This window comes from Ursus americanus, chromosome 11 (assembly GCF_024610735.1).
Source record: "Ursus americanus isolate L20-20 chromosome 11, mUrsAme1.1.p, whole genome shotgun sequence".
NCBI lineage: Eukaryota > Metazoa > Chordata > Mammalia > Carnivora > Ursidae > Ursus > Ursus americanus.
This window is the reverse complement of record NC_142137.1, coordinates 10,075,592-10,219,770: the sequence shown is the minus strand read 5'-3', so window position 1 is coordinate 10,219,770 and position 144,179 is coordinate 10,075,592. Positions and strand designations below refer to the sequence as shown.

Here is a 144,179-nt window from a genome sequence, read left to right as displayed (position 1 = left end):
GGGGTCCTCTCTGCCTCTTGGACACAAATGTTTGTTTCCCTCGCTAGATTAGGGAAGTTTTCAGCTACAATTTGTTCAAATATCTCTTCTAGACCTCTGTTTTTCTCCACCCCCTCGGGGATGCCGATGATTCTGACATTGGAATGTTTCATTGAGTCAGTAATCTCCCGTACCCTACATTCTTGAGTGTGGATATTTTTAAGTCCAGATTCTATTTTAGCTTTCTCTTCTACTAACCCATCCTCCAATTCGCTGATACGTTCTTCTGCCTCATTCACCCTGGCCATCAGAGCCTCTAGTTTTGACTGCATTTGGCTCATAGAATTTTTAATTTCTGCCAGATTCGCTCTCATTTCCGCCCTTAGAGAGTCTATATTCTCATTAACATTTTCGTTAATACTTTTTTCAAGTCTACACATATCTTGACCATTGTTACTCTGAATTCCATTTCTGATAATTTGGTTATATCCATATCCACTAGTTCTGTGGCAGAGGCCACAGACTCATTGTCTTTTCTTTGCTGGGGGGGATTTCTCCTTCTCGACTTTCTGATGAGGAGAGGGTGCGGGGTTGTCCAGAGCCCAAATTATTGACCGGGACCCAGGCCATGCGCCCTTGTTTTATAGGGATCTTAGGGATGTGGGCTTCTTGATTTTTCAGCCTGCCTTCTGGGTGAGGGGCCTGCCATGCCGATACTCAGGCAACCCTGTTTGTGTAGAGTCTCTGTGTCCCCTGTGAGGGGGGATGGGGTGGGCACACTGTGAGCCGGTATTTCCAGGCTTTTGTTCTCTGGTGGCTTTCCCTGGCGGTTTGCTGTGCCTCTTCTGAGAGTCAGAGCAGCAGTGGCCAAATCTCAGCCTCTCAGAACAGAAGGATCGCGGACCATTCTCCACCGATGTTCTGGCCACTTTAACTCTCCTTCTGTTGGTGCTGCTCAGCCCTGCAGCGTCCCGGGATGTGAGCCCCACACCCAGCGTCCCAGACCTTACTTCCAGGGCTGGCGCATCTCTGTCCTTTGTGTTTCTAACACCGCTATCTGCCAGCTGCCAGCCGCCCCCCCTCCACCCGCCCCCCCACGCTCCCGGAGCTCCCGGTCTCAGTCTGGTTCCCTTAAGTGCACCGGAGCCCCGTTTCAGTCTGGTGGCATGTGTTCCCTGGCGCACGGTCTCAGTCTGTTCTCTCGCGGGTGCCGTTCTGGAGTCCGCCCGCTCCCCCATGCAGGTGGCTACCGCTTCCCCGTGCAGGAGGCTACCGCTTCCCAGCACTCTAACATGGCGGCTCCCTCCCCCTTCTTTTTATCTTCTGATATCTGTGGGCAGTTTCACGGCTCCCCGCTTCATACCTCAATACTCATCGCTGGAGATGTTCATTTGTAGAGATCCAGATGTATCTTCCCGCGTCTCAGGCTGATTCCATGGATGTTCAGGCTGGTCTGGTACCTATCCAACTCGACTCAGGGGACCAGCTGAAAAAGGGGTCCCCTACTCCTCCGCCATCTTAACTCAACTCCCAGAGAATTTTTTTAAATCAAAATTTTAAAAACAGAATTTTGATTCTTTGATAAAACTTAACAAATTAGACAAACCACTGCTTAATTTAAAAGGGAAAAGGCACAGGGGTACCTGGGTGGCCCAGTGAGTCAAGCAGCCAACTCTTGGTTTCCTCTCTAATCATGATCTCAGAGTTGTAAGATCAAGCCTCACACTGGGGTCCAAACTCAGCATGCAGTCTGCTTGAGAATCTCTCTCCCTCTCACTCTTCCCCTCCTGTACGTGCTTGCTCACTCTCTCTCTAAAAGAAATAATTAAATCTTTAAAAAATGGAAAAAAGCACAAGCACACAAACTAAGAAATGAAAAGGAAGAAATAACTAATGATAAAAGAATGGCTTTGCATATCCCTATGTAAATAAATGTGCAAACCGGGAACTTTCTTAGAAAAATACAGTTTATCAAATTGATTCCAATCAAGATAAAGAGTTTAATAGACTTATTTCTATAGAAGAAATAGTTATCTGGGAATTCCACACCAAAAAAAAATTTTAAATAAACAGGCACGATGGTTTTACTGGCAATTCTACCAAACTTTTTGAGACCAGATAGTCTCAAGGCTATATAAATTATTTCCAAGAATAAAAACTTTAAAAAACTTTAAATTCCATTTTTAACAAAATCACTTAAGAAGAATATTAAGGACCAACATCATCTAAAATATGCAAAATCCTAAGCAAAATATTGGTTTTGCTTTATTTATTTAGAAAATAATATAGCATGACTAAATGGGATTTATACAAGGAATATAATGATTTCTGCATTAGAAAATCTATTAACATAATTCACCATATTAATTGTTCTAAGAAGAAAAATAATATATTTCTCCCTATAGATGCTAAACACAACTTAGAAAATTTAACATGATTCCTAATAGAAACTCTTACAAAAATAAGAACAGAGGGATATTTCTTCAACATGGTAAAATATATTAAACTTATTTTAAAGTCTGCATCTTAATGAGTGAAGACTAGAGGCATTAACATTAAGGTTAAGAAGGTAAAGATGCCCACTCTCTCTACTGCTATTTAATATCATGCTGGAGTGTTAGCTAACACTATTTGACATGAGAAAAACAATTAGAGGCATAAGAATTAGAAAGGACAAAGAAGAGAAAGAGGAGGAGAGAAGGACAATAACAATGTCTCCTTATAGGTGACATTTCTTATATTTCAGCTTTATTGAGGTATAATTACATAAAATTGTAAAATATTTAAAATTTACATCATAGTGGCTTGATATATGTATGCACTGAGAGACGAGTCCCCCATCAGGTTATTAATGCATCCATCATCTCACATATTTATCTTTTGGGGGGTTGCAAACATTTAAGTTGTACTCTCTTAGCAAATTTCAATCATGTATGACAGCATTATTGACTATAATTACAATGTTTTACATTAGATCCTCAGAACTTACTCATCTTATAGCTGGAAGTTTGTACTCCTTTGCCAACCTCTCCCTATTTCACTGATCCTTCAGCACCTGGCAAACACTTTTCTACTTTCTGTGTCTATGAGTATGATTTTCATTTTTTTTTTTTTTAGATTTCACATATAAATGATACTATGCAATATTTGTCATTTTCTATCTGGCTTATTTCACTTACTATAATGCCCTCGAGGTCCATCCATACTGTTGCAAATGAAAGAATTTCCATCATTCTCATGGCTAAGTCCACTGTGTGTGTGTGTGTGTGTGTGTGTGTGTGTGTGTGTGTGTATTATAACTTCTTTATCCATAAATGTGTTGATGGACACTTAGGTTATTTCCATATCTTGGCCAGTGTGAATAATACTTCAATGAACATGACAGTGCAACTATCTTTTCAAGATCCTGTTTTCATTTCCTTTGAATAGATACCCAGAAATGGAATTGCAGTATCATATGATAGTTCTATTTTAAATTTTCTTTAAATCTTCATACTATTTTCCACAGTGGCTGCACCAATTTATATTCCCACCAACAGTGCACAGTGGTTCCCTTTTCTCCACATCTTCACCAACACTTGTTATGTCTTGTCTTTTTGATGACATCCATTCTAACAAGTATGAGGTATTACCTTATTATGGTTTTGATTTGCATTTCCCTAATGATTAGTGATGTTGATCACCTTTTCACATACCTGTTGGCCATTTGTATGTCTTCTTTGGAAAAAAATGTGTATTCAGTTTCTCTGCTGATTTTTTTTTTTTTTTTGGTGGGGGGAGGTGGGCAGAAGGAGAGGAAGAGAGAGAGAATCTCAAGCAGGCTCCATGCCCAGCACAGAGGCTGGGCTTAATCTCACAACCCTGACATAGGGCTCAATCTCACAACCCTGAGATGATGACCTCAGCCAAAATCAAAAGTCAGCTGCTTAACTGACTAAGCTACCCAAGCATCCCTCTCTGCTGATTTTTTAATCAGTTTGTTTAGGTTTTTTGCTATTGAGTCTGATATTAATTCCTTATTGGATATAAGATTTGTAAATATTTTCTCCCATTCCAGAGAAGACCTTGTCATTTTGTTATGGTTTCCTTTGCTGTGCAGAAGTTTTTTAGTTTGATGTAGTCCCACTTATTTATTTTTGTTTTTACTACTTTTACTTTTGGGGTATAATCCAAAAATTCAATACCAAGAAAGATGTCAAGAGGCTTACCCTCTATGCTTCATTATAGGAGTTTTATGGTTTCAAGTCTAATGTTCAAGTCTTTAACCAATTTAGTTGATTTTTGTGTGTGGTATAAGATGGGGTCCAGTTTCATTCTTTAGCATGTGGCTGTCCAGTCTCCCAGCACCATTTATTGAGGAGACTTTCTTTTTGCCATTGTATGTACTTGGAACTCTTGTCAAAAATTAGTTGACCATGTATGTGCAGGTTTATGTCTGGGCTCTCTATTCTGTTCCATTGATCTATGTGTATGTTTTTATGCTAAAATATTCCTGTTTTGATTACTATGGCTTTGAAATATAGTTTGAATCCCTCTATTGAATTATTCCATATAGTTATATTCTTCAGCTCTGTGATTTCTGTTTGGTACTCTCTTATATTTCTATCTCTGTTGAAATTCTCACTTTGTTTATGCATTGTTCTCTTGACCTCAGTGAGCAGCTTTATGATCATTATTTTCAACTCTTTATCAAGGACATCACTTTTCTTCATTTCATTAAGGTCTGGAGTTTTATCTTATTCCTTTATTTGGAACATATTTCTCTATTTCTTCATTTTCCTTGACTCTTTGTGTTGGATTTGGTGCATTAGATAAAACTTCCAACTTTCTGTCTTGATGGAGTGCTCTGTATAGTAGAGGAAACTTATCTTGCAGCCCAACCCTAGTTCTTGGTTTTCTCTCAAACCTTTGTGATTGTCCAAGTTGCCTTCTTTGTTCTTAACGGCTCCCAATAGTTGAGGCTACACCCAAACTTGTCTATGCACCAAAGGGGAGGATATCAGTCAGCACCTAGATGCAGGCTGATGGGAAGCCAGACACCCAGGCAGCAGCTTTTAAAGTATGCAGGTAGACCTCTTCCATGAAAAAGAAAGACTGGAAGCTGGGTGTTTCTGTTTGTTCCCTGTGTACTGAGTCCTAGGAAGATAGCCAGTTAAGAACTGTTTCTTTGGGGCGCCTGGGTGGCACAGCGGTTAAGCGCCTGCCTTCGGCTCAGGGCGTTATCCTGGCGTTACGGGATCGAGCCCCACATCAGGCTCTTCCACTATGAGCCTGCTTCTTCCTCTCCCACTCCCCCTGCTTGTGTTCCCTCTCTCGCTGGCTGTCTCTATCTCTGTCGAATAAATAAATAAAACCTTAAAAAAAAAAAAAGAACTGTTTCTTTGTTTGCTACAGTCTTATGGAGCCTGAGAACATAAGCCCCACTGGCTATCACAGCCAGATGATCAAGGGGTACATGCTCTGGTGGCAGCCACAAAAGCCAGGGTATCAGACATGTGTATAATAAACTCCTTCCAGGGAGACACCAGCAACCTGGAGCAGACTAGAGGGAAGACATAGAGAGGAAAACTACCAGCCTCCCAGGTCTCAGGGGAAGATCACAATCAGCCCCTATAAGTGTGCCAAATTAGAATCCTGACCCTAAGACAGCAGCTTTTAAAATAAATAAACAGGCCTCTTTCAGAGGGAGGTTGGGAAATGGTGTTTCTGTTTGTTCCCTCTGTGCTGAGCCCTGAGGGGAATAGCCACACTGAGTCCTCTTGAGTCTATTAAGAACTGTTTTTTAGCTCACTGTAGTCTTGTAGGTCTCATGGATGAAAGCCTTTGGCTTTCAGAACTAGATGTTTTATGGGCCCATCCCCCAGGTGGAAGTCTTAAAAATTGGGGTGTTAGATGTTGAGTCCAAACCCTTTGCACCTCAGGGAGAACCTGGGAGTTGAGTTCCTTCCTGACTATATTTCACTTTGCTGGAAGAGGGGTTTATGGTAAGAGTTTGTCTCAGCTTTCCTATCTATTTTAATGTGTATATTTCCTCATTTGCCAATATGTAGTATTCACTCCACTAATTTCTGGATTTCTTTCAGAGGGAATTTCTCCATTTATAGCTATAGATTCAGTGTGTCTGTGGGAAGAGGTGATTTCAGGAGTCTCCTAAATTGTCACCTTGAACTGGATCTCACAGAGGACATTTTAATACATCTAGAAACTCCTAGAGAATCAATGATAAAACTGTATCAAGAAATTAAAGAATTAATCAAGATAGGAATATACAGAACTAACATGTAAAAATCAGCAACATTCATATACACAAATAATAAATAGAAGATATGATGGAAGAGAAAAACCCATTTACAACAACAACAAAAAAGATAAAATACTTAGGAAAAAACTTAAAAAGAAATGTTCAAAATGAATATGTGAGTAAAACCATAAAACTATATGAATAAACTATAAAACATTTCTAAGTGTAAAGATACTCTTTGTTCTTGGTTAAGACATTTCAACATCATCACAATGTCAGTTCTTCCCCAAAGTTAATTTACAAATTTAATACCATCCCAATAAAAATACCTACAAGTTTCTTTCTAGAGCTAAATAAGATAATACTAGAGTTCATATGGAAAAATAAACATGAGGCAACATATAGAACGGGAGAAGATATTTGCAAGTGACATATCTGATAAAAGGTTAGCACCCAAAATATATGAAGAACTTATAAAATTCACCACCCAAAAATGAATAATCCAATTAAAAAATGGGCAGAAGACATGAGTGGCTATTTCTCCAAAGAAGACATACAGATGGCTAACAGACACATGAAAAGATGCTCAACATCACTCATCATCAGGGAAATGTAAATAAAACTACTGAGATATCACTTAACACCTGTCAGAATGGTTAAAATCACGACACATGAAACAACAGGTGTTAGCAAAGATGTGGAGAAAAAGGAACCCTCTTGCATTGTTGGTGGAAATCCAAACTGATGCAGCCACTCTGGAAAACAGTATGGAGGTTCCTCAAAAGGTTAAAAATAGAACTACCCTACGATCCAGCAATCGCACTATTAGTTATTTACCGAAAGAATACAAAAATACTAATTCAAAGGGATACATGCACCCTAATGTTTATAGCAGCAATACCTACAATAGCTAAATTATGGAAATAGCTCAAGTGTCCACTGACTGATGAATGGATGAAGAAGATGTGGTTTATATAAACAATGAAATATTACTCAGCCATAAAAAGGAATGAAATCTTTCCATTTGCAAATGACATGGATGGGGCTAGAGAGTATAATGCTAAGTGAAATAAGTCAGTCAGAGAAAGACAAATATCATATGATTTCACTTATATGTGGAATCTAAGAAACAAATGAGCAAAGGGGGAAGAAAAGAGAAATAGGCAAAGCTATCTTAAGAAACAGACTCTTAATTGTAGAGAACAAACTGATGATTACCAAAAGGGGGGTGAGTGGGGAATTGGTTAAATAGTGATGAGGATTAAGGAATGCACTTATCATGATGAAAACTGGGTAATGAATGGAAGTGTTGAATCACTCTATTGTACACCTGAAACTAATGTTGTACATTAACTAATGGGAATTTAAATAAAAATTTTTCAGATTTACTTATTTATTTATTAGAGAGAGAGTGCTAGTAGGGGGAGGGTTGGAGGGAGAGCGAGAGAGAGAAATCTCCAGCAGACTCTCTGCTGAGTGTGGAGCCCCAAGCGGGGCTTGATTCCAGGACCCTGAGATCATGACCTGGGCCAAAATCAAGAGTTGGATGCTTAACTGATTGAGCCACCCAGATGCCCCTAAATAAAAACTTTTTTAAAAAGAAAAAGAAACATGAAAGAATACTAGGAAAACACAGAAAACGAAAAGCTAGGAGAGGGTACTATCCCTAACAGATATTAAAACATACCATAGACTAGTGTACAACAGATGCATGAATAGACAGGCCCTTTGACTAGAATAAAAAGTTCAGTTCCTATACATGGAGATTTAGTATATGATAAAGGCAGTATCTCAAATTACTGAGATGATGATGAATGTTTTAATAAACAGTATTGGGACAACTAATAGCCATTGGAAAAAGACAAAATTAAATAATTTGTAATACATTAAAACAAAATGAAACAACACAAGCACTAAAAGAAAACACAGGTAGATTCCTTTACAATCTGGCTATGGGGAAAGATTTACTAATAATGACTCAAAATCCAGATACAATAAAAGAAAATTTGAAAAATTTTACTACATAAAAATAAAAAACCACTTGCTTGATGTAATATTATCACAAGACAAACACAAAAGACAAATGACAGAATGGAGCAAAATCTGTAACCAATATCACAGATAAAGGGCTGATATCCCTGACATAAAAAGAAATGAGGAAAAAATGACAAAAATCCTCTAGAAAAGTAGACAAATGACATGAGCAGTCAATTGACCAAAAAAATTTTAATGACCCTAAACATGAAAAGATGTTCAACTTCACTCATAATAGATAAATTAAAATTACACTGAAGTACCACTTTTCACCCATCAAACTGGCAAAATTCAAAAGCTTAACAAGATACTCTGTTCATGAAGTTATGGAGAAAAGCACTCTCATACAAAACTCTGGGATGCAAAATGATATAACACTTATGGAAGGAAATTTAACAATATATAACAAAACTGAAAACACATATATCTTTCAATCCAATGATCCCATTTCTAAATTTTTTTTAAGATTTTATTTATTTATTTGACAGAGATAGAGACAGCCAGCGAGAGAGGGAACACAAGCAGGGGGAGTGGGAGAGGAAGAAGCAGGCTCATAACGGAGGAGCCTGATGTGGGACTCGATCCCAGAATGCCGGGATCACGCCCTGAGCTGAAAGCAGACGCTTAACCGCTGTGCCACCCAGGCGCCCCCCATTTCTAAAATTTTTATCATAAGTTATACTTCTGACAATATGAGATTATTTGTTTCCACATTCTTTGCAATTGAAAAATCCAAAAGCCCAAACAAGAGATTGAATGAATTAACCATGGTACAAACACACAATGAAGTATCATGTAACAGTAAAAAAATAACGAAGAGAGTATCTATGAACCGATATGCAGTGATTTTCATATCAATGCAAAAATGCATATATAGTACACTATCTTTGGGTAAGAAAGAAGGAAAACTAGGAAATATACAGGAACATGCTTGTTTTTGGAAAAGCCATAGAAAAGATAAACTAGAAAATCATGAAGCTGGGTACTTATAAAGAGGTGGAGGGAATGGAATGAAAGGGATAGAGGAGGGATTGAGGATACCTAGGTATATCTTTTTGGATACTTTTGAAAGTTAGTGTTCCATATATTCAAAAAATAAAATTAAATCAGCAATTATGACGGAAACTATAAAATTAAATGAAAACAGAAATAAGTGATCCAAACTGTATTTTAAATAAATAATATAAGCATACCATGTGAGAAATAGAGAACTAACCAAAATTACTTTTGAACACCGGCTAGCAAATAAAAGAATTGCAAACGAATCTGGATCTCATCTTAGTAGGTTTGTTTTTGTGATGGTAAAGGTATATGAATTCTTAAACAAGTTGATGCGCATTGAAGGGTTAAGCATGTTCATGTGGCCAGAGCCAGAGTTCTCCTTCAGAAGAGACATGCAAATATGGAAGACAGAAAGGTCAGTAAAGAACTTTGTGAATTTGGATTGAAATTACAGTTATCTGTATGAGCTCATGATTTCTAATATACAAACACACATGCACAAGTCATGCCCATCAAATGGACCTCAGAGCAAAGAGCACATTTAATATCTCATCTTGGTTTCAAAATGCCATTCCATACTAATAGGACAAGAGCTCCTTGCAGAAATGCTGATTCCAAGTCTGTGGCAGGAAAAGTTTAAGATCAGCCTTAAACATCTTTTTATGCCAGAAAGTAAAAAAGCACCCCCCCCCAAAAAAATGATGGAAGCATGTCAGAAAAACACAAAGCCAGCTTATAGGGCCTCCTCTGGGGCAATTTGAGCATGAAAATAAAACAAGAAGAATTATAATCCAATGAATAAAATAGGAATCCATGAGCTCACACTGATACTAGATGACAATAATGATGATAGATCATAGGTAGATACATACATACATAAACTTTTCTCATATATCTTTAATATTTTTCGATATTAATTTTGTTGATTACTACTAATAATAAATTTTAGTTCCTTCTATTTCTTCTTTGAAATGTCTGCCCATGTAGTTTCTTTTCATTTTGATCGGAGTTTCAGTATATTTTGTAAGACTATAAGCTCTCTCTCTCTTTCATATATCCATATATGATGGAAAAACTTTACCATGGTTATTGCAACTATTTTTCCTAATTCGTCATTTTTAATAAACAAACTTTTTAGTCTAAAAACTCCTTCTGACATTATATGCACATTAAGAGAAATACTTATTGTGCTATATTCCTTCCAACATATTCCTTAACTTTTTCTCACAAAAATAAAATAAAACGTCACCCAAAATCCTTAGAAGGCACCACTAATGCCAAAATGGAAGAGGAAAGGAAAGAGACAGAAAAGAGGAAGCCAAACTGTGAGGGTTAATGAGAAAGGAGTCATATTCCCTCCGTTGTGCCTTAAACCATTCAATTGCAATTGGGAAGGACATCAGAAGACAAAAACGTGCTCTTCTTCCAGAGAGAAATTAATTACTTTCTTAGATTTGAAACCTTTCCAATGAAAAATTTCCTGTTGCCCAGAAGCACCTTTCTAATTAATGATCTTTAGTTTCTCAGGTAAGCTCATGCTGCACAAATCCCTTCTCAGCTTATAAGGGAAGAGGCATTTAAGGAGTGAACTGCAAGCTGAAAGAATAGGAGAGTTACACAGAGGAAATGAACTGACAGCTGGAGTCCATGCGTCCCACTCTTATGCTTGGAGCTGATGAGGGGCTACAAGGATCTTTGTCCCCTGGCTCAGTGGAGAAGAGTGTGTGCCGACTCAAAGCTCTGGCACAATCTTGAAAAATAACTGCACAGTTAACTTCTAAATTACTGAGGACAATTGTAGAGATCAATAGAAAACACCAACCTCTAAAGACATTTCCTACAGCATAATTTGAAGAAGTAGAATACATGAAGCAGTGAGCCACAGAAAATCAGGTCTTAGCACTAATTAGAAATTTTTCTAAGCTTTCTCTCTCACAAAAATCAGTTCATCAGATAAAGGACCAATTTGAAACATGGTTGGTTTACAAACTATCATTTGTGCTGAAAAAAATTACAGCCAGATATTTGAACCAACATTCTAAATAAAATTGTGAGACTGATTAGTTACTTACTGTTAATAAAATTGTAATGGGAATTGATTATTCACTAGTAGTTAAAAGCTGTTTTCCACATATCAGAATGAAGACGGCCTATGAAGCAGAAAAAATAAAACACCCACTAGAGTAACTCGTTTAATCACAAAGGGGAGAAAGAAGCCTAATACTATGTCCCCAGAAACATAACTTCTTCCCTTAAACTTTGATTTTATAACATTTACTTGCAACAACCTAATAAATGCTTACCTCATGATTAGCTATTAATCTCAACTAGGAAAGCAATCTTTTTCTTTTACAGCTTGATCCTGCTTGACCTAGAGTCACAGAGATGCCACAAAGCACTATACCATGTATACCTATGTGTGTGAGTGTGTGTATATGTCTGGGTGGGTTTTTTTCCAAATAAATCATTTAGAGGTCATTTCTCCTCTTCCTAAAATAGAAATTCCTGCTTAACTTCTACTTAAATCCACCCATCTTGTGTGATTTTTGTATGTGTGGTTCAACTGTTTACACTGACATGTTGTCTGAATTATAGTATCCTGAGAATACACCTGCCAAAAGCTACTTTTTTAAATAGAAGAAAATAAACTCTCCTTGAGCAGATCAATTGAATCATGTTTTCTCCTCAAAGAGATACAATCTTATAGAAAGGAGGCCAGGGTGTTAGCCAACACATCATCTTTTTTTAAAGGAAAGTCACAATTTCTCTCCTGACTGGTTTGATCAATCATTACCAATAGTTCTATTATCCTCTTCCCCATATGCAGATTCAAAATGTAGTATAATTTGGATCTATTGTCTTTCACTTCATTCTTTCTATATGCTCAGGTCACATCCTATACATAATTCCTTCATATTATCTTAAATATCTCCTTCACCTATATTGCAAAGCTTAAATTCAGGTTCATTGTTTGATTGTCCTTTTTTTCTAGTTATGAATTCACTATCTTCTTATTCATATGAGACTAATTAGGTATTATCAATGATAAATTTTGCTAAATTTTTAATGCTTATTACAGTAAAATGTATAAATACAAAAACAGAGGACAAATGAACAAATAGGAATTGTAAATATATGTTAGGACCAACTAAATATCAGCAAGAGTACATAGTTTTATTCTAAAGTCATATGAAGATTTTCCTGCTAAACATTAGGCAGACCAGAATATTAACAGATGATATTAATATAGCATAATTTATCACATAGTTAAATATATTTGCTGTAGGAAAAATTAGGCAAATACAGATATGTCTAATGAAAATTAAAATCTCCCACAATTCCACTGCCTGGGATAACCACTTTTAACATTGGTATATGTCCTTTCTCGTTTTCCCCACTCTTACATATGTTGTTTTTTCGAACAGTAGTGGGCCTCATACTACATAGTCTGTTTTGTAACGTGATTTCTATGTCAATAAATGCACACCTGAAATATCATTCTTTATGGCTGCATTTTACGAATACCCTAATTTGGCTACCCAAATCTTAAAAGACTTTTAGATTCTATATCTAGATCCATTTTTGGCAAATAATTTTTACTTACTAATTGCTTTATAATAGTTAATGCATACTGACCAGACTCCACTTAAAGCCTACTATTATATCAAAACATCAGCAAAAATATTTAGCTCTCAGAGGAAACCACACATCATAATGTGAAATTCAGCTAAATAAATTTTTTATTAAACTACAGCATTTAGTTCCTTGGGCTCATCTGCTATCAATTAGGGTGATAAGCGGGCACTCAAAAGCTAGCTTTTCAATTATGTTTTCTACCTTTCAACTGAAATGTTCCTGTCATTGCATATCATGTAGTAATTCTGGAAAGGCTTCATCTTAGCAACCGAGTGATAACTTTAAAATCAAGAATCTGAACCAATTAATTCCTAACATTAATTACTTCTTTTAAAACAAAAGGCACTTTAAAGTAAGTGACTGCAAATATACTTTTTAATCCTACTAACAGTCCTTATCTCTTTTTCCCCCAGCTCACAATTCTGTTGACAACTCATGCTCAGACTCAAATCATCATTCAAATCATAATTAAAGCATAATTCTGAGCTTTCTTTGTACATGCTAATTCCACAACCACCAGATGTAAAAGCCACACAGAAATTCCTATAGAGTATTATTAGCTTGCAAGGAGCAGAATTAAGATGCATAAAAGTATCTTCTATAGCAAGTAAATATTTTGGTTTTAATTACATTATTACCTTGTTTTATGCAACTAATTACTATGATTTATTGTATAATTGACTCTCAGAAAAAAATATTACCAGAGCAGTTCTGCAGCCTTAAACTGAAGAGAGTATATACTAATGATTTTGCCTATACCTTCGGTTCCCTTAAAAATATAATGTGAAATATTCTTTGTAATAGATTGGATAAATCTCTTTTCTATTTTCCCACTCATATATAAAGTTATCATATACTACGACTATTTGCTGATTTATTTCTCTGTAAATCACAGGGCAATTTTTTTTAAAAAAGTGTATTTCTAAGCCAGGGACAATGTATTAATCTCTTTATTCCCTAGCACCTAGCCCAGAACTTGAGATTTAGCAGGTGCTCCATTAGTTTTATTAAATAAATTAATGAATTAACCATTTAAAGTATTCCTTTAACTTAACATCATAAAAGCATTATTATTAAATACTAGCTGGTATCTATTTCAGCTTTACAGATTAAAACCTGCAGCCGTTAGAGCAAAAGACTGAACATTAGAAATAATAACAGTTTGCTGTAGATTGAAAACAAATGAACTCATTCTGAGACTCTGCAGTCATTCATAAGCCTCTTGAGCTGCCAGCCCTCTTGCAGTTTATGACCTCAGCCAAGCCTTTCCAGTGAAATAAAGCCTTTTGTTCACTCTGGGGCCATCCATTGTTCTCTCTGTAATTTGTACCAAATTTTAAAGGTTATAAATACTTGCAGAGAAGCATAGTTGCTAAGCTGCATTCATTCACATATAGGTGCTTTTTTTTTTTTTTTTTTTAACTACAAAACCAGGGACTGGCATTTACTTACTTCATAATAACTTAATCGTATGTAACTTTGAACTCAGGATATGCTTCAAATGCCATGATTTATTATGTCCTCCTTGGTCACATAATAGTCAACCTTGCCAAATTCAACTAGGCCAACCTCGTTCTCCTAGGAGTAGTAGCTAGCAATAAAAAGTGAAGAGTTATTTCTTGCATGAAACTATATATACTTGAATTCTTTTCAGAATAAAAAAAAAAACCTGGTAAATTATGTTGCAAATGACAATGAGTGAACATAAGCATAGTTAAATACATAAATTTTCTCTCCCTACTACTTCTAAGTCTATTTCCTTCTTTTTGCTATGCTTTTTGTTTAATATTTCTTGGACTAACATGCCCTCTAATGGTTAAAATAAAAATACAATCAGAACTATAAAAGAAGTGCCAACATATTAAATGCAAGGAATAATTCTATTTAAAAGGTAGTTCTTTGACTCAAACCTATGTCTTCAAAATTAAAGTGCATATGCCTTTATTAAAAAACAAGATGACTATGCATTTTATCTGCTCTGTACAATAGACAATGCATATGAGGTACAGCAAACAGAACTTTGTCAAATAGATTTAAATTTTAGTTCCCATAAAAAGGCATCGAGTATTTTTTAATAAGTCTTGCATGCACTGAAGTTGAAATATGGACTGGGATTATGCCTATTCTAATATTATAATTTAAGCATTTAAGAACGGTATTATTCCAAAACAGATTATTTGGGTCCTTCCTTCATTTTTATTTCTCTAACATAAAATGAAAGCCTTCCCCAACCTCTAACAAAAATATAAACATATGTACACAAAAAGAATTAAATAGCTGTGCTATTTGTTCACAATTTACCCTCACTGTTTGTGCTCTCTTATTTGTGGTTCAGCTGTAATGTCAGAAAGTAATGGAGATTCAGTAATTACCCAGTTAATGCGACCAACGGCAATAGTCCATTGAGCTAAGGAAGGAATTCAGGGAGAAACTGCTTGAATGATTTAGCTTGGCTTACTAAGTTCAGGAAAGTTATTGTTGTTTTGCAACACAATTTATTTCTAAAAAGATTTTGGTCAAAACAGAAAAACATATATACAAAAAATATATTTAATTTTAGCTAAAAGAGTAGAATTGAAATCAAAGGCATAAACAAAGACTATCATGCTTAAAGATTTTCTGCCTCGCTTAACTATATATTGTTAGTACTTCAAACAATCTGCTTCTTATCAAAACATGATAATATGTCCGTAAAATGGAATTTTCAAGCTCCCTTCCAACTGCTGATGCATTAAAAAAAAATAGCCTTTTCTCTACTTCAGAAAATAAAGACATTATTTCTCCTATTGTATACATGGGGTAACTGTCATTGAGGTGAACTGACCTACCAAATACTGTACAAAGACAGTGACAAAAGCAAGATTAGAATTTAGAATTATTTATGCAGTTTGCTGATTTTGACTGGTGCTTTGCATGTATCAGAGGAATGTGTTATTTTGTTAGAGAAAAAAAAATTACATTTTCCTGAATTAGATTTCTGCCTTTATCTTTCAACATTAGTTTGATAGAGTACATTCTGTATTCTATTCACATGACATTAATTTTTTTTTATTTTAAGTGAATACAAAACTACTGAAAGGGCTGCAGACTAAGGGACCCTGTTTCTGTTTGTGCTCCCAAGTGAACTTGAGCAAGACCTGAAAAATTCTGATCCTCAGTTGCTCACCCTATGAAGGAGATACCTATGGTATCTCTTCTAACTTAAAACTAGAGGGCTTTTTTAAATAGTGCACATGAAAAAAATATATACAGGCATTTTATAAATATAATCTAAAATTCAGGATTTTATTTAGTTTTTTTAAGATATTACGATTTTTTCTTTCAGATTTTTATCATTGTACTTGACCATTTTGCAAAAATACTCAATAGTATTCAAACAGATTAGGATAGGAGAAATATCTGGTGAATGCCCTTTTAAACTATAACCACTGAGACTTAATATAAGTGATTCTATTATCATCTGCCTTTATTTATGTTGCTTTTGATTACATTGCTTATTGTTTGTTTTGCTTTGCTTTTGGTTCTTACGTTTTGAAGACAGGAATTTTTTTCTCCTCGTGGTATTATTATACAAAAAAGGATCCTCAATAAGATTAACCAATACAATCAAGATTAAGTTCGGCAGTTTAATGAATAAAACAACTGAGACCAGGTGAGTAAATTGTCAATGAAGGAGGTAAATGAATGTATTTTTATATTCTTAAAGGAAAACAGAAACAATATGTCAAAGGCTTTAAAAGTATATGTAATAAATACATATTTGCACCAAAATCAATATAATGATAAATGATTAGAACCAGAGATATGTTGGTTGATAAGGATGAAAATAAATAACTGTCTAAAACTTCAATACGACCTGGAGCACCTGAGTGGCTCAGTCTGTTAAGCGTCCAACTCTTGATTTTGGTTCAGGTCATGATCTCGGTATTGTGGGATCAAGTTCCACATCGAGCCCTAAGATGGGTTCCACATTCAACACAGTGTCTCCTTGTCCCTCTCCCTCTGCTCCTCCCCATGCTCATGCTCTCCCTCTTTCTCTAATAAATAAAATCTTTAACAAAATTTTTTTAAATTAAAAAAAAGATCAACACAATCCACATTAGAACAGGCAGTATATTGCCCCCAATGCTTGAATCTCATAATTTCCTACTACAAAGAAAGCTAGAAAGAGCTCTGTATAATGGATCCAGTGGTTTCTCTGTGATTTCTCACACAAATTCAGCATTTGTGGGACCTTTGTGTGGATTCCAGCAGTTTAGTGGTAGCCAGGATGGGAGGCTGTGCCAAGGAGTCTCAGTGCATTGACTGAAAACTTCCCTTTGCCCCTGTTTTCACCAGCTTTCTTTCATTCTTTTATTCTCTGAGAGCAACACCAAGTCCTTCCCTTCTACCAACAAAAACTGAAGCCAAGGTTGTGTATATAGCTCATGTGTAGACCAAAGAACAGTCAAGAGTCTCCATGACCTGTCTTTATTCCTCATCTAAGTCAGACGCTCCTTTTGCCTCTGCTTGCCCTGGGCCCACCATGCAGTTATCACTCCTGCTTTCTTGAGGCATGTGTTAAGATCCACACCTTAGGAAGCACACCAAGGGTCATCCATAACTGCAGTCTCATTCTATAATTTCTGATTTATAATACCAGGTATTTTTATGGGTCTCTAAGTATCCACTTCACAACCTCTTACCCTGAATTTCCAATTTTTTATTGCCCCTAGGATTGCAAACCTCTGAGATCTGTTCAGCCCTTCAAAAACTACTGCTGTTCAAGACATGGCTCCACAGCCATCAATGCTGGATGCATGAGAGGCAAAATAAAGTGATGGTTAAGACATAAACTTTGGAGCCAAAATACCTGGCTTTGCATCACACCTCTTTTAGTAGTAGCTTTGTGGCTTTGGACAAGTAATTTAACCTCTCTAGACCTCAGTTTCCTCATCTATGAAACAGAGTAGCAACCTCATAGAGTTATGATGAGGCTTAATTATGTTTTTGCAAATAAAATGCTCCTAATATTGCTTGGTACATAATAAGTGATAAAAAAAAATGTTAGCTATAATTAGAATAGCCAATTTAGCTTTTTTCTCAGTCATAATAGCAGAACAATAAAAAAAATAATTTTAATGATTCAATCTTAGCTCAGCTATCTTAGCTTCTATTTTTTATAATAAAGGTGCTCATAAATCCTAGTTCCCCAGTTTATATCTGTTGTCCTGAGGTAATTGTTAATAGCAACCTCTTTTATTTTCAGTGTCCAGATTTGGACAATAAGTATGTAACCACCGTAACTATAATATAGAATACTCAGTGGTTCTCCAGTACAATTAGGAGAATGAATTAGATGGCCTCTGATGTGAAGTAAAATATAAGGGTTTTCATTAAAATATATAGCTTATAAATGAAAAGAAATATTTGAATGTTTTATAAATAAAGTCTAAAATATTACAAAGTGCTATTAGCTTCGTTAAAATGACATACTTTGATGGCTTTTTTCTTTTCTAATAGAAAGCGTTTGCACTTACATGTGGAGAGCTACTTTCATTTCACTTGTTCAAAATGCATGAGAATCTCTCTGGAACTATGCCCTCCCTTCCCTTTAATTTTTCCTCTCCTCTTCCCAACTTAGTTTTACTCCCTCTTCTCCCACTAGACATGAAGTGGAATGGGGAGTGGGCAAGAAGAAAGAGAGCTTTACTTCTCTCCTTAAACTCAATCGTTAAATCAGGGTTTTCAAAGAAGCTGGCCAGTCTCCAATGCAAGCCTGGTGAGCAATCATTCCTAAACAAATATTAACTGAAATACCTTAAATATAGGGAAGAAAAAAATAGATTTGTAAGAATCATCTGTCACTGCATGATATCTACAGAATGACAATATCGAACCTAAGAAGTAATAACATCTTCGTTTAGTTCATTACTAACATTTTAAAATACTGAAAGCCAGAAATATCTTCTGGAGGATGACAGAACTTTTTTAAAGATTAGATTAAAATATAACATATGGTACTTGCTTTTATTTCTTACCTTTTTTTCATCATACAGAGTAGCTTTTCCAATTTGAATATTATACTATTTATGTCCATCTTTAATCACATTGTTTTGTTATAAGCCATTGATTGATAAAAAAAAAATTAGGCCAAATAGATACTACTTATAAAGGATATATTGCAATCAATACTACTTACTTAAAAAGTTGATTGATTATATAAACATAGCTCACAATTATGAAAAATAGAGATTTTTATATACCTCAGTAGACATGCAAAATTTAATCTTAAATATGAATCACACTATAATTGCTTGATTGTTGCAATAAACTGAAAGAGAAAAAAAAAAAAACCACAAGGATCCTGCAGAGAAAAAGAAATTGTGAAAGCAATCATAGAGGGAAATAATTGTTACATTTATGATTCTTTCAATTATGGATTATGGAGACAACTGCACGGCAACCTCTTCAGTTTCAAGACAGCATGGTGTTTTATATAATAAGGCTCTGAATAAAGCAACTATTATCAATAGTGTTTGCAACTTAATTGGCTACCGTCGAAGCTAAAGAGGTCTTTTTGCTTTCTAACTTTGATTCCCAGTTATATTTTAAAACATTGGCATTCTGTCCAGCTGTTTAACTTCCATTTATGTTCTTAGATTCTCTAGAGGATAGTCCATATACATTTTACTAGAGCTGAGAAACATTTTCACTAGGGAGGAATAAGCACAGAATCTGTTAAACATCCATAAATCTATGTGTTTATCCAACAACATGCCTACACTGCACCTCTACCCTATTATAATTACATATAATTTTAAAAGGAACATCACCTTAAACCACAAGTAGAATTTATTAAGTTCTCAAATAAAGCTAGCTTCTAACGCCTAGAGCATTTACCAGAATAGTATTAAGAAGGATGCATTCCCTGTTTAAAGGATTGTCTAGAAGAGGCCTTGCCTGAAATAGGCTTTGGCCTGATACAGGCTGATGTTCTCAAAGGTATCTGTACCAAGAGAAATGCCAGTTAATGAGGATGGCAGTTTGAGAAATGACAGTTTCACTGCCCTGGTTTAATCAACCAAAAAAGAAGTAGAAGAAGAAGGAGGAGGAGGAGAAGCGGGGGGAGGGAGGAGGGGGAAGGAGGGGGAGGAGGGGGTGGAGGAGGGGGAGGAGGGGGTGGAGGAGGAGGAGGAGGAGGAGGAGGACAAGATGATGAAGGAGAGGAGGAAGAAGGAGAAAGAAGAAGGGGGGGGAGGAGAGTCATCATCTTGGTGTAGCCAAAAAAAGGGAAGGCTTATTAATGTAATACTGTAAATCAGGAAGAAAAAGACGGTAAAAATGTACACCTCACTATTAAAAGTAGAGATCAAGAATTATATGACCTAAAAATCTTCAAGGTTAAATTTGGGAGAGAGAAACATTCATCTCAGACTAATTTCAATAATCTGTCCCATTTGATTTTCCTATAGTGAAGTCTCAGCTATTACATGACAACATCCTCTTTAACTTATACCGTAGAAAATAATTGTTTATTTGATGTCTGTTAAGTGTCTTTTGATCAGATACCAATGCAGAAAGTGTAAGAGAGTGTATTATTAGAGATAACAATATTTAAAGAGCAATAAACTGATGCACAAAGTGAACTTTCCACATCATGATATTACTTCAAATAATTCAGTCTTTTGAATCATTCCTCTAAGACTATTTTCTGTTTTTCCTGGATGATCTGTGCTTATAAAAAAACATTTGGAAGGAAGTAAATGCAGTTCTGGGCCATAAGGTCCCAGTCCTGGTTCCCACTTTATCAGTCCCTGCAGGATAGGAGTCCTTCTGTCCCTCACACAGTTCCTCCTGCTCTTGGCCCTACATCCCGCTGGCCCTGAACAAAGGTATGTTATAATTTCAGAAATCGAAAGACTCCCAAAATACCTCCCCAAGAAATCCAGTACTGATAAATTCCCACTTCTGTGGCTTTTCCTGTACCTCAAAGGATTGATTCCAGAAAGCCCTTCTTAAAATACAAATATGTTACCAGAAAACCTAACAGTTTATCATCCACTATGATAGCAACACGAACTTTGTAATTTCATAAGCTCTTTGTTAGAAAAGGCATTGAAAAAATGAGGTTAGTATTCATTCTTTCAAACATATATTGTCAATCTACTACAGCTAGATTAATGGCTGGGATCTCAGGATAAATAAAACAGTATCCCTACCATCAAGAAGTTTACTGTCTGGTGGAGAAGATGAATATATATACAATCATTTTATCACATATATTAGATGAGTCCCAATAGAGAATCATTTTTAATAAAAAACAGAAACTCAATTGGACAGGTTAAAAAAAAATATATTAACATCACTAGCTAAGGGTTTCTAAAAGGCAACTACAATCTCAAGAAGGACTCCAGTAAGAACTAATAAACCAATGAGAAACCAAGACAGCTCCCCACTTGTTCTCTTTCTTAGCATATCTTTCATATATGCTTTTTCCTGCAATTGCTCCCATTTTTCCTACCTTTTCCCATAGATCAACTTTCTTGGCTTGCACGTATGACCGCATCAATCCTGGAGACCACAAGACTTTACTCATCCAACATCCATAGCCAACTAATTCACTCTCTCTCTCTCTATCCCCATATCAATTCTTGGAAAGAGAATCTGACTTAATCCAACCGCAGTCCAAGGACAGATTCTCCTAACAGGAAGTGTGGGAATGAGGAGGAAATTATTGTCACCTTTAATTCAATAAGGTAATTTCAAGGTGAACCTTGAAGGAAAGGCAGGCATCTTTTAGAGAAAACAAAGGGGAAAATGCAATGCAAGCAGACAGACTGTCATGTTCAAAGGTATGGATGGAGCAAAGCAGCCCTTTTAAAGACACATGTACGAAGATCCATGGTCAGGAAGCAATTGATGATGCTGGGAAGATAGCCAGGGACCAGATGACAAAGTACTTTTTATGTTATGCTGAGGAATATGATTTCTATCTGAGAGCTGATGCAAGTGGGGTGTCAAAATTTTTAACCAGAGGAGAGACAAAAGCAGACCTGTGTTTTAAGAAAAAAATAAATAAAACAAAACAAAAACTCTAACAGCAGGAGAAGGATGGGCTATAAGAAGACCAGACTAAACGTACCAGTCAAGAAGCTATTGTAGTAATTCAGACAAGAGATGGTGCAGTCTCAAAATAAGACCGTGGCAAAGAGGCTACAGAAGAGAGGAAGGATTAAAAAATATCATGAAAGCCAAATCTAAAATGAAATGGAGTCAGTTCAGAAAAGCAAAGAATAACAAGCTTTGACCCACAGAAGAGAATGAAAGTGTAAACCAAACCCAAGGCAGGTGCTAAACAGTGTAACAAACATAGGAAAAAGAACACACTGGAAGAAAGGATGGGCACAGAAGACACACTTGGCATTCTTTCCGATCTTTCCTTGGGGGTAGCCTTTCCTATGGTCTCTGAATATTTTAACCTAAATAAATAAATGCAAACTCCAAATCTTCAAGATGTAAGCACAGGGAGCAGCAAAATAATTGGTAATCAAACCTTAATCAAAAGCATACTCTTGTTATCCTGTCATTTTATTATAATGTCTGTCAATTCAGCCTATCACATAAAAGGACAAGAATTCATTCCTAGTGAAGCCTTAACTCACAGGTCCTGGGCCTTGTTTCATTATGTATTTAATTAGAAGTTTTCACAGTGTTGTTTTCCTTTCAGTTCCAAGAATAAAAAGTAAAAAATGAGAAACGCGAACTTCTCAGATGATCCTATGACTTTGAAGCCACATATCTGAATATATGATCTCTTGCTTTTGCATTTAGAAGCCCTGGGGAGCAACATTATCAAACTGATTATGAATGTGTATATTTTCATAAGAATATGCAATCTTAGCCAGCTCAGCACAGGACACTGAAGTGACTAAGTATCAAATTAAAGATTATTCTTTTTTGTGTGGAATTCACTCCAGCAAGAAACTGAACAAGGGGATTTAAAATCCAAAAACAGTAGGACCACCTCCTGAGACATTATTAATTATTAGTGGGCCCCAGTCTTCCAGTTTCTTATCTCCCTATACACCCAATGCTCCCATTGCTTTAAATTATTATCATTATTTGTTAAATGCCTTCAATGTGCTTGGTACCCTGGCAGGCACAGAAAAAAGGTACCATATCTGCCCAGGGGCTTTCTACCTAAATTGCACAGATATAATTTAAGTTTGAAAATGGGTTGTAGTTGTCAGTTACAGTCTTTTCCAAAAGCTTAGAAGCAATAGAACAAAACTAAAAGTATGTAAGTTCCTACGCATCCCTCTTTCCCCCTTGGGCCTTCTTTATATTCCACAGCCTGGTCTACTAACCCAGAAAACAATATTGTGGAAATGTGCCACAGGTCAGTAATGAGAAGCCATCAAGAGCTCAGAGAAAATTATCAACACTTAGAAACAATCTTGTGTGTCTGACTTCTCACCCTGCTCCCTGCTGTCCTGGACCGAGGGTGGGGGGTGGGGTGAGGGAACCTGCAGGGGAGCCTGTATTCAGAAGCAGTGGCAAGTGAAGAGAAGTGAGTGGAGAGTAGAGGCCCAGAACTGACTTTTTCTTCCCTATCCTTGACTTTCCCCACCCAGTCCAAGCTGCGACATTGCCAGCAGTGCCCACACTGCTCCAAATCTTCACCACCCTCTCAGAAGCCTTGTCCTTCCCTGACGTCTACTCCAACTCTTGTGACAAATAACTAAAGTGAAGTTTGAAACTTAGCCTCTGATTTAGATCCTTCTATACATATATTTGATTCCATAAAAATTAGTTGTATAAAAGAAAGGAAAAATGGGGATACCCTCACACCTCTATCTGCCCCTTCCTTTCCTATCATTACTAATAAAAACAATCTTTTTTAAAAATAAAAAATGCTGTGTTTGCCTCAAGGTCAGATGGGTGATAGGGCAAAAGCAGTGAATCAGAGCTCTATTCTACCATAGGATGAAGAAAAACCCACACAAAAACCATAGGAAACAGATGTGGAAAAGGAAAGCAGGTAGAACAACCCTTGGGCCAGTGAAGAAAACAACAGGAGGATTGGTGGATGGGAGGGGGTATTAGGAAATGGTCTAAGGCTCTGGACAGTGACTGGGGGTTTACTAAAAAGTTTCCCACCATATAACCCCACTGCCACTGCAGTCACCACCAAACCAATAACATCCCCCAAGCCCCACCCCAGCTTCCACTAGTGACCTTGGGATCTACCACCAATGGTTTGGCATTAGGGAATTCCCTGCTTCCACCATCCAGCAGAGAAGAAAGGGAGGAGCTCTGACTGATTGCACAGAACCATGAGGTACACACAGAAGTTCAATGAATGAAAGTCATTTCCTGGTACATCATTACACATAGTGAATTTTCTAAATTCGAAAACATATGTTTTTCCTTTAAAATATGTATTCCTTGAAGGCAAAGCTCTCATCTGAGCATGAATAAAGTGACCAGTGCATATGTATACATTTTCAAAAGATAAGTATTCCTATATCCACTGCATTATTGCCTACCAGCTTTACCCTCTGCTTTAATTCTCAGAGCCAGTTCTTCAGTCATTGCAACCCAGTAAAGTACCACCAATTAGGACTACTTCTACAACCAACAATGTCCAATTCTGCCACCTCTTCTGGCCTTCTTTTTTCTGTTTCCTGTCTCTATTCATCCTGTCCTACATTCCCTCCTGCATGCATGTGTTACACAAACATTCATTATTGATGTAAAAATTATTTACTGAATGCCTACTATGTACAAGACATTATGCTGAGTATAAAGCATTGGAGTACCTGGAGTTTTAGCATTCTATTCATGTCTGCTCTAACCCACCAATTTCTAAAATGTCAACCAGGTCTTAGTCCACTGATGCAATATGAACCTAAGTTCTTATTCCTTATACTCCTGGCATTTGTCTAGAGATTGTTGAATGCATGCATAGTTCTTTTCTTACTGATCCTTGGTAGTTTTATCATGTAGACCACAAAAACCTTAGCTCATTTTTTGAGAATGAACTTCAGTTGTTCAATCATTTAAATAAACGAAATTGCCTTCAATAGATAGTTCCATGTTTTATGGAGATTATATAAAAGTAACTTTTTAAATGGTTATGTTCAGAGGTAATTCTGAGGAGATAAAGGGAGCAAAAGGAGATGAAAACTATAATAAAAGTAAAATAAAAGTAAAATAACAAAAATCCTGAAAGTAAGAGGTACAACTGTGCCATGTTTACTTGAAAATACAGATTCTCGAGGGGGTGGGGAATTAAAGCAGAGGTGAGTTTTCACTTGACAAAAAGATTTATAGTATTACTTTCCAATATGAATAACATATGATTCTACTAGTAAAAATAGAATATTCATGCTCATTCTCTGGTATATATAGATACAGCAAATCTGCAGTATTTATACACTTTACTCAACACAAGTTTGTTAAATAATGGATGCCCACCTTCTCAATCTTTAGCTCCTACTTCATCTTTAAAATCTTTGCCAAATATCTACAAAAATAAGAATAACCAGGTAAGAGGCATATTCTCAGAACAGGTTAAATGATTTAAGATTGGATCATCCTCTGCTTCTTCTCAGCCTCCCAGACAAAGGCTAGTATGTGATTGTCAGATCTGGAATCCATAAATGCCATAAGCACAAAGCTGGATAATCCATATCAGTGTGCAGGGATTGAGGGAAGGTGTGGAAAACAGAGGATAGAGAGGCAGAGAGATTACATTTAAAGAAAAAATTTTATAATCATGGTTTCTAAATGTTGGTTAAAGGAATATTTTAATCTTACTATAATGTATTTTTTCTACTTTCTACACTGCCTAAATTCTTTCTATTCAAATTACTGCTTAAATGTTATTCCTCCTTGCTAGTAAATTCCCTTTTTTTGTAAATTCCCTTTTTTCTCCTTCTTTTCTGTAGATCTTTTATGTTTCTCCAGATTTTCTTATACTTGCTTCTTTTCCCCTTTTCATTAGTCTATGTGATCTACTCTTCTCTCAACCATTTTATTTCTCTCTTTTTTTTCTCATCTTAAATCTGGTTCGTATACAATCAGATCTATAGATAACAGTGGTAGCAAATACAGGATGCTACAAATAAGCATAAGAACAAAAGTATCATTCTAGTTTTAAATTTTTGTAAATCAGCTTTTTGTTTTTCTCAATAATATAATATTTTATTTTTATTGTTATAAACATCCTTACTCAAATGTATAAATGTGAATCAGTGTTTCCAACGAGCATCCAAACCCCAAGCTAGAAACCCAGAGAATTCAGGATCTATAAAAATTTGCCAGTACCTCCACTTTTTGATGAGAACAGATTTGGGTCTGGATGAAGTCACCGATGTGTCTCTGAAGAAACAAATGTCAGCGCGACCTATTAAAGTCAACCCTGAGCTAGGTAGCAACAATGAGCTGGGGATTAGCATTGACAGCTCCCTTAATGTGATTCTTTTGGACAGGGATTAATTTAATGTGTTGCTGTCAAATGAAACAAAAAACGAGATGGATTTACTAATGACTCTATTCTATACCACACACTTTTCCACCCCTGATCTATGTCAGAATGAATCTGACAGCAAAAGAAAATAATTTTTAAGATGAAAAGGAAGAAGACATTGCCTTCTTGACAAACTTCCAAGAAGGGAGTTTTTACTGGGCTCCCAAGAGGGAATATGAGCATAGGGTGGGGGGCCAAGTGAAGGGAGACAGTGGGAACAGTTGGCCACCACTCCAACAAAGAAGCAGAGCACAAGGGTTGGGACCTGGTGTTGGTCCCATGCTTTGGCACAAACTTGTAAGATGCCCTTAACTTCTCCAGGCCTCTTTTGCCTCTGTGTGAAAGTGAAAGGTTGTATGTGCTAGGAGGCTTCTAAATCTCCTCTTACTTCTCAACTGTTAAACTTTGAAAGAGAGGGGCCTAAAACCAACTGGGAGCATTAGCCTTGCAAAAACAACCCTGCACTGAGGCTGTGACAGAGAGGGGGCGAATCAAAGAGGGAAGGTTGATCTTTCAGCAAAACGGTTTGCCAAGTCAAATGCCTCCTTAAAATAATTTGGATTCTTCTTTGTTCTCCCTAACAAAGAAACTTTAATTCGCAGTTCTCTGAGAAGAAAGACAATGCAGACAAGCCATTTTCAGGTGAAAGGTGTCTCGTCAATTAATAATCATTGAATAATCATTAAGAATTGGCAGGAGCTATTCATCGAATGGGATGCTCATAACATGAAACTGCATTGACTTACAATACAAACTGGGCATTATTTTTCCTTGTGATGTTTTTTTTGTTTTTGTTTTTTTTTACCTCCTATGAGGTGCACAAGTCTCTACTCACGTGTTTGTGTATACTCGTGTAAGTTACCGCGAGGCTAGTAAATACCCCTGGCTTCCCTGTGCCTGAGTCCGCTCCCATTGACAGGTACGCTCCGCCACAGAGTGTGAGCCCAGGCGCTGGAAAACGCTGTCCTCCGAGCCCTGCCTGAGGCGTGTGGTTAACTCGGCACCCACCGCGAGCAGCGCGGGTCCGCAGCCCGCCTGTCGGTGGGTCCAGGTGGGGGTGGAGGTGCAGGCCACGGGAGGGAACGCGGGGGCACCCCGCGATGGCTTGACTGGGGGATCCAAGTTCGGAGCGGGAAGAACCTGGATGCTACGGGGAGCGGAGGGATGGGACGCCTCTCCCCCTGCTGGAGTGCCCAGTGCCGCTCGCCCTCGCTCCTTTGCCCAGACTCCGGCTGGGGAGAGATTGGCTAGAGATGCCTCCGGGCTGCACCCCTGAAAAGCGCCCTTGCTTGGGGAGGTAACAACTGCTCGCCGCCTGGCCGCCTCCGCTGCTCGCTCCTGGAGCGGCGATTCCAACCCGGCGGGTCCTGCGCTTTGCCCGCCCTGTGCGCCTTTTTCCCTGGGCCCCCGGGCAGGATCTGGCCAGACCCTGGATCCGGGTCGAAGAGTAGTGAGAATCCTGCCTCTGGTCCTTAGCTTGGTGACCTTGAACAGTTATCTAACCTCTTAAGGTCGATATTTCCCACCCGTGAAACGAGACGGAAAATGCCGTCTCCGCGGGCTCCGCGTGGGGTGAAATGAGAGGACCGACGCCCAACCTCTAACTCCTAGTGCCCTGCCCCTTTTCCATTCAATTCCGCTTCTTCCTTTTACGTGTTTTCCTTCTCTCTTCCCTGGCTTTTGCTGTCATTTTTGATCCCTTGTTTTCCCTTGATTTTGTCTCCCCAGTCTCTCCCAGAATCCTTTTACTTCTCTTTCTTCATTTCTCCTTTTCCTTCCATATTCATTATTGTAGCCAACAAATTCATCAAAGACTTGTTTCCACCTCCTAGACCCTAGGATTCCCAAGGCAAATCCCTATCATCTCCATTGGCCCGCTCCCCAGGCCACCCCAAATAACCAGTCAGTCAAGGAAGAGCTCTGCTTACTATGTAAACGCGGTCTCAAGATACACGTGCCCTCGCCCCACTTCCAACCAGTAATTTTCTGCTATGCCGGACCACTGAGACCACCGCTGCCCTAAATGCAAGGACCACCGTGTTATCTTGTCAGTGTGTCCCCTCTGCCAGGCCCAGAAATCTATGCAAGGGCTCAACAACGACAGAAGCTACTAGCGGGGCAGGACCCGGAAACTGAAACTGGAACCCAGTCCTGTACTGACTTGCCTATCAAGAGAAAAATAAACTTATATATGATGTTCCATATTCATATATGAACATATTTTTCAAATCTTCAAATAAGCGGAAAGATAAAGTGTAGAAAAAGCACAAAATCTACTCAAGTGTTTTGTTGTCTTTTTCTATGCCATGTTCTGTAATTTTTACCTATAGAACTGAGGTTTAAGATCAGGTTCTTTATTGAGATTGGTTAGAAGAGGAGAAAATTGAATTGCTTAAAAATGAGTTACATTTATGCTCATTTATTGAAACATTTTAAAGATGTCTGGTAATGCTATTTTTTGTAACAATAAAAACTGCTACTACATACACTATCATAGTATATATAGTATAAAAAGTACAAATAAAATACCAAAAACTATAACCAAAGTTTGTACATGAACTTTTTTAAAAGAAGCAAAAAGCTAAGGGGAAAAACTCTTCTAAAAAAGGCTAAATAGATAATTTTTAGTTGCTTGCCATCTATCTCAAACCTAAAAGTATCAAGTTTCCCTTAAAATTATTTCTCATTTTTATTAGAATCTAATTGTAGATCACCTGTAAAATGTTGGGGGAAGGAAGACAAGTGGAGAAATACCAATTCTGTGCTTAGATTTTTGAAAGAGTAAAAGAACCACAGTACCACCTTGTGGGGAACTGAGATTTTTTTCATCTATATTATGGCTGTTTTATTTCCCTTCACTATATAGTCACTTACACACATACACACAAATTTCAAATAAAAATAAAACCATTTAAAGCACAGAACAAAAAATTTGTGTCTATGTGAATAAATTATGATAATATGCCTTCTCTATTATTTTAAACACACTAGCATGTTTATGTCAAAATATCTTTCAAGTTTTAGTAACAAACGTAGCATAACAATGAATGGCATTAAGAAATTTTGCTTCTAATACTAATGCCAGAAATCAAATGTTAGGCATGAAACACTAAATATAAAATTATGTACACATCCCAAAAGAAGAATAATTCTTTCAAAATTAGTTTAAATTTTGGTATTAAATAGTTTTTATGACTTTTAAATTTAATTTCTTTGTTCAGATGCTTCGACTTGAAAGAGGGATATTCTTAGACAAATATAAAATAATGTTTTACTTTTTAAAGCTGTTTGTTTCATTACATTTAAGACTGGCAGAGAAGCCAGACATGTATAGAACCTATATCTGTTAGTTTAACAACTCTTTCAGTCATTTAGTGTATATAAAAAGGGCATGGATCATAAAGCTTGCATTTTAAGATTATAAGACTCCAAAGCCAAGAAATGCAAAATAAAAACTGCGTCTCTTCTGTTGCACATCTGGAACTATCTTACATGACATGAATGTCTCCTGCTTCTAAACGTGTTTTCTGCAAGGCAAGAGAGAATTCTGGGGTTACCTGTAGGCATTCTTTATTCTCTGTGCTTTAGAATCACAGAGCTAGTATATCCCTCTGACCTTCAGGAAGGACTAAATCAAAAGCATCCTGGGAAGAGAACAGTGTATTTCAAACTGTGTTCGGCAAGCCCTAGGGTCTGTCAAAAGATTATAAGGGGAGGGGAACACCAACAGAGGCCCCTCACTCTTAGGTTCCACCAACTGACTCTGATTTCATCATTTTCACTCTGATTTTCATCATCTAAACAATAGGCTACATGGCTTTAAAAATATTAGAAAAACACTAATCTAACCTTGCCTATTTTGTAAAAGATTAGTAAAGAATTGCTACAAGAAATGTCCTGAGGCTTCCTGAACATTAATTAACAAACACATTTTAGGAGCAGCCCACCATGTTTCAATATAAAATATTCGTTTTCTTTAAAAAATAGTTCATTACAAAAATGAACTAAAATTTAAAATGGTTTGGCTGTTTTAAAAAAACTCAATTAAAACATAAGTATATTAAATTTAAAAATCTCTGTATCACTACCTCAACCCATTCACTTCCAACAACACAATTAACAATTTGGTTTGTACCCTTCCAGACATTTTATCTCTGTGAGCACAGATACAAATGTGTGTGCTACACACACACACACACACACACACACACACACACACACAGTGTTTCAAAAAAACAGGATCTTATTATCTGTGTTTTCGCCCTCAATAATAAAGAATATCTATGTGTCAGTACCTACAGAACCACCTCATTTCTTATGATTGATTCCATCTTATAATTGACTCCACATATACTTAATTTCATCTCAAATGTTAAATATTTGGATTTTTTTGTATATCATGTATTTGCATTTGCTCTTCCCTGTATCCAAAATGCATTTCCTACAGTCCACCTGCCCAACACCTACACATACAGGTTTCAGTTTTTTATGTTACCTCAGAGTAACGACACTACCAACCTCTAAGAAGCAACAATTTCGAAATCTTAAAACAAGTTTCTCAATACAACATACTTCTCTTCTCTACCTGAACATTTTAAACACAATAATACAGGATTTTTAAAAAGCATATTAATTTCTTCACATGAAAATAATAAACCTACATCCTTTTTAGATTTTCCTACTACCTCAACACTGGGATTTATGCTTTTTGGAGAGCAATCTGGCTGTACCTATCAATATTTAAAATGTGGATGTCAGTTCTGATGAAAGAGTGGGAAGAAGAAAAGGAAGGAGGAGGAGGGAGAGGGGACGGGCGAGAAGGAGGAAGAGACAACAACGCAGGGAGATCATAGGATATTGGGATAAATCTGCACTGGATAAATAATCATATAGTATGTTTGTCATCATTAATTTTGACAAATAGTAATAGGAAAATTACATTATGATAAACTATTTTAACCTTGGATTTTCTTCTCAAAGAGCTGCAAAATGTTACAAAACCTCTCATTCCTCTTTACCTTTTAAAGCCAATCTTTGGTGGTATATTTCTAAAGCATCCCATATATGTTCTTTTTTTTTTTTAAATATATCTCAACATACAGACAAGCCACTTTTAAGTTTAATGAATCTTTGATTGAAATTGATAAGTCATTGCTTTTATCTCATTTAATGATTATAGTCTTTGTCCTAAATTTATTATTAAGATACTTAGGCCTTTGTTTCTTACCAGCCCATTCATTTTTCTATTGTTAATTCATTTTTCAAATAAAGATAAAATATAATTGAATTTTCAAACAAAGATAATATAGAATTGATACTCAACTATTAAATAAATACTGTTACTTGGATAAAGCCAAGAAGATAGGTGAAGCTAAATTTTTGGTTGATTTCTAAATCAGTGCTGATAAGATGGTTTATAAGAGCCCAAATTCAATGGGCAGAAGGTAGTTCAAGTGTGTCAATGTTTAAATGTCTTAAGTCTTCACTTTAATACATGAAAAGGAATGTATGAAAGCTAAAGGCCAACATAAATCATAAAGCATTTTCCATGGTATTAGAGGAATAACAACTAAAAAAAAAGGTGTGTCCTTATCAGCGGTTTAGTTTTCAAGGATATCATTTGTAATAGTAGCAGCAGACACTAAGATAAAACTAAGCTATGAACCCACAGATAATTCAGACATGTCTGAGTATATATATCTAGAAGACAAGTGGGATTTGGTTACCAAAGGTCTATTTCTAAAAGAGACCAAGGATGTTCCTGGGAAATACATCTTTAGGTTAGCAGAGACTTTTGGAGTACAAGTTGAACCCAAGTGAGGGTAATAAGCTATGTTAACACAAAGGGATGATTTTGGTCATGTTAGCAAGATTACATATGACGTGCATGGAGACTTCTTAAAAGCACTGGTAAGAATTTAAGAGGCCAGAATGACCTTGGAGTGGTCTGGGGCAGGGGGTGTGGGGAGGTGATAACCATAGATATACTGTTTTCTTTCTGTTAAAGTGAACTTGTAACGCTTTATCCTATCTTTATTCTGTATCTGGTGCACCCTGAGAAAATGTGAGTTAGATAACAAAACACTAGACCCCAAATGGTGAAATTCATTATGAAGCAGACACTGTGCCAAATTCTTTCTTTCAAGTTTTGATTGATTTTTAATTTTGGAAGCAGAATTTTTATTTGAATAGAAAGAGAAGAACAAATGAAAAACAACTACTAAAGAAAGATTATTTAAGGGCTCGTTAATGAGCCCAACTTGCATAAACTGATGTCTCCAAACTATTATAGGGAAAAAATAAAAACAAATAAACACAACCCGAAAAACAGAACAGCCCTGGTCTTTAAGGGTTGAGGCAGAAATCAACTGGTAAAGGGTATAAGGGAATTTATGCCCATGATGGCAATGTTTTATACCTTAACAGGGTTTGGATTATACAGAGGTATTCACTTGTCAAAACCCAGCAAATGGATACTAAAGATTTGTACATTTATTATATGTAAAACTTATCTCAAAAGAAAAAAATGTAAAAAATACAGAACTCTTGTTAATGATATGAACGTTGAAGCACTTAAAGGAAAATGTACCAACGTCTACAACCACTTCCACCAGTGAACACATCAAAAGTTAAGATATATTAATAGGTGGATAGAGGGCTAAATAGATGGAGATGTAATAAAACAAGGAAAGCAAAATGTTAATGTTAGACCCTCGGTGGTAAATATTTGGGTTTCATAGGAAAATATTTTCAAGTTTGCTGTACATTTGAAAACTTGCATAATGAAACATCAGGAAGAAAAATTCATACCTTAGCTCTAAGAAGGTTTAAAGTCTAAAAGGGATCAGAGTAGGCTGATCGGAACAGTTTGTACTCCATCTAAAACAAACAACTGGCATGGGATGGGAATAAGAAAGAGCAGTATGTCAGCTCATCTCATTTCTACTGCCTCCAATTCCCCCAGCAACCCCGAGCACCTCAGATTATTTTGATTCTCCCACCTTTGCCTGGTTATCCAGCCATTCTGTGTGTCAGGCAATCAGTATGTAAATAGTTAAAGCTGTCCTCCGTACCATCTCCAACTCACACAAACATCACACTCTAAAGAAACAAGTTTAGAAGCGGACACACTTGCCCAGTCTCATCACTGGCTTCCATGGTGTTGCCTGAAGCTCTTTAGAACCCAGTCAGGCTTGAGATTCGGTGCTCCCATAACGACCAATGGGTTTCTGGGATTACCCTGCCCCTTTCAATTCCAGCTCTGAAAAACTCTAGTTGAAGGGACGGAGTGTCTGTTTTGGTTCCAGTTATCTCATCAGGTTTCTGTGGTCACTCTCCCAGTTTGGTGTCTGCAGCCCAGCCTATCACATGAATAGATGATGACTGCTGTACCAGAATGACCTCTAGGATAAGCAGCTTAAAGAAGAGGGATAGAAAGGGTCTTTGACTTGGAAAGCATGAAGCTCGAAGAAGAGTTAAGACGTAAAAGCTACATCTAAAGAGGCTGAGGTCACACCACATAGTCATGCAACAAATATATTTAAGTCCCTACAATGTGTTGGGCACTATGCCAGACACTGAGTAATTCAGTGGTGAACAAAACAAATATAGTCTCTGACCTCATAGAGAGGGAGAGGTAGTAAACAAACACTAAAAAACAATACATATAAATATATATATTAAATTTATTATAAGTACTATGAAAAAAAGAGATCAAATATTAAGGAGACCCAATTTAGGCTGTGTGTGGAGGGAATGTCTCTCTGAAGAATTGTCATTTAAGCTGTGACCATGAGAAGTGTCAGGGGAAGAGACAGACAAGATGGAGAGAAGATGTGAATGTTTGTGAGACAGACAAATATTCAAGGAAGGAGAGAAAGCTTATTTGCCTGGAGCAGCATGAGTAAGGAAGTGTAAGTTCTTGGATAATGTTTTAGACAAGTGAACATGGCCAGATCCATGCAGTACTGGTACGCATGTTAAGGTCTCTGGATTTTCTTTAAATACAGAGGGAAACCATTGGGTTTTAGGCAGAGGAATTAAGTCTTCCTGAGTGCTACCTGCCCCCAAAATGGCTCCCATTTAGGGTACCATGTCTTCTGAAATAACACAAGAATGTCAGCTCCAAGAGTTCAGAGATTTTTATCTGTCTTGCTCACTGCTCTATTCCCATGCCTAAAATAGCAGAACTTGGTATACATTTGTTGCATGAACAGTGTATCTCTAAGGATAATAGGTCTTTATGATTGCAGATTTGGTTCATACTCAGTTTCAATGGCTCTGCTCTCCTTTAAGCATCTAACTGTGGTTTCAACATCATCGACTCTTCTTATTGTTTCACAGAAAAAAAAAAAAGCTTAACTCTCTAGCATATATCGCAAAAGCCAAAAGATTTTTAAAATATAAGTCCATTTATTTGTTTTGATCACAAAAGTCTTCTTGGGGGAAGGACAACAATAGCGTCATATAGTGTTCATAGTATAACAAAACCTACAGTTGCAAGTGAGAAAAAATGCAAATTGTGAAGGTGTAGTGGGGGACTATTTGGTGGAACAGCTGGAACTTAATGGTTCATGAAAGTAACACTTCAGGAGTGGATCTCCAGGCACCACTGAACCCAGATGCTCAGGCATTGTCATTAGGATCCTGTCTCTTTCCACCCATGCTCCAGTTCCCTTACAGGCTTTGTTCTCAAGCAAGGCCTCCCCATATGGTCATAGGAACAGTTAGTAGTAGCTCTGGATATACAAACTACCAGTCTAGCAACCCTAGCAGAAAGAGAATGCCTCTTTCCCACAGTTCTAGCCAAAGTCTGTTGGTTCTGATTAGCTCGACTTGGTTTACATATCTACTCCTGAACCAATCACTGTGACCTAAGGGAGGTACTATTCTTCAAGGCCACACCTAGATGGTTTTCCCACCACTGAAAGGGGGGGGAACAGTCAACCTCACTTGAAACCCAAGCACTGAGAGGGGTCATTCTCCAAAGGAGAACCAAGATGTTAATGCCAGAAGAAAGGGAAGTGAGTATTAGGTAGACAAATAAAAAGCCAACTACAGAGTGTTAAGAATCATTTCTGTGTGCAAAAAATATTAAAGGCAGAGAATGACTAATAATTGTTTTTTTCAAAGGAACACACATATTATATGAATACAAACCTTTAAATAACAGATTCTATATGTATAAACTTCCTGCTACTTCCTCAAGGTTAGGCTGAGTGCAAATTTCCGGTGAACACTCCAATCAACACATACACTTGAAAAAAAACCACAGCTTTTAATTTATCAATGTTTACCCTGACATGTGACAGGAAAGCAATAACCATTTACAAAAATTTTATGCATTTCTAAGGAAGTTTTAACTTGATATTTTTTAAATTACGCTGAAATGTGAAAAGCTAAATGTGACACTTATTTCAAACTGCTATATGCTATTCTGCATAGTATTAAGAATTACTTGTGCTTTGGACCATTATTTACTTAATAAAAATGTATTCAGTTGTAAGCATTTTTATACTTAATCAAAAACTTAAAAAAAATCTTAAGTGTAAATATGGCTGAAACAAATATGATAACATTGAAAAATGCTAATTGCAGTGAGACATTATTGGAATAATAAAAACCTCGGAACAGAGTCTACAGTAATGAAGTCATTCTTGAAAGAGAATTCTTGAAAGAGAAGAATGTCTGAAACTGAAGAGAAAAAAAAAGAACTGATTAAGTAGACCTTCCAGATATGCAAAATCTGTAAGCTGTAATTAATATGGAAAAGCATAACCGGGGAAAGGTATTACAACTTTGAGTCTTGCAATGCAAGTACTAGGGAAAAGTATTAAACACATTGAGTAAAACCAATAATTTATCAACAACTATTAAGATTTGTAAGAACTGCTGTATCTCTAAAGCCTAGAATAGTACCTGACACATAGTGGATGTTCAATACATTTTGTTCAACTATAAAATGGCATATGTAATCATTCCACTCAGTTACTTCCATTAATTAAAGTGAACAATTTGGTGGATCATTTGGTGAATCCAGTATAGCATTTACTTGAATGTGAATTTACAATCAAACATACCCAGTAAGATTCTGCCAGTCTTATGTTGAGGTATATAAGTTTTCAGTCCTAAAAAGTAAAAAAAAAAAAAAAAAAGTATCTACTATTTGAATTTTATAGACTTGCATGGCTACAACCAAGATTCTATCTTTGTTTAGAGAATACCAAGTTCTTAGATGGGTTTCCCCTAAAGGCAAATCCTGAGACAAGGATTGAGTGCACGTGGTTTATTTGAAATAGTGACCTTGACAGGGAAATGAGAAGATAATACAGAAAAGGAAAGGCAGCTAATAGGTGATGCACAAGCCAACTACCACAGTGGACACCATAAGGGAAGCTCTAGAATTATTCCAGTAAAGGGGTGAAGACCCTGGTATTTATACCTCTATACCATGGTCACTGGGTTAAGGGCCATCACCTAAGGAATATTACTTTTCATGCATTTTCAGACCACCCAAGCATGTCAACAAAGTGAGTTTTGGTAACCCAAAGTAAGCCCCCCAAAAAAGATGTAATAGCTGGCCCTTAAAAAGAATCAAGTTGGCATGCTTGGAAATACTAAAAGAATCTGAGAGGGTATGACTATGGCACTCATAGTGTCTGCTACAACAGGCAAGAAATGGCAATTGGTATGTGTAACTGAAGAGGTTCTAGAGTAAAAAGAGAGGATATGAAAATAAAACTCTTACTTCATAGCAGCATGCTAACTAGCCTTTAAGGGCACTATAGTATAGTAGCTACTACTGCCTATACTCAGTAAATCACTGCTGCTTGATGGAGGAGTGGGTAAATGATTTAGGACTGAGCTATCCAAGAACAGATACACCCATAGCAGCCCACTTGCACTGAGCTCTCAACTTTATTTTTTAATGTTTACTTTTGATGACCTAGCTAAGAGGGGATGTCTTTGACGTAGGACTTTTTCTTCTAAGAGATAGATATATATACTGTTTTAGCCATACAATACCAAAAATAAAAATAATAGATTAAACCCCAACAATTTCTCCTAATATAAACACAATTATATAGTCAATTAAAAATCTAAAGTAAAAAAGCATCTTGAAAGAAGTGTAGTGATTTAACTTCTTATTCTCTACATATCCTAAATCTCCCACATTCTTTCTCAAAAGCTAATGGCATTTCAAAACTAAATTTTTAACCCAGATTTCACATCTTATTACAGTCCTACGGCTAAATTTTGCTGCTTTCAGAAATCTTTTGTATGTCAGTTCAATATGTTTCAATTGGAGGTGAATTATCAATTCTGATGATATGCATTTTTTTTGGTAAATTAAGCTAGAGACACAGGAAATAATGTATTCTCTGTTTTCCAAAGGGGATCAATCTGAGGTTTATTAAAGTTGATAATGAGTCCTTTAGAAAAAGGAGAAATCAATTCTGAGCAAGAAAGTTAAGGTAAGCAATAATGAAATTGAAACCAAAGATGACTCCGTTTTTGTTAGTTTAATAAACACCATATGTCAATTCAAATATGCTATTGTTTCTCTTTTAATGAAGACAGTTTATATTGATTAATAAACTTTTGAATTGTCTGGATATATGAGGAGGTATAAAACCTTACTCTCATTTAGATTGATCAAGAGTTGCTTCATTTGATCTCAGAATGAAATTTCCCTTTAGACTGTGAATCCAGTTTGATCAGGATAATGACATACTAACCTTAAGCAAGTGCCATTTATCAAGGAAACACAAGTATTTACCAGGAAAGTTTAAAAAAATTAGATTTAAAACCCTAACATAAACTGAATGATAATATTTTTCATCGTCCCCAAATTACCAATTTCTACTTAATGGCCATGCAGTGAAACAACATTATATTTGATATACTCATTACCGTATGACCATATTCCTAAACATCCCTGAAGATTCATTCTTAATGATTAATTGAACTTGCACTCTTTAAAATGTTTTACTCTGCTTAAATTTCAACTTTAATTTCTCCTCCCTGAAACCAAAGAATCTCACCACACCACCACCAAGTTTTAAGCATAGTTGGCTTTACATCCATAAATGATCAGATAAGAAAAGAAAGGAAATACTATTATAAAAATCATAGTGATGTAATCCTAAAGTATAATTATCTCATCAAACAAATAAATAGAAAAAGTTCCATATCTTTCCAGGGAAGGCCCATATTCAAAAAACACCCTGCAAAACAAATACAATTAATCTATTTTTCTTAAGGGACCCCAATATACCAAAAAGCAATTTGATCATCCGATAGTTCAAAACGCAAAAGCCTAGAACTGGATTGTTAGCAGCTAGAAATAGTAGTAGAATCTAATTCAATAGTTCAATAGAAGCTAGGACTATTAATCTGGCTCTAAGCTTTCACGTAAATAGGTTTTGGTGATTTTACAAAGAACCTCAAGGGTCCATTAAAACGAGACATCTTCCTAGGGTTACAATACTAGTTACCGTCTTTACAAAAGTGTTCAGAGAATGTTGGTAAAATTATTTCATAGGACACTGGTGAGTTCATCACAACTGCACCATAACTTTTAAATACACCACCCTTTCAAGCCTCTTTTGTTAATCTACTCTATTAGAGTCCCCTGCTTTAACTAGGCTCCCTTTCTCCAGCCCCTCACTCAGAAGCACCATATTATATAGTATTGGCTTTTTAGTTCTTATGGTCACTAATGGTTTTGACAAGCAGGAATCTAAAGCCTAACGATCCTTTGAGTGAACCAATAAAATTGAGTTATTGAGTTTATAAAACCAAAGATTACAGCCAAGATCAATGTGTCCTCATCAAGGTGAATTGTTTCATAGATGCTACTGGAAACAGTCTTCAACTATGTCCAAAAGAAATGTATTACAAATCAGAACAAAATCACTAACACCAGCTTTTTTCTTTTAAACAATAGAAAAGTAGGCCCAAAATTAAAGTATAATTTTTAGTTCTTCAAAATGAATTATTAAAATATATTCTTCTACCTATATGTGATCTTAACAATTATCAACTCCGACCAGGCTGTGAAAGAGAAACTAAGGCTGACTCAGTCACATTTTAGACCTACCTGATCAGATTCTCCAGGATTAATACTCACTGACAGAACTATAGTCTGTGGCTAACTTTTGTTGTCACATCACGTCATCTACTTCTGTTCCTCCATTTAGTATTTCATTCATACTAACATTTCTGAAGACCATATATTTTCTAGGCACTGTACTACATACTTTCACATACTGTTTCACATACTGTTTCATATACTTAAGATTTAGAGATGGATTGACATTTTAATATTTAACAACTTTTATATGATTCATATTCCTAACAACATAAAAAACTGTAATAGTAATAGGAATATAGCATAACTTACAGGGTAACTCATTTAGCTCAATACTGACAGTGCGGTCAGTCAGGCTTCAAATAATAAAAAATTATTGGATTATTTCTTTAACAATTCAAGCTAAAAGCTACCGGCATGAATTTGAGAATCCATGCTAAAATTGCACAAGTAGGAGATTCCATTTAAAGAATAATCATCATTCTTCTAATACTTTCAGTATTTCTTCAGCTAGCTGAGCTTTAAATATTGATTTCGACAGAACAAGTGAATATTGAAGATCAAGCCAAAACACCACTGGGGGATGATTTTCGTTTAGACTTATTTCCCTTAACTTTATGAATACCTCTGGGCATAATTGAAAGACCTTGTTTCTTTTCCTGTACCATGTGTAAAAGTTTAAGTGTGTTACATAATTGAATTGATTAACAATTTTTAGAAGATTAATTAGCATCCCAACAGAAATTTAACAGAACTTTTCATTAATACCTTAATCTTGATAGTACCAATTTCCCTCTCAGAACACTTTGAATTCCCAGAGATGGCTTCTAAATACAGAGCTTCTATTTACTTAATGGAGCTTTGCACCACTGAGAGTAGCTCTGTGGGGTGCTGGGGAACTCAGAGGAAGACGTGAAATGGGAATAAGAATGCAAAGTAGGCCCTCTCAGCCTTGCAGGTTTCAAGCACTATACATCCCTTACCCTGATAGCAACTTCAGCAGAGTGGTTTGTTTGTTGAAATAATGAATAGTAGATGGCATCCATTTTAGTTGAAAGTTTTAATTTGTGATTCCCTGAGGCTGTGTGAAATAAAACACCCTTATTTATTTCCGTAAATGAAGCCAAATTGCTTCTGGAATTTCTTCTCAGATAAACCATCTAAGAACACTGATTTGACATATTAGTCTGTGAAACAAAACATTAAATGAATGCACTTTGGTAGTGAAAAGTACTATTCCTATGAAGATTATTTTTATTTCTGTATTATGTTCTTATCTGATTAAGTTTTTGCTTTTAAAAACTAATTCTAAAATATATCATGATGTTTAAGCTTCCCTCAGAAGCTCAAAAAATAAAAATCTACCTATTCTGTTTGATTCTACAGCTGTTTTATTTATTTTTTTAAGTAAGCTCTAAGTCCAACAAAGGGCTTGAACTCAGGACCCTGAGATCAAAAGTCTTATGCTCTACTGACTGAGTCAGCCAGGCACCCCGATTTTACATCTATTTTAGTTAAAATATCAGTTATTTCTGAAAGCAATCATTAGCATCACAGTAACATTTCAATTTCAATAAGCCATTTAAATGCATTAAATAGTAATGAGTATTTGGAAAGTAGAGGAACTAAAGTTTATCCTTGCAAAATCTAGAAAGAGAAGTATCTTAAAAATCAATAATTTTAAGATTGGAGATTTAAATTGACCAGGAGAACAAAGCATTTTCATATACTTAAGAAATCTCCATGATAAACAATTGATATACTACTTGAATATCAACTTAGCCGTTTATTAAATCTTTCCTCAATGATACTACAGAAAATGTGATTAACTCATTCTTTACACCTGGAATAAATTAAACAGTATTTACTTAGAAATAAAGATACTCATTTACATTTCAGAAAATTATTAAATGTCTACTACATTTCAGGTGCTATTCTAAATCCTGAGACAGTGGTGAGCACAATGCTTATAATCCCTGTCCCAGTGGAACTAACATCCAATGAGCAGGAGTCGTGAGGGGTGGGAGGACAGAAAATAAACAGGAGGCAAATAATTAAATAAGATAATGTCAGATAGGTAAAGGGCTAGAAATAAAACTGAGTAATGGATAGAAAGTGAAGAGATATATTGCTTAAGGGAGGCTGACATCACTACTTCTGGGATGGTGACTGAGCTGAGACATCTGTGGGAAATTTGGGAAACTGCAAATCCGAGTTGAGAACAGCTTACCTGTAGACTACTCGTATGTAGGAATAGAAACCTAACACACAAAAAAAAGAACTTGTAATATTTGTGGGTTCAGGGCAAGAATACAAATAAAGGCTCACATACTACATGCCTAAATATTTATAAGTTCTAACTCAAGATAACAAGCTGATAAAGGAAATATATTCCATCCTCCTACTTTGACGATATTACCTTCACCAGAATGTGGTGGTATAAGAAAAGCCGACCTCAGCTCCTGACCTGTATCTCTTTTCTCCTATTTTGGACTCAAGTCTATACTGCAAGGAACCTACACACCCACATGTGGACACCTCATGTTTAACTTCCTGGAAGTACTGAACACTGAAACACCCCTTTTATCTTTGTTTCCACAACTTCATAATTTTTAGTTTTCCACAAATTTCTTTAGCAATTCCTCTGCATCCAGCCATGCCTTCAGTATTTTTTTTTATTCCTTAAGGTTCTGTTTTAAGTCCTATTCTTTCTCACTTGACACATCTTCCTTGGGTGACCTCATTCATTTGCATGACTTAAAATTGTCAGCAGGCCAGTATCTGTTTCCCTAGTGCCATGTTTTTCCCTAAGACTGTCTGTTTGATAATTACACTTGGAAGTCTCTCAGGTACCTCTAGCTCATTGTGTCTAAAACTGATTTCTTTATTCTTTTCTCCCCCAAACTTGTTCCAGTCTTCTCTGCTTCTGTAAATAGCATCCTTCCTATCCAAGTTGTACAAGTGAAAAATTTGGGAATCATTCTTTACATTGCTCTTCTCTTCCCCTCCTTCCTCCACAACCAGCCATTCACTAATTCCACCAATTCCATTTCCTCATCCATCCATTTATCTATAACTCTGATGGCCACTATCTATACAGTTCAACTACTTATTTCTGGCTTTAACTACTGCAACAGCCTCTTAACTTAGTGCTTCTTCAACTTTTTCATGTAGAGAATAACACTGTAAAATACTCTGAGATGAACTGTGAAGGAATTGGAGATATCTATTTGGGGCTTAATAAAAGAATATAATTGCTTTTCTCATACTATGTAATTTTATTTTTTATTTAAGATTTTATTTTATTTATTTGACAGCGAGAGAGAGACCCCGAGAGAGGGAACACAAGCAGAGGGAGTGGGAGAGGGAAAAGCAGGCTTCCTGCTGAGCGAGGAGCCTGATGCAGGGCTCCATCCCAGGACCCCGGGATCATGACCTGACCCCAACGCAGACACTTAACGACTGAGCCACCCAGGCGCCCCATCATATTATGTAATTTTAGAAAACAAACACAAAATATTAGAGACGATGTTAAGCATTGAGTTTATATAAATATCAAATATATTTTTCAAAATTTAATAGCTAACTAATGTTTTAGTTTTTACTCCCTCAGCTAAGCTGGCTGCAAGGGAACTGCCTTGATGGTGCCTTTATGTCCTGCAGATAAAATCTGTTCAACAGGTTTCAAAATCCATTCATATTATCGCAAGAAATTTGAACATTACATTTGCATTTAAAGAAGAGGAAGAGCTGTTAGCATCTTAAGTATGATTTCAACTGTTGCAAATTTTAAAATGGTTCTAAAAATATTTAAACAGTTTTTTCATTTCTTTGAACAAAGTTTCTCTTTGATGATGACTCTTGATAGTCAACACTTAGCTACAAACAGAAATGGCCGTTATACGTAATGTCGAGAATGCTTTGGAACTGCACCTGCCTCTACTCTCCCACCCCCACCCCAGGCCTACTTTACCATCCACATTATGGGCATCTGAAACACAAACCCTTTCAGCAACAACGTGGGCTGCCAAAGACCTAGGAAAAAGATGTAGGGAGTAGCAAATACGGAATAAACTCAAATATTTGAGAAATGTGTGAATTTGGGGAGCTGCTCTCCAGCTGTGTCACTGAATTGGTAAGGAGTTGGCTATCCTTTGTGTACTGCAGTTTTGAATATTTGAACAGAAAACCATTTCTGAACTTCCTGTAGGGAATAATATTTGATCATCAGGATGGGCTAGTTTGGTTCCAGGACAGGCAGTAAAGATAATACTTTCTAGATAAAGAGCTCAATCAAAATAGACATATGAATAATGAACATTTGTTGGTTGCAAAAAAAACCAAACATTCCCTGCTTTGCTCGTCCTAGGAGTCTTCAGATTTTTCTTCTTTTTGGGAGCTCCTCAAAGCCCATGATTCCTTGAGTCAGTTCTCAGTCTAAGTTACACAAGATATTTTCAACCTCAAACCTCCTGTCCCCTATTGCTCACGCAAGGGTACAGTTGCCAAGAGCTTTTTGAAAATGGAAGTTCCCTGTCCTGCTGAAATAGCTACCAAAAGAGATGCTCTCTTTCATTGTACTGGACAGTGTGTACGTCACATGAAAGCAAAACTGCTAAAGACTACATTCTTGATGGGGGTGAAAATTGGGGAGAGAAAAAAAATCTTACTCTTTTTATGTATAAAGCATAAAACAAGCATACAGTCCATAAACAGATATGCATCATATTAAACCTTGGGGGGGAGCACTGAGAAAAAAATCTTAAAAGGCTCCTTACGAGAGCAGTAAAGAAAAAAGGTTGAGAAACACCGTTCTAGAGCAATGGCAAATACCACAAAAGGCAGAAGACAATAATGGAAACTAAATTATCGATATTATCATTAAGTTTATGAATCAAAGTTTACAACACCTAAAACCTGTTCTAGCTCTTGATTTTCCACTTAACTAAGCACATAAATTCCTTTTATTGTTTAACCATTATGTGTTGAGTTTCCTGTTATTCACAACAAATGTCATATAAACTGACAAAATATGGAACTCTTTATTTGATGTATTATACATGTTGATGCAACAGAACATTAAAGTGAAACTATTTTAGTCTGTTTCTGCTAAGTCTCCATGAAAATAGGTGCCAAATATCCTTATATCCAAAATGAGTCAAGTAAAAATCCCACTTACAATATGCAAAGAGATAGTGGGAAATGGATTTCAAACTCTTGGTCCTCATCTCATGGATAGTGCAGAAGAGTCAAAACTGAAGACACGTTGAAGGTTAAAGAGTAGTTATTAAGACACTGACATGAGGGTGGTTGGTGGAGAGTGCTCAAATTGGGAGGGACTTCAAGAAGACCCTTTAAAAACCTTGTTTGTATCTCTGGAAATTTGTGTAGACACAATAGACTGGTAAATAAAGTTTAAATTGTGAGGTCCAAACTTGCATTCTTAATTCATGAAAGTTAAAGAAGTTAAAGGGAATATAAAGTAAAAATTGAGTGAATTAAGGTAAGTTCAGCCCCCCCCCCCCAATTCTTTGGATTTAAACTGAATTACTTAGGAATCTTTGATTGCAAGTGACAAAAATACAAGTTGACTCAGCTTAAATGAAAAATGGGAACTTACCACCCACATAATCAAATCACAGGAGGTGAACTGGACTTTGGGGATGACTGGAGGCAGACATGAAGTGCTGGGACTTTACAGAAGCTAGTGAAAACGTTCCAGGCAGACCTCCCTGCCTGCGCTCCCCCCACAAAAAAAAGCAGTCTGCAAGGACATAGAACTGACTTTATACTAGTATCAGTATCATAAGTCCAAATCAATGGATAAAATATAGAAGCAGAAATACTGGAGATTTCAAAATCACGTAGTAAGTGCACTTTGAAATGCATCCAACAAAAAAATGATAGAAGTATGTGTGCTTGAGTAAGCAGATGGACAAATAGCGAATAAGGCAAGTATGGTAAAATGTTAATGTTAGAATCTTGATGACAAGTATATAGTTCCCTATAAAATTCTTTCAACTTTTCTGTATGTTTGATTTTTTTCCTAACAATATGTTGGGGGCAGAGAGAGGAAATCAAGCAGAATAGCACCATGGCTGTAATGATTAGTCCCTAGTCAGCAGCATACGAGTTCTAAACTGAAGGTACAGAAAACAGACCTTACACTCCAAAGAGAGAACTAGCAAAAGCTATTCATTCAAACAGAACACAGAGCAAACATTTCTTGAGCTTCCACTTGGTAGACCCACTGAATTAAGATCAAGGTCTTAAAGAGAAATCAGTAATGACCTGCAGAGTGATAGCATGAGCTAAGAGGGGACCATACTAATTTGGGAAATCCAGAAATGACGGGTGTAAATGGCTATCCCATTGACTTAGTCTGCTTCTATTTAGTTATTAGTGCACTAAGCATCACTTTAAATGTAGAAATAAAGCCCTGATTTCTCACTTGGAAAGATGAGTAGATGGATGGTATCCTTCACAGAGATAGAAAATGCACATGGAAAAACCTATTTGTAGTGGGTAACTTCTGCATTTGCTTTTGGAATCTTGAAGTTTAGGTGTTTATGTTACACCTAAATAGAGATGTTCAATAGGCTGGGAATTCAGGTAATATTTGAGTACTGGGAGAGATTGGGAGTCATCATAAAAGTGGTCTAGGTTTTTAAGACACTGTGTATCGTACAGGGTGTATATGGAGAAGAAATTCTTTCATTCTTTTTATAGCCATTCGCCAAACTATCATTATTACCAGAACTACAAATAATGACAGATGTTTTTCAGTTCAAAACTTAATTTCCAAATCCAATGACCCATTTGCTATCCCATCATTTATTGGGTTGGCTACTCTTTAATTGGGAAGCTCTCCTTTAGTGCTATTCCCATCACCACTCCCCTTACTTCCCCCTTTCTGACGGTTCCTTTTCTGTCTCTTACCCTACTGAGTCTTAGAATTTGACATTTATAGGGTTTCATCCTTGGTCCTTAAGTCTTCATTTCTAACTCCAACTTTTCCAGTTAGGTTTTAGGTCAAATCGACTAATAAAGTTTAAAAGCTAGTTTAAAACTAAAAATTGTGTTGATAGCACAACACAGGCAACACTATCCACCTTAGAGCTACATTGACCTAGCTTCTACTAGCCTGTGAGGTTCATTATCTTTTTCATCTCTCGGAGCTTATTTTCTCACGTCCTTAAAATGGCAGCCAAAATATTTAATTTGCAAGGATATTAATGATTAAATTATAAACGTAAAGCACCTGAGTGCTCCGCACTCGATAAGTACTATTAATACAAACCCTAACTTCAGATGAATACAAGTTATGCCAAGTTATATATATCTACCTTACCTAATATTAACTTCTGTTCGTGTGCACTCAGCCTACACAGTGTTATTCAGGTTACATGCGTTGGCTCGCTCTGTATTATTTTCTTTAGAATCTCTCATAGCATCAGGGACTGGCTCAAAGTAACAGTAGCAACCGCTTCCTTCCATGCACCGCATTGAGGGAAACACATTTCCCAAGGCTTCTTAAAGAAATAGTTCAGTTTAGCTTAGAGGTGAAACTGAAAAGCTTCGTCACAAAAACTTAGTCCAACATTAGCCCAACCGTCCGCAGGTCTCTGACAAAAAAAGGGCGCGAAGCCATTAAACAGTTTACTAAGCGGAGTTGAAACCTTAGTTTTTATCTTTCCCGCTAGTCTCTGACCGACCAACCGTATTAATATTCCGCCGTACTCCGCGCCACTTCCGTTCGCGCATTTTAATTACGTCAGCGCATCAGCTCTCGCGGTATCACCCGATGCTGAGGCCCTTTAATAAAGATCTCGCGAAATTTGTTCTACAGCTCCTAGCTCGCCACTCACTCTCCCTCACCCCACCCCCAATCTGTCCTTCCTTTCTCAGTCTCAGTCACAAAATTCTCCCCTCCCCTTTCTTGAACTCGCAGCCCTCCTCCTATTTCCGATTTCAGGCCGGAACCGGAAGTTCAGTGGGCGGGGCCCGGCGGCGGAAAGCGCTGCGGAGCCGGGACTCGGCTCTTGCCGCTGTCCCTGTCCCCGCAACAGATAGCCGTGGCTTCAGTCTGAAGGTCGGTCCGGAGGCGGGTGGGCGTGGGTCTCCCCCGGAGTGTCCGGGTGGCAGGCTCCCCGGGCCCCCCGGGCTCCGCGAGGGATCATGTCTACAGCCTCCGCCGCTTCCTCCTCTTCCTCGTCTTCGGCCGGTGAGATGATCGAAGCCCCCTCCCAAGTCCTCAACTTTGAAGAGATCGACTACAAGGAGATCGAGGTAGAAGAGGTGAGTGAGGCCCGGCACCGGGGCACCGGAACCGGCCTTTGCGTGGTTCCGACACTTAAGGTGCCTCCCCCGACCCCTCTGATTCTCTGGGCCCTGTCGGGTCCACCCGAGAGTCCTCACACAGGCTAGGTATAGAGGGAAGTTTGCCTTCAAATGCTCGGGGGAAGCTTGCTTTTTCCTCCCTTCGGCACTCTTGGGTTTGGTCTGGTGCCTGGAGTTCGGTCACCTCATCCTGCTGTTTGAGATGACCGAATACGTATATATGCATCTATGTGTGTATGTATGTATGTAGTGAATTCATCAAAGACCATGGCCGTTTTGGATTTTCAGTTCACTGAGACTTGGTGTTCTTAAGGGCCAACGATTGTATTATGTTCGACTTACAGCTCTGTGCCTGGTACGTAATGTGTGTTCAATAAATGCTTGATAAGTAAATATATCATCATGTCTAAATAAAGTGTTTCCCCGGCTACCGAATGGTTCTCAGTTTTGCCGGTTCGATAGAGTAGTCATAATATTAAATGTCTGCCTTCAGTTGGACTAATTGGATAAATTTTACCATTAGTAATGTAGACTACGATGAAAAAATGTTTCAAGGTAGCATATTCCGAAGAGATAATTAATGATTTCGGTGACAACCACAATATAACACCAAACCAGAAATCGCTGTTAGCCCAAATCCATTCTTTGTTCTGTAATAAGTTATTTTAGAGAAAGGTAGTAATGTGCTTTTAATATACTGTTTTCAAATATACAGAGTAGATTTGTTCTAAGGACCACAAAATTTAGAAAAGTAAAAACTATATATTTTAAAGATACACTTTAAAAAGTGTTAAAGCTTTGGCTGAAAATAGTATCTATCAATTACCATTCTTCATTTTTAAAATTTACTAAATACTAAATGCAGTATATATGCCATAAAGAACACTGTGTGTCCTGTGTTAGATTTTCAGCAGGTTATCTCTACTTTAAAAATCCAAAATTATTTGTAGGCAGTGGCAGGCTAAAGTAGTGAGATAATTATCATTCAACAAATAATTTTTCTCTGCATGTTTTGGAAGAAAAATGGATTCCTTAATCATATTTTATGGCATAAAGTAATCATTGAGAACAGCCTCATTTTACAAGGTAGCATAAACAAGGCCTTTGGAGTTAGAGGGTTCAATATATCAGGTGTACTACTTATTAGCTCTGTGATTTGAAGCAAGTTTCCTAACTAATTCCTTTGAGCATTATAGCTTTAACCCCCAGTGATAAAACAGGGATAATAATTTCTATTTAATTTTATCTGTATACTTCCTATTAGGCAATAAAATAAAAACGCCCAACATGGTACTTGATACTATTAGGAAACAGAGAGGAATAGTGACCCTCTTTAAGGTCACGTGGCTAAAAGAAGGACCCATATTTTGAAAAGAGGAGGGAATTTATTTGTGTTTATGGGGGAGGGGTGTTTTCTATTGAGGCTATGATAAATTCCTTTTTCAGAAGTGGATAGTTGATCCGCTTTCATGGCTAACTTTCTTTTTTAAGAATAAAAATTCAATGAGTCAGTATAAAAGAATTGAAGTTTTTAAATAAGCATTTATGTCTACTCTGTGGCAAACTGCTGTACTTGTAGACTACAAATTGTTATATAATAATAACTTGTACTTCATGGTCTACCAAATGCTTTCACAGACTTATATCATTTGATTCTTACAACCGTCATTTTCATTTTCTCACACTACTTTCTAAAGCATTTTACATTATTGCTTCTTGGAAGGATGGAAGTTACTGAGAAGACGTTCATCATTTTACTGCTCTTCCCAGAAAGCCATTTAACTTCTGATGAAGTTTTACATTTCTGAAGATTTTTCTTTCAGTTTAGATAGTGTTTCAGCCTTTCGTTAGTATACTTAGGACATTTCTGAGGATTAAATTTTTGTTTCCTGATGAAAATTTCTTACATTAGCTGGTTCTCTAGTTTAGGTTTCATTTTCTAGCACCCAGTTTATTTTCACTTTAAAGATTGAATTTGGACCTTTCTGATGTTGAAACCATTACATAATTCCCAATTCTTTCATTTCCACACATTAAAACAGTGTTATATAATCCAGAGTGTACTATAGGCATTCAGTTAATAACTATTTCTCAACTTAGATTTTGCTTCTAGATTAAAATCAAAAATAAGAGAACAAAGAAAGATGACCAGAAACAAAAAGTATTTTACATTGCTTTTAGGTTTTCATATAGTACAAATACGTTGTCTATAAATAAAATTATATTTTGTATTTTTTAAATAACAATGTAATTGAAGCAGCATGTATTGACTCAGTTAGAAATTGTGTAAGAAAAATACTCTAACCACAGGCCAAGTATGCAGTCATTTAGTAGATGCATATTTTTAAGGCATCAGCTGATTGTAATCCTCACATTCCTAATCTTTTGACTCCGTAATAGCAGGGCGGCACTTCCTAAATTCAGTTCTGATATCAAATTATGTGAGGTCTCTGCCTCAGAAATCTATGTAGGTACTTTTTTTTTTTTTTAAGCCACCTAGTTTTTACCGTTCTGGATCTGAATGAAGAGAATGTTAGAGTAAATTGTGAGGTATGTACATTGAAGACTAGGTTGCAAAAAGTGATAAAGGCAGTGTGGTGTGATAAAAAGTGTACTGGGCTGGGTATTTTAAAAAAATTGAATGCCATACTGATTCTACCATATTTTAATAGCCTTGAGCAGGTAATCTAATTTTTATTGGTCTCTGACTTATCATGTGAAATGAAGGATTAAACATGATCATATAAGATGTCTTCCAGTTCTAAAATGAAAACACATTTATTATTTCCAGTATTTTTGCTTTGTTTCCACAGTAGGCTTTACATGATCTCTTATGGAATGTAGTTGGTGACTAACCAACCCTGGTGAGACAGGACACATACCCCCATTTTAAGGATATTGACAAATGGTCATAGAGTTTGATTTACTAGAAGCCTCGTTTCTAAGTAAATGGTAGAGCTGGGAATTGAATTTGAGATTTCTCACTCATGAGTCACTTGCTCTTTTACTAGATTTACAGTGTTGCTTTAGTTCTTTGTGAAGCACTCTGACCAAATCTTATTCTGAAGAGAGAAGAGAGAAACAAAATACTGATTTTCTTTACAGTGGTTGGTCATAAACATTTAATGAACATTCTCTTCTGTGTACAGTACAGCTAAGGTACTGTGGAAGATGAACAGAAGAATGCTAGGATTCTCTCCTTGAAATTTTTGACTTATTGTGAGACTAGAATAAATACAGAACAGTTAATAATTAACATTTTCAGAACCGTGAATTTAAAATTGTGGCTATAGTGTAAACTGAGCACTGGAGCCGTAATTTGAAAGTGGGGTTAGGGGCACCTGGGTGGCTAAGTGGTTAAGTGTCTGCCTTCAGCTCAGGGCATGATTCCAGCGTTCCGGGATCGAGCCCCACATCAGGCTCCTCTGCTATGAGCCTGCTTCTTCCTCTCCCACTCCCCCTGCTTGTGTTCCCTCTCTCACTGGCTGTCTCTCTCTGTCAGATAAATAAATAAAATCTTAAAAAAAAAAAAAAAGGTACTGGTGTCCAGGTCCACTCCATGAAGACTTTGAATTCACTCGTTCTAGAAAGCATTCAGGCAGCAGTACCTTTAAAAAAAAGAAAAGAAAAGAAAGTAGGGTTAATCACAGAAGACTTCATTGAATGGAAAATAGTTTAGAACCAGATTTTGAATAGAGTAAGCACATAGATTGGGAAAGGCACAGAGGTGAATTGTCTTTGCAGTTCCTCTGCCTAGAATTCTCTTCCCCCAAGAACTTCACGGGCTGGCTCCTCTCACCAAGTCCTACCTCAAATGTTTATTCATTAGGTAAACTTTCCCTGAGTAACCTAGATCTTCATCAGTTCTATCATCCTTTGTGGCACTTAACCAGTAAGCAAAATTGTGTATCCCCCAGCAAAATATAAGGTGCCTTACACCAATGTGTAACACCTAGTTTTTCTATAAATATTTGTTGAATGAGTAGTTGAAGTTATCACAACATAATCGTGAGGATTTAGTGCTCATCCAGTTCTTTTATATTGCATGTGATAAAACCAGAGGTTGCAGTAAGTTTGTGATTTGGCTAAGGCAGCATTTACACTAGAAATGAAAACTGATTCTCTATCCAAATGTCGATTCCGTTATACTCCATTATACCTAGCAAATATGTTTGTTTAGCAGGGTTTTTAAAAATTCTGTAAAGGGTCAAATGCTATAAGTAAGCCATGTATTGGTGGGCTTTTACTAAAATCCTAAAAAGACCCTATTTGGCATGTCTGCATTTTAAAAGGGAGACCTACAGTGTTGACCTCAAGTATAATATGAGCAAGGCACATATAATCACTACAGTATTTATATGTTCTTAAGCTTCATTATAGGGACTCAAAGGTTTTGTTTTAAAGGGAAATATAGAAAAAACTTTGGCAGTGATGTATATTTTGTAGTTCTAGAGGTATATGGGCAATGGAGAAAAACCTTGTTTATAGTGGCCTGAAAAAACCTACAGATTTGTTAGTCAGTATTTAATTGTGGATATCCAGAATTATTAATAAACTCTTCCATATGAAACTTAATGATCATTGGTGTCATTAGAAATCTGAAATTGTTATCACAGTGAAGAGATAGGCACACGATAACTTTTATAATGTGTGTGTGTGGCTTAAAAGATGACATGGGCATATTATTTGAAAGAAAGGCCTACTAACTGGGTTATATGTCTATGGCAGGTTTTAAAAGACTGAGTGAAAATTCAAAAGTAAGTTTGAATAATCAAAGCTTTACTTTTATGTTATCAAGCCTGTCTTGTCAGCAGATGGCAGTTCTACTCTGCCACAGTTTATTAATAGATATTGAAGCTCTAAGTTCTGAAATAGTTGGAGGCTCTAAGTTCTAACGAATAAATGTAAGATCTATGCTTGTTCTGTCATGTTCCATATTTCTAGCCAGAGAAGTGGCAGCATAGCCAGGGTCCATTCACATAGTCCACAGAGCAGGGCCAAATCAAAGTGACAACTATAGTCACTGAACTAAAAATAACGTGAATTAGGGACAATTAAGAAGAATTATTTCATAGTAAATTAAGAGTATACAGGCATCCTTTTCCGTTTAGTATAGTTTAGGTGGGTTTTTTGTTCATTTGTTTTTATTTATTTATTTTTTAAAGATTTTATTTTATTTATTTGAGAGAGAGACAGCCAGCGAGAGAGGGAACACAAGCAGGGGGAGTGGGAGAGGAAGAAGCAGGCTCCCAGCTGAGGAGCCTGATGCGGGGCTTGATCCTGGAACGCCAGGATCACACCCTGAGCCAAAGGCAGATGCTTAACGACTGAGCCACCCAGGCGCCCCTGTTCATTTGTTTTTAATAACATGACTCGGATGGAGGAATAGTCTTCCATCCTAAAGAAATGAGTTTTTCAAGGAGTTGCTTTCTTTAAACACACACATGGAATTAATTCTGATTTTGATATTTGTGTTTTTTAATATTAATTGCATGGAAATAGTCACACCGTCTCATATTTTTCTGTTCTATTTTTTATATAAAAATTACATTTAGATTTGCTTTACTATATGAAACTAAAGTTGTGTACCCAAAACCAAGAGGACTACACCACAGGGGGAAAGATGCATATCATAAGAGAATTAATTTAATGACATTTTAATTTAGAAAACATTCATAAATTTAGTAGGAAATATTTCTAAATTAACTTCCCTTTTAAAACCAAAGTCCTCTTTGCATTCCTCTGTTCTTCTATTTTTACAGATGAGGGATTGTGAAAAATATCTAATATTTATTTATGGGTTTGCCATTTTGTATGGGTGTGTGTGATGGGGGAGATACTTATAATTTGGATGTGTTTTCTCTTTTTTACACCCTTGCTAAAAATTGATCTTTGGGGAAAGCAATCATTCAAAATAATTGTTAATGATGTGTCAAATAAACTTATTGTATTCTGATACGAATGCAATCCAAAGAGCATATTTGATTTGTCAACTTGAATTAGAAATTTGGTAGTAAGTAAAAAGTGACTTCCTTTCCTTGTGTTTTAGTTTGAATATCAGGTTTTTCATTGTTTACCTCAGTTGCCCATGTGTCTCAATTTGCCATCTATGCCATTCATTTCTACTGACCTACTATGTGTGAAGAAAAACATTGTGTTGCTCACAAGAATTCCCCTTTTCCTTTCTTCTTCCTGCCCAAGATGGCCTCTTAGTGCTCTGGAAAACTTTCATAAATAATATCAACTGCAGAAGAGGACTCCCTCGTCTATGGGGTGGCTTCCACCAGAGTATCTTATTTCATTGTTAATTATGTTTTTAATATAGCCTAATGTTGTCATTCCCAAACCAGAATCACCTGAAGAGCTTATTAAAACACAGATTGCTAGAGCCAACCCTCAGACTCTGTACTTCTGGGTTGGAACCTGAGAATTTATATTTCTCGCAAATATCCAGGTGATGCTGATGCTTTTGATCCAGAGACCACACTTTGAGAGCCATTGAATTAATGCTTTTGCTGTTCTTGAATTTGCTTTCTTTTTGGAAGTCTTCCCTTGGCTTCTCTTGACACTCTTCTGGTTTGCCTGCTGCATTGTTGACTGTTCCTTCCCAGTTTTTGCTGGTTCTTTCTCCTCTGTGTTCTAGATGTTGAGGTTCTCCAGAACTCAGTTCCCGGGCCCCAGTATTTAGATACTATTTTTTGGTAATCTCACCCAGTTGATTGACTAGAAATAACCAACTAAATGCTGTTATTTAGTTGCTAAATGTGTTACTTAAAAAAAAAAAATCTGCTTGCTCCATTCTTTGTTTTCCTTCATTAAACTGTTGTCTAATCTAGACATTATCCTTGATTCATCTCTTCCTCTCCACCCATCCTGTCTGCATACAGACCATCAGCAAGCCCCCTTTTTTTTCTTTTTAATTTGAGACAGAGAAAAAGAATCTCAAGCAGGGAAGGAGGAGTGGAGGGAGAGGAAGAAGCAAACTCCCCACTGAGCAAGGAGCCTGATGCAGGGTTGATCCCAGGACCCTGAGATCATGACCTGAGCCGAAGGCAGACAGTTAACCAACTGAGCCACCCAGGTGCTCTACAAGCTCATTTAACCCTCCCTATAAAATGTATCCCAGATCTGCCCATTTTTCTGCACTACCATCAACTTTGTCCTGACAGCTATTCTCTCTTGCTTGAGCTGCTGTAATAGGCTCCTATCTGGTCTCTCTCTGTTTTCTAGCTTCCCTACAATCCATTTTCCATGTAAGAGCTAGAGTGATTTTTTTAATATAAAATCGTATCACATCTTTCCTTCTTATATTCCTCCTGTTGCTTCCCATTTCACTTACACTGAAATCCAAACTCCTTTTTGTGATGCAGAGAGCCATTCAGGATGCAGACTCTGCCTGTCTCTCCAGACTTATCTTGTATCACTGTTCCCTTCTCCCACTGTGCACCGCCCACACCAAACCCTCCAGGTATTTCTCTAGGTCATCACTAAAATGTCACCTTTCTCAGTGCAGCTTTACAGGACTACCCCGTTTTTAAAATTGGTGGTGGTGAGAGGTAGTGCATACATGTGTGTACACACAAGATTTTTCTTCTTAGCACACTTGTTATTTACTAAAATATATGTATTTTCTTGTATATCTTGCTTCCTCTCTGTCTCTCTCCACAAGAATATAAGCAGTAGGAAAAAGGATTATGGTTTATTTTGTTCGCTTTCTATATTTTGTGTGTCTACGATACCACCTAGTCTACAGATAGAGTTCAGATATTGTTGAATAGGGTGTGAGGTGTTATTCCTCCCCCCACTTAGGGCCTTCACATTATTTGTTTTTTCTTTTTCACATTATTTGTTTTTTCATTCAGATATCAAGTTAGTAACCCCCTCAAATGGCCTTGCCATTTCTGTCCATCCCAAAGTTTCCACTAGTCTCTGTCCTATCATCCTCGTTTTTTGTTTTCTGCATGGCATTTTTTTGCAGTCTGATGTTTTTCTCATTCATCTTTTTGTCTGTTGACTGTCTCCCCCCCCCCTTAATTAAAAGCACATTCCATGTAGATCAGGGCCTTCATCTTATTTATTGCTGTATCTCTGGTATCCTAAATGGTAGCTTAATATAGTAGACATTCAGAAACTACTGGTGTAAGGAGTAAACAAATGAAGTTCATTATTCTCTTGGCATGAACCTCACCTTTACCCCTTTTGAGAGGCGAACTTACTTATTTCTCTCTTGTTTACTGACTAGGCCTTTCCCCTTTGGCTTTCATTGTTCTCCAAAACTCAGCTAAACTCTGTATTTGAGTTATCCCTGTATTTGAGTTATCTACCATCCCACAGCCTGTGATATAGGTTCCAGCAATTTGCTCTACAACAGCCTCCTTTCAGCAGTTCAGAAAACTCTTAATTTTCAGTTGCCTCACTTTTCTCTTGGCAAGAGTTTTTTATATCATTTCCTTGTTCTCTTGGGCTGAGAGAACCTGAGTAGGGGCTCCCTTTGTCTATCTCCCTTGCATTCTCAATCATCTGTAGCTTCCCTTGTTAGCTAAGCTGCATGAGGCTGCCCTCTTTTAGGAATCTCTTTGAGAAGTGGGAGGGAAAAGTCCTTTTTGCCCTCAAATCCCTAAACCTATCCTGAATCCTTAAGCCTATATCTGAAGGGAATGGGGTGTTTCTTTAGCCACCATCATAGACTCACCTTTGGCTCACTTCAGCTGTGAAGTATTTTTAAAAAAATATTTTAACACTGTTGTTTTTTGTCTTGAATTATTTCTCTACCTCACAAAGTCAGTTTTTTATTTTTTTTCTTGTTACTTTTAATGTCCCCTACATTTATGCCTTTTGGAAAAAATGGGAGGTTTTTTGATATTGCATTCTGAATAGCCAAATGTATATTTCTTATATATATTTGGCTTTTTTCACAGTTCTGGCTCACAGCTCCCAAAACTCTCAGATGTTCCTAAGTGAAGAGAGATATAAAAATGTCCATTTACTTCTCTCTCTCTCTCTCATGTTGTTATGTTAATGAGGCTACTTTTGAACCCTACCAAAGGATTGGGGCTGGTGCTGGGAGAACCTACTTTGTGATTAGAAGGTTGGAACTTTCAGTCCCATCCCCCAACCTCCGAGGAGGGGAGAGGGGCTGGAAGTCAGATCACTTGCCAGTAACCAAAGATTTAGTCAGTCATACCTGTCTAATGAAGCCTCTATAAAAACCCAAAAGAACAGTGTTTGGAAAACTTCCAGGTTGGTGAACACATAGAGGTGCTAGGAGAGTGGCTTGCCAGGAGAGCTCATGGAAGCTCTGCACCCTTTCCGCATACCTTACACTATGGTTCTCTTCCATCTGGCGGTTCCTGAGTTATATCCTTTTATAATAAGCTGGTAATCTAGTAAGTAAAATGTTTGAATTTTGTGAGCCACTCTAGCGAATTCAGTGAACCCAAGGAGGGAGTCATTGGAACCTCCAATGGGTAGCCATTAGTCAGAAGCACAAGTGATACCTGGGCTTGTGACTGGCATCTGTAGTTGTGGGAGGAAGGGGCATTCTTATAGAACTGAGTCCTTAACCTGCAGGATCTGATGCTATGTCCAAGTAGATAGTGTCAGAATTGAATTGAATTATAAGATAACTCAGCTGGTATCTGAGCATTACTTGGTGGTGTGGAGAAAGTCTCCTTCATTGGAATTGGTGATCAGAATCATTCGATACACAGAAATTTAGTTCTTTAAGCATTGATTCTGTGCTTCTAACGTCACTCCTTTGAATTCATAGCAATTATCTTTTTTTTATTGTGCATTTCAGTTTATGTATACCTTAGGTATCTTATACTTTCTTTACTATCATTTTGTATCTTGTTTCACTGTATATGTGAGGTATCTTACATACCTAACACAAGTGGAGGCTTCTTAAAGCCATGGGCTCTCATCTTACATGAATATGCCTGTTTTATATTTCAAAGTGTTCCAAAAAATTGTTTTCTTAAGCAACTGGAGGAAAGTTTATCACGTCCTCATTTGTCCACATTTTGTTACCATGATTTTAAGTTGAAAACTCAGACTCAGGGGCGCCTGGGTGGCACAGCGGTTAAGCATCTGCCTTTGGCTCAGGGCGTGATCCTGGCGTTATGGGATCGAGCCCCACATCAGGCTCCTCCGCAATGAGCCTGCTTCTTCCTCTCCCACTCCCCCTGCTTGTGTTCCCTCTCTCTCTGGCTGTCTCTATCTCTGTCAAATAAATAAATAAAATCTTTAAAAAAAAAAAAAAAGAAAACTCAGACTCAGCCATTATCTCAGCACTAGATGGCACTTGTGCATCACAGCTAGTCATATAACACCCAACAGTTTTGTGACACGTGAATGATCCACAAATGTAATGTTTGGAATTCCTGCATGGACATTCCTGAGAATAGGAAAATGAAACAGGAGGAGACCTACTAAGTACCTGTTGCTTTGAGGTATTTTTAAATACATGGTTGAAGAATATTTTAAATTCATGATCATAATTTCATAGTAATATCAATAGTCTGGTTTCCTTCCATACTTTCTTAGACTAATGTTTCCATAAAGTTGAAATTTGTTTCAGGACCTGTTTGCTATTCATCATGGCTAATTGTGAGAGAAATGAGTAATATAACTCCTTACACTGATTCGAACCCAACTCTAAGCACTTACTCTTTTGTAGGATTTAAGAAAATGCATGGCTTTGGCTTTCTTATGAACCCTATAGATATCACTGAGGACACTGTAAGCATCTCCCTTTTTACTCTTGAGAAAACAGAATCGCAGAGATGTTAATCTCTCCAGCATTAATAGCTGATAGGTGGACAGAACCTGTATTCAAACTCAAGTCTGTTGGGTTTTAGAGCCTGGATGTGCTCTTTTCCTTACTCTGATGGTGCAAGGTTTAGCTAATACCCATTCATGTTAAAGTAATTGGATGACTAGTGCAAATGACTGATGTTGGTTTCTTCCCTTACAAGAGATATAACTCAACACCCAAAAACAACCCAATTAAAAAATGGGCCAAAGACACGAACAGACATTTCTCCAAAGAAGACATACAGCTGGCCAAACAGACACATGAAAATCTGATCGACATCACTCATTATCAGAGAAATTCTATGCAAAACTCAAATAAGATATCACCTCACATTTGTCAGAGTGGCTAATATCAAAAACAACAAGAAACAGCAAGTGTTGGTGAGGATGTGGAGAAAAACGAACCCTCCTGTGCTGTTGGTTGGAATGCAGACCGGTATGGCCACTGTGGAAGACAGTTCTTTAAAAAGTTAAAAATAACCTGTGATCCAGTAATTGCACTACTGGGTATTTACTCAAAAACTATGAAAACACTAATTCAAAGGGATACACACACCCTCTACGTTTATTGCAGCATTATTTACAATAGCCAAGATATGGAAGTAGCCCAAGTGTCCATCGACGGACAAATGGATAAAGATGATGTAGTGTGTGTACATACACACACACACACACACACACACACACAAAACACACACACAGGAATATTATTCAGCCATAAAAAAGAATGAAATCTTGCCATTTGCAACAATGTGTATATAGCTGGATATAGTCAGAGAGTATTATGCCAAGCAAAATAAGTCAGTCAAAGACAAATACTATATGGTTTCACTTATATGTGGATTTTAAGAAACAATACAAAGGAACCAAGGAAAACTAAAAAGACAAACCAAGAAACAGAATCTTGACTATAGAGAACAAACAGATGATTACCAGCGGGGAGGTGGAAGGAGGGGATGGATGAAATAGGTGATGGGGATTAAAGAGTACACTTATCATAATGAGCACTGAATAACATATAGAATTGTTGAATTACTATATTGTATACCTGAAACTAATACAACACTGTATGTTAACTATTCTGGAATTAAAATTAAAAACTTAAACACTTAGAGATGACAAAAAATAAAATAGAGGAGAATGTCTTGAGGCATGAAAAATGCATAGAATAGTACCTGGCACATGGTAAACATTCAGTAAATGGCACATGGTTAACCATTTGGGTAGTTTTATACATTATTTAACATGAGAAATGTCCATACTGCTTTGTGTAATGTATGAAATAGAATTTGAGCTGTGGCCAGAGTGGCCATACATCCCAGTTTACGGCTACTGTCCTGGTAGTTGACCACCCTAGCTATAGCCAGCTTTGTTACAGAAGAGCTTTGTGCCCAGGGATTTCTTCTTGTAAATCTGTCTAAAATGAAAACTCCTCCTCCAAGGAAAAATAACTGGTACTTTTCTGACATAGAATAGAGATATTATTAATATATATAGATATATATATTAGGATCCTTAACATTCTGATGTTAAACTCTCTGGCGTCAAACTGTGCTTGCTCTTTACTAATACAGTCTTGGGCAAGTTATTTTATTTCCTTAAAACTAGGTGCCTTATCCATAAAATAAGAATAGCATTAGTACCAGTCTCCTGTGGTTGTATAAATGAGATAATGTATGTAAAGCACTACATAGAAAGTACATCATAAATGAGGGATGTATAGAGAGGTAGGTTTTTCACTTAAGGAAAAAGCATAGACACAAGGTACATTGGAAGCTGAAAAAATGGAGTAGATGACACTTAACTAAGATCCTTTACAGTGATAAAAAATCTAATGATTTTGTTTTACAAGGATCAAAAGCTATTCTTTTGTTGATTTTATATTATGGCAAATTTCAAACATTTGTGAAAGTAGAAGGCATAGCGTGAGAGAGCAGTGAACCCATGAGGTACCCATCACTTAGCTGTCAACAGTAATACAATACATGGCCAATCTTTATTTTATAACTTTCAGCAATAACTTTAATGAGATATTTTACATATCATAAAATTCACCCATTTGAACTGTTTAATCATTCGTACAAATTTGCCAAGTTATGCAACTGTCATCATGAATCAGTTTTCAGACATTTTCATCCCCTTGGTAATAATCATTCTGCCCTGCCCATTTACGGTTAATCCCAGTTTTCACTGTTGGTTCCAAGCAACCACTGATCTATTTTCTGTCTCTATGGATTTGCCTTTTCTGGACGTTTCATATCAATGGAATCATTGATAGGTGATACGTGGTATGTGGTTTCTTGTGTCTAGCTTCTTTCACTTAGCATAGTGCATTTGAGCTTCATCCATGTTGTAGCATGTATCAATTAGTCGTTCATTTCTTTCTCTTGATGAACGTATTCTGTTGTATAGGTGATACCATGTTTTGTTTGGCTTCACAGTGGCCAGTTTTTATCATCTGTATTTTTATCCTTTCACCTCCGTTTCATACCACTACTGAATTATTCAAAAGCTATTTTTAATTTCATGAATATGATAGCTTAAAACGTTGATTGTATGTTCTTGCTTTTTATACCTATTTTCCCAGTTACCATCTTTCTATCCTCTCATTCATCTTGCTTGTTTTAATTTGTTTTCTTGCTCCAGGAGTCTTTGTTGTTTGTTGTTTTGGTTTTACCTGACAATGAAGAGATGTCTAGATCATAAATGTTCAAAGATAGAAATAAGTTCATTTCATTATTTTCTCACGTTAATGAAACTTTATACTTGCTCAGTGGCAAATCCAGAGAGTGATGATTTTTTAAAATCTTTTAATAAGCCTTTCAAGTCGGCTTCAGTGTTATATGTTGGGCTGGATCTATTTATTTCTGCTTCTCATGGGTGTTTGTTTTTTGTTTTGTTTTAACTCAGGTTGTTGGAAGAGGAGCCTTTGGAGTGGTTTGCAAAGCTAAGTGGAGAGCAAAAGATGTTGCTATTAAACAAATAGAAAGTGAATCTGAGAGGAAAGCTTTTATTGTAGAGGTAAGTCGAGATGTTTTTTAATGTGTAATTCTTTACCTAAGATACTCTGTGAATTTAATATTATGAAAAAGTTGTTTCCCAATTGTCATTTCTCTGTATACTTGAACCTCAACAATTTGGTTGAACCAAAGCTAATGCTGTAGAAACATTTTTCATTCACACTCTTAATTCTGATTAAAAATTGGGGGGAAAAGACTCAGCTACATAAATGAATTCATCCCTGAATTAAAATACAGTCTCAGCCGTGTAATTCATATTAATTTCAAGGCATAGGATTTAAATTTTAAAATAGAGAAGAAATGGTATTCTCTCCCATTATCTAAAATTAAGAAGGGAAATTTTATGCATTCATTTGTGACTATTTTTAGAAATTCAAATGAGATCATTTTACAGGGAAATAATTTCAAATTTGATTTTTTTTTCTCATTTACCATGAAAATCTACAACTCTGTTCTCATAGATTCGATGATGGAGAATTCAGTAATCAATAGTACTTATATTGTCAGATTTATTCTTTATTAATTTTGTACTATTTTGTGTATTAGATCACAGTAGTTCCTTAAATTAGTGGGGTTTTTTTTCTCATTGGCCAATGGATAAGTGGTCTTTACCATACAAACCTTTCTGAATTTATATCTGATTGTATTTAATTATAATTTGCAAGTATACTTTATGATATTTTTAATATATAATATGGAGAATGAAAACTTAGTTGGGTAACAATGAAGTGGATTTTTGTAATTAATTGAATGAATTGAGAGATGCTGATAGTTTGGGGTCCTCATGAAGAAAAGATGATGTCTGGTAGTACGCTCCAAGAATGGTCTCATCCTTGTCTTATTCGTGATTTTTGTTTATGGTTTAGATAAGGTCTAAAAGTGCATTGGCACTTCCACAAAACTAGCTAAAAGCGTATGTGTTAAATGCTAGGAACTAGGAGTCAAAAAGATTAATAGCTTGGATAAAAAAAATTTTATTAAGGTACAGGTAATTCAGATCATCAAATAGTTCTCCACATAGTCTTATTTTAAAAACTTTAATCCCCAGACCATCCTCCCATCAACTTTTCTGCTTCTCAGAGGCAACTACTTTGAGTTTATCCCTTAGTTTTGTTTGGTATCACCCAATCCAGGGACTCTTCGTTTTATCAAAGAATCAACCTCTAAATGTTGGGGTGATAAAGAGGCAGTCACTAAACTGAAGTCAGGAAGGGAGGGAATCTGGTCTGCCTTTCAGCTAACCTCTCTGTTCCTTCGTTAGCTTATTTGCAGAGGTACCTGGTACTACCACCACTCCCAACCCTTTGGAGGTTTTAGGAGATTAATCTCATTTCTGCTCACTCTTTCTCATTTTTTTTTTAGATCTGCTGTGTCAGTTATTGCTAGTCATTTGCTTTCCAACTTCCAAAAATGTGTGCTGTTTTCTCATTTCACATTCTCTTCATCCTTCTGAGTTTGTGCCTTGAAAAAATGCCTTTAATGGGCATTTAATGGTGGGATTTGGGGAAGGAGCAGAAATAAATGCTTAAATAATCTGCTGTCTGAAGCTCAGTGCTAAACCTTTAGAAGATGAAATATAAGTATATTTTTATGTATAATAAGTGAATATAATAAATTGTGATATTATTGTATTAGGACTGAAAATACACAAATGTTGACTGTAGAGAAATACAGCTTTCTAGTAGCATATAGTAAAAAGGTTTACTTTAGTGGACTTCTTATGAGCCAGCAGTATAGTGAAGATATAGAGAAGAGGAAGAGAGGGGAAAAGACAGAAAAGAGAGAAGAAAGAGAGTAAGGTGCAGTGTGGAGGGACACATTAATAGAAGTTTGAGGTGTGGAGCAAGAGAAACAGTACAGCCAAACCTCTCACTGGTCTCAATGTGATTCATTGGCTTGGGGAAGATTATTTGCATAGGTACCTGGTACTACCACTAGGAAGTAGGGAGGAAGCTAGGAAAACACACTTACTGTAGCAGTTCATGTTGGAATTACTAAGGCAATGATAGTGGGAATGGAGAGAAGACAATTCAAGAGATGGGAGAAAGAAGTAGAAGACAGTACACATATGCAGAAAGAGTACAGATTTTTAAGTCAGATGAACCAAAGTTCAAACCCAGGTGGTAGCTGTAGGATATTAAGCCGATCACTTAACCCTCTCTGAGCCTTATCTTAAAGATCCCTTTCCTTAAAGGTAGAAATGGCAATACCTACCTTGCAGAGTTGTGAGAATTATACAGTATCTCTAAAGTGCCCACCAGGGCCTGGCACAGAGTTAGGAAGACCATGCAGCCTTAGCCCTGAAGGTGATGACGGTGACATAGCTTCTTGTGCCTTGGATCACTAAGCTCGGTGCTGTCTCTGGGATGGTTACTTAACATTTCTTGTTAAAGTTTATTTTTTCTTATTTGTACTTATTATGGCTTGTTCATAGCTCCTCTTACAAGCACTTTGCATTTTGCCTTAATTATTTGTCTGTCTCCCATGTAAAGTGTGAGAGCTCTAGGGCAGGGAATCCTTACCATTCTGGGCAGGTATTTATGACCACAGTGCCTGCTACATAGTGAATAATGATTGTTGAATGATTAAACTAATGTTTTGTACACGCTGAAATTCTAATGATGCTGTGAAATCAATTCCTCAAAAGTTAGCATCTTTTAAAAGACACCTTGATTTGTTACAGCTTCGACAGTTATCCCGTGTGAACCATCCTAATATTGTAAAGCTATATGGAGCCTGCTTGAATCCAGTAAGTTTGTCACTTTTTCATTGTCACCTGTCTATAAGCATTGACAAAGTAAATGTTTGCAGGTGTGTAGTTTATGAAGCTATTTTGATCTGTTACATTACTTTTTAAAAAATTACACTTCATGTATTTGTTTTTAGTCTGTTAGCAACACAGTATATTGGAGGAGTTCTCTTATCCACTGACTTCATCTTACAAGGCTTATGACATTCTGTGACAGCATCTACCCAGCCCTGGAGAAAGTTCTCAGAGGTCTTGCAATTATGTTTTTACATACACCTCCACTCTTAGACAATGGGCCCCTACAAGACAAGGCCTTAGATCATAGATCCCCTTCTTTTTCCCTTAGTACCATTCACATAGTGGGGACTAAAAGAATAATTTTTAACGCATTTATAAAATTAAAGATTGAACTCCATTATCTGTCAAGTCACCTAAGATGGTATAGCCCTGTGGTTAATTATACTGACATATGTTTCTTTCAGGTGTGTCTTGTGATGGAATATGCTGAAGGGGGCTCTTTATATAATGGTGAGTGTCATTAGACCTGTCTTTATCTAGTAGAGTAAATTCATTGAAAAGCTTTTAATATACACTGTTAGTTACTTAATGAAATATCTTCATACTTTTAATGTTTTTCTTTTTGCCCTCTCAGCTTTGAGCCTCCTCATTTGAGAACTCTTTAACCATACTTTCTTCCATTTCATTCAGCTTAATTTGCTCTCTTTACAAAAAATAAAATTGTGAAAACTCACTTCACAAAACATTTTAATTATAACAATGAAAGAAACTAGGTCATTTAGTTATTTTTATAGAACAGAGCTAACTTTTTCACTCTTAAGAAACACCAAGCATATAGTAAATATATTAATCATTGCATTTATATAAAATAAATGGTTGCATTTTATTTTTTAAGTTAACATTTTATTTAGATTTTTATTTATATTTCCTGCCCATGTGTTCATCATTATTAATGGGTATCTCTCAAACTCCATTGTCTTACTTGGTTGAACTATTTCTAGTTTTTAGCTGTTGTAGAAAGCATAATTGTAAACATGCTGGTACACCTTGTTTTATTTCTTTTTGTACTACTTCTCTGTATCTTACGGTAGTATGCCATCACATTGCTTATAATTTATATTGTGTGAAAGATTCTGTCAATGTGGAAAAGTTTAGTAATGTCTATTAATTTTGCTAGAGTGGGTGTAGTATAACAGTTAATAGAAGTATTATTACATTTTAGGTACTTATGCGGTAGTTACCCATTTGAAATTATTAGATCTTTCCATCTCTGTATTTAGAAAAGAATTAAAAGCAGGACTGATGGGAGCATGTGTAGAAAAATACCCAGTCATGTATTCCGATAGTGCTCGCATTCACCTTGTATCTTCTGTTATATGCAATAAAGTTCTTTTTAGTTTGTGCCTTTCTTTTGCAGTGCTGCATGGTGCTGAACCATTGCCATATTACACTGCTGCCCATGCAATGAGTTGGTGTTTACAGTGTTCCCAAGGAGTGGCTTATCTTCACAGCATGCAACCCAAAGCTCTAATTCACAGGGACCTGAAACCACCAAAGTAAGTTCTAATAGTGTGGTGTCTGTCTCTGTCTCTCCCCCTCCAACCTTTACCCACTTCCTAATTCAAGCTAATTGTTGCACTGACTTTCTCTTTTTTATTGCCTTTGGGCTTGTTTGAGAGTGTTTATTTTTAACTCACCTTCATTATTTAGTCATTTATCTAAGCTTGCATTTTAAAATGTTGTCTTTAGTAGGATTTTTATTTTAGTCAAATTTTTATGTGAATAACTCTTGCCATAGATTGGCATACTTCTACAATTGGTTAGCCTATAAATCTTATTTTGTGCCTGTTGTATATGTTGCTGCCCCCAGACAGCCCGTTCCGTAAGAGCAGAGACAAGTTTGTCTTATTCCCCCGCTATATTCCTAATAGCTAGTACAATGACCACATGTAGTAGACATCCTACAAAAATTTATAAAGCGGTTATGATTTGCCATTTTAGGGGAAGGTAAAAGGACATTTCTGGCATCTGGGTAGAAAATGAAAGTATTCTGGATTTCTTCATATTAAGGATCCTAGGACTTTGAAAGAACTTCAAAACTCCCTAAATGAGTACTTTAAAAGGATGAAATTTTGAGGGGTTTTTGTTTGCATAGGTACTCAATTAAAGAACATATACATGTGGTATTGTCCCCTTTTCTCTCTGATTTTTTTTTCTACTTTATCCACTTGTGAACAGAGTGAAAAAAGTCCAAATGCCATTCTCTCTCCCTACTCCTCCCGGCACCACATCAGTCCTCATACAAGAGGTTTCCCCTAGGAAATGAGTTTTAAGTATTGCATTCTCTTGATACAGGTAGCATTAAAGTGTCCCTTCTGGGTACAACTCGTCACTCTCATGTCTAATCTGATACATTCTACGTAGGTCTCAGCTCTTGGGATGTCTGTTCTCACTAGTATACCTTATTTCTACTCTCAGGCTTAAACTGATTTCTCTTTCCCCAGGTCCCTGGTCAAATAATATTTAAGATCCAGATTCATGACACTTTTATTTTTTTAACTTGACTCCTTGAGGCTATTGCCTTAGCTACCTATCTTGGTTAGTGAAGAAGACATCACTTTGTCTTTTTTTTCCTTTTTATGAAAATTGAGTCCTCTTTTGCTCTTCTTAACACACAGCTGAGTTATCAAAACAAATTCATGAGAATCATAGCTCTTATCCAGGAACAAATTGACTATTGATTCAAAAGATATAGGCAAGCATCAGATACAAAGCATCTTTTTCCTGGAAGAACCAGAAAGTATCAGGTGGAACTCTCAGAAGTATCCCTTTTCTTCTGCATTAGGTCTTACTTTGGCTTTGAAATAACTGACTATTGTTAAACAATATACATGAAAATATCTCACAAAAGGAAGTCTTTTCAGTTTTCCAACATCTTTTCTATTCCATAATTATATAAAATGACTACCTTTATTCTCCATCTACCCATACCCCATAAATCCATAAATATTATATTTATTTTAACCAACCTACTTAGACCAGTCATGTCCTACTAAAATCATTTGTAGATATGGACCCCCTTTTGCTAATAAATCCCATCAGTATATTTACAGGAAGTCTGGCTTAGATCATTCATTCCTCTTGGGCATCCTTATGGGTTGCACTCATTCTGTAGTATTGCAAATTGTCTTTGGGACATCCAGTATACAAACTGGGCTTTAGAGTTAGAATTGGTTTTTCAGAATGTACTGGGAAAAAGAAAATTCTTCGGAATGGCTATGTTTTCATATATAATTGTATAGACAAGCACACATACTATGTTACTGTCACTGGAAAACCTGTGGATTCTGTGGTCAGGAAGAATTCTTCAGAATGGCATATAAACAAGGCACCTGATGATTTGGTTACGTATTTTATGTAATATCAACTTGTGCTTGTGCCCCTATTTTCATCTTTTGCAGGTTCATTTGCATACATTTCAGAAATAAAAGTGTGTTTTTGGTCCCAGCTATATGAACGTAAGCCTACAAAGATCGTTTAGGTTCATATTTCAGTGAGCTTTGAATGTCACTCATGGCTGGTGACCTATTAAAATCTTAGTGAAGGAGTGCTAATTAAAGTAATAATAATATAAAAGTTATTCAGAAAAAATTATCTTGAATCTACCAAGATGAAACAAGGAAAACCAGTTACAGTTCTTTCCTTGGGTAAAGAGCAGTTAGAGCTGGAACAAGAACAGTAAAACAGGAAATTTTTTGCTCAAGTGCATGTACAGGTAAATTGCATTTAGCATTCTTTGCACTTCAGTTATCATAGGAGATGTGTATAGTAGTTTATCTGGTTTATCCTAGTCATGTTGGACTAAAAAGAAACTTTCTAAATAATCTCTCAAGTTAGAATTTTAGTATAAAATTATATACAAAGAATTTATGAAAATTAGGGGCGCCTGGGTGGCACAGCGGTTAAGCGTCCGCCTTCGGCTCAGGGCGTGGTCCCGGCGTTCTGGGATCGAGCCCCACATCAGGCTCCTCCACTATGAGCCTGCTTCTTCCTCTCCCATTCCCCCTGTCTCTATCTCTGTCGAATAAATAAATAAAATCTTTAAAAAAAAAATTTATAAAAATTATAATTTCAGAGAACCCCATATACTGCTATTGAATATTACTACAGTGTGATGGTACAGCTTATCTTTATTTCTGTTTGTCATCAAGAGGAAAACCTAAGTAAGGGTATACTACTTGGTGAGTACACTTGGGTAATATAGCACCTAGGAAAATCAGAATCTTAAGTTCAGAAAGTTTTCTGGAAATCTTTCAATAAGTTACTCTAACCGTAATAAGAGTTATACTCCCCTCGCACACACATTCTAAACATAAGAAATGGTTTTGGAGTTGGACATTTCTAGAAGTATCTTAAAAATAAGGACATTTAAAATAAGGACCATTTTTTTTCCTTTTCCCATATAGGTTTATTTTACTTTTTTCTTTAACTAAATTATATGTTGTTATTTTCAAATAATATGTGCGCGTGATTAAAAAAATATTCAAATAGAAAAATATAAAGCAAGTCTTTCCGCCTTCTGTTTCTATTCCTCAAAGAATAACCACTGTTTAGTTTTGTTTTTTAACTATGTATGGGTTATTCTATATATAATGTTGCTTTTTTCACTTACATGGACATATTTTCTATCACTATATTCAAATATTTACCTCTATTTTTTTTTTACCACTTTATTTTTAATAAATAATATTTTCTGTTACCTCTTAAGTAAGTACTTGAAACTATTTTTGGTCTTATAAGCAATCTTAGACTTGAAAGACTTGATTTACAGAGCTGTTTTTAGAATGTACAGTGCTACTCAATCGTTTGATGTTTTGAGATTCTGCAAAGTTGTTAATGCCCTAAGTTGGGGCTTCTCAAACTTTCCTAACCCCCAGAACAAAGTTGTGATATAATATAACCTCAGTAGTTCTAAGACTAGGAACAGAGCCCAAATAACCCTCCTTTAGGAATGTTGCATCCAAATTTTGCATCCAACTTCATATATTATGTAATTTGTTTTAAAGTTGATGTTAGGATGTTAAAAATACTTAAAACTGAGTAGAAGTGATGGTCCAGAGAGAAGTGCTAGCTTTAACCTAGGGCTCTGTAGGCTCCCTGCCACTTATCCCACCATACACTGATGTAGTGCCAAGGTTTCATACTCTAGTTTGAAAAGCACATAAAGTTAAGCCACAATATCTGTGCATTTAAATCCTAACAACCTGTGTGTGCTGATAGAGAGTGTATAGAAATGTGGCTTTTATTCTGTAAGAATTTTGACACTCAGCAGTATGCGAACAAGATCAATTGAAAAACCATCCTACAGCAAACACCCAGAGATACTGCATATGACAAGTATCCTTTTACATGCATAGGTGATCTTACAAGAAAATAAGGGAAATCATCAGGGCAAAAAATGGAAAGCACTGAATCCTGAGAGAATTTAATCCAAACTTGGAGGCTAAGGGACTCTACTGGGAGCTTCTGTCATTATCAAAAATGTAGAGCTGCCCCCCCCCCCCCGTGTTATATAATTGGAGATAGGTCCTTTGTTCTGCACCAGGTGAAGTAGCAGAACCGAGATCTCTCCATAAATTTAGGATCCCTGGAGGGAACAACTTAAAAGTGGGCTAGAAAAAATACCACTTTTCTGACGAGGCAAACATTTATTTCTTAACAGAGGTCTCCCCACATGTGAGTTTGAATTTACCCTACTTGGACAATCAAGAAAAATCCCAACAAAACAGATTAAAAGTGTTTTGGGATTGGGAGTGTCCCAGGGCATCTAACAGTAAGTGAAACTCCATTTTAAAGTCCTGTGTTTTTAGTCGAGGCTTTTAATTATTCCAGATTAAAATCGATCAAATATGAAGCCACAGTAAAAACTACCACACCTATAAGTGTCCAAGATACCATGAGTAAAAGTCAGCAGAAATAACACAAAGCAGAATTAAGCCCTCAAATATTAAGACTCCAAATATTTGGAATTACCAATATGGAATTATGCCTACAGTTTTCACCCCTAAAAAGGAATTAAAATGGGCAAGGAATAAACTATTCAAAATGACCAAAGAACGAAATACAACATTTAGGAATAATTGAAAATATTAAATAGTAGATCTGAAATAGGTGACAAGAGAATTGGTGAGCTGTAAGATATGTTTGTAGTTACCCAGAATGCAACACAAACAAATAAATAAATGAGAAAAATGATAGGTTAAGAAACACAGGGAAAGGAAAGATAGGACTAACAAAACAGAACTCCAGTAGAAGAAAATAGGATGGAGAGAGTTTAAAAATCAGGAGGGATCGGCCAGGAATTTTCTGGACAAAGGTATGATTTCTAAACAGGATAAATGAAAAGAAGTCTACCCCATGACACACCTTTGTGTGGCTACAGAACAACAAAAACAGAAGGGAGATTTTTAAATTAGCTAATCAGAAAAGAGATTACCTACAAAGGATTGACAGACTGGTGTATAGTTTCCAGCACCATTAGTGGAAGCTAGAATACTGGAATCATAATTTCACAGAGCTGAGAGAACATAGTATACCTGCCCTAAATGATTTTTTTAAGGAGAAGTGTGAGAGTTAAAGATGTTTTGAAAGAAAACTTGGAGAGAATTCACTATAAATGGACCTCATTAAAGGTATTTGGGGAAGAAAGAAAATGATTACATAAGACAAGTGTAAGATGTAAGAGATGGCGGTTGAAGAGCTAAATAATTTATTTCTACTTGTTTACAGAAAACAAGTAGAATCACTTCTACTTGTTTACATATGACTGTAAGCCTTTTAGGTAATGATATAGAGAGTGATTTACACATTTATTTTTAAATGTTTAACTTTTTAATAAGCTAATAAAAGTCTTTTACCTTCATAGTTCTTTTTACACTTTAAGTGCCTTATATTGATTTCAGTTTTTATAGGAGTACTAAGTTACATTGGGATATAAAAAACCTAAGACTCTGAGTAGTAGTTTCTTTAAAGGAATCATAATAGCTAGGAATATTAGTTATTTTAACACAAGCTGCTGTAGCTAATACTGGGCTTATCACAATAGAAATTTATTGTTCATGCATGTAAAATCCAAAACAGGTGTTCCTGTTTGGCAGATGATCTCTCATATTGTCATTTAAGGACCCAGTTAAGCTCCCTCAATTTTGTACTTCTGCCATCCTCCAGGACTTTGGGAACTTATGCACTTAACCAGCAGATAAAGAGAATGGAGATCACATATGAGAGGTTTTTTGAGCCAGGCCTACAAGTGACCCTCCTGCTACCCACATATCAGTGGCCACAACTCAGTCTTAGCTATAAGTACCTACAGGAGAGATTTCCCAAAATGTCTCGTATGCCCCAGAGGAAGAAGGGGATGGCTTTTATGAGCAGCTGGCCAGTCCCAGAATATTTACTGCTCTAACCACAGGTTAGAACCACTCACTGCTCTTTGCCAGTTAAACATCCCAAAGGCTCTTCCAGTCACCATCCAGTTCACCGTCCAGGATGAACATCTCACGATGACATACGGTCCTCCAACTGGTCTGGATGTGGCCTCCCATAATGAATTAAAAGAACAAGTTATCTGTCACCTCTCCCTCTCCCAACTCACACAATACATAATAGCAGAAAGACAGGACAATCAGTAAAAGTTTTCACTGGGAAAAGGGAACCATGGAGGCATACAGCAGTTACTAGTCTATAGGGATGAAGTCTTGGCATTGTCTTGTCCCTCTGCCCTGGATTTGTGGGATGGGTCTTGCTGAGACCGTCCTTTGGCCCTTGAAAAGGAACTCCTTTATCCATAGCTCATGACTCCAAGCTTCACCCTTTTGTAGGTTCCTCCTTGTGCATTCTTCATACCATGTCAGATGTAGGTATTGGCATATACTCTCCTTGGAAGCTGTACGGTTTTCACAGCTGCACCCTGCTTATGTAGTTCTGGGGTCCTGAGGATTGTTGTAAGGCTCAAAACAATCAAAATTCTTTCAATTAGAAATTTGTGGTTCCTTCTACAATATTAATTTCCTCAAAAGTAGGCTTGTGATCTCCCTGGTTCCAGTCAGTTTCATGTGCCTGTGACTATTACCAGAATTCTTTCTTAGACTAAATCTTGAACCTGGTTTATTTGATTTCTGGCCACATTGCCTTTTCTCAACTGAACAGAGACACCTTGAAATCATCAAGTTTAGGTGGGAAGTACTTTCTCTTATTTGTTCTTTGCTGCCGTACTGAGTCTTAAGGGCCTTTGTCAGTCTTACTTCCTACTATTTGGAGTCTACAAGCAGTCAGCTTTTCCAGTCCTTCAAGGCCACAAATTATCATAGGAGACAAATTTTACCAAACATTTTGCTATGTCATTACATGGATCTCTATCTTTCCAGCCTCCATTTTTTCTTTCTTGATGCCTGCTGCTAAGCTAATATCAAATATATTAGATTTTTGTTATAGCAGCATCCACTTTTTTTTTTTTTTTTTTAAGATTTTATTTATCTATTTGACAGAGAGAGAGACAGCCAGCGAGAGAGGGAACCACAAGCAGGGGAAGTAGGAGGTGAAGAAGCAGGCTCCCAGCGGAGCCCGATGCGGGGCTTGATCCCAGGACCCTGGGATCACGCCCTGAGCCAAAGGCAGATGCTTAACGACGGAGCCACCCAGGCGCCCCAGCATCCACTTCTATACCATTTTCTTATATTGGTTAGAGTGGTACTGTTAATAATAGATAAGCTCTGAAATCGAATGGGTTTACAAAATACAAGTTGATTTTTTTCACTCATATGAAGTCCAAAATAAAATAGTGAGTTTCTCACATGGTGGCTCAGGATCCAAGGCTTCTTGTAGGTTAAAATCCTCTGCATTCAGCGGCATATAAGGAAAGGAAAAGGAATATATGTATGTGGGAGATTGTTATGGCCTGGCTTAAAAGTGAAGTACATCACTTCTACCTACAACCCATTGGTTAGAATGGTCATACAGCCACATCTAACTACTCAGAAATCTGGAAAATGTAATCTTTTATGCCCAGGAGGGAAAAGAAATGGGGTCAGTGAACAGCTAACCAGTCTGGCAACAGTAGGCTAAACTAAAGACTCATTTCTGTTCACCATAACGTTAATAAGAACAAAACAGGTTTGCAAACATTTGGACCATGATCTACAATAAAAAATATTTCACAGTCTATCATGTGTACGTATTAATGTGTATAAAACTGAAACAACGTACATCAAACAGTATTTAATTTTACGAGTTGTGATGCATTTTGATATTTTCTATTCTGTTTTTTTAAATGCTGTTGTAGTCTACCAAATCAGTTTTGTGACTTAGGTTTCCAGATCTCTGACCTAGATTTTTATGATTTAGATTTTATGACTACGTTTCTGCCTGCAGCTTGAAAAACACTGCAATAGATAGATTGAGGTTAGGGGACAAGTGATTTATGAAGGTATTGATATCCATTTACTTCCATTTTAGGATACATAATGTTGACCCACTAGAACTTTTTTAAACCCCATGTTTTATTTTGGCCCAGAGAGATGTATAGTCAGGAAAGATTATGGAGAGAGAGATGGAGACATCAAAATGTGGATCTAGCAGTCTCCTTAAGAGAACTAGGTTAAGGTCATTTAATTTTTGCTAATATTCCTCTGAACCATTGAGCTATTACAGTGACCAGGAAGCATTTGACAGAAGTTGAATGATGACATTTTGCTTAACCATTTCTACCACCACAAATGTCTCTTCTTTTATTGTAGGAATCAAGTATTGGTCTTACAACCTTTGTTTTTGTTTTTTTTTTAAACAGCTTGCTGCTGGTTGCAGGTGGGACAGTATTAAAAATCTGTGACTTTGGTACAGCCTGTGACATTCAGACTCATATGACCAATAACAAGGGGAGTGCTGCTTGGATGGCACCTGAAGTTTTTGAAGGTAAATGACAAAAGCATGTTGTGATTGATAATCTGCCTTCTTACTCCATGTACATCCAGTGTGTGTTTATGGCTTTACCCTGTTTTAGTGGTTTTATTTCTGCATAGTACATATTCGAAAGGATATACAGTTGACCCTTGAGCAGTGCAGAGGTTAGTGGCACTGACTGTCCCATGCAGTTGGAAATCCTCATGTAACTTTTGACTCCCCCAAACTTAACTACTAGTAGACAGCTCTTGACCGGAAGCATTAGTGATAACATAAACAATCTCTTAACACATGTTTTGTATGTGTATTATTTACTGTATTCTTACAGTAAAATAAACTGAAAAAAGAAAATGTTACTAAGAAAATAGTAAGGGAACTACATTTATAGTGTTGTACTCTATTTCTCAAAAAAAAAAAAAAAATCCACATTTAAGTGGACCTCTGCAATTCAAACCAGTATTCACAGGTCAACTGTACTAGAATCTAAGGAGGTAGTAAATAAATACAGCCCTAGATCTTAAATCTCATAGCAAGTTTTGTATTGTGTAGCAGTGTCCTATGCAGGTTCAAGTATATATACAGTCAATCCTCATTTTCATATTCCACCTATTGCAACTGTAAAACTTACGTATTTTTAACCCTAAAATCAGTATTCATGGTGCTTTCATGATTGTTTGCAGGCATATGCAGAGCAGGGGAAAATTTTGAGTCATCCAACACATGTTCTCAGCTGAGGAACAAGACAACACATTGCCTTCTTATTTCAGCTCTTGCCTTCTCATTTCAGCTCCCAGACTGTGTCATTTTATGATCTACTTAGTGCCGTGGTTTTTTTCGTTTTTTTGTGTGCTTTTTGTTGATTTCACTTTTTAAGATGGCCTCCAAAGGCAGCATTGAAGTGCTTTCTAGTGTTCCCAAGTATAACGAGGCTGTGATATGTCTTACAGAGAAAATACATGTGCTAGCTAATCTTTATTCAGGCATGAGTTATAGTGCTGTTCCATGACTTCAATGTTACTGAATCCACAATATATAGTAAATAAGGTGTCTTAAACAGAAACACCTATAAAACACGGTTATTTATGTATTGATCAGTTGACGCTAAGAGATTCACAGGAACCTAACCCTGACTGTCCCTACGAGCCAATGATTCAGCATTCACTATCCAGTCTTCACAGAAACTTTATAGAACCTAAATACCAAGAATAACAAGAATCAGCTGTGCTTTGTATTGGTTTCCTAGCAATTAAAAATTGACAGTCTAAATGAGCATGCCTTAGAAGAAATGCAAGTAATCTGGCTGAAATATGATACTAAGAAAGACAAGTAAAGGATAAGCTTATGTTTAATTTCTTTTACATCTCCATATCTCACTCAGGTTCTAAAAGAATGATCCGTAAATTTCAGAATAGTTTTCTGTATGAAAATATCAAGTTATCTTTTAAATGAGAAAAGTGGAACTGAAGATTTGTATGTTAGGAAGTATGACTGTCCATAAAATTCAGATATATTTAGTAATCAGATTCTGATTATGGCTCATTCCTTTTATTTTTGATGAATTTAAAGTTTTTTTGTTTCTTTGTTTTTAGCCACCTGAGAGAAAAAGGAATTTGCCATGCAGTTGGTCACTTGAGTGGAGCTCTTTTGCCATAAAATTCAATTAAAAAGTGAATGAACCAGCAAATGTTAAATTATACAAAATGAAATAATGCTTCCTGTTTTTAAGTTCATATACAGAATACATTGGTTTAAAACTATTCATTTTTTTAAAGATATTATTTATTTATTTGACAGCGTGCACACAAGCAGGGGGAGCTGCAGGCAGAGGGAAAGGGAGAATCCGGCTCCCCATGGAGCAGGGAGCCCGATGTGGGGCTCGGTCCCAGAACCATGGGATTGTGACCTGAGCTGAAGTCAGACACTTAACCGACTGAGCCACCCAGGTGCCCCTAAAACAATTCATTTAAAATCCTTTCCTGTGAGTTAAAATCACATAGTATTACTATAGTGTGAAAAGCAAAAAGATTTATTTATGTATACAAAAGAGGCCAGAAATAAAAGTTACTTTCAAAATTTAGAGTAATAAAGTTCATACTGTAAGGCTTGTAGATTTCTTCATTTCTGAAATATGTCAGCCTCTATAACCCAAATTAGATTGTAATATCATTTTAATGCTTGCAGTGCACTGCTTAGTGCACGTGTTGGTACACATGCTAATAAGTACATGTGTGGCTATCACTGTAATCATTCTTACAGTGCGTTTTGGGGGCTTTGGGGGTTTTTTGGCTGTTGATTGTGCTGATTCACCCTGTTTAGTGATCCTATAAATTTTGCAGCATAATCAGCTTATAAATTTGTTATCTATAACTTTCACTGCTTATAGCTTTTAAGTATGCAAATTAAGAATCTTACCTTGCCAGATATTGAAAAGAAAGTCTTATCATTAAATTAGAAATTTCTTCTTTTGTGATAGTAGAGTAGTTCTATCAAGAGAATGAATGGTGAAAGAAAATTTAAGATTAAAAAATTACAGAAAGTACAAATGTTTCATACTCTGCCCCACAGAAAGTATAAGTCTGAATAAAGAAAAGATGAATCCTGTGCCTCTCTATGAAAAGGTAGAAAATGACCAGTTTTCTAAAGTGTTTTTTTTAGTTCATTATTAATGCTTAATCGATAAATAAATGTTTTGTTGCAGAGACTTAAGGTGCTTAAGAAAGAGTAATTTCTCAGCTCTACATGCGGCACCCTCCTGTTTTTGTACACAGTGCTCATTCTTAACAATTTATCAGAGCGGTTGTTCCTGTAAGTCATGTGGAAAAGAGTCTTGAAATTATACCACCTTTTTCTCTAGGTAGCAATTACAGTGAAAAATGTGATGTCTTCAGCTGGGGTATTATCCTTTGGGAAGTGATAACACGTCGGAAACCCTTTGATGAGATTGGTGGCCCAGCTTTCCGTATCATGTGGGCTGTTCATAACGGTTCGTAAAAAGAAATTTTTCTTTAATATATTTTGTATATTTTCTGTCTGGACAATTGTATCTACCTCAAAGAAGACCATTTATCCCTAACATTAAAATGTCCAGTTCTTTGTTACTGGAATATTTTGCTGTCATCAGTCTCCTACCCTCCCCCTCACCCCCAAAATCAGGTAGGGCAGGTCTGAGAGTGGTCCTGTCCTTTGCCCAAGGCTGAGGAGGTCTGCTTGATCCTGCTAATTAGGGAAAGGCCATCAATAGACAGCCAGAGCCAGCTACCTAGGTTGGCTTGCTCTGTGGGATAGAGAGCCTCGGATTGGACTCTGTGGAGAAAATAAAATTAAAAAAATAAATAAATAAAATCTTTCTCAAGGTTAAGGTAATTGAGGAGGTATAGCCTTTTCTCTTGAGATAGCAAAGTATAATAGTAAAGGTTGTTACTTCAGCTATTCATAAAGGCAAAACACAGAGTGCTTTACATATGCTTTCATTTTATCTCCTCATTCATCCTTATAATAAGGGGAGTACTATTACTGCTTCATTCAACAATTTTACAGTTTTATAGAAACCAAGAATTAGAGAAGGAAAGAAAGTTGCCCAAGGTCATCAGATTAGTGAGTGGTATTGCTGGGATTCCCATCCAGATCTTTCTGACTCCCAGTGTCCATATTTTTAAGTTATATTGACTTATGAACTCAGTGTCCTTTATCCCTCCTGCTCCTTTTAGATATGTAGTTGTGATGTTTCTAACCACTCAGGATGATAGAATACATGTTCTTCATTAATCAAGTTAATTCACGTTTGATTTGGGAAAATACACTCTTCATGGAGGGAAATTGCTTAACCTTCCTAATTTTTATATCACTCTTATTTAATTTCTATCAATTGGTTATTCTGATTAAGACATTTTATTGACATTTTAATACACTGTTACAAAGATCATACAAATACCTGCCTAACTAGGTCATTCATAGACTTGTCAAACAGTACCATCATCTGGGTAATCTAAGTGGGTTTTTTTGTTTCCTGTACTGCCTTTCATTTTACTACCTTTAATGTCATTGTAGAGAATGCTAGAGCATTGACTAAGACAGTGCGTTTTGGTTTTCTATCAATTGTCAGTAAATAATTGACTGTCGAAGTACAGAATAAAACAGCTAACTTATTAGTTGGTAAAATTATGAAGATTTCATTATATTTGAGGCTTTCTTTAGGGACCTCACTATAATATTAGTCTTGGTAATTACACAAAAGTTGACAGTTTTCAGTTGGTGAAATGATGGATTCACAGCAGCCAACGAGGTCTGCCACTGACAAGAGAGTCATTTAGAGGTCAGTAAGTATAATACTATAGTGGATGACTTTTCCGATATGGAAGGTGATTTTTCAGACACATCTGAAATTTTTACAGTGAATCTGAGAATTTAGTTCAAGTAAGATTACCTCAAACCACCATTTTATTTTTCTTAATAAAGCCCACTAAGCCATTATTAGTTGTTAAAAGAACAATGTTAGAACAAATGAGATATTATTTCTCAGTCATACTCTTACTATAATGCATATTAAAAATTTTAATTTAACTTGCAAAAGGTGTACCCTCCCCTTTATGAAAATATGTTAACCTAATAGACAAAAAAAGTACTTTTATTATTCCAAAATAAATCTTAAATTACAAGATCTATAAAATAAATACTGTATTGGAAATACATATAAAAAGCTTACACCATTCTTTGGGTAAATACATTCTTTCCCCCCCCCTCTAATTTTTAATTATAGGTACTCGACCACCACTGATCAAAAATTTACCTAAGCCCATTGAGAGCCTGATGACTCGTTGTTGGTCTAAAGATCCTTCTCAGCGCCCTTCAATGGAGGAAATTGTGAAAATAATGACTCACTTGATGCGGGTATAATCCTTCTTTTGAGGGTCTTTGGATTTAGGGGAATTTGGTGTATACTGAGTTCGAATGGGGCTTTAAAATGAAAAGACATTATTGCTGTTTCCTGCTTTATACTTTTCTGTATTGTCCAAGTTAGAATGGGCATTTATTACTCATATTATCAGAGGAGGAAATGTTATTTTGGGGGAAAAAAAAGTCTAGTCTTTATAATGGAAAGATAGCTAGAGTAGGTTTCTGAACTTGCTTTTTCCTCCTGCTTAACTTAGTGGACAAGTGTGTTTGTTTTGGGGCCTGTTGCCTCATCTATAATGCAGTGCAAGCTAAATTAGATGTCTTTATACAGGACTTAGGTATTTTCTGACTCTAAAACTTGCCAAACTAAATTTTAAATTTTCTTGAGTACAGATCTTCATCATGCGGTCATTTATTCAGGGCAGTAGTATGGTTGTATTCCCAGACACATTTATTTAATGATTTTTACCTTCTGGTGTTTCATTGCATATTTTTAGCTTTTCCTTCACCATTAAAAAAGTTAAACTTCTAGGATTTATAGATAGAATTTTTTTTTAATTTTTTTAAAAGAACCCTTTCAAATGATTATCAAAATTTCTTAGTCTATAAACAAACACTTTTAGAATTATTTGAATATTTTAGGCCTCTAGTTTTTGATACATTAACAAAATCTACTGAGTGGTACTTTGACTTTAAAAATGCCTGAATTTAGAACAGTAGAACAATTTTGCTCAGTAGATGAACCCTTCAATCTCCTTAAATATAGACTTCCTAAATGGCCAAAGATTTGTTTATTCTATTGAAAATGATTTAGGCAAACTAAGCTTGAACTAAACTGATTAAAACCTACCATCATATGTGAATACCAGCTATATAGAGAATCCTAGGCCCTGAAGATGTGCTCATAAGAAAACAACTTGGTCTCCATAGTGAGATACCTTAAAACATTGGGATATATAAATTGTTCAAATTGTGATTGTACTTATATGTGCTTTGTCTGATTTGAAAAGAAAACCTTTCTTTTTTCCCCTAAATTTTAATTTTTATCCAGCAAAAATTCCCAATATTGTATCTCCGTTTTATAGAGGAACAGCCATAATCTATCTTTGATATTCAAAATATTAATTCTAACAATTGTTCTATGGCATACTAGGCTCAGTTGTCAAACTGACAATAATTTCAACAATTTGGAAGTTTGTATTAGTGCTCTGAAAACATAAATACATTCTACATAATTACAAGGAATGATACTATTATATTTGATATATTCCTTTGGAAAAATGTAGCGGTTTGCTTGAGGACTATCTGGGTTCTGTGTAAAATAGCTACTTAAGTACATACACAGCATTGATCACAGTTGAAATTTAAGAGAGTAGCACATTATCATCATCTTTGTAAAATCAAAAACTTAAGGCATATACTGAGTTTAGACATCTATAAATTCACTATATGCTTGGGAAAATAAAGTACTGTCTCTGCTACTTTCACATCCCAGGACAAGGTAATAGTTAATGTGTATTCTTCACATTAATTCTTACAGGATTTATCTTATATTAAAGAAATTTTAAACTGTGATTTACTTTTTCATATATAGTACTTTCCAGGAGCAGATGAGCCATTACAGTATCCTTGTCAGTATTCAGATGAAGGACAGAGCAACTCTGCCACCAGTACAGGTAAGTGGATAGATTGGAAGAGTAATAACCTAATTTTTATATGTCTCTGTTCCCATGAAATTATAATCAAGAGGCAATGAATGATGTCTCCATTTGCATTTTAATTTCTTCATTTCATATGATTGACTACAATTTGGGTTTCCAGGTACATCATTCTTCATGAAGGTACCCAGTTTAAAGAGTTACTAAAGATCTGCTTCCAAGTCTTAGAATTCTTGTACAGTTAAATAAAAAAAGATGGGATCTTGTATTGCTGGGGATGTCATTCTTTATTTGAAAAATAAAATCGTTTTTGCACAGATATGGGTAGATCAAATAATATTAGAAATCATTGTAAATGTAAAAAACAACATATTTCTTCATCGTGAATGCTTTACTTTTTGGTCTTTGTAGAAGAGTCTGTAGAAACTCTTACTTAAGAATTCTTTATTTTTAGTTCAAAGTTCCTTAGTTTTCTAAATACAAAGTAATGGTGGGATCTATAGTTTGTGATCATCAAAAAAGACAGTAAAAGTAAGTCTCAACTTAGAAAAATTGTGCTTTTCAAAATATATGACATTTTAAGCATTCATTATTTAATTACAACTAAAATGTACATGTGTATATGTACACATATATTTATCCTGTACTTAAAATTTTATTTTTACTGACGAGTATTTTTGCTGATCTGTTTCCCCCACCTCAAAAATAATTACATTTATTTTAAGCTGGTTTAATAGTTATTCCCAAATTCTTTTTTTTTTTTTTTTAAGATTTTGTTTATTTGTCAGGGGGATAGAGAGAGAGAGAGAGTGCACAAGCAGAGGGAGAAGCAGGCTCCCCGCTGAGCAGAGAGCCCAATGTGGGACTTGATCCCAGGACCCTGGGATCATGACCTGAGCCGAAGGCAGACGCTTAACCAACTGAGCTACCCAGGCGTCCCACCCCAAATTCTGTTTTTACCGAAAATCTTTAAGTTGCTCTGAATTCTAAAGTGAACTTCTCTAAAATTCCAATTATTTGTTTCTACCACCACCTCCAAACTCTCTCCCTATTTAAGGACTGTGACCTTCAGGCCTTTGATCCTTCCGTCTTTTCACTGAGCCACAGTTCCCTTAGATCCTTCCTTTCATCCTCCCTTCACTTAAACCAGATAGTTATTATAATTTCTTGTCTTAGGCTTGTTTGGCTAAACCACAAATGGTTAAATCTGACACTTGGCTTGCCGTTGCCCGTACCAGTGCAGCTGAATGTGACTGGAGAGAACACATGTTTACTGTCTTCAAATGCCTTAGTGATTTAGTGATGCAGGATAGTTTTACTAATTTAGTCTATCTCCTCTCGCCTAGATGACTTAATGTTATACTTTAGTCTCTCTCCTCCAACTTCAAATATCTCCTCTTCACTTCTCACTTTCAGCTGATCCTATTTGCCTATTTCTTTGAAAATTGGAGCAATCAGAAGATAGCTTCCAGAAGCTCCCCCACTACATCTGCCCACCTACCTGTATCTGTGCCCATCTGCTCTACATTCTTTTCTGTTACTGTGGCTGAGCTCTCCATGCTTCTCACCAGAGACAAGCTTGTCTACTTGTGCACTCTATCCCATCTGCTCTTCCCAGCAGTTCTTCCCTCAGTCTTTTGCATCATCACCCTTTCTACTGGAATCATTCCCAGGGCAAATATAGTCTGTATTTGCATCCTCTTAGCCTCTCTCTTCCTCATTCTCTCTAGTGCCCAGTCCATTCAGGCTTTTATTGTCCCACTACTCCAGAATTGCTCTTGTCAAGGTCACCAGTTGTCTCCACATGACTAAATTGAAATGATTTTCAGTTCTCATCGTTTTATTTTTAAGATTTATTTATATGAGAGCATGCACAGGCAGGGGGAAGGGGCAGAGGTAGGCAGAGAGAGAATCTTAAGCAGATTCCCTGCTGAGTGCAGAGCCCAACTTGGGGCTCGATCTCATGACCCTGAGATCGTGACCTGAGCCAACCAAGAGTCAGATGCTTAACCAGCTGTGCCACCCAAGCACCCCCAGTTCTCATCTTTTTTGGCTTTCCGTAATATTTAACATAGTTCATTACGTTCTCCTTATATGTAGGACTTTCTTTAGTTGGTCTCTAGGATACCATACTAGCCTGGGTTTCCATCTTCCAACTCTGGCCACTTTCTCTGATGGTTTCCTCTGCTGGTAATTTTTTTATCTTCCCAACCTATACATGTCAGCCTGCCTAGGACTCAGTCATTAAGGCTCTTTTGCTTATCTCTCTACACTCATTTCCTCAGTAATCTCATCCAGTATCATAGCTTTATATACCATCTGTTTGCTGATGTTTTGCTCCATCTCTGACCTGAACTTCATACTCATATATCCAACTACTTACTTGATATCTAATAGGAACGCAAGCTTACCATTTTCCAAAAACTAAGCTCCTGACATTCCCCTCAAACTTACTTCTCCCATGGTCTTTGCCATCTTGATTAATGGCCAGTCTGATTTACTAGCTCAGGCTAAGAATGTTACAGTCATCCTTGACTGTTAGAAGACTAAGCATTTTGGTTCCCTTTTTGTGCTGTCCGTAAGTTTCATTTAAAATGGGTTTGGATATCTTAATTGGCTTGAAAAGTCCTATTTATGTCTTATTAGTTTAGAAAAGAATTTAAGTTACATATTATTGAATGAAGCATCTGTATTATTCCCAACGTATAATCATAAATATTTCTGCTTTCCTAGGCTCATTCATGGACATTGCTTCTACAAATACCAGTAATAAAAGTGACACTAATATGGAGCAAGTTCCTGCCACAAATGATACTATTAAACGCTTAGAATCAAAACTGTTGAAAAATCAGGCAAAGCAACAGGTTTGTTTTGTTCCTAAAAGTAAAATCATATGATGACCTTGCTAGTAGTTATGATTTTATACTAACTGAAATTAATTGTTGTTTTCCATTATACAAATGGTTCCTGAAGCAGACAGATAAGAATAGAGACATAAAATGAGATTCTCCTACCGTTTAACACCAAATTGTTTTCCCTTCTGATGATTGCAGCCTTTGCCAGCAGTGCAGCTCCTTCCCTATGATGTTCCCTAACTTTAATGGTTGATAATTAAAAATGTAAAATGCCAAAAAAAATAAATAAAATGCTTATTTCTTGGTTCTACTACCCAGTTAAAGGAGTTTGTCCCGTCTGTCATTTCAGGTTGTTCAGATTGTTTATATTTTTACTACTGTTGATTTAAAAGTATTTTAAGTGATTTTATTCATCTTACCTGAGGCATTTAGGTTAACTAATAATTGTAGCCTTTAACTCCTAACTCCAGTGAGTGCCTTTTCCGAAAGGCAGTGTCTGTAGTTTGCCCTCCCTTACACCTGCAGCTCCCTCTTCTTAAAACTTCCCTTTTCTCTCAGAACAGAACAGAATCCATTAAGAATCTCAGGTGATATCTTCCTCATCTTAGGCTACCCAGGATTTTTCAGTTTAAAGAGTTTCAGTAATTCAAATTGACCTGTAATTTTAACAGAGTGAATCAGGACGTTTAAGCTTGGGAGCTTCCCGTGGGAGCAGTGTGGAGAGCTTGCCCCCAACCTCCGAGGGCAAGAGGATGAGTGCTGACATGTCTGAAATAGAAGCCAGGATTGCTGCAACCACAGGTAAAAAGGAAATAAAAATCTGAAGAGGAGTGGAGAGAGTAGTTTTAATTGTTTCAGTAGTGGGAATGTTGGCTTTTTGTGTCATAAATTTTTTTAAAGCAGGAGCTTCTAGCAGTAATTTATATGTTTTTCTCCAGGTCCAAATAAAGCAGGTATGACTTGTTAAATTATTTGGATCATAAAATATATTTTTATCAAATGTAATTCTTTCATCTCAAACATGAACTGAAAATTTAAGTGGGAAATTGAAATTTTGTCCAAACCAGAATGTTTTAGAAGATTTTTAATGATTCCAGTAGAATTTGTACTGACTTCAAATAATAGCAAATATTTTGTTTTGAAATTAGCAGAAAAATGTACTCTAGGTCCAGATATGATTTGGCCTTATTGTCTGCTCCTCTTCCTTCCAATAGCAAAAATAGCAAAGTTGGGTGTAGCTAATTCTTTTAATTCTTATATAAAAGATCATGGTAATTTTATTTAGTCTTGAAAAAGCTAGCATTTGAATTCCATTTTTTTCAGGCCTTAAAATGATTAATTACAGAAGGACTGGTTAGCACAAAAACAATTACAGTTGACCCTTGAACATCACCCGGGTTCGGGGCATCAAACTGCCATGCAGTTGAAAATCCACATGTAGGGGCGCCTGCCTCAGTGGCTCAGTCGGTTGAGCGTCTTGACAGAGAGTCTGCTTGAGATTCTCACTCTCCCTCTCCCTTCACCTCTCCCCTAGCTAGTGCTCTCTCTCTATATATAAATACATACATATATACATACACACTAAGAAACTTTAAAAAAAAAAAAGAAAAAAAGAAAATCCAGGGGTGCCTGGGTGACTCAGTTAAGTGTCTGCCTTTGGCTCAGGTCATGATCTCAGGGTCCTCCTCTCTGCTCAGTGGAGAGCCTGCTTCTCCCTGTCCCTCTGCCACCCCCCGCCCAACCACCACTCGTGCTCTCTCACTCTCACTCTATCTCAAATAAAAAAAGAAAATTCGCATGTAATTTTTGACTCCCCCAGAACTTAACTACTAATAACCTGTCATTGACCTGAAGCCTTACCCATAACAAATAGTTAACACATGTTTTGTATATTATATGTATTATATACTGTATTCTTATGATAAAGTAAGCTAGAGAAAATAAAATGTTATTAAGAATATTGTAGGGGCACCTGGGTGGCTCATTTGGTTGGGCGTATGCCTTTGGCTCGGGTCATGATCCCCGGATCCTGGGATTGAGCCCAGCATCTGGCTCCCTGCTCAGCAGGGAGCCTGCTTCTCCCTCTCCCTCTGCTGTCCCCCCTGCTTGTTCTCTCTCTCTCTCTCTCTCAAATAAATAAAATCTTTAAAAAAAAAAGAATATTATAAGGAAATATATTTTACAATACCATACTGTATTTTTTTAATAATCACATGTAATTGGACCCACGTAATTGAAACCCATGTTGTTCAAGGGTCAGTTGTATATTTTTTATTACCTGAGTAAATTTGTAACCTTCTTTCTAACCAAGTTTCAGCTTAGTAATGCTGGTTTAATTTGTTTTCTTTCCAGTTCTTCCAGGGGTAGAGGGGAGCTAATTATAAAAGTAAATACATTTCTTTCGTGGAAAATGTGGAAATGGAAACAAACAACCAAAAAACAGTTTTCCATAATTGTCCCACTAAGAGATAAACACTTAACAACTTTGTGTATTTACCTCTGGTCTTTTAACCATATATATGTGTACATGTGTATTTTCATGTATATTAGTTATATATTTTTTTTAACTTAGCTAACCAGGTTTGTTTGGTTTTTTTTTTTTTTTTTTTAGGTCTTTTTTCTCATTCATTTGTTGTTTTTTTTCTAAATAGAATATTCTCATTTTTTGTGGAGCTCTTTTCAGAAGGAAGTTTCCCAGAGGACCATCATACTGTACTTGTCTTCATCCAATAAGGAACACTGATTATATCAGCATTAGAATAGGCTAGCTATAACAGAATATTCAAAATAGCAGTGTCTTTAACACATAAGCTTTCTTTTTCATACAGAAAGAAATTTGAAGGTAGGCTGTATGATCGTTAAGCACCTGAGCTCCCCTGTCTCTGGGCCACAGTCCTGTTTGTGCAGCTTCCATCCTCAAGGTTACTTTGTGCTCCAGAATAGCTATCATAATTGCAGTCGTCACATCCACAGTCCAGGCATCAAGAAAAGAAATTATGGGAAGGCCAAAGGGTACATGCCCCAGCTCTTTCAAGGATCTTTACCAGTTCCCCCTAACAACTTCCATATAGATGCCTTTGGCCATAGTAATATGGTCAAATGGCTACACGTGGTTGCAAGGGAAAAAAGGATCTGTGATCTTTTATCTAGGAACATTGCTATCCTGAGTAAAGTCGGGGTTCTGTTGCTAAGAAAGAGGGGAACAATAGAGATTGGCAGGGGACTAGCAGTCTTTGCCACACAGATGTATCTTTGTAAATGATCAAGTTGAATGGAGCTCACCAGCCACTAAAAAGCCCTCCTGGCCTCTGAGTCGCAAGTGTTTTTCTGTCAAATGAGGGCATCTCAGTGTAGTGCCAGATGAATAGTGCACACAGTGACATATCTTCACACTTGGGGAACCTTTTCACTTCAAGGGTATCATTCAAGTTAGATCTGCTAAATAATGATTGCTACTCTAAAATAAGAAGTGGCGTTATAACAGTTTTATATCTTTACTAATGTCAATTTTCTAGTCAGGTACTGGTTTATAATTATTTACAGAAGTGACATTTCACTAGGTTAAAAACAACTACACACATTTAAGTTATCCCACCCTCTGTCAATGTAGGACAGATGTTACTGAACATCACTGAATTTTATACAGTTCAGATTTTTTTGTGAATTGTCTTACTTTGAAAGTATTCTCCAGCTTTTAATACTGTTCACATTTAATGGAAATGCACCTCGAACTTTGGAAACTACAGTAAATATTCAGTTTACTAAAAGTATGTGTAAATATTTTATTTACAAAAGCATATACATTTCACACTTTGATTCAATAATTACCATTTAATCACAAATTTTACTTTATAGCACACTTCAAGAAACATCTAATTCGAACATATATTCCTGTGTTTGTGTGATTAAAACAAATATGGCAGCTTATTTCTTTTTAACTCCTCTCTTCCTTCCCACTTTCATCCTACCCTTCCATCGCTTATCAGTGATTTCACTTAGGTAGATTGTTTCTCTGAACGTGTTTGAAATTTAGCTTCCTCATTACCCTGCAGCTTTGTTTGTTTCTGTCCTTTTTATTTTTTTTTTCCTGCTAATTAAAACCAGTATGTGAAACATCTTTATTGATAGTTTGTTTTCTCCTAAATCACGCCTTTTCTAAGCATGGATGAAAAGTTAGATAGTTCTGCATGCTATTCTGCATGAAGTATTATTAACATAACTATTTGAAAAGTATTCTGTTTTCGTAGTTAATCGTTTTCTGTGTTACTGTTTGTGGTTGTTTGCATGTATACTGTATATATATGTTTTTGCAGCCTATTCCAAGCCTAAACGGGGCCACCGTAAAACTGCTTCATTTGGCAACATTCTGGATGTCCCTGAGATCGTCATATCAGGTATCATAGACCACCTGAGTTGGTCTAATAGCTGTGGGACCGGAATAATGATCCCTGGTACTTGCAAAATGCTTCTTGCTCCAATTTGTGTAAGACCTAAAAATAGATACCTTCCATGCAGTGATTAGGAAGACAGACTGAAAACTATACATTTATATATTCTGAAGCAGACTTGACAGGATACCTTAAATCTCCAAAAATGAGGGTAGAATAGAAGGCAAAGTAAACCTTTTCCCAGAAGGGAGAATACTAGCCTAGAATTTTACCAACATCCTCCTGCTTTTAAGTGAGCAGATGAACTGAACCAAGATTTTATTTGCACCCAGCAGAAAGAGGAAACAACTGTTTAAAAATATTTGTTGTCCTTGGCTTCTTTCCTTCCTTAGTTTCTACTTTTGGGGTTCCCTGTAGGCTTCCTTTACAAGCCTCTTTCTGTTGGTAGCAAGTGAAATTTGAAGTTGAGAAGAGAATTGCTAAATACCATTTTGCCTTTACCTAGAAAATAAAAACAAATAAAACTAAATGAGATTTTCTGTTTTGCATGGTATCTTGTCAAAGAATCATGGTCAATTCTGATTCTTGTATGTTATCAAGAGAATCTTTTTGCAAATTACATGTTTTATACCTAACTCACACATGGTACTTCAGTGTCTTAAATTGGTAAATTGCTTTTATTTGTAATGGTAATAATTTCATAGATCAATCTAAATCACCATGTTTGACAGAAACTTAAATGGCATAAATTATCGGTTAATATATGTCATCAAAATTATCATTTATTTCTCTGTCTTCTTTGAGTTTTCCTCCACCTCTTCCCCAAAAAGAAATACACAGTTTTTCCCACACACATTTGTGGATGTGATTTGAGTAAATTCCTTAGCACTCTATACACTGCCTGTAATTGTGCTTTTAGCATAGTATTGTATCGTAGTTGAATACCTAGAGGTCATTTTCTCCTCTAGTAAAATAAAAACAGAATAGAGACCATGTATTTGTTACTTATTACTGATGGTATCAGCAGTTATCTGACACAGTGCCTCACACAAAGTATTTAGTAAGTATGTGCCTATTAAATGAACAAACTCTCATTGACCTCCCATGGCTATGAACTAGGATACATATAAAATCTGTATAAATTATAAATATGCATAAAACATAGATAATGCATTAGGAGACACTTTGTATAAAACCATTTTATATTAAAGTAATTAATTTTCATTCTTTCAAAGTGCTTTATTCTATAACATCATCACTATTGCTGTTCAGAGAAAAGAGTTAACCCATTTCTCACATAGTAATTTCATTTATTGAGTCATGGCCTGCTTGCAGAATTAACAAAGTATTTGAGATCATTTTACCCCCATGCTGAAAGGTACAGTGTTTAAAGGAATAATATTTTGACTAAAGAAGTGGGAACACTTAAACATGCATACTGTTAAGCTGTGATTATTTTAAATGTTTGAGTGAATCAGGAAAATTTAGGCAAATAGCAGTATAATCTTAATCCATGTCTTATGAGTAAGCATTAAGAATAAGCATTAATACATACACACACATATATTGAACGGTGTAGCCAGTACTGTACAAAATAATGAGGGAGAGAAAAGAGAAAGAATAGTCTTAATGGTTCTCAACCAGGATGAATTTGCCCTGCAAGGGATATTTGGCAACATCTGGAAACATGTTTGGTAGTCACAAGTGGCAGGTAGGCAGGAACTGGGGGATGCTGATAAACATCCAGCAGTATACCAGACGATCTTCCAAAAGCCAGGACATATCCAGCCTAAAATGTCAACAGTGCCGATGCTGAGAAACCCTGCTTAGATGCTTTAGTGTGGCCTGTAAAGTAGTTAAGAGTACACCATCTTAATTGACCTCTACAGCAGTCTTGTAAGTGAGCTACCAGATAAAATTATAGCCACTTCACGAATGAAGAACTTAGATCTAATAGGCTTTGAGTGGTTTTCCCAGAGGCACATAGCCAGGATCCCAACCTAGATCTGACTCCAAATCATGTCCATTTTCTCCTCTTTTGTTTGAGTCAGAGAGGATAGAGAATTCTGCCTCTCTTTGGCCAGCAGACCCTCATTTGACACTGGGTCCTTACTGGAGTCAGGAAACCTTAATTCTCCTCTTAACTGCCAGAGCAACAATGCTGTTCAAATAGAAATGGTATTCAATAACACATTTTATTAAATATTCTCGGTGACTTTTTCCCACAGATATCCAAACATTAACCTAATCAGTTTCACTTTCTTTAATAAAAGAATACAAGCACTGAAATTAACAAGTTGGACATAAAAGCCAGACATTAATGTGTTCTTAAGTTGTGTTTTTAAATTAAATATAAAAATATAATGTGTGCTTTGGGACTATTTCAGATGTCTTATGTGGCCGTTTTAAGTTATAAAGGAAGATGATACTTAATTCCCAAAATTTCTTAGTGCCTAGATTTCTGGAAAAAATTTCAAAAAAATTTCTACAATTTTTTTCCTCAAAGTCCATTTCTCACAAGTTCTGTGGTATTACAAAACCTCTTCATATATCCAAACCAGGTATTCATTAATATTGGATCCCATTTGTAAGCATTTTTTTTTAATACATACCTATGTTTTTTTATCTTATCTGTCCTTTGGCCAAGTTCAGTATACTGAGTCGAGTGTACTTCTTGGAGTGAACTGCCTCTTCTAATAAGAGTGTTACTTTAAGCATCGTAAAAACTTTTATGTGTACTTATTGGCAGTGTACAAATAACGTCTTTTTGAAAATGTCTCGCTTGAATTTTTAAAAATTTACAAACTTTTTTAAATGGTAAAATACACACTGTTACTCTAAAGAATTTTCTTTTAAAAATACATCTTTATAGTGACTAAAATGCCTAATCTAGTCCCAGGTGAACAAATTCAAGTCTTGTTTTTTGCTTGCTCTTCAGCACTGTTTTATATTCCGCCATCATTCAGATGAGGAAGAGTAAGCAATCTATGGCTTACAATAACATTCATTAATGTAATAGTCACTCGGGTCATGCAAAAATAGACCTTTAATACCTCAGGAGTTCCTGTGGGTCAAGCTACACACTTTTTTATACCTCTTCTACATTGACCCTGGCTCTGAAGAAGTACTGGCAAAGTTTGCTGGGGATGACTCCTTTCTACTCTTCACTGCCCACAAAGAGTGGCTGTAGATCACTCTGGCTTTTTATTACCAAGCAACGTATAGTTAAGAGCAGACCACTAGTAGAGTGTGACGTTTTGCTAATTCTTCATTTGTGGAGAAGTCCCTGCCAAGGAACAGTGTTCTACCTAAGCAAAATAAATGTAAGTGTAGAAGTTTATCGCTCAGGTTTTAAACTGTTTGACCTGCCATTTTCTAATCTATTTGTTTATCGAACATTTTAAATTAATAAGTTGAAACGAACTTTGAGAAGAAGAAATAGACTTTCTTGAATGTTTTCCGTTAAAACTTGGAAGTTTTAAAAACATAATCGTTTCTCCCTTTTAGCCAGTTCATTTTAATTTGTTTTACTTTTATTTGAAGAAAAGGTGAATGAGTGGCATATTATTAGATTGCTTTAAATTTACTAATCTTTTTCCTCCAAGACTTTAATAAAAATATGAATTTTTGTTTATTTGGTTCTTTTACTTGGATTTTCTTGACTTTCCCACGTTCGTTTTTGTTACTATCCAGGCTTCCAAGGTTCTGTTTTTTCCACCATCTTCATCTCAGATACTCAAGTGAAATAGGGGTAATGAATTTTGAAACTATAGAACACATTCTGATAATATTTACTGGTGTTAGAATACCTAAATTTTGTATTTCTTTCAAAAATCCAGATGTCAAAGGTAAACAGGTAAAATGTCAAAAAAGAATTTAACAGAACAGGAACAACGGCCTTTTCCCATTTAAAGCATGGAGTAAGAGACTGAGTAGTTAATGCAAATTTTGTTTATAGCTTTAGTTTCAGTAATCAAAAAAGATCAGCGGTTCTGCTCTGGAGTCCTAGTGTGAATAGTTACAGCACTTAAGGAAATCAACTGCAATAAAATGCATTTTGAAATCCACTGAAAAGGTACTATCAAATACATACATACATACCACCTGTAAAAAGATTTAATTGAAACATGAGTCTTCTGTAGTTCCTCACATTCTAATATGAAATTCCTTACACACAGTTTATACCAGATTGATTACTGTCCTGAAATGATATATATTTCCAAATATTGCAAAAGTAAATTTTTCCAAATACGGATATTGTATGACTACTATAATCATAAGCCTATCTTAAAAAAAATAACCTACAAAGTTTTATAGAATATTTGTTTAAAGTTTTTATGCTGTTATACTCGGTAGTTCTGAATTTCTTAGTTCAGACTAAATTATAATGCTTGAATTCATTTAAAACACTTGAATATTCTCATTGATTCCATAGATAAAAATTGCCTTAATGTGCTTCTATTCGAGAGCCTTGAACAGTGGTGCTTTAGTATACCTTTTGTAAGGCTAAAATAATCATGGCGCATAGCGTTTTAGAATCATAGAATGCTTTGACCAAAGATGATTTTCCGTGTTACATACAGTTCTTAAGGATATAATAAAGATTGAATATGTAAATGTTTTTTAGTCAGTCATGTAAAATGTTTTTGCCTAGGTCCCTGAAGAGCCTGAATTTAATTGATATTTTTTGTTTGTAATACTGTTCTTAAAGGTGAAAGACACTTCAGGTGTCCTTGTGATTTCAGCTGCATTTAGATATCTTAACTGAGAAAAATGTAATGAGTATTCACTTTTAATTTCAGTCAGACACATTTAGCTCTATATTAGTTGTTTTCAAGAGTGTGATGAGTAAATACAGTAAGTAGAGTATGGCAGAGCCCAAGCATATTTAACAAAAATAAATGGGTAGTTAAGTTTCTTATACCTAAGTCTTTCCCTCCTTTAGAAGTTTCAAATATCTTAGGTAATTGGCAAACAGATTGGACTGGTGGGGGCAGTGCAGTGAGGGCTTTATAGAATGCTGGACAACTGGAGGCTTCGATACTGTTCAGAGACAGTTGGGCACTATTTTGCTTTCTCCCGTCAGGATAAGAATATAACATTTTAATACTATATTTGCTTCAAGAACCAGTAGATACTAATGTTTATAAACATTACTTTAACTGTAAGTACATAAATTATTGGTGCAGTTTTTCCCCCTGAATAGTGCAGTGCTGGTGTGAAGAGGCAGTGAGATAAGAAGTAAACTTTTCTAGATCTGGCAAGTTCCTACCTTGGACACATAGTGTCATTAGCAGCTATAAACATACGAATTAGGGACTCTGAGGCCCAAGGAGAGTTATGCTGAAATGTTTCTGCTTCTGTTGTGTGTAGCCACCTCTCAATAAAATCCTGTATTTGTGGCTAATTAAATAGGTAAGTTCCTCTAACCAACATTAAAGAGAATTTTAGTAGTCTTTACGTATTGTAGCCTATCAAGATCACATTTTGTAATAGAAAAAACTGAACTCTAACCTAATAAAGCTAGTTTGTTAGAAAGCAAAACATCAATAATAATTACTTTCCTTCAATAGGAGGGGAAAAAACCCACCCTGAAGGGCCTTCTAAGGAATGAGGCAGAATTTGTTGAAATAAATTAAGGAATATGACATTTGTGGCAGCCTAAATGAGAACATATATTTTTATATTGCATAGTTTACCATGAAGCAGTGCTGTAATACTACAGTGTATTACTGCTGTACAAATTTTTTAAATCTTATGTATTTTACACATGAAGAGAACATAGTTTTTAATAGTTTTTAATATTTTTAATATTAAATATTTTATTATTCAAAACTTATGAATCTCAAAATTGCCAACATTTGTTAAGAGATGTCTCCAGTAAAATGTAGTGTTGATTTTTACATGAAAAGAGTCTTCGGGAAGTTTGGAAAATAGAAAAATAAGAGTAATTAGGGTAAGGAAAACCATGAGCTTACTTAAACCAGTAAGAAAAGCCACAGGAGTGACTAGGAAGTACTCTGTTCAAATACCAGTTCAGTAAACAAATTGTACTTAAAAGAGCAGCTTTTTGAAGAGATGGATTCTGTTTTTGTGGCATTGTTGTAAAAACAACTGAATTGGCCTGTAAGCTGCTATTTCAAGCACACTTTGTTTTGGGGGGGGAAGGGGTTTGTGGGGGGGTTATGATGGGCTTGGGGTATAGTATATTCCTTTTATTGCTCTTATTTAGAGAAGTTGTTCTAAAATATATCACTTATTCCCTATCGCGAGTCCTAAAAGTTCCAGAATTTATTACAAAAAGAAATACTCAGGACATCATTAGCAGGTTTCAGATTCCTTGATCAGGCATCTGTAGACATAGTATTTGCCCTTGATTTTTTACTTTTTTCATTTATACTACCATGTGTAATATAGGTATGCACATATCAAAGAACCATGAAAAAATGTAAAATAAGTGAGTTTCTAAATTAGTATTTAGTTGCAAAAAACAGTTCAGACTCAAGCTAAATTTACTGAGAACACACCCAGTAATTTTCATTTGCAATAATGGGAGTTTCATTTTTTTTACATTCACATTTCTAAATTATGACTTAAAACGTAATATTGGAGCAACAAGTATTTGTTGATTGCAGTCCTTTTTTGCTTTGTCTAAACTATTTGCCAGATGTTTTCTGCCATGGTTATGCTAATTAAAATGCATTGCCTAATATTGCTTGCTTTGACTCATGTTGTATCTTGAAGATTTCTCATTTTATGGCATTTGTTAACTGTGTCACCTCTTATTTACCCTACTTTCTCAAAAGTTTTTATTCCCCTTCCTTCTGCCCCACTTAGATTTGAGTTTTTGTTGTTATTGCAGTGGTGATGTAATGATTTTTAGACACATGTGCTGGGTGGTTCCCCAGATTCACAAATGTTGCTAATCTGAAAAGAGAATTCCAGACACTTTTATAAGCCTGTCTCATCTAAGCTAATTTTAGAGTGATTGTGTTGAATGAAATGTGCCTAAAATTGCTTATTAGTCATGGTGGTAGGGATCTTTTTGTCCTCAGGAAACAGGGATAGTTAAAAACTTTCACAAAAGTATCTTAGTATGCCTGATTCAACAAATGTGCTATTATTTGTGTTGTTTTAATTTGTATCCAAAAGTTGGAACTTGCGGCGCACCTGGGTGGCTCAGTCGGTTAAGCGTCTGCCTTTGGGCTCAGGTCATGATCCCAGGGTCTAGAGATTGAGCTCCACATCTGGCTCCCTGCTCAGCAGGGAGCCTGCTTCTCCCTCTGCCTCTGCCACTCCCCCTGCTTATGTTCTCTCTCACTCTCTCTCAAATAAATAAAATCTTAAAAAAAAAAAAAAAGTTGGAACTTGGAATGAAATGAAATTTGAAGTAAATCTGAGCTAAAATTATGCAGAGAATGCTAAAACATAGCTTAAAATGAAAAAAGCAATGATGTCTTACAAAATTGAGTGTGGCTATAACCTTGAGTTTTTATATTTACTGCACATATTACTGCATTAAACATTCTGTTGTAAAGTCATTTTAGTTTACATGCAAAATAATAATGGGGTCACGTGGATTAAGATGCTAGATTATATTGCCGATTGGTTTAAAATAAGATACTGAGGATTATAGAAATATAAAATGTGAAGAATGAATTCTCTCTGCTAATCGGGCCAAAATTGTTAAGAGTACATGTTCTGAGTGCTGCCTACTAGTTGAGAAATTATATAATACAGCTTTCAGAGTCAAAAGAATTTTGAGTATATCAGCTGTTTCTCACAATATTTTGGTGTTTCCCTTTTGACAGCTGATCTCTTCTCTTAGAAGATACCGTATAAACAGCTCTATTCCCAAGTAAAAGTACTGAGAGAAACTATTGCTTAGTTCATTCTATTTTGCTTATATTTGTAGAATTTTTCATAAACTGGTTTTTAAATTAAATTATTAGCATGGAAGTTCCTAAAGCAGGATTAGCAAATTGCCCATTTCAACAAGCTGTATATTTGAAAATGGAATGAGAGTCATTCATCTTCAGTAGGAAATTAAAAGAGTTGTTCACCCTAATAAATGACTAGATTCTAACAAAGACTAATGGGATTAAGTGAGTGTGACTCGGTAAAATAAATTTAAGCCTAAGCGTCCTTTTAGGCTCTGAATAAACAAGGTACTGTTGTTGGTTAAAGGCATTCATGTTATACTACCTGCAGGCTAGCTGTCTTGCTGTAGAAACTGTAACGTAAGGCCCTTGAAATAGATGCCATCATCAGCCCCAGCCCACAAACATTCATCTATTTAAATACATGACAGAAGATGGTGCAAGAGAGTTCAGCAGCTATTCATGTGGGGTAGGAGTGGTTACTGTATTAGGACCTACTTTGTTGTAGGCCAGCAACTTCTGAGTTAAAACTCTGCAGCTGTTTCTCTTCCTTTCCTTACAACATTCTCTCTCTCTCTTTTTTTTTAACAATAAACTCACTTAACTGTTTTTCCCACAAACATTCTGTGTAGATCCAAGGAGCAACAAATTCCAACTTCCTACTGTAGCAGTAACAACCTTGTTGTCTGTTTGAATAGATCTCAGTATTCTACTTTTTTTTAATCTTTTAAAAGGCAACGGACAACCAAGACGTAGATCCATCCAAGACTTGACTGTCACTGGAACAGAACCTGGTCAGGTAAGACTTAACATTTCAATTCTCTGTCTTTGAAGAATAATAATGGGCAGAAATCAAGAATTAACTATAACATATATACTCTGCAGTATTCGTTTCATGAGTTGACCTAAAATTGTGGTAGAGAAGTTCATTGGCACTTCATTGTAAATACTTTGGGGAAAAAAAGTATAGATGCCATTATAAGTTTAACTTGAAGGATATTTTACTATAGTAGGTTGATTAATTCAGTAGTGCTCCATGTGCATTACATGGTTTTTATATATGATTTAATAAAGCAGTATCAACTTTGTAATTTAACAATTTGTTGTTATCCTTGTCCTCTAAAGTGAATCATTAGTGCTGCCCCCTTTTTACTAATGAGGTAAAGAAAAAAAATTTTTTTACTAATTATTTTACTAATTACTAATATTTGCTAATAAATATTTTCCCAAGAAAATGTCACTCCTGTGGCATCATGTAAGGCACTAACATACCTAGATGACTGTAACATCTTTTAATTTCTCATAGCCACTGGATTTACATTTTTGTGAAATATGCTTGAGACAGTATTTACTAAGCAGATGGATAAATTCTAGAAAGGCTTCTATCAAAGTTGCTAAGGTTTTCTTCATCTTATATTTCTGGGTGTTCTTCTAAACTCCTCTTATCTCTTTATCACTTTCTTTATAAATGACCCAGTGTTATAATTTAAGCCATTATTGACTAGTACAGAGTTTTAACCAACAAGTATATAAAAGCAGCAGCTCAGCCAGTGTTTTTTCCTCTGTTATTTCAGATCGATGTGCTGGACATATATAATTCATATGATATTTTTAAAATGAATGAGAACTAATTGTGAGGTATTTGTTGATTTATTTTCACTTGTGTTGCAGTAAGTGTTACGAGTACAACATATATCTGAAGTAATGAAAATGTCACATTGTGGTCCATATTCATGTAAAATTATAGGATTATATATTATTAAAAAAGTGATTTATGATAAAATGTACTTTTACTAGAAAGGTGTCTTATTTCATTTTTATAAATATTTTTAAATTTATTTTTTAAATTTGAGAGAGAGAGTACAAGCTAGGAGGAGTGGCAGAGGGAGAGGCAGAAGCAGGGAGCGTGACGTGGGGCTCCATCCGAGGACCCCAGGATCATGACCTGAGCCGAAGGCAGACACTTAACCACCTGAGCCACCCCGGCACCCCTCCTTTTTTTAAATAATATTTTAAATTTTAGAGAATCTTTGTAGTCCTTAATAAAAATTTGAAAGCCCTCTATAGCTATCAACTTAACTAACAAAAAGCACTTGAAATATTTATGATAAATGTCCTTGATCTTCATTTATATCTGGATATATTTTTATTTCTCACGGTGCCTATACACACACTCAAACACACATATACATACACATACATACATTATACATATATATTTATTATATATGATATTAAGTAACCCTAAATCTGAAGGTATTATAAATAGTCATTTTTTTTTCATTTATTTAATGGCTTTTTCAGTATATCTGCTTTTGTGAAACCCCAAAACTTTTGAATGAAATTTCCCACTTTCTCCCCCTCAAATACTTCAAGTGTCAATGAGGGCATTTAGTAACAGATAGTTTGGCATCTGGTATTTGCTTTGATTCCGAGCTCAGCCTTTTTAACTCTGTTTACTATTGCCATTGATATTCCAGTTATGAGAAACTCTAGCCAAGTGTTCTCCCTTTTACTGGGAATGCGAAGCCTGCTCTAAGGCAGTTCAGGGAGCATCTGCTCGTGCAAGTGCTTTTCTCTGTAGTAAAGGCATTGCCGTCATTCAGGACTGACCTTACCATACCAGCCTTCCTTATTTCATCACAGGTTCTCTATTACTTGAGATTATGATTATTACCCCTTTCATTTATAATACTTTCCACAGGAAAACACTGGAACTGAGGCAGACTGTGGTTGTGTGACAGTCATTTGCATGAATTATCATGGACTACTACAAAAAATTCAGAGTGAGGGGGAATTTGGTATGGCAGTACAACCTGTTCTAAAACAGGTGATAGATAGCCATTGTGTAGCCAATTTTTAACACTGATCCACTCTTTCAAAATTACTTAAGTATTATAAACGTAAAATGCCAGTTTGGGATGAGTATGGCAAATAGTAATTCTAATACACTGTGAAAATATTTTCCTCTTAAAGTGTTATTATAAACAACCATTAAATCTTTTTAATTACTCGTGAAAATAACATTCATTATTTGAAAAAGAAAATTATGCACAATATGGATTTTCAAAACTGAAGGTATAGTTCTTTTTAAAGTCTGGCTAAGCAGTGATAAAACAGGTGCATGGGGGTTTTTGGTTGGTTGGTTTTAGCCATGGAAATTGATAAAGAACATGAAGAAAAGAATTTGCCCACCCAGTATAGTCATCAGAGGAAGAGAGAAAACTTATTTAATAAAGTTTAATTTACATCTCATAGAGAAAAGTGAACTGATTGGAGTTTATGCTTTGGCTCTTGATTCAAGACTGACCTTAAAATCACTTGGACTTTATATCTGTAAAATTAAAATTAGGTTGTTTTTATACGGCCATCGCTGTTGAGCAGAACAATGAGTGAAGCAAACATTTGAATTAACAGTAGTTGTGATTTGTTTAAAATATTACATCCTTACAACATACAACTCACTTTTAAATTAATTCAGGTTTTTATTAAGCCAGGAAGCTTATTAAACACGTGTAGTGGATCTGGCCTCTTAGATAGTTTGAAAACATACTGAGAAAAAGAAAGATAGCCCAGGATGTCCAGGAACTGATCTGACACTGAGACCTCAAGTACTGTTAGAAGCTGGGCAGAAACAATTTCTCAGAACATCAATAGACAAGATTATACTGAGACCATGATAAGATGAGACAAAACAAGAACATTTTATGATGTCTCAGCACAGACAAAAACAAGGTCACTGTGCCACATGCAAAATACCAGACATTGCCTCCTCCCAGCTAATGCGAGTGACTGCTTCTTTACCAGCTGCAGCTGTAGCCTCATTCTAGTCTGCCTTCCCTGGAGAATTAAAATTGCCTCTGCTTTCTGGCAGTAGCCAATCTAGAGTGAACCCTCCTTCCTTGGAACCTCCCCAGAATCATTCAACAAAAGCCCCAAATCTACAATAAGCTCTAAAATCCTTTCAGAGACACCCCTTTTTATCCCATAGTGAGCACTGTGCTTCACTGCAATGAGTGTTAAACTCATCTCATCCCACTATGGGTATGTTCCTGGTGGTCTTTGGCTAGGGAGCACTGACAGTGCCAAGAAGGCCCAGCCCCTTAGTGTATTTGGGCACATCAGACTTTGCCCAGATCAATTAGAGAACTGCAGTAATATCTGTTGTGCACCAACTTTGTGCCAGTCAGGCCTTTGTTTTTTAATTTTTTTTAAGATTTTTATTCATTCATTTGAGAGAGCCTGTGAGAACATGAGCAGGGGGGAGGGGCAGAGGAAGACGAGAAGCAGACTCCCCACTGAGCAGGGAGCCAGTGCAGGGCTCAATCCCAGGGCCCTGGGATCAGGACCTGAGGCGAAGGCAGATGTTTAACTGACTGAGCCACCCAGGCGCCCTGCCATTCAGGTCTTTAATGTATGTTACTTAAATCATAACCCTGTAAATTTGGTACTTTTATTTTCCTCATTTGGCAGATGAATAAACCGAGGATTAGAGAAACTTTCCAAAGTCTCTTCCCTTGTACTGCCAGTAATTGCTATAACCAAGTTATAAATCCAGATCTGATTCCAAAGCACACGAACAACATTCTGTCATTCTGTGTTGCATGTAAAACTGAATGTATTCCATGCTAAAGTAGTCCTAGATCTCTTCAATTTCAAGTGTTTTGACTTCTGACAGTCTGCATCATCATTAAGTATATAAGTGGTTGTCAGTGACGATGAGTTTTAGCTGTATCATTATTGAGCAAGGCTAATTCACCTTGATAATAAATTTCCACAGATGGATGCACAGATTTATTTTGTATACATCTGGGTGAGCCTTTCTATGTTTCACTAAAATTACACATTTTCATGATATCTGCAAGCCCCTTCTAGAGTTGTATCCAATATAGATCTATTTTCAGGGTGTCTCTTGCGAGGGGGACAGCAGTCAGTGAAAATCACAACTGGAAGATAGATGATGCGATTATGATTGTTTAGAGAACTAGACATACTATATTTTTAAATGGACTTTAGAATCTACTTTTATTAGATAAGTGACTCTAGGCAAGTTCTTTAATTTCCCTGAGCTTCAGCGATCTTATGTACCAGTGGAGACCGTAACACCCACTCTTTGGGATTCTTATAACATGTAAAATACCAGACACACTGTAGATGCTTAATAATGTATACCTGCCTCCCCACAGTGTACCTGCCAAGGTTCTTATTACTTCCTTGCTCTCATCATAGTATATTACTATTCAGAAAAATTGCACTGGGAAAGAAGTAAAATCCCATTGACATTTGGTTCTTTCTATATTATAAGAGAAGTTTGTATTAATAAGGGATCGTAGAAAGTATTGGCCTTAAAGGCCTTTTATCGTATATCAGTTGTTATTTATTTAAGGGATATAATTTATTATACCACTTCTTTTGTCTGTCCTCAGTCCACACTTCCTTCAGTATAAATAATATTCTGTTAAAGCTCTAAATCAGAGGCTTTCATAATAGTTTTAAATAATTCCTTGTTCATAGTATACCTTAGAGAATTTATAAACCATAAAAGAATATTAAAATTCTAAAATTTCCTTATAATGAACTATAGTGAAGCTGGAATTAGATTGATTCTATACCTTCAGATTAGAAAGAATGTTTTCACTATTACCTGTCATGTATAGATTTAATTGAATTATGTGTGCTGTCGTAATGGAGGAAGTACCCATGTAAATCCACATCACTAACTTGATACCCATTTCTTTTTATTGTTCATATTATTCAGATGTTACTTCAGCAAAATTATCATATAAATCAACATTTAATCTCTGTGTTTTGTGCTTGTATAATTTTAGCAACTGAGGGTTTTAAATAGCTTTTAAATGTCAGTCTAAATGGTAGCACTGGCCATAAATTTTTGACTTACAAAAATATTTTCAGTCATTCAGGTGAGACAAATAAAGCAAAGCTTTATTTTTGTCCATAAAATAACTCCCAATTCCTTTTTATAAATATAGAGATAAAGTTCTGGGCAAAGTCCAATTCTGTTTCATGTCTACCAATGGTAATTTGCCCTCTGGTTTAAATTTGGCTTAGTATTCTGCTGCTGCCTTAAATTGCAGTGTGGCATTTCTGTACTCTCGTAACTACTTTCATATCCAACCTTGTGGTAAGTCAAGTTTCTCTGTCTCAAACTTTACAATTTGTATAAGAATAGAATAAAGTAATTGTAAATGTCTTGAAGAAAGGAGCAATCCAAATGAGTTTTAATAGTTTGAGAGCATACATGACCATAAGAATTTGACCAATGTTTTTTTAAAAAAAATAGCTACTATAAAATAAAACTTAAAAAATTAAAAATTGAGCTACCCTATGATCCAGCCATTGCACTACTGGGTATTTACCCCAAAGATACAGACGTAGTGAAGAGAAGAGCCATATGCACCCCAATGTTCACCCCAATAGCTAAATCGTGGAAAGAGCTGAGATGCCCTTCAACAGATGACTGGATTAAGAAGATGTGGTCCATATATACAATGGAATATTACTCAGCTATCAAAAAGAATGATTTCTCAACATTTGCTGCATCATGGATGGCACTGGAGGAGATAATGCTAAGTGAAATAAGTCAAGCAGAGAAAGACAGTTATATGGTTTCTCTCATCTGTGGAACATAAGAACTAGGAAGATCGGTAGGGGAAGAAAGGGATAAAGAAGGGGGGTTAATCAGAAGGGGGAATGAAGCATGAGAGACTATGGACTCTGAGAAACAAACTGAGGGCTTCGGAGGGGAGGGGCGTGAGGGAATGGGATAGGCTGGTGATGGGTAGTAAGGAGGGCAAGTATTGCATGGTGCACTGGGTGTTATACGCAACTGATGAATCATCGAACTTTACATCGAAAAACCAGGGATGTACTGTACGGTGACTAACATAATAAAAAAAATTATTATAAAAAAGAAAAAATAGGGGCGGCTGGGTGGCACAGCAGTTAAGCGTCAGCCTTCAGCTCAGGGCGTGATCCCGGCGTTATGGGATTGAGCCCCACATCAGGCTCCTCCGCTATGAGCCTGCTTCTTCCTTCCCACTCCCCCTGCTTGTGTTCCCTCTCTAGCTGGCTGTCTCTATCTCTGTTGAATAAATAAAATCTTTAAAAAAAAAAAAAAGAAAAAATAAAATAAACTACTTCCTTAGTCGTTTGCAAGCAGTAACATAAATTTAACCCATAAACTAATTTGATTTTTTTTTAATTGTCAAATGTTACCTGATTCTCTTTATTTATACCTTGTATTTTTCAGGTGTTCAAGAAATATAGTTATGGCTTGTTTTTAAATGTTCTTCAGTTTTTTTTTATACAAACGTTTTAGCATACTGTTACTCATCGAAAAACCAATTTCTTGAAATACGAAGACTTAGTTAATTTATGGATGTAAATTTAGGTCATGATGGCTTTTCTTGTAGTTTTAAGGAAAACCTAGTTTTGAAACTTGACTTAAAAATACTAGCCTTGGGGCGGTAGGTGGCTCAGTCTGTTAAACATCTGACTCCTGATTTCAGCTCAGGTCATGATCTCAGGGTTGTGAGATCAAGCCTTCCCTCCCCACAAACTCAGGCTCCAGGTTAGGCATAGAGCCTGCTTAAGATTCTCTCTCTCCCACTCCCTCTCTCCCTTCCCCCCTCCATCTCTAAAAAAAAGAAGAAGGTTTAAAGGACTTGGGAATAATGTCATAGTATCTCTACTTTTTTAACCAAGGGTAGTAGTGTCCGAAAGTTAAGAGTTACAAATTTCATCACTGGTTCTTTCTAGTATATATTCTTTCTTGTATACAAAAGGTGAATAAGCCTAAGCACCAGTCTTATATCTGAGTGCTAACAGCTTATGTTGTCATTTTATTCAATGAGTATTTATTTTGTAGTTATTATATATTCAGTAATGTGCTAAGTCCTGGGGAGTACAATATAAAAGTACACATGATCTCTGCCCTTAGTATATTATAATATTTTTGAGGAATAACAAACATTGAAAGTAATATAAACTATTTCAGTCTCAAGTTGAGGTTTATGTAGTAGCAGACTACAAATACAGCCAAAATTCAAAGGAGAGAAATGTCTTTGTGATAGAGTCTCGTCACTATGTTTTATAAAAAGAACTGTGATTTCGATCTCGAGAGGGAATTGTTAGGTGCTGCAGGTTCATTTGTGTACTCCCATCTTAGATCTACAACCTAATAATCAGCCATTTGGTGAACATTTTTATTGTGTCAAAAAAACACTTCGGGTACTTTATTTCATTTGTTTTTTTTTACAAACTGATGAGGCGGGTAATACTGTCCTCATTTTACTTATTGAGTCTTAGAGGTTAAATAACTTACCTAAAGCCACACTGCTAATAAATAGCAGACCAGAGATTCAAATTCTGGGTTGTATTGTTTCCAGTGCCTGACTTCTTAACTGTTACTACTACTCAACCACGCTTGATAAATGAGGAACTTAAGGCTCCAAAAGATAACTTATATAAGTTCACACAGCCAAAAATGGCAGAACTGAGATTTAAACCCACATCTTCACAAAGTATTACACTAAATCATGTGAATTTGCTGATATTCAACTGTTTTGATATATAAAAATGTCAGTTTCACACAGTTCAGTTGTCATATTTGCTCTTTGCACTAGACCATATAATCCTTGAATGAATATGGGGTCAAGATTAAAAGCAGGAGGAGAAAGAGGGGCATAACAAATTGTCAGAGGAGAGATAATCCAGATGGTAAGGTAAAACTGGCCAGTGGAGGGGTCAGGAATGCTAGTGTGGGCATTTCAGAATTGATCCACTAACAATCAGTAAATGAACATTTGTATTCTACACACTGCTAGAATAAAGCAGTCTTCAAACATAGCGTCTGGCTTTGTGCTCAAAGAACCAAGGATGTAGCAAGAATGAACCTACAGGGGCGCCTGGGTGGCACAGTGGTTAAGCATCTGCCTTCGGCTCAGGGCGTGATCCCGGCGTTATGGAATCGAGCCCCACATCAGGCTCTTCTGCTGTGAGCCTGCTTCTTCCTCTCCCACTCCCCCTGCTTGTGTTCCCTCTCTCGCTGGCTGTCTCTATCTCTGTCAAATAAATAAAATCTTTAAAAAAAAAAAAAAAGAATGAACCACTACAATGTTGAAGGGAATCTCAGCAGGGCTCTAAAGGATGAAGAAGAATTAGCAAGGAGGAGAGAGAAACAGAATGAACATTGTTATACACAGGGCACCTTTCTAAGTGTGTCATGAGTAAACCAAGGTTTTGGAAAGACCAGTCTGATAATGGAGTTGAAAAATTGTTTATGGTGTAGGAAAGCTTTTTGGAATTTCTGAAGCAATTTCAGTAGGTACCCAAGATGAAAGTAGTATTCCGTCAGTATTTCCTTCAAAATTATTTCATGATTCATTTCCAAAATTGTTATACAAGTGCCGTTTACTTTTTTGTATCCTCAACCCATTGTGAGTTTTCAAGGCTTAAAATAATAGAACTTTAGCAGCAGATGAAATATTAAAAGTTATCACATCTTTAACCCAGCCCCTCCCCCCTCTAGATAAAGAAAGCAAGACTTTTTAAAGTAAACTAAATCAGACATTACACATAAATTAGAACTCACATCTGCTAATTTCTACTCAAGGGGACTTTCCACTATGACTGTATCCCCCTCATTTTACTTGATGTAGTCTTCGAGTGTTTCTGTTGAAGATTTTTTGAATTTATGTACTTTTTATGTTTTATTTTGTATAACTCCATATTCTTTTTTGAGTATCCTGCAGAGTATTCAGTAACACTTAGAGAAAAAAAGGTGCTTTTTTAGAAAAGAGTCCTATAAAATCCATTTTAACTCATATGTCCTTTGAGAGTTTTTAATATATGAAATACTAGTACATAGATAAGAGTATATGTAAGTTGTGAAGCCTGATAATAAAATGAACACTCATGAATCTGTCACCCAGCTTAAGAAATGGAACATGATCAGTTCCCCTGAGTCTCCCTGTGTGCTCCTTGCCTGTGACCTCTCTGTCATCCACCAGCCTACAATGCCATTTTCTGTGCTACCACATTTCTCGACTTTTTATAAATACTGTTTCTCTGGTTAAGAAACTATCTTCTCTTAAATGGAATTCAGGTTTGTTAAATGTAGTTTCATAAATGGCTGTTAAATTTTGTCAAATGCTTTTTTATGCATCTATTGAGATTTTTCTCCTTTAATCTGTTAATATGATGAATTGGATTAATAGAATTCCTAGCATCAAGTGACCTTTACATTTGTAGGATAACCTCAACTTTTCACGTCATTTTTATTGTTTTCACACTGCCAAATTCCATTTGCTAATATAATTTTTAGAACTTTGACTCTGGCACCTATTTTCATCAGTGAAGTTGGCTAGCAGTTTTTCTTATTCTGTCCTTGTTTCTTAATCAGGTTTACTGCCTTTACAGAATGAGTCAGGAAGTGTTTCTTTTTTCTAGAATAATTTCTTTAAGATGGAAAGTGATAAGAGCTCAACTGTGAAATCTTCTGGCCTTGATATTTTCTATAATGTATAGAAACTTTCGTGATTTATGTATTTTTTGGAATTTGTCCTTGTTGCTTTATGAACTTTTTGTTTTATTTTTAATTTACTAACCACCAAATTATAGTATTCTTGCATTCTTATTTTGTTATTTTTGAGGGGAAGCTGATGACTTTGTTCTTTTTCTAATTTTGTAAGTTAAATCCCTAGTTTGTAAATTGTCACTGCTTCTAATTTTTTCTCACCTAAATATTTGGAATTAAGTATTTTTCTCCAAGTGCCTCTGTAGTTGCATCCTACAGCTTTTACTGTGTTTCATGGTAAAAATCAGTTCAAATACTTTCTTATTTCCACTTTGTTTTCTTTGAACAGTGAGTTATTTAGAAGTGTTTTTGAATGTCCAAATATATGAGATTTTTAAGGTTAATTTTGAGTCAGTACAAAAATAGGAAAACTGATCATGTACTAGCTATAAGGCAAATCTCAAAAAAGTTTAAAAAAATTTAGTATTATGTAAACCATATAAGTGTTCCATGGTACTTAAAAAGAATGAATATTCTCCAGTTTTTAGGTATAGGGTTCATTGATATGTTTAGATCAAGCTTTCTTCTTATGGAGCTCAGGTTTTATTGGTGTTGTATTTTGTTTTTTGGTCTGCTTTTATAAATCATTTACAGAGAAGTATTAAAATACTGCACTTTGGTGGTGAATATGTCCCTTTCTCCTTGCAGTTTTATTGCTGTATCTGTTCAGAAGCTATGTATAGATATAGCATATCTTATAATAGGTAGAGCGTATAAATTTTGAATTGGTGTTACGTAATGAATTGACTCACTATAATCATTTTATCTCTTTCCCTAGTAATTTTTTTTTACCCCAAAATGTGTTCTCTCTCATACTAATATAGCTACATAACTTTATTTTGGGTAGGTTTGCCTGATTATCTTTTTTCATCCTTTAACTTTCTCTTTTCTCTACTCTGTGAATTAGATCTCTTGTAAAAAGAGCATTTAATCCAGCCTGACAGTCTGATTTTTTAAACATCTTAACTGAAGAATTTAATGCATTTATATTATGGTTACTGATGAATTTGTTCCTTCTTATTTTATGCTTTCTCTTATTATTTCCCTTTTTGCTCTTTTGCCTCTTTTTGAATCGAACAAATACATTTCTTATTCCATTATTTCTCTTTCTAATTTGGGAATCACATATTTATTACTTTTAGTAACCACCTGTGAAATCTTAACATGCATACTCAACATAAAGTTAGTATCTTTACCCTTTTCTTCAACAATATAAGGATTTTTTTTCTTTTTTCTGTTTTTTTTTTTTTAATCAGTGCTTCTCTTGCTTACGCTGTTGTTATTCATGTTTTAGTACTGTCTTATTTATTTGTTTGCCTGGTAATTTTGTAAATTAGTCATGTTTCCATTGTTTAATATCTTCTATATATAGATTCATCCTTGTGTTTGCCAGTATTACTGATTGCAACTTGGCCTTTCAATCAGGGAAAGTTCTTTCTTATCCCAAAAGTACATGCTTCAGAAATTGTTATGAAAAGAGCTTTTGGATGGTAGAGTCTGTTTTTGCTTGTCTAAGGATGTTATTTTGACCTCATTCTTTATATTTTTGTTGCCCAAACAATTCTAGGATGGTAGTTATTTTCCTTTAGCAGTTTAAAGATTTTCCACTTTCTTCTGGCTTCCTTTTTGCTATTGAGAATCTAACTGGTATGGTTTTGGGGATAATCTGTCTTTGGCTGCTTTCTGCTATCTTTTATTTGTCTTTGTTTTCTAGAATTTGGCTATAATATGACCCACGTTTAATTCATTATTGTAGCTTTTCTGTTATTTTTTTCTGCTTGGGATTGGTTGTGGTTGGGATTTGTTTTATCGTCCAACAATTACGGAAATATTTTATGAATTCACAGTGGATACATTTCTCCACTCCACCCAGAGCCACTCCCAACACAGACAAATTTATTTGCTATCTGCTTTTGTTGGGTAGATCTTTCTTCTAGTTCACTCTTTCCCCAAGACTGAAGCCTTTCTTGGATTTTATTTAGCTTGAACCACAGCAGTTCTCCAGTCTCGTTCCCATCCTACAAAGGCCCAAGACTTTATGCCTATTCCTCTGAGTGCAAAATGTAGTCAAAACAAAAGCTCTAGATCATTGGTGTACATTTGAAATTCCCAGGGCTAACAGTTTAAGCACTTACTGGACTCCTGATCCTGGTTTATTTATGGTCTCAGAACATTTCTCTTACTTTCTTGGAAGCTTATCAGTTTTTAAGAGGTATTATGCATGAGTGCATATAAATTGTGTTTCTGTGTGTGTGTGTGTCTGTATAAAATCTTAGAGGATTTATTTATTTTTTGCAAGAGTATTTCAGGACCTCTAGTGATCGAAATGGAAGGCTGTCCTTTGCTTTATAATAAAAATGTTCTCTTATCTTTCTTTTTATCCACAAAAAAAAAATCACATTTTGTTCCTCCTGTCACTTCTTCCTATAGGTAAGCAGTAGGTCATCCAGTCCTAGTGTCAGAATGATCACTACCTCAGGACCAACCTCAGAAAAGCCAACTCGAAGTCATCCATGGACTCCTGATGATTCCACAGGTGACCAGTGTATTTCCTCACTATAAGAAGTTGAATTCATCATATTTGTTTTCATTTATTTGTGTCATGACTCTGATCTTTGTAAAGGCAGGCATTTTACAGTAGTTTAGATTTTCATATTAATCAAATATTTAGCAATAAACTTAAAGATGAGTTTTTGAGTACAGAGATAGATTGTCTTGCCTTCTGCATTTTTTCCCCCAGATACTAAACATGTATAGTGAAGGTGGTTTGGTTTGGGGTCACTCCATACTGTATTCTTGATACTTAAATCTCTGATTTTCCTATTTTTGATCCATCCTACTGGATGGTAGTAGTAAAGTCCATTATCTTAAATAACTAAAATCAGCAGAATGATAAAAATATTCATCTTCATCTCAGTCTTTTGTCTTAAAGACACAAGATATCATGTACTTCAGTGAGAAAAAAAAATTCTGACCATTAACTTTTTGAATCATTTTTAACTGGTAGAGAGACTTCATTTCAGTTACATAAATTTCTGTTAACTAGACCTTAAAGAGCCTGTTAAGAGTTATTAAAACTCTCTAACATGAATGACTAGCTGGTCAAAATACTAGTATTAAAATCTGATGATGGAATAGTTTTCTTACAGGCAAGCAGGAAATTATGTGCCACAGTGGAATTAACTTTTCCTTAGCGTTAAGAGAATTCCCTGATAAATACTCAGCAGTATGGTTCTATAAAAATTTATTATTTATATATTATGTCAGAGAGGGAAAGATGATCTCTTAGACCTTGGAAAATTAAACCATTTGGGATTTTATTTAAGATCAACTATGTTATTAATAGTCACAATTAAATTGAAATTAAAAAGTCAGCTTTCTCCCTTTACAAACTAAAACACTACATATAAATATTTATAGATATTTGGCATAGGTTAGTCAAGTTCATAATTTAATTTAAAAAATTAACTGAGTAGCTTTTCTCTGTTTCATGTAAGATACAACTATGTTTAGCCAGGGGTGCACTCTCTAGTTTTAGTAAGTTTAAATTTAGTGGTGGCAAAAACTCCCCTAAGTTTCACCCCTAGCATAGCCCAACCTAGGATTGTCCAGAACATTCATTACTCAGCACATGTGCAGAATTCATCACAATGTGCTTTCTCCTCAGAGGTAGATAGTGAAACACTCTTGACAGATTTGATCGTTACATTCAGGTAAGATTAGCTCTTTTTGGTTCTTCAGCCGTCTGGTGAGGCGGGGAGTACTTGCTCTGACGTTACAGCATTTGCTGGGGCCTAGTGTTCAACTTGGCAGGGCCTCTCCTGACTTCAGTCTAGACTAATTTATCCTTGCCAGTCAACATAATTGTGAATTCATGAAAGTAAAATAAAAATTCTTTTATGTCCCTCTCACTTAACTGCTGGGTTTTTTTTCTACTTCATGTGTTCTTCCAGACTTTCAACCTCAATCTCATTTTTTTCTTTTCTGGGACCTAAAATACCAATAGCTAGAAATCATGCCTAGGTCCAAAAATCAGCTAAATTTTGCCTTTGCCTTAAAATACAGCAAGTATGAGGTTATCATTTTTAGATAATTTTGAATATAATTTTAGAAGTTGAGACTGGTTTACGCTTATATTTAATGAGGTCCAGCTTTGCACTGTTTCTGAAAGAAGTACTGATAATCAAGCTAATACAATAAATAACAGGAAAGAGAGATTGGTAAAGCCTTTTTCTTTGGAGGCCCCGTGATTCAGGAAAAAATTAGAAGTGCATACGTAAGTTTAAATAACCTAATTGAGTAGTTTTATTTTAAAAGAGGAGGGATTTCTATGCGTTTTCAGAGAAAAATAAAAAGCATATCAATTTAATTGTCATAGCATATAATGAGTGCTCTTGGATTTCTCTTTATAATATACTGGGGATAAAGAAAGACATACATACCCAAGAGCAGTTAGTTGAGAGAGATGGCTAGACACAGTAGAGGGAGCCACAGAGAAGGAAAAACCCACCAAAGAGTTTTTTGTATTTGCGAAGAGAAGTATAAGATATGGCCCACTGCTTGCAATCTTATTAGAGTCCTAACACTGACACATTAAAAATAAAAATAAACTCATCATGCTTTATTTAATACATTTAAGAAACTACTAAATTTGCAGTGCAAAGCTGAGTGTTTTAATAGTTAATAGAACGATACTTGGATTTTTTCCATTCCCTGAATACTATGAAATACTGATACACTTAATTTTAAAATACATATCAGAGGGGCTCCTGGGTGGCTTAGTCAGTTAAGTGTCTGCCTTTGGCTCAGGTCATGATCCGAGGGTCCTGTGATCAAGCCCAGCATTGGGCTCCCTGCTCTGTTGGGAGCCTGCTTCTCCCTCTCCTGCTGTTGCTCCCCCTCCTTGTGTGCTCTCTCTCTCTCTCTCTGGCTTTCTCTCTCTCTGTGTCAAATAAATAAAATCTTTTAAAAAAATAAAAATCAAAAAGAAAATACATATCAGATACAGGGTGTTTATTTAATAAGATACAGCAAGTATGAAAGATTTAAGAAAGAATACTAAGAATAGAAATGTTGAAAGAGTTCAAGACACTTAATTTTTCCTATAAAGTCAGGGGGAAATAACTTTTAATCAGTTGTAATTTTGTGGAAAGTAGTGTTCCATGGAAGCATAGTTTGAAACTGTTGTGCGTGGGGAAAGAGTTAGGAAAATAACAAGTTAAGTGTATTTCTTATTTAGCCATTCCAGAAGAATACTTATGTTACTATATGATTTTAGGATAGGTAAGATTCTACTAGGCATTACACTGTCATTCTTTCTTTATTGCACTCCAGTATTTAATGAACATTACTTTTTTTTTTTTAAGATTATTTATTTATTTATTTGACAGAGACAGCCAGCGAGAGAGGGAACACAAGCAGGGGGAGTGGGAGAGGAAGAAACAGGCTCCCAACGGAGGAGCCTGATGTGGGGCTCGATCCCAGAATGCTGGGATCACGCCCTGAGCCGAAGGCAGACGCCCAACAACTGTGCCACCCAGGCGCCCCAACATTACTTTTTTTTTAAACATTACTTTTTCAATCTGAAATATAAACTCAAGTATATAAAATTGCCCTTCCTTCCTAATTCTCCATTTAGTATCAATATCAATAACAGTAGCAACAGTGATAGTAACCATCACCACCTTGGGTTGACTGCTTACTTATATGTTAGCATTTGATTTAGCTTAGCTTTTGGAGTTACTTGCAAGCACATTCACAGTGGCTTTGAAAAAGAAAACTAGATTATCAGTCAGTAATAAATTATTGAAGTTACTGAACCATCAAACTGTCCTAATTTTTATTGCATTGCATGCAGTGCCTTGCTGTCAGCCAGACCTTGTTTTTATCTGCACCACTCTATCAAGGAATCACTTGTCAGGAAAAGGGCTGACCAGTTCACTGTTTTTTTTTTTTTTTAAGATTTTTTATTTATTTATTTGACAGAGATAGAACACAAGCAGGTAGAGTGGCAGGCAGAGGGAGAGGAAGAAGCAGGCTCTCCACTGAGCAGGGAGCCCGACGCAGGGCTTGATTCCAGGACCCTGGGATCATGACCTGAGCCGAAGGCAGCCGCTTAACCAACTGAGCCACCCAGGCACCCCTGAACAGCTCACTTATTTAACTCATTTACTTTTTTCCTAACAGTGGGAAAGCAGCTACTTCTGAAATTAAAAAGTCCATATTACTTCACAGTTATCCTGCCTGCTTCTGGAGGCATAAATGTTAATCCCATGTGACTCATGCAAGTTGTTATGACGGTTTACCTCTTTTGAAATACAAACAAAAGCTGTCTGTTCAAATACTTTAGTAAAATTTTGACTGGTGGTTTGATTTAACCCATTTAACTGTTCCGCGCATGACATTGAGCTACAGTTTCCATATCATTCGTTACACCTGTGTTCAGTATACTCCCATCAAAAACATCTTTCATTTTCTGCAGTGATTCTCATTAGGAAAGGTGGGAAGGGGTTCACACTAGAGTCTACATAAATTGAAGATAATCCACTGAAAGAGAATGTGTCTCTTGTTTCCCCCCACCCTTTTTTCATTAAAGAACACTAATGTTCAGGGAATGACACAGCATTATAGTAAACAGCATGATAAGAAAAGAAAGAGATATGAGATTGGATTAGGTAGGGTCAGTGAAGACTGAATTTAAAGTATAAAGGTCCCATACCACTGTTTTTGTTTTTTGTTTTCTTTCAGGATTTTATTTAAATTCAAATTGGTTAGCATGTAATGTAGTATTAGTCTCGGGTAGATGTTTTTGTTTTTACTTGAACAAGGGCTTATAACCTTTAATGTTACACAATTTATAGCCAACTTAAATTGTACGAGAGTGTGGTTGCATTCTGATTATCTGGTGATTGAATGTTCTCTTTTTATCTTTAGAATTCAGAAATAGACTCTCTCCATTACCAATAACTTTTATGTATTATTTACTTTAGGAAAAAAATGCCAATATTTCATGCATCCTTTCTTGCTTTTTGCTTATAATTATTTATGATAGAAAATAAAGTACATACTTGAATTCCAGATACCAATGGATCAGATAACTCTATCCCAATGGCTTATCTTACACTGGATCACCAACTACAGGTAAAGGGGTACTTTCTCGGTGAATGTTTACTTTTTCGTTTGAAAAAGTTTAGAGAATCTGTCTAGAAAGTGGACAGTTATGTTCATATCTGTCATCATATATTCATTTATTTATGCTTTTAGTTGGCCTCCTTAAACTTTCTAAAATCAAGTTAAAATGATTCGTTCAGTTAAGTTAAATCTAAAATTGGTAAAATTGTATGTTCTTAACAGTTGTCTTAAAATACTTCCATATCTTTAAGAATGCCAAGAATGGATGGGGGAGCACCTGGGTGGCTCAGTCGGTTAAGTGTCCGACTCTTGATGTTGGCTCAGGTCATGATCTGAGGGTCATGAGATCGAGCCCCACGTCGGGGTCTCCAGGGGGTGTGGAGGCTGCTTGAGATTCTCTCTCGCACTCTCTCAAAAAAAAAAAGAATACCAAGAATAGCATTTTTGCTCTTAAGTGCTATAGTATAAAATTTACATAAGCTCATTTCCACTTAATAGATTTCATGATACACTGTCATGTTCATAGTGACTGAAAATATAAGTAATACACTTCAGTGTCTCCTCATGAGTATGAGAGCCGTAAACTTCTTTTGGTATAATACGGCTTGACAACCTGAAATGTAAAACCAGAGGCAAATGATAACTCTCGTCGTGATTCTCTGTAATAGCAAGTGTTAAAACAGCAAGTGCAAATTTAAGTTCTGAGTTAATGCTGACAAAAGGACACCAAAATTTTCTAGGCCATGGTTTAACACTTATTTTTAAAAGACCATTGCTTTAGTGCTATAAAAACCTATCACAGTCACTGTCCTAACTCTCAGCTTGATATTGAGATTTGATTTAATTGTTTTAACAGTCCTGATTTATTTTCAGCCTCTAGCACCGTGCCCAAACTCCAAAGAATCTATGGCAGTGTTTGAACAGCATTGTAAAATGGCACAAGAATATATGAAAGTTCAAACAGAAATTGCATTGTTATTACAGAGAAAGTAAGTTATCTTTTATGAATAAAACACATTAGTATTTTGAGTTTAAAATATGTTAAGGTGAAATATTGTTGGAAGACATGAAAACTTGGTAATTTTTAGAACTAATCATTAAGCATGCAGTTGACCCTTGAACATTTTGGGGGTTGGAGTGCTGAACTCCCACTCATTCAAAAATCCACATATAATTTTTGATTCCCCAAAAATACTAGTGGCCTACTGTTGACTAGAATCCTTACCGGTAACGTAAAACAGTCAATTAATATATTTTATGTGGTATATGTTTTATGTACTGTATTCTTAGAATAAAGTTAGCTGGATGAAAAGTTTTATTAAGGAAATCATAAGGAAAAGAAAATACATTTACAGTACTGCACAAAAATCCATGTATAAATGGATCCATGTAGTTCAGACCCTTGTTGTTCCAGGGTCAACTATATTTCCAACTTGGAGGTTTTATATGTGTTCATCTTTAAGTTTGAAGCAACTTTTGGCTGTTTTTCCTGCAAAACTCAACCCTTTTGACTACATATATTATATTAAAATTAAGGAAAATAAACTGGTGTTATATACACATGTTTTATGTTCCAAGAATTTTAAAGCTAAAAGCTGTTTAGATTTATAGTTATAAAGATTTATTATTTCCTTGGACATAGGTAAAATAATTTGATTTACTAATATTCAGATGTGCTTTATCTTAAAAATATTTTGTTGATATATTCTTTCTAGGTATGTGTTTAGAAGAGTAGAATTACTTTATTTTATACCAGTGAATGTTTTTCCGGGGAGTTTTATACTCACATGCGTTTTTCTGAGAGTTATAAAGAGGCTACCTTTTTCCTCCCTTTTTTTAAGAAAACTAATTTTCATGCTCCTTTATTTGAAATTCTTAAAAAACAAAACAAAAACTTCAGTTTCTTAAGTATGATCCTCATGAAAATTTTATACCTCTGAAGCTGAGTTATTGTGGTAACTGAAATGAAATGCTATAGGACAAAATCATGGCAACTATAGGTATACAAGGTAATAGGATTCCCTCTGTTAATTTTAATCTAAATAAATGAAAATTTCTTGGTTCTTGAAGTAATTTGTGTAAAGTTTTGTTTGTACTTCCAAAAAAAACCCCAGAAAAAATAACTCCTTCAGAATTTACTGTTAAAATGATTTCAATTCAGTACCTTAAAGGCTATATAGGGAATAAATATTAGAGTCTGCAAATTGTGGAGCTAACTGTAGAACTATTGACACTTTATGTTAATAAAAAAAAAAACCTCTCTCTTTCACATATTTAATCTATACTTTTTTCATATTTGTCCATTTGATAGTTCTGTGCTGGAAAAAATAAATGATAGATTGAGGGAATGTGAAAACTGACATTTTAATCAATTTTAAATACTTTAAATGAGAAATACTATAAGAAAATCATGTAGAGGCTTTTCATTAATTATTGCGTTATATCTAGTAAGTTCACACTAGGAGTTAATATTGAACATCTCCCAGTTTATCAGGCTATAAAAGTCTCTAATGGTCTTTCATGAAAATGTTCATAAAAGCGAGCAACTCATTTGAAAGTGGTACTTTGTATTGTTCCCACTTTTAAAATAAATAGATTTAAGTTGATAGCATCTATTTTAATTAGCTTGCACATGTTTTATGAGCTGCCACTTTGCACTGTAGTTAAATAAGACTGTGACTTCAGAACATGAATAAAAGTTCATGAGTGTAAAAGTGAAGTATGAATGATAAAGTATCATATTATTTTCCTGTGGTCAGAGCCCTTCCCCAGCCTTTTTTCTTCTTCCTACACAAAAGGGATACCAAATAAAATGTTTTGAAACTTTTATTTTACCATTTTATCTGCATTCATTAATTGTCTAAGTACAGTTACTTACAAAAGGATTATGGGGTTTGTATGGGTACACCAGAAAAGTGGGTGATAGTTTCCATTCTAGCCTACAGGTGTATCTGAGTAGTGTACCTCAGATACATAATGATCAACCCAGAATAAAAGTCCTAATAAGTTGAGCTCATCAGTTAGTAAGAGGTGAATTTTCCTACCATGTACTATATTTTATTATGTGGTATTTGTTTTTAGGCAAGAACTAGTTGCAGAACTGGACCAGGATGAAAAGGACCAGCAAAATACATCTCGTCTGGTACAGGAACATAAAAAGCTTTTAGATGAAAACAAAAGCCTTTCTACTTACTACCAGCAATGCAAAAAACAACTAGAGGTCATCAGAAGTCAGCAGCAAAAGCGACAAGGCACTTCATGATTCTCTGGGACCTTTAAATTTTAAAATATGCAAAGAAAGACTTTTCTTTTTTTTTTCTTTTTTTTTTCTTTTTTTTTTTTTTAAGGAAAGAAAAGCCCTTATAATGACAATTCATGAGTGTTAGCTTTTGGGCGTGTTCTGAATGCCAACTGCCTATATTTGCTGCATTTTGTTTCATCGTTTATTTTCTTTTTCTCATGGTGGACATGCAATTCAACTGTCTCCTTGCATAACATGGGGGCATCTGTGACTTGAATAAGCAGCAGTTCTCAACTTCAAAACAGATGCAGTGAACCATGGCTGTATATGCATGCTCATTGTGTGAAGGCTAGCCTAACAAAAACAGGGGGTGTCAAACTAGCTGCTATGTGCAAACATCGTCTTTTTTTCGAGGTGGAACCTCAAGAATGATTTTGTTCTTGTATCTCATCTCAAAAAACAATTTTTTTTCCAAAAGGTGGTATATACCAAGTTAAAGACAGGGTATTATAAATCTAGAATAAGCGGTGGTACATTATAGAAATGCAGAACTTAGGGATAGTTGCAAGTGAGGGCTCTGAGGCCAGCATCCTTCAATCAGTACTGAACTTAGTTCCATCCATAAAATATTTAAAGGTAAGTGGTGGCTGCTGTATTTAATAAAAGCGTATTTCATTGGACTAAAATTTGACTATGATACATTGAACAAAATGGAACCCTTTTTTTTAAGATATAAAGATTTTTAATTTTGTGATTGCGTGTATGTGTGTTGAAACTATAAAGATTTTATCACTCTAATATTAGTATCTCTTAAATGAAATTAAAAGGTAAATGAACACGATCCAGCTTAAATGATCATTCCTTCCTGCAATGATTATTGGATTTTTGAAAAAAATCCATATTTTTGAAAAACTAAAGAGAAATATTGGAAAATGGAAATAATTGCTCCAGCTAAAAGGCTTGGGCTTAGATTTCTTTTATGATACCAAAAGAGTAAAAAACCTGGCAAATCAGGAGAAGTTAGTAAGGAAATTAAAGAAGTAAATATAAATTCATCAAGTATACTATTTATCAACATTGGAGTAACTGATTTTCCTTGCAAGCCCATCCTAGAATGCCTGCTGCCTTTCAACACTTTTAAGGGAATTTCGACACTTATAAAGAGAAAATTTATATTGTTAACAATAACTTTGCTACCAACTTTGAAAATAAAAGTAATAAAAAAACTTCATTGAAATAATAGACTATATAAGCTCTATTTTTTCAGTTGGTATTAAAATAAATCACATTTTGATACCAGTACAAGGTGTCTTTTAAACAAGGATGTCATCAACCTCATTTTTATAGCATTAATGTTTTATGAAGAGAAAATTAAAAATGAAAGCATAATTGCTGTGATTATTAGAATTATATCATGATTGTATTGTAGTTTTGCTCTGTTTCAGATAAGCAAGGTGATCTAAGAAGTTATCAAAACTATTCTTAAAAATGCTAAAGCAGGTAACTTTTTCTTCTGTTATTTTTTTTCCTCCTCCCACTGAGTTTTATAATGTATTCCTGTGTATACAAGCAATAAAGGTAAAAGACAGTTTGTACTAAACTGTGTCATTTTTAGCTTCCTCAAAGTCTATTTCTAGAAAGTTTCCAGTAAATAAATGTCTACCATTACTTTATTTAAATAAAAGAAGGGCTATCATTCCCAAATAATTTGATTGCCTAGTTGAAAGTGATACTGGTCTCAGCACATTAATAGTAAAATAAAATTGGCACAGAAAATAACTGTAGACTAAGGAAAAGTATAACTCATTCATAGCATTGCTGCTTGTGATATATATGTGTCACTCCACCAAAAGGGACCTGGTCAGTGTTCAGAGACTTTTCTGATAATCTCAGAGCATGAGATATTCAGGTGTGGATGCTAATGCTCGACCTTTCCATTAGGATTTAGCATTATAGGTTGCAGATTTTATTTCTAGTCATTAGTGTGTTTTTACTATATATTACATACTCAAAGGGAAAATTTATTATTATTACATGTAATCACTTCATTAAAATCTCAAATAGGAAAATGGAAGAAAGTAGTGTTAAGTCATAGTGCCAAGTGCAAAAAGAAGACTGTTGAACACTTGCTTGTTTGTTTAAGTAAGTTCCTGGGGATTCTCACACTGTCATTGTCCTAGACACTGAGTGTACTTCAACCTACTTGGTTTTAAAGTAGTTATGTTACACATTTCATACTTTTTAAGTCCTGATTATCCTTGATGGGAGAAAAGGGCAGCAGGGTTAATTAAAATCCACAGCCAGTTTTATCCAGCATCCTCACCCATCAAGCCTTCAAACAGATTTTAACAAGGACCCATATTTTTTATTGATTGATTTTACTTTTTATTCTAACCCTCATTTTTGGGTAGAAATAGTGAACAGACAAGCAAGTGGCTTAAAGGCCCTCATGTAAGAAATTCACAAACAATCCCTAAACAATCCCTAATTACATTTCAGTTTTTCCTCGAGGGAAAGAAAACAAAGTCTAGAGAGAGACACTCCTCACCACTAAAAATAACTTTCTTTGAGTCAAGTGAAAATCATTTAAGACTATTTCCTTTATAGCAAAACTGCATATTGAAGAGATTTGCTTAAAAGTTGTTTACAAATGTTTGACTCTTGCTGAACCATTTTAGAGTATTTAATAATGTCTTTTTTTCCTCCGAAGTTTCTTCTGTGTACCTAGTTTCAGCCCCTGCTTGTAGCCAGAGATCACAGGCCTTGCCCGTGAAACTTTTTTCTTTCTGTAAGTGTGGTTTTTAGCAGTCAGCTCCTCTCTTCAAATGATAGGAAGTTCTACTTCTGTCATTCGGAACATTTTATGTAAAACACTGTAATGCAGAAATCCTTATGCGTACTGTATACTTGAAGGAAGCTTTTTAGATTTATTTTTGTTTGTAATAAAATTCAGATTGTTACTCTAAACTCATTTATAAAAATGGTTAATGATTCATATTGGTAAATGAGCTGTGAGGTATTCTGCTCTAGCAGTGTGTTTACCTTACACAAAATCAAATAAAAACTGAAAAGTGAGTATTCTTAAAATACTCAACACAGTAGTAATGTAATCATGATTTTTGAGAGGCTGACTGGCCAGTTAACATATCCATCTGTAACAATTCACATTTTTTGTTAAATGGGTACTCTTCACAATTTCATTAACTCATGATTTATATGAAGTACAACATGGTATATGCATTACTGAGTGATTCTTCTCGTTAGAAAACGGATTTCCTGTAGTATAGCTACATTACATTAAGTATTTCATTCCTTTATCAACTTCCTAGCCTCTCGACTATCACATATGCACACACACACGTAACACTCTTACAGATTCGACCTTCATTTTAGTAAATCAGCCCATTCATCACTCACTCATTCCTTTAACAAATATTTATTGAGCACCTATTGTAAGTGAAGCTCCTGTGGCTAATGCCAAGTTACATGTTCTCTTTAGTCACATGGTAGTTAGGTTGTATTCCCATTTCACAGATGGAAAATTAGGCTCCTAAAGGTTAAGATTTGTTCCTGAGTCTGCTTTCCCCCCGCCACCATGCAGGAGGACTCTGTGGCCACTATGAGCCCATGATGTGAAGAAGAGCATGAGAAATGCAAATGATGGGAAAATATGAGGTCACTTCCAGGCACAGAGGCTTTGTGACCACTCCACAGATCATAACGAAGCCAACACGGAGACCCACACGTGTCTTTTAAACCCAAGTCTGTGCTCTAAACCACTCTGCCATACTGTCATTTAAAACTTGCTGAGTGGTTCCATTTTCACATTCATTTATTCGACGAGTGGGGTGTATTCACTCTTCCACTCCCCTCAGCTGAAAGACATGCTAAAAATGGAAATACAGATTATGATATCGTGAAGCTTGGTCTAGAAAGATGACTTGTTCTCCACTCTCAGGAAAGGCTTACTCCAGGCTTTTTCATTTTGGGTTTGTTTTTGTATTTTTGTTTTTACCTTTTGTTTTGTTCTTTTTTTTTAATTGGGATATAATTTTTATACAAGAAACTGCATCCATTTAATGATGTTTAATGCAGTTTACTGAGTTTTGACATGCGCATACGCTCAGGAAGCCATCCAACAAGCAAACTACTGAACACTTCCTTCCCCCCTTCCCAAGGTCTCCCACGCCCATTTGCAGTCCTTCCCCCCCTTCACTCCAGGCCCCAGACACAGTGCTTTCTAACAATATGAATTTGTTTGCATTTTCTACATTTTTACATAAATGAAATCGTTCAATATATACTTGTTAACTTTTTAAGCTTTTTTCCCCTCTTGAATAGTTTCAATTCCTTTGACAGGAAATTTTAATTAAACCATTCTCAGGGATACTTGAGAACTGAAAAGTATCAGTCTTCAGGAGAAAACAGGTTTGAAGAGGCTATCGACATGTCCATTGTGGCCGACCTGATTATGTCGTGTTATCTTCTGAAACATTTAATATCACTTTATTTCTACATTTTTACAGAAACTTAATATTTTGCTTACAAATTCCCTTGGGTTGTTTGTTAAAATAAGCCTGTTTCTCTCTGCATTGAGGTGTTAGAAATGCAACACAGACATAGTAGCATATTAGTAGGTTCATGGTAGTTTTCAGCAAATACAATTGATCAGTGTAACTTTAAAAGTTTTCATTTTCATTTAGATTGTGGCTGCTGTTTTGCTTGCTAAGAAAGCTGGGAAACTATATTTAAAATAACAAAACAGTCTTCTGTATATGGTATTTGATATGGATATGCTGTCCGTGGTCCTGTCTGCTATAGAGGTGCTTATAGAAATATGTAAGATTACACTGGTAGGTCATGTGCTGCTTACTGCTAGGGCCTTTTCCATCAGTAGTTAGTAATTGCTGTCAGAGTTTCTCATCCCTACTGCCCTGAGGTCCCACCAAAGCTGAGTTTGTGAAATGAACTGCCCTTCATGTCAGTTTTTTCAGTGAAGTCTTTTTGAGAATCAAATGCTTATTTAACTTTATCTGCATTTCATGGTGCTTTTATATATGTGTGTATTTTTTAAAGGTTTTATTTATTTGAGAGAGAGAGCACAAGAGGGGTGGGGAAGGGGAGGAGGGGCAGAGGGGGAAGGAGAAGCAGACTCCACACTGAGCAGAGAGCCTGATGCAGGGCTCCATCCCGGGACCCTGGGGTCATGACCTGAGCTGAAGGCAGATGCTTAACCATCTGAGCCAGCCAGGTGCCTCCATGGTGCTTTCATATATCCAAGTAACGAAATACATTATTTATCCTGTAATTTAGTGGTCAGTGATCTCTTACAGATGCCATATAGCATCAGGATAATTGCTTTGAATATATCAGAAATCAGTGAGCAAATGCTAGATATTTATCTTCTGAAAAACAAAAGTAATGTACAAACTACAGTTACTTCTGAGACTTGTTTTTTTTGTTTCTCCGTGTGGATACCTCTTAGTTATTATAGGAAAAACTACATTAATCATTGATAAATTTACTAAATTCAAATTGAAGTCTGAAGAAACCTGAAAATGGGTGTAACTTTTTATATGGTTGAAGAAAAAATGGTGATATTACTTCACATTCCTTTTCAGCTTTTAATCCGTTTCCTACAAAGGTACTTACTACCTAGTATCCATCTAAAGTGTCATGAGCATATTACTTGCAAAAATCAATACCACTCTTGTTTCTTTTGTGTGTACCATTAGAACCTTTTAACAGATACTGTTTCTTTGAGGATTGGAAACATGTCTTTAGTCTCTAAGCTAACATGAAATTCATAATTTATATGCTTACAATCTATTTCAGTACATTTGGGCTATTATATATTAGTACATTGCTGGACAATAGTCTTACTTAAAAATTCATACTAGAACTCACGTATGACTACATAATTCTGTCTTCCCATTCGTGATTTCACGTTTTATTTACAGGAGACTTGAAGTGGTACAAAGTTCCTTGGCCTGAGCTGAGTATTTCTTCCTTTTTACTTCTTTAGCATCCATATCAGAAAATTCTCTAGTGTCTATGCTCCATGTACCCTATGATTCATAATGACATAATTTTGGCTGCTGCCCAAAATAATAGCTTAAACAAGAAGCAGTTTTTTCTTTCTCACAGAAAAAGTCAACAGTAATACGATAGTTTCGCTCATCTGCATCCTAGCCAGAGAGGGAAAGGGCAAGAGCAAGAGGGTGCAATCACTTATGCTCCCATCCATTTGCCATAACTTCATCACATGCATTTACCCTACCTGCAGGGAGGCTGGATATGTCTGTATAAATGGACAGCCGTATGCCTAACTAGAAGGTAGGAATTAAGTTACAAATGAAAGATCAAAAAGATTTAGAGGACAAGTAGCCTTCACCACACTCTCAGAAAGGAAACTAGACCACTGCCGCCTCTACGTCCTCTGTCCCCTCTCTCCATAATATGAAAAGTAGGCAAAGCTGACCCCTCACAAGAACGCAAAGTAGTGTCAAAATCCAGTATGGTGTACAATACTTAAAGATTTCCCTGTATTTATAATTGTGAAGTTAGAGCACTAGAAAATGGACTGCAGTTCAAACCCAGGTCTTCTTAGCTTCAAGGCTTACAAAAATCTCATTTTTAATTAGTTTAGAACTTGGAACACATTTTCTGATAGACTTAATAAAGGAGAGGAGAACTAGGTTCCTAAGCATACTTATAAAAGTCTGTTTGGTCTTTAATGAAAATTAAATAATAATGCCTTTGAATGGAATAGTTCCAACAAAAACTGTAAGAGAAAACAGAGAAGTGATGTGGTTGTTGTCTTCAGGTATTGACATTGTAGTAATTTTTCACTTTTAAAAGTTCTTTACCTTTTTACTGTTTTCTGCAAAGTAAAAATTAAAACCAGAAGGACACCATCTTACACATCACTCTAACCATGTTTCTTTGGCAGGAACTCAGGGCCCTTTGCCATGGGCACAACTATTGGAGCCCTTGCATGAATCCCACACGGGCAGGAACTTCCCTTCCACTACTGGCCCCAACCTGGATCCTTGCAGGTAGGGGTGGACCCCCAAAGGGAGATTTCCAAAGATTCTCCTATGGATTTTGGTGAGGATGAAGCACAGTGTCAACAAGAGGAGTAAAAAAAAAATAAGTCAGAACTTTAATGGCTTCAAATTGTTTTCTTATTCTTATTAATACACATTCTAGGGACCCAGCCTCTGAAATTCTGCTTCACAATGACAGGCTATTATTCAGGTTTATAAACTTTTTTTTCTGGTTCCTGAAGTGATTCTGTTGCACTGGCAGATTGTAGAATTACCTGCACCATAGAGCAGATAGAAGGGGTATTGCCATTGTAAATTTTCTGGATTCTAACCCATCTAGTGTTGTGAAAGCTAAGAGGAGTGTGATATTGTGATGGATAATAAATCTATATTCGGTCTTCTTCCTTTTCCTGGCACACAGCTGGAATTTCTTAGGTTGTGAGAACAATAAAGATGTCTTGCTTTGTTAATAAGGTGATTTTTTGGAAAGCTTCTAAGTAGGTGGGGATGGGAGTTGGTTGCCAGGGGGCCAACTACCTGGTTAGAAGGCGGCAACTTTCTTTCATTCCTCCCGCCCCCGTGCTCCACTTCAGGGAGGAAAGAAGGGCTGGAGATGGAATTAAGTCACCAAAGGCCAGTATTTTAATTGGGCGTGCCTGTGTAGTGGAGCTCTCATAAAAACCCCGAAAGAACAGGGTTCAGATTGCTCCTGGGTTGGTAAACACACGAAGATTGGAGGAGAGTGATGCACATGGGAGGCATGGAAAACGCACCATTTCCGAATACCTTGCCCTGTGCATCTCTTCCATCCGGCTGTTCCTTGGTTACATTCTTTTATAACAAACTGGTGATCTAGTAAGTAAAATGTTTCTCCCAAGTTCTGTGAGCTGCTCCAGCAAATTAATCAAATCCAAGGAAGAGATTGTTGGGACCTCTGATTTATATAGCCAGTAGGGTCAGAAGCACAGATGATAACCTGGACTTGGAATTGGCGCCTGAAATGGGGGCAGGAGGTAGTAGTCTCGTAGGACTGAACCCTTAACCCGTGGAATCTCCTGCTGTATCTGAGTAGATAGTGTCAGAATTGAGTTGAATTGTAGGACACCCAGCTGTGTCCAATGGCTTGGTATGGGGGGAAACACCCACACATGTAATTGGAGTCAGAATCATGAATGAGTCAGTGAAAGATAAAATCTGCCATATCTCTTAGATTCACAAAACATAGGGATGTGGAAGTAAGGGTAAGATTAGGAAAGACGCAGAGCTGGAGCTATAGAATCTATAGAAGGCAACTCAGAATGTCTTTAGGTAAGTAGGGCCTGGGGGAGAAGACTCTTTCTGTACAAGGAGTGATACCTGAACATTAGAAATTCAAGAAGTTTTGAATATACGAACTTGGTCTTTCCTGCCACTCCCATCTCTGTGGAGGAAGCATAGAAAGTAAGGTGATGGGCGCCTGGTGGCTCAGTCAGTTAAGTGTCTGCCTTCGGCTCAGATCATGATCCCAGGGTCCTGGGATCGAACCCCACATCAGGCTCCCTGCTCAGCAGGAAGCCTGCCTCTCCCTTTCCCTCTGCCTGCCGCTCTGCCTACTTGTGCGTTCTCTCTCTCTCTGTCAAATAAATAAGATCTTTTAAAAAAAAAAAGTAAAGGTGAAATCAAATCATTTTAGAGGTATACTGTTACACAATTATGTTTATCATTTTTAGAATTTTATTTATTTATTGGCAAGGGGAGGAGCAGAGGGGGAGGGACAAGCAGAGTGCAGAGCTGAGTGCAGCACTCCAAGCTGAGTGCAGAGCCCAGCGTGGGGCTTGATGCAGAGCTCAGTCCCAGGACCCTAAGATCATGACCAGAGCCAAAACCAAGAGTCAGACGCTCAACCGACTGAGCTACCCAGGCATCTCAGCATTGAGTTTTTAAAAAACAGTCTAAATAGCCATTAATCCATGTTAAGTAAATTATAGTAGACCTACACCAGCTAATACTGTATGTCTGTTAAAAAGTATTGTGAAACTGAATAAAGGAAACCTCATTTAAAATGGGAGAGGCACTTGGCAAGCTCAGTCGGTAGAGCATGCAACTCCCAGTATCAGAGTTGTGAGTTCAAGCCCCATGTTGGGTGTAGAGATTACTTTTAAAAATAAAATCTTAAAAAAATAAAAATAAAATGGAGTCAGGAGGCAAGAAGGGGGAGTTTCCATGCACTTATCACCAATGCAGATCCTGATGGGAAGAGACATACTTTGTATTCTCAGTAGGAAGAAACCTCCTTGACTGGAAGTTTGCAGAAGGAAGAAAAAATTTCTCCATGCCAGCAACTAGCCCAAACAATAAGAAAATACCACAACTCAGCCAATGAGAAACCCTCACCACCATGAACTCTCGCTTTCCTCCAATAGACTTTGGTTCAAAACAGCCCTCCCAACTTCCTCCTCTTCTCTATACAAAGTACCATTCCTCTCCTTTGATCTGACTTGGTTATGGTTTGCCATAGCTTACGTGTTCTGAATTGCAATTCCTCTCTTTCCAAATTCGTTTTGCTGGTAAAATAACTGTTTTAAGGTTGACAGTGTAATATAGTTCTACACTTGAAAATGTAAATCTGAGTTGAGTGCTTCAAAATATTAAAAGATTAACACATGAAGTAATGTTTATAACAAAAATGCAACATTTAAAAAAAATCTTATCAGTGTAATTCATTATATAAATAAACGAGCTGTACAGTTCTATCAATAGATGCCTAAAGGACATTTGATAATATTTATAAATAAAAGAATTAAAATGGAGTTTCCCAAACTTGATAAAGATCACACATGTAAACCAACAGTGTATTAGTTAAATGACTATCATTTTCACTAAATCTGAAGCATTTTAATTAAAATCTGAAACAAAGCAAAGATGCACTGTCATTCAACATTTTTTTAAGTTGTAGCTGATGAAAAGACCCCATAACAGAATAATTCATATAAATACTGGAAATGAAGAAACAAGATTATCTTTAGTTGCGGAATGTAAAATTATATAAAAAGCCCACAAGACTACTTAAATTCTAAAAATCAGAGAATTTGCTAGAGTGACTATATCTGATATGTATCAAAATTATTTTTTCTCTATAAATAATAACAATCAGAAGTAGAAGATTTTAAAAGTATTCCAACTGAAAATGGCAATAATACTATAAAATACCAAAGAAAACATTTAACAGGAAATAGGGCTGATGAACACTATATAGCCTTAATAAATAATATAAAATAAGACATGAACTTAACATTATCCAAAATGAGAAAACAATATCATAAAAATTGTTACATAGCTGTATGTATGTATAGATAATTTGTTTAATGTAATTTTAGTCAGAAACCCAGTGGAGTTGGGAGTAGTTTTGTTTTGAACCAGACAAAGTGAACTTTAAAGTTCTTAGAAAACAGGTACTCAACACTTAATGTATAATTTTCATACAAACTGCACGTACTTGGTGTACAATTTGGTAAGTTTTGCAAGACGTATACATCTGTGAAACCACCACAGTCAGGATACTGAGACTTTCCCCAATTCCAAAAGTTTCCTTGTACGCCTTGATAATGTGTCCCTCCACCCTCTTTCCCAGGCAACCACTAATCCACTTTCTGTAACTGTTAATTATTTGGCATTTTCTAGAATTTAATCCTATAGAATATAATCTCTTTTGGCTGTTTTTTCACTCAGCATAATGATTTTGATATTCACCTAAGTTGCATAAATGAATAGTTTGTCCCTTGATTACTTTTCAGCAGGCTTCCATTGTAGAGAGGCAGCAAAGTTTGTTGATGCACTCAACTACTGATGGATATTTGGGGTTTACAGTTTTTGACTCCTTTTTTTTTTTTTAATAATAATTTTTTATTATGTTATGTTAGTCACCATACAGGACATCCTTAGTTTGATGGAGTGTTCCATGATTTATTATTTGCGTATAACACCCAGTGCACCGTGTGATATGTGCCCTCCTTAATACCCATCACCGGCCTATCCCAGTCCCCCACCCCCCTCCCCTCTGAAGCCCTCAGTTTGTTTCCCAGAGTCCATAGTCTCTCGTGGTTCATTCCCGCTTGTATTTACCCCCCTTCATTCTTCCCTTCCTTCTCCTTCTGATCTCCCTGCTATTTCTTATGTTCCATAAATGAGTGAAACCGTATGATAATTGTCTTTCTCTGCTTGACTTATTTCACTTAGCATAATCTCCAGTCCCGTCCATGTTGCTGCAAATGTTGGGTAATCGTTCTTTCTGACGGCTGAGTAATATTCCATTGTATATATGGACCACATCTTCTTAATCCAGTCATGTGTTGAAGGGCATCTCGGTTTCTTCCACAATTTAGCTATTGTGGACAATGCTGCTATGAACATTGGGGTGCATATGGTCCTTCTCTTCACTACGTCTCTGTCTTTGGAGTAAATACCCAGTAGTGCAGTTGCTGGATCATAGGGTAGCTCTATTTTTAACTTTTAAAGGGGCTTCCACTCTGTTTTCCAAAGTGGCTGTGCCAACTTGCATTCCCACCAACAGTGTAGGAGGGATCCCCTTTCTCAACATCCTCTCCAACATTTGTTGTTTCTTGTCAATTTTTGCCATTCTAATTGGCGTCAGGTAGTATCTCAGTGTGGTTTTGATTTGAATTTCCCTGATGGCTAATGATTTTGAACATTTTTTCATGTGTCTGTTAGCCATTTGTATGTCTTCATTGGAAAAGTGCCTGTTCATATCTTCTGCCCATTTTTTGATTATTTGTTTCACATGTATTCAGTTTGAGAAGTTCTTTGTAGATCTTGGATACCAGTCTTTTGTCTGTAGTGTCATTTGCAAATATCTTCTCCCATTCTGTGGGCTGCCTCATAGTTTTTTTGACTGTTTCCTTGGCTGCGCAGAAGGTTTTCATCTTGATGAAGTCCCACAAGTTCATTTTTTCTTTTGTTTCTCTTGCCTTTGGAGATGTGTTATGAAAAAAGTTGCTGTGACCAATGTCAAAGAGGTCACAGCCGATGTTCTCCTCTATGATTTTGATGGATTCCTGTCTCACATCGAGGTCTTTCATCCATTTGGTGTTTATCTGTGTGTATGGTGTGAGAGAGTGGTCAAGTTTCATTCTTTTGCATGTAGCTGTCCAATTTTCCCAGTACCGTTTATTGAAGAGACTGTCTTTTTTCCACTGTATGTTTTTTCCTGCTTTGTCAAAGATTAGTTGCCCATAGAGCCGAGGGTCCATTTCTGGGTTCTCTATTCTGTTCCATTGGTCTATGTGTCTGTTCTTGTGCCAGTACCATGCTGTCTTTGTGATCACAGCTTTGTAGTACAGCTTGAAATACGGCATTGTGATGCCCCCAGCTTTGTTTTTCCTTTTCAACAATTCCTTGGTGGTTCGGGGCCTTTTCTGGTTCCACACAAATTTAAGGGCTGTTTGTTCCAGCTCTTTGAAAAAGGTCATTGGTATTTTGATCGGGATGGCATTGAAATTGTAGATTGCTCTGGGTAGCATGGACATTTTAACTATGTTTGTTCTTCCGATCCATGAGCATGGAATGTTTTTCCATCTTTTTGTGTCTTCTTCAGTGTCTTTCAAGAGTGATCTGTAGTTTCTAGAATAGAGATCCTTTACCTCTCTAGTTAATTCCGAGATATCATATGATTTTTGGTGCTATTGTAAATGGAATGGATTCCCTAATTTCTCTTTCTTCAGTCTCATTGTTCGTGTATAGAAATGCAACTGATTTCTGAGCATTGATTTTGTATCCCGCCACATTACTAAATTGCTCTATAAGTTCTAGTAATTTGGGGGTGGTGTCTTTTGGGTTTTCCATATAGAGTATCATGTCATATGCAAAGAGAGACAGTTTGACTTCTTCTTTGCCGATTTGGATACCTTTTATCCCTTTTTGTTGTCTGATTGCTGTTGCAAGGACTTCTAGTACTATGTTGAATAATAATGGCAAAAGTAGGCATCCTTGTCATGTTCCTGATCTTAAGGGAAAGGCTTTCAGCTTTTCCCCATTGATAATGTTATTCACTGTAGGCTTTTCGTAGATGGTTTTTATGAAATTGAGGAATGTACCCTTTATCCCTACACTCTGAAGAGTTTTAATCAGGAAAGGATGCTGTATTTTGTCAAATGCTTTTTCTGCATCAGTTGAGAGGATCATATGGTTCTTGACTCTTTTCTTGTTGATGTGATCTATCACACTGATGGATTTGCGAATGTTGAACCACCCTTGCATCCCAGGGATGAATCCCACTTGGTCATGATAGATAATCCTTTCAATGTACTGTTGGATCCTATTAGCTAGGATCTTGTTGAGAATTTTGGCATCCATATTCATCAGGGATATCGGTCTGTAATTCTCCTTTTTGATGGGGTCTTTGCCTGGTTTGGGGATCAAGGTAATACTGGCCTCATAGAATGAGTTTGGTAGTTTTCCTTCTGTTTCTATTTTTTGAAACAACTTCAGGAGAATAGGTATTATTTCTTCTTTGAATGTTTGGTAGAATTCCCCGGGGAATCCGGCAGGCTCTGGACTCTTGTTATGGGGAGGTTTCTGATCACTGCTTCAATCTCTTCATAATTAATTGGTCTGTTTAAATAATCAGTTTCTTCCTGTTTCAGTCTTGGTAGTTTATAGGTTTCCAGGAAGGCATCCATTTCTTCCAGGTTGTTTAATTTATTGGCATAAAGCTGTTGATAAAAGTTTCTAATGATCCTTCCTATTTCATTGGTGTTGGTCGTGATCTCTCCCTTCATTCATAATTTTATTAATTCAGGTCCTTTCTCTATTCTTTTGAATAAGTCTGGCCAGTGGCGTATCGATCTTATTTATTCCTTCAAAGAACCAGCTTCTAGTTTTGTTGATCTCCTCCACTGTGCTCCTGGTTTCTAATTCACTGATCTGTGCTCTAATCTTGATCAACTGCCTTCTGCTGCATGGGTTAGGCCTGTTCTGTTCCAGCTCCAGCTTCTTGAGGTGAGAATATAAAAACTGCATTTTAGATTTTTCTATTCTTTTGAGTGAGGCTTGGATGGCTATGTATTTTCCCCTTAGGACTGCCTTTGCAATGTCCCATAGGTTTTGGACTGATGTGTTTTCATTCTCATTGGTCTCCAAAAATTGTTTAATCTCCTTTTTAATTCCCTGGTTTACCCAATCGTTCTTGAGCAGGATGGTTCTTAATTTCCAAGTGTTTGAGTTTCTTCCAAATTTTTCCTTGTGATTGAGTTCCAGTTTCAAAGCATTGTGGTCAGAATATGCAGGGAATAATCTCAGTCTTTTGGTATCAGTTGAGACCTGTTTTGTGACCCAGTATATGGTCTATTCTGGAGAAAGTTCCATATGCACTTGAAAAGAATGAGTATTCTGTTCTGGGGTATAGTGTTCTGTATATATCTATGAGGTCCATCTGGTCCAGTATGTCATTCAAAGCTCTTGTTTCTTTGTTGATTTTCTGCATAGGCGATCTGTGTATTGCTGAGAGCAGAGTGTTGACGTCCTCTACTATTAACGTATTATTATCTATATGTCTCTTTATTCTGGTTAAGAGTTGGCTTGTGTATCTAGCTGCTCCCCTGTTGGGGGCATAGATATTTATAATTGTCATATCCACTTGTTGGATACATCCTTTAAGAATAACATAGTGTCCTTCTGTATCTCTAACTACAGTCTTTAGTTTAAAATCTAATCTGTCTGGTATGAGAATTGCTACCCCAGCGTTCTTTTGAGGTCCACTGGCATGAAAAATGGTGTTCCAACCCTTCACTTTCAGTCTGGATATATCTTTAGGTTCAAAATGAGTCTCTTGTAGACAGCAAATGGATGGGTCGTGTCTTTCTTTCCAGTCTGCAATCCTGTGGCATTTTATGGAAGCATTTAGGCCATTCACATTGAGAGTGATTATTGAGAGATATGATTTTTATGTTGTCATGTTGCCTGTGAAGTGTTTGTTTCTATAGATTGTAAATTTCTGTTCTGTATCACTCTTGGGGTCTTTTTACTTTTATAGAACCCCCCTTAATATTTCTTGGAAGGCTGGCTTGGTGGTCACATATTCTTTCAGTTTCTGCTGGTCTTAGAAGCTCCTTGTCTGTCCATCGATTCTGAATGACAGCCTTGCTGGATAAAGGATCCTTGGCTGCATGTTCTTCTCAGTTAGAGCTCTGAATATGCCTTGCCAACCTTTGCTGGCTTGCCAGGTTTCTGTAGACAGGTCTGACGTTATTCTGATGTTCCTCTCTCTGTACATGAGGATTCCATTCCCCCTGGCCGCTTTCAAGATTGTATCCTTTGATCAAATATTTGCGAATTGCACTATGATGTGACGTGGTGTAGGTCTGTTCTCATTGATCTTGGGAGGGGTCCTCTCTGCCTCTTGGACACGATGCTTGTTTCCTTTGCCAAATTAGGGAAGTTCTCAGCTACGATTTGTTCAAATATCTCTTCTAGACCTCTCTCTTTCTCCACCCCCTTGGGGATGCCGATGATTCTGACATTGGAATGTTTCATTGTATCAGTAATCTCCCGTAATCTACATTCTTGAGATTGGATTTTTTTGAACCAAGTTTCCGTTTTTTCCTTCTTTTCTACCATCCCATCTTGCAATTCACTAATTCGTTCTCTGCCTCATTTACCCTGGCCGTCAGAGCATCTAGTTGAGACTGCATTTGATTCATAGCATTTTTAATTTCTGCCAGATTTGCTCTCATATCCGCCCTTAGAGATTCTGTATTTTCATTAATATTTTCATTAATATTATTTTCAAGCCTACACATCATCTTGACCATTGTTACTCTGAACTCCATTTCTGACAGTTTGGTTATATTCATATCCATTAGTTCTGTGGCAGAGGCCACAGTCTCTGTATCTTTTCTTTGTTGGGGGGGATTCCTCCTCCTTGTCATTCTGATGAGGAGTAGTTGTGGGGATGTACAGAGCCCAAATTATTGACCAGGACCCAGGCAATGTGCACCTGTTTTATAGGGACCTTAGGGATATGGGCTTCCTGATTTTTCAACCTGCCTTGTGGGGGGAGTGGCCTGCCGCACTGATACTCAGGCAACCCTGTTTGGGTAGACTTGCCCCGTTCCCTGTGGGGGGGATGGGGATGGGCACAATGTGAACCGGTATTTCCAGGCTTTTGTTCTCTGGCAGCTTTCCCTGGTGGTTTTCTGTGGCTCTTCTGAGAGTCAGAGCAGCAGTGGCCGTATCCTAGCCTCCGTCTCAGAACAGAGAGATCACAGTCTGCTCTCCACTGAGCTGTCCTCGCTACTCTAACTCTGTTTCTGTCGGTGCTGCTAAAACCCCGCAGCGTCCCAGGTTGCGCGCCCCACAGCCGCTCTCCCAGCCCTTGCTTCCAGGGCCAACAGGTCTCTGTCCTTCATGCTTCTAATACCGCCAGCCGCCCCGGTTCCCCCGCGCGCTCCCGAGCTCTCTGTCTCAGTGTGGTTCGCACGCTCCGGAGCTCCAGTTTTCAGTCTGGTGGCGGGCATTCCCCGGCTCACGGTCTCAGTCTGTTCTCTCGCGGGTGCCAGCCCGTGAGTCCAGCCCGCTCCCCCGTGCAGGTGGCTACCGCTTCCCAGCGCCCCAGCGGGGCGGCTCCCTCCCCCTTCCGTTTATCTTCCGATATCTGTGCGCGGGTTTACGGCTCCCTGCTTCATACCTCAATATTCAGCACTGGAAATGTGCGTTTCTAGAGATCCACATGTATCTTCCTACGTCTCGGGCTGATTTCATGGGTGTTCAGAATGATCTGGTAGATATCCAGCTCAATTCAGGGGATCAGCTGAGAAAAGGTCCCCTACTCCTCCGCCATCTTTTTTATCCAATTTTTGACTCCTAACAAATAAAGCTCCTTTGAACATTTGTATACAGGTCTTTACATAGACATGTGTTTTCATTTCTTTGGGGTAAATACTTGGAAGTGGAACGACTGAGTTTTATGGTAGGTATATATTTAACTAGTTAAGAAACTGCCAGACTTCTCCAGAGCAGCTATATAATTCTGCATTCCCACCAGCAGTGCTAGAGCAGTGTCAGAATTACAGCAGCTCCACATCCTTGGCAACATTTGGTATGATCAATCTTTTTAATTTTAGCCATCCTAATAGATGTGACGTGGTAACCTACAGCACTTTTAATTGAATATTTCCCTGACAGCTAATGATTTTCAGCATATTGGCATGTGCTTATTGGGCTTTCATATAATTTGTTTTGTGTAGTGTCTGTTAAAATCCTTTGTCCATTTTTTAATTGGGTTATTTCTCTTAATATAGAGTTGTAGGACTTCTATATGCTCTTGTTACAGTTTTTTGTCTGATATTTGTGCTGTGAATATTTTCTCTCAGTCTGTGGCTTGCCTTTTTCGTTTTCTTAATCATATTTCTCAAAGAGAAAAAGCTTTTTGTTTTTTCCTATGAAGTTCTTTTTTTAATATTCTTTATTCAAGCATAATTAACCTACAGTGTACTGTCACACTGTTATATGAATATATACAGTGTTATGTATTAGTTTCAGCTGTATGAACAATTCTGTATATTTCTCAGTACTCATCAAGATAAGTGTACTCCTAATCCCCTTATTTTTCTCATCCTTTCACCCGTTTCCCCTCTGGCAACCACTAGTTCTCTGTATTTTAGAGTCTTTTTTGTTGTCTCTGTTTTTCTTTATTCATTTGTTTCTAAAATTCCACATATGAGTGAAATCATATGATATTTGTCTTTCTGTGAGTTAATTTCACTTAGCATTTATACACTCTAGGTGAAATTCCCTGAGTTAATCTGTATGATAGACCCCAGCCTTCCCCCCTAGGAGAGTGACCTAGGAAAATGACCTGGTCATTTTTTAATGACTTCCTTGCCCATACCCTATTCTGGCTATAAAAGTCTTCTATTTTGTACAGCTCCTCAGAGCTCCTTTCTACTTGCTGGATGCGATGTTGCTCAATTCATGAACTGCTGAATAAAGCCAATTAGATCTCTACATCTACTCACCTGAAAATGGTTTTGAACAGGGCAAATAGAAGTGGACTGAGTGAGAGGTGGGGCATAAGTTGCTCATTTTGCTAGAAGATACACTGCATTTTAAAACTAAATGCACGCATCACCTTAAAAAATGAAAACGTGTCTTTAAAATGCACATACGAAGTCAGGCAAATTGTTAATTTACTTGCTGAGGTGTATTCTGCTGCTTTGCTCTGAAGCTCCTGCCCCCCAACCTGTGGTCAGGCTGCCTTGGATGTGCTATGCAGTCAAGACCCTTAGTGAGCTGACCCAGCAGGTGGAAGTGAGGGAGGCGTCAGCATTTTGGGGCTTGTTTGGCCCTCTAGTTATCAGAGCCAGGTTCTGAGGAGTTTTAATTAAGCTCAAATTGGGAATGAAGGAAGGGGAGGGATTGGGAGAAGAGCGGAAAAGTTGTTCTAACTTGCCTTGTCATACATTATTGCTTACGTTGCAATGATCAGCCCTACTCAGCTACCACCAGGGAAATTATCATATGTAAATAAGAAACTCAGGATTACAAAAGGTCCTTGAATGTTCAAAGTGATTAGTGTTCAACTTAATCTTCAGGGATTAGTATTTATGCCAAGTTAATAACTGAAAGGATATTCTGTAAACGACTCATTTAGTCATAGCATATACTTATGGTTTTACACAAATAATCACTACAATTTATGGTGATTAGAGTATTAAGTTCAATTTCCACTTACGTTTGAAGGCAGCTGTTTCTCTCAGCATCCCTCAGGTTTAATACAGCAAGACTTACCATGGTCATATGTTGTTATCAGGGAACGCTACCCTGCCATTTTATCGGAGAGAGACTCTTTCCATTATGCTGGTCTTGCAAGTGCATCCCTTGTGCAGAGGAGCAATAATTTGGCCCAAATCCAGGACTCTTCCTACACTCTTAAAGATCTATGGGGAGCTTGACTTTTACATTCCTTCACAGAACATTTACGGATTCCTAAATCAAGGTAACATTTTTAGAAGCACTGTAAAGAATTTATGTTAACGTTGTTACTGTAAATGAGAAGATTTAGAATCTTTCCTGAAATGAGGAGTCAACAAATACACATTGAACCTGTTTCCCCTCCCAATATTTTGATTCATTCTTTCTTACAATCAATACCTTAAGTATATGTGACAGAAGAAACTAATTTGCCCTAGTGGAGAATGGGGAAAGGTAACACCAACAATACCAAGATTACAGGCATTTAGAATTGGATTGAGGCCATCCTGTGTACTCGGCATGGAAACTCGCTGGGCCTCCGGACTCCCAACAGTAAGATGACATCTAACCAGGCCCAGAACCAGTCTGCCTCCCAGGTCTTTTTCTCCAGGGAATTGTTTTTCCTTCCCACAGTCACCTATAACCCTCTCGTTTTCAGGCTCCAAAGTAAAGCTCATTGAAGACTGCACCTCCTTCCCCATGTCCAGGAGCAATTTGATGAATGCCGATCTAGAAGAAAGCAGAAATGTCCTCGTTATCATACATCTATAGATGGCATGCCTAGCTTGGAATTACAAATAATAAAAACTGGAGATTGTCATGTCAGTGAATAGTCTGACCTTGTCCTCGCTACTATGGTTCTTTTCTTTTTGCTTCTTGATATCTTAAAAAAAAAAAAAATCACTAAAAAAACAAGACAACTATTCACCAAAGAAAAGTGAAGAAGTGTATCCACATGTTCTTGAAATCAGTTTGTAGGGGACAGTCCTATAAGATGAAATGTCACATTCTAGTAGATAATAAAATGCCCCATTCCTACCAGCCAGCAGAATAAGAGAATTTGGAACAGAAGTGGTAAAGGAAATCTTTAAAGTAACGTATTTTATACTTCTGAGCCCCATTTGACTATCTTTAAGTATAAAGTAAGACAACTTACCCCCAAATAACCAAAGCACTGTCTCAGTAGGGGCAAATTTTATTCTTTCAAGTTAATGAATCTGACTTGCTCGTATGTGGCACAGTCTGCTGAAACAGACTACTTTTGCATTGCGGACCAACCACCTCCGCATTTGTCACTGTGACAGGTTGTTATTTAAGGGAAATGGCAGGTGGTTCAGATCCTAAATGAAGTTCTAAGGAACAATTATAGCAATGTTTAAACATTTCAGAAAGCAGAACTGGCTCAGCTACTAGCTTGTTTAGGCAAGGAAAAATAAAAAAGCTGATTTCCCGTGTGTTTCGATTTATCAACCTACCCAAAGAGTAGTGCTTTCTTTCTGTTCCTTTTAGGATAGTCACTTATGGGGACGCCTGGGTGGCTGAGTCGTTTAAGCGTCTGACTCTTGATTTCAGCTCAGGTCATGCTCTCAGGGTTGTGAGGTCGAGCCTGCATCTGGCTCCACACTGGGCACTGCGCTTGGAACCTGCTTCAGATTCTCTCTCCCCTCTCTCCCTTTGCCCCTCCCCCACCTCTAAAAAAAAAAAAAAGATAGTCACTTTTGTTAGCAGTGTGTAGTTTTAACTGTGATAGTTGGCATGGCTAATATTGGAAAAAGTAGACTCATCTGAGGCTTCCTAAGTATGAGAATAAGCTATGGTAGCTTTAAAACTAAGGTATATCTTTTCAGTATTTTCTCTAGTCTTTTGTCATGTCCCCAAGTGGTTGACAGTATTGGCAGGGCCTGAACAAAAGCACAGCAGGAAACTCCCCCTTTAGCCACTTTAAAGGAATGAGTAAGCAAAGTTAAAGGACATTTCATTGCTAGTAAGGTATGTGTTCATGAAAAGGACCCAGCTCCTTTGGTTCCTGGTTTCAGAGTCGGATAACATAGGCAGAAGGTGCTTTGCTTTGTCTATGCAAATTTTCTGTCTACATGTGTATTCTGTTGATGGGAGTCTGCTCACAACTCTATAAACTGAGTGTCTCAGTGAGATTGGGATTTGTTCTTCATTAATTTTTGAATTCACCTTCATTTCTTTCCCTCAAGGGAGACAATACAACTTGAAACTTTCCTTGTGTGCTTCAGATCAAAAACCTTTTTGGGGTGCAGAGAGATTTATGATTCATTATATGTGTGGCTGCAGATGTACTCTGAAAAACTGTTAGCTGCAATTTGTTCTCTTCTAGATGGTTCTAGACCAATTCATGCTGTGTTCTTGTGTTTTCCCTCTTTCCCTCATTTATTAGAGTCTTTGTCACTATTTACAGACTGTAGTAATCACAGAACATCAATTTAAAAAGAAAATATTCTTGATTATCTAAAAACAGTTATCTTTGCACGCCTTCATCAGGTTAGTTACATTATGCTATAAATACATTTTATGAAGCCTTATTCATCTGATACAATTACTTTTCAAAATATTATAATTTGAAACATTTATTTCAAAAATGTAAATCACTTTTCTGTAAACCAAGAAATTAATATTCTTGTTGCAGAATCTTTTAGCAAATACACAAATACAAATCTCCTCTAATTCCCATCCTCCAGCAGCAACCCATGTCCCCACTGCACCTTCAGTGAATGACTTCCCACCCCTTCGGTCTCCCCTCTTGCTGCCTCCTTCAAATTTAGATTTTCAAATTACAAAGTTATCTATTCTCATTAAACATTCCAAACAATTCACAATGACATAAAAAAGGTAATAATCTGTTAAGAGCATCCTTCCCTACTGTTCTCAGTATTCATATGCATGTCATGTTATACATGCAGTCTTTTTCTTTTGCCTTTTTTTTTTTTTTTTTACCAAAACAGCATCATATGTCTGCCCTTCATTGTCCTATTTTCATGTAGCAATAGATCATGGACATTAATCTAGATCAACATATATAGACTTAATTCAGTCCTTTAAAAAAAACTATGTAATTTACATAATTTAATCTTTTCCCTATCAATAGACATTTTTGAGTTTAGGGTATTTTTTTTTTAATTAAAAAATATTTTTGGTCATTACGCAGTATTTCAAGTAACTTCTTGGTATCTATCCTTCTATACAGGGGCTCTGAATCCTGTAGATTCCTTAAAAGGAATGTTCCATCCAAGAATATGCTTTCATTTTCATAGAGGCTCCCAAACTATTCTGGAATAAGTTTAACAAGTATTGGTAAGGATGTGGAGGAAAAGGAGCCCTTGTGCACAGTTAGTGAGAATGCAAACTGGTACTGCTACTGTGGAATACAGTCTAGAGGTTCCTCAAAAAATTAAAAATATAATTCCCCTATGATTCAATAATTCTACTGGATATTTGTCCAAAGAAAATGAAAACATTAATTCAAAAAAATATATGCATCCATATATTTATTGCGGCATTATTTACAGTAGCCAAGATATGGAAGCAGCCTAAGTGTCCATTGATAGGTGAATGCATAAAGAAGATGTGGTGTGTATGTGTATACAATGGAATATTACTCAGCCATAAAAAGGAATGAAGTCTTGCCATTTGCCACAACATGGATGGACCTAAAGTGGCCAAACAAGCCCCGAGATGCTGCCGCTCCCTCACTTCCACCTGCTGGGTCAGCTCACTAAGGGTCTTGACTGCATAGCACATCCAAGGCAGCCTGACCACAGGTTGGGGGGCAGGAGCTTCAGAGCAAAGCAGCAGAATACACCTCAGCAAGCAAATTAACAATTTGCCTGACTTCGTATGTGCATTTTTAAAGACACGTTTTCATTTTTTAAGGTGATACATGCATTTAGTTTTAAAATGCAGTGTATCGGGGCGCCTGGGTGGCATAGCGGTTAAGCATCTGCCTTCGGCTCAGGGTGTGATCCCAGTGTTATGGGATCGAGCCCCACATCAGGCTCCTCCACTGTGAGCCTGCTTCTTCCTCTCCCACTCCCCCTGCTTGTGTTCCCTCTTTCGCTGGCTGTCTCTATCTCTGTCAAATAAATAAATAAAATCTTTAAAAAAAATTTAAAAATGCAGTGTATCTTCTAGCAAAATGAGCAACTTATACCCCACCTCTCACTCAGTCCACTTCTATTTGCCCTGTTCAAAACCATTTTCAGGTGAGTAGATGTAGAGATCTAATTGGCTTTATTCAGCAGTTCATGAATTGAGCAACATCGCATCTAGAAAGTAGAAAGGAGCTCTGGAAGGCTTTTATAGCCAGAATAGAGTATGGGCAAGGAAGTCATTTTTAAAAAAAAAGATTATTTCAGGCAAGGTCAGTTTTCTTTTTCTTTTTCTTTTAAGATTTATTTATTTTAGAGAGACCAAGAGAGCACAACCCGGGGAAGGGAGGGACAAAGGGAGAGGGAGAGAAATCCTCAAGCAGACTCCCCGCTGAACAGGGAGCCTGATGTGGGACTTGGTCCTGTTTCTTTTTAACTCCATACTTGTAGATAATATGTTTGTACTGCTGCTGATGAATTTTGCATACCAAAATTTTGACCTCATATTGTGGTAGTGGAGGATTCAGCCAGTCTGTGCACACCTCTCCCATTTTCCTTACCCTTTCATCCCAATATACTTAGATCACGATTTTAGATTAAATAAGTCAATATTGCATTAGTATGACTGTATAACTAGTGTTCACAGCTGAGCCAGGTAACGTATGACTATAATTATATGGTCTTTCTCTTAAAACCATTTGTTTCTACTAGTATCTTTTTTCATTTGTCTATAGATTTATCTCCTTATTTTGGTCATTTTATGGTTTTATTAACACAGTAACGACATGGGCACCAGCTGTCTATTCATTTTCATTTCATTTTCTTCACTGCAAGCCTGGCATTGGGATTGGTGACTAATGGCCAGCTGAGCTCCTCTTTCCACAATGGCTGTAGGGTTCTTGGAGGAGACATTGTGAGCAATCTCCGTACAGTAAGATTTGTTGCACGTTCGCAGCACTTCAAGCTCCTTGGCAGTGTGGACGGAAATGTCCCGGGAGCCACTGGGCAGCATGTGCCTTGTTTTCTTGTTACTCCCGTAACCAGTGTTGGGCATCAAGATCTGGCCCTTGACTCTTCTGCCTCTGGGTTTCCGCCAGCTGTGCTTGATTTTGATACATCACTAACTGGTGCCGGATGGTCCTCTTTTTCATAGAGGAAAATTAGGCTTCACCAGAGGGCTGAGGGCAGCCATGATGCCAAGTAGGAAATGGCTGCCACCTCCGCTGGCAGCGCCAAGGAAGAACTAGATTTATTACTTTTAGAAAAAAATGCTCCGACAGATTTATCACCCACACCTATTAATAATTTTTCATATTCTCAAACACAGTTGCAGATCCATTTCCTCTTTGGAGCCATCATTCTGCAGACCCAGTACAGTTCCCCAAGGTCCCATACAGACTTGGTGCTCTCCAGGCCAGGACTGAGCTGTCTTCCTGTGACTTCCCTTTGGTTCTCTCTTGGGTCCCCGTTCCCTGGACTTCATGTCTTTGTGTGTGTGTGTGTGTGTGTGTGTGTGTGTGTGTGTGGTTTACTCCCTCATTTTGCTAAAATATATCATCCAGCAACTTCTTGAGAAAAGGCACAAGTGAGGTAAACATTTTGATTGATTAATTTGTCTGAACTTGTCTTTCTTCTACTCTAGATGTTCAGTGACCCCTACATTTCTCTCCAAGGTGTACCCAGTTCTGTAGTATGTTCATCCCCTGAAGACTGAGCACCTCCAGGTTGGAGGACCCTAAAATGGCCTTCTTGCTCAACTGTTTTCTAGACCATTTTAGGCTGGGAGAACTGATCTTTTCAGTTTTCAAGTCTCTACCCTTTTAGCATATAAGGAAATTCATGCTTCATAGTTACATAGTTTTTGTTTTTATTATTCTATTCTTAGGCCTTTTCTATCCAAGGACATAGATTGGGATGAGGAGAGGCAGAAGTCATTAAGTGAAAACTCAGCTGCCTGAAATGAACTCTCTTTGGCCCCTGAGAGTTTGGCAGTTTTCCAAGACAAGAAATGTAGGAGAGTGGGGCACCTGGGTGGCTCAGTCGTTAAGTGTCTGTCTTCGACTCAGGGCATGATCCCAGGGTCCTGGGATCGAGCCCCAGATCAGGCTTCTCCGCTAGGAGCCTGCTTCTTCCTCTCCCACTCCCCCTGCTTGTGTTCCCTCTCGCTGGCTGTCTCTGTCAAATAAATAAATAAAATCTTAAGAAAAAAAAAAAAAGAAATGTAGGGTAGTATTCTCTCAGGCTGCCATCTGTCCAGCTGTTGGTGCTTCACTTCACTGTGGGCTACCAGTTCCGGTGCAAGGCTCACATGCTCTAACACCTGACCCTGAAGAATAAGGATTGGTCAATCTCAGAAAGACGGATGAACTCTCCATGAGAAAATCAGTACCATTTTTTCCTAAAAGGAGCCAAAGCAATTTAATATTCTTCTGAAAGGGAGAGGGAAGGGGCATCTAGGGTGCTGCTCAGATTAAGGGGAAAAGGAGAAAAAAAATTACATTAAACAAAAGATTTATCTAAAAAAGAATTCCAGCAATCATTATCTTTTTTTTTTTTAAGATTTTATTTATTTATTCGACAGAGATAGAGACAGCCAGCGAGAGAGGGAACACAAGCAGGGGAAGTGGGAGAGGAAGAAACAGGCTCATAGCAGAAGAGCCTGATGTGGGGCTCGATCCCATAACGCCGGGATCACGCCCTGAGCTGAAGGCAGACGCTTAACCACTGTGCCACCCAGGCGCCCCCAGCAATCATTATCTTTACCACCCTTCTCTCTTGCCTCTGCAGAGGCTGGAAACAAGAGATGTGCATTTCGAACTTCTGTTGGAGTGGCTGAATGACCTACATATGGCCAGTGGGCAGTCGGGGGAAGACTGCTGGGGGGCTCCTGAAAAAGCCTTTTTCCAGACAGGCCTAGATGGAAGCAGGCTTTTGCTCCCATCTGTCCTTCCTGCTTAAGACACCATGAGGACCTAATACATGGAACCATCATGTGATCATGGTGACAAAAAGCCCACATGTAAGGGTGATGGAGCAGAGGATGGGAATGACCTTGACGAGCAGCCCCACCAACCTTGAGATCACGCTCTCCAGACTTCTTATTAATAAGCAGTAAAGGTCCCTACACAGGCAGCCACAGCAACTTGGGTTTTCAGCCGCTTGCAGCAGATAGTTTACCCAACTGATACCACCAGTCAGGGAGAGCCTTTTCCTACTACCACATGCCTGCCATGACCCTCCATGTGACTTGAGTCAGTCCTCTTCACACCCTGGGAGTGTGGGCCACTCAGGGACTCAACATAAGGTCCCCTTACTGCTCATCTGGCTGAACTTACACCCTCATAGGACGACAGCTTCCCTTTAGGGCTGGAGTCCTGCCTTGATCTTGCCCATCATAGGCCTTCATCCCATCAACACTGCCACCAAATATGTTAGCAGCTGATCCAGCTCAGGTTGTCCAATTCCCTGCCTGTCAGACGTCCAAGCATGGTCTGTTCCCAGAGGTGACATCCTGTAGCCCATGATACCTTGCTGAAACTTGTCAAGGTCAGCTGCGCGTCTGAATGGCCAGTTACCTTCCACTGGTCACCTTCCTCTCTGGGCACCAGGCTCCACCTACATGGCTGAACCACCTTCCTGACCTTCAGGGGAGTTTGCTGGTCCTTCCTCTCCCAATCCTTGCCCAACCCCAAGGAGGTGTCTGGCTCCGTGTGCTGCCCCTGAGTAACATGTGCAAGCAGATGACGTCTAGGCCGTCTGCATCCTCTGCAGATGGCTAGTCTGCATCTTGATCACTTATTCTATTGCCCGTTGTATTGAAGTCACGAACTGCTTCTACTTTTTGAGGCAAGCAGAGCATAAATGCTCACCAATTGTTAGAAAGTTGATAGAATCAAAAAGTAGCAATGGCTCATTCATGTTGATTTTGCTCAGCTTAAGAAAAAAGCCATTTTTTCTTTAGTCAAGCAAAGAACTATTTTCCATTTCAAAGTTTTCCTCAGACTGTCTTAGATATTTTAGCTTTTTCTTATCAATTAAGTCTTTAATATGAAAATTAAGTTAAAGCTATGTTTTCAGGAATGGTTTTTTTTCTTTCAGTAGGGGATGATTTTTCAGTCTAGGCATTCAAAAGAATGTTTTTTATCAGTTTGATAAATGGAAAGGAACCATGACAATCAAACCAAGGTCCCTCAGGCTCTTGGGGCTTCAGAAAGATGTGTTCTGCGG

At 36.6% G+C, this 144,179-nt stretch overlaps 1 protein-coding gene across 5 annotated transcripts; it reads left to right on the top strand.

The window, feature by feature from the left end:
- Positions 1 to 47,415: 47,415 nt before the first annotated feature.
- Positions 47,416 to 136,667, top strand: MAP3K7 (mitogen-activated protein kinase kinase kinase 7). 5 transcript variants are annotated; one of them, XR_006781366.2, is made up of 20 exons: positions 47,416 to 47,799; positions 61,567 to 61,677; positions 64,360 to 64,425; positions 64,908 to 64,953; positions 65,861 to 65,999; positions 74,288 to 74,412; positions 77,255 to 77,383; positions 79,157 to 79,287; positions 80,888 to 80,969; positions 83,685 to 83,815; positions 84,478 to 84,607; positions 88,120 to 88,200; positions 96,809 to 96,873; positions 109,102 to 109,207; positions 113,750 to 113,811; positions 114,676 to 114,791; positions 116,884 to 117,679; positions 118,489 to 118,543; positions 123,996 to 124,101; positions 136,496 to 136,667. XR_006781366.2 is itself a non-coding variant. In XM_045807053.2 (17 exons), the coding sequence occupies exons 1-17, from the start codon at positions 47,680 to 47,682 to the stop codon at positions 117,062 to 117,064; spliced, it is 1,821 nt and encodes a 606-aa protein (XP_045663009.1). In that variant the 5' UTR covers positions 47,416 to 47,679; the 3' UTR covers positions 117,065 to 118,643. The 5 variants fall into 5 exon arrangements, 2 of the variants coding, with proteins under 2 accessions (XP_045663009.1, XP_045663010.1); XR_006781364.2 differs by having other exon boundaries at positions 116,884 to 118,543; XR_006781365.2 differs by lacking the exons at positions 123,996 to 124,101; positions 136,496 to 136,667 and having other exon boundaries at positions 118,489 to 118,643.
- The last annotated feature ends 7,512 nt before the right edge of the window (positions 136,668 to 144,179 follow it).

Excerpts from the sequence above, each read along its gene's own strand:
- MAP3K7 (XM_045807053.2), top strand. The coding sequence starts at position 47,680 with ATGTCTACAGCCTCCGCCGCTTCCTCCTCTTCCTCGTCTTCGGCCGGT. Across the intron at positions 64,954-65,860 it reads AGGGGGCTCTTTATATAATG|TGCTGCATGGTGCTGAACCA; the intron begins GTGAGTGTCATT and ends TTTCTTTTGCAG. Across the intron at positions 66,000-74,287 it reads AGGGACCTGAAACCACCAAA|CTTGCTGCTGGTTGCAGGTG; the intron begins GTAAGTTCTAAT and ends TTTTTTAAACAG.